Below are 144,179 nucleotides of genomic sequence, written 5' to 3' on the forward strand. Positions count from 1 at the left end.
TCGTGCATTTAGCCTCAAGAATGATTCTGGCTTGAAACGCCAACCAGTTCTGATTCCAAAAAGGCAGCAGCTTCCCTATTCTTTGTTTGTTCAACTTGCTCAATACCAACAACTTGAGTATTCATTTTAAGCTCCTCATTGATTTGATGAATAGTTAAATCTTTTGTTTCTTTCTGACCCTTGAGTAGCAAAATTTCTCTCTGAATAATAACAATTTAATCATCAATGATCGCCTTATTTCTATCAAAAACTTTCAACTTCTCATGAAGAGATTGACTAACAACATCGCAATTAGCAAGGACATCATCTAAACGAGAAAGTTTCTCCTTAAGTAGTGCTAATTCTTTTTGATGATTCAGAATTTCTGGAGTAATGACTATACCTCACGTTGCTTCTAAGTTTTTGGAGTAATAAAACTGTAACAAGGAGTCATGAAACGACTGAACATTGACATGCGCCAAACGAGCCGAATGGGCAAGAACGGCTAAGGCACTGTCCAAAAAGGACCACTGGGCTGGATCTTTAAAAGTGCTGATGATAACAGAGATTGCGTTCTTGAAGAATCCCAGCATAAGAGGGGACACCTTTTCCAATGAGAGTCTATCAAAAACTATGGCTACTGAGTTAGACACTTCAAACTTGCTTAGAGTTGGCACAACCAAAGCTAAAAAAAAAAGGAAGAGATTATGAGTTCAAAAGAAGATATGTGTGTGTGTGATGATATAAAGTAAGAAAAGAAGAAAAAAGAGGATACATACCCGGTCTAGGGGTAACAGTGGAAGTAGCTTGAACAGAACAGGTTGCAGGTACTGCAGATCTGGGTGCTTCTGTAGTCAAACAATGTTGAAAGGAAGCTCCTGAGCCCCTACAGTACTCGAGTCAAGAGTAGGCGGAGTTGGGATGTCAACCAGATCAGAGAAGAATTCTAAACTTTAAGCTACTGGCTGGATAAGAGGAGGACACATGGTAGGAGGCTTATCAGTCTGAATGGGGGCATTAGATGTTGTGGTGACTATTGGCAAGGTTTCTCCTATGTTGTGAGGAAGAAGTACATTTCCCATTGTTGCTTGAATTTCTAATGATTGAGCCTCTGTATCCTTTAATGTTGACGTTTCGCGAGCAACTACATCAGTTATTTCCACGATACAGGGAGAATATGAGGCATCAAAAGAAAGGAAGATATTTGCACTGGGAGAATAACCAGATTCTCCATAATCGAGTTGCTCCTCTTTAGAGAGGTCACTGTGATCAGATGAGAGGCATCCGGACAAGTGATTGGAGCATCAGGAAGTGAAGACCCGGCTCTTACATCGCCTTCTTCTCCAATATCCACCTCAGCATCAGTATCTTCATTTAACAAAGCATCACCCTCATCGGTTAAGCTCGTGAGGGAAGATGTATCATCGCTTGCAGTATTCGTTAAAAATTTTGATGAACTATCTTCCTCCGATATAGTTTATTTTCCCTTATAAGTAGTCTTCACAAGGAGAAGATGTGCACTTTGAGTAGGAGAAGGGACTGTTGTGCTAAAACTTCAGGAGACAATGACTTGGCATGCGAGCGAGTCATATGAGATGTAGTAATAATAATCTAATTCGCGGCAGGAGAACCTATGACTGTAGCACGACTTGTTGTGGTTACTGCATGGCCCATGGTAGGGATAACTGCAGTGGTTATATGTTCAATAGTGGGAGAAATTGTAAAAGTGATGGGCTCTATAATAGGAGGAATGACGAGAGCAGGGTGTGTAGGCTAATCTCCTCCTTCAGGAGTAGGGGAAGGCAGAATACCGCCTGCAGTTTCAAATTCATCGCGAGGAGTGGCTAGTCTTTCTTCTCGTTTTATCAAATCCAAAGGAGAACCAAAAGCAATCCATCCTTCCAGAGTATTCGGTGGCTTTATTTCTCTAATGGGCTCTTCTATGGAAATTTTACGACGAAGTTGTCCCGAAATAGCGGCTTGATCTTTCTCGTTAAAATATCCAATCCCTTGCTCCGGTCTATAGTTCCTCAAGCGTGGAGGAGGAACCCAAATAGGCTGATCCACCAGAAAATAGTTGCCCACTAAGTAGTAAAGATGTGCCCACCATCGCATCTAGGAATATAAAGCCGTCACTCGATGATTATACCCTGGGAGAAGAAATCGAGAGTCGAAATTTCTTGTTAAGAGTTGCTTCCATATTAATGCCCAATTATAGGGGCCAACTCTATACTTCTCATTGTCCATGTGACCTTCTCCCCTGCCTGGGGCATAGCTTAATCATACCCAAATTGTCTGGCAAATCGACTCAAATAGTATGGTTCTCACCAGAACTCTAATCCTTCTTGCATGGGAAGACTGTAAGAACGAATACAAAGAAAGAAGGTTCTCTCAACGGGTTCCAAGTTATTGTTATCGTCAACATCTCTGTCTCTATCTTGGTAATCCAAATAGAAAGGGAAGAAGTCAATGGATTCCACATTGTTAATTTTATCCACTATCCAGTCATACCCCTTCTTTATCATTTTTTGCTTCAAGAAATGCCATAGGGACAGATGACTGGGATGGACATAAGCCTTCTCCGGATGATTATAAGTCCAGGGGAAATAAATATCGAGCCATTTAGAGAAATAGTGCCTTGGAGTGAAAGAGGATGAAACTCCTATTGCTGGGCTTGAGCAGTGCGTCGCAGCATGACCAAAAGCTCTATATAACAAGCATAAAATAAGAGAGGCCAAAGAATATTTTTTTCTATCTTCCGCCATTGCGCTTGCCACCACAAATAAGGTTGGTCGCATAGAGTCTGAGCTTTTCGAGCTAGGAAGCACGACTAAGTTTAACTAATAAGCCAAGAAAGCGGCTAATTTAGTTTCAGTGGTGAATTCGGCCGGGCCCTTTATTTTTTTACGATTTGCTTCCAATTCGGCACAGTGGCTGCCAGGGAACCTAAAAAAAAGGAGGGAAGAAACATAGATTAACAATTTATATCTATAGGCAAATGTCGTCTGAAAGGTAAGAAAAATGTTAAAACACTTACACCAAGTATCGGGAAAAATGTGCAAGCCATTGAAGAGGGGATATCTTATGGATGTCAGCAAAATAAGATGTTTCACAGAAAAGTTTAATTGTTGATGCTGAAATCTTAGGCATTTTGTTGGGAACAACATAGGCCAATTTCTCATTCGTAGGAACGTATTCATCTAGGAAAGATCCAGAGATAGGAAGGCCAGCTATCCTATATAGATCCCATAAGGTGATGCTTACTTCTCTGACCAAAAGATGGAAAGAATTTGTAGTGGAGGACCAGTACTTCAGAAAGCTCTTATAAATCATCGTGTCCTTTTGAAAGAACTCTGAGGTGGCTTCTATAACATGATATATCTTTGCTGCAATAAGAACACCTTCGTACTTCTTCAAGATCGTCTTAGTTCATGCGCTGTAATACGGATGATCAGTCTAAAGACCTCATGTCCTAAATTCTTTTCTACCCCATAGGGAGTTGCAATCACAAAAACACTGTTGAATCGTTTCAAAGAAATGAGTGAGGTATAAGGAGTAAGGATTGTAACATTGCATGAGGAAGCGCATATATCTTATCTACCCAATCTTTTGGACTAAGTCTTTCTCTGTGAGATAATGAAAAGGCCAAGCTATATGTCCTAGAGGGGGGGGGGTGAATAGGACAATGCCAAATAAAACTATAATAGTGGAATTAAATAGAATATGATAGCCAAAGTAAATCACAATGCAAGAAAGTAAAATAACCTCAAAATTCAGATCTTGAGAGGTTGATACAAATGTTGTTCTAAGGACAACCTTACACCAAAAACCAGAGTTTATGGTAGGACAACCTTATTTCTAGAAAGATCTTTATATCAAATCTCAAATCGAAGAGGAATATAGAAATAAATACAAACTGAATTAAAATAAATTGAATTACAAATGTATTATTCTAGGGACAGTCATACACCATAAAAATGGTAGGGCAACCTTGCTGGAACAACTTTTAAAAGAAATAGAATATCAGGCTGATAAAGGAATAGCAGAAAATAAATTCTAAACTATTACAACATTCTCACAATGCTTGAATTAAATGATTACAACATTCACCACCATACATACATCCCACAAAAGAATAATTAAAGATTAGAAGTATAAATCATTCAAAAACAACACTAGGGATTATAGTGGTTCACCTGTGTTCACCAACTGTTAAACAACAGCCACACAGAATGCTACTCCACTCTTAATATCCTCACACAGGGGATATTAGCGTTCACTAACAAAATAGGTTTTCCCAGGTTCACCCAAAACCTTTACAATTGTGTCTTTGTCTGTGGGCTTACACAATTAAAAAAAACCCCACTTCTGAGTTTTCCTGGCTCTCCTCAGATAACCAATACAACAAGATTTTTCTGGCAAATCTTGAAAGAAACCAAAACAGAAAGGAATTTACAATTAAATGTAAAATACCTGATTATCTCCTTCGTTGTAGCAGCCCGGTAGAACCAAATCAGAGTAGATGATTGAATGTCTAAGTTCAATGTCCAGTACTCAATTAGAATGGTTCTAATTCTAATAGATTTTAAATTAAACCAAATAGGGTTTGCCTTAATTGATTTTGATTCCAAAGAAAGGGAATAACAATTCCTCTTATCAAATTAGATTGGAATAGCTGAAACAAAATCAATTAAATAAAGCTAAGGAAAGAGAATATTAAATAAGCACACTTAGCTTAGAAGGAGCATAGAATTATCTCTCAGAAGTGCAACGAAATTGGCTTGAATGGATTAATTAATTCGATGATTTCTTCTGAGATTCGTGCACTATTTATAGGTGAGCAGATCGCGTCTTCGACTGGTCTAGGGAGCTCTTCGACTAGTCGAAGCAATAATAGATATTTGAAAGATCCGGCGGGATAAGCTTTGACCATTCTACGACTGGTCGAAGGTCACCTACGACTGGTCATAGGTTTCCTTCGACCGGTCGAAGAACCTGAAACACATCGCCGTATTTTGAGTCGAAGATTTTCGACTGGTCGAAGATGCAGTCGACATTGTTCTTTTGACTGGTCGAACAGATTCCTGGACTAGTCGAAGCCTAACAAATTTTATCCGAAATTTGTAACAAACTCACGACTGATCGTGGAATTTCTTAGACTGGTCGAAGCAACTCTAGGACTAGTCGAAGAAGGCCTAGGACTAGTCGAAGAACAGACCAAACTTATGTAAAATAAACATTCGACTTATGTATCCAAAATGACCTACTTCTAAGGTCAACCTATGGTCAGTCAAACCTCAATCATGAAGTAAGGACATTGAAACATTAGGAACTAGTGACCTTGAAGTATGAGCCTTGAAGTCTTGATGTAGTTGAAATCTTGATGTAGCTCAATCTTGAAATCTTGATGTAGCTCAATCTTGAAAGTATCTTGAGTTCTTTACAAACTGCCTTGTACTCTTCTTGAAGTCTTGCAGCTTGAGTCTTGTCTTGTGAGCAGTTCTTTCATTCAAGATTGATCCTTGTACTTGTGAGCTTTGCTTGTTGTGAGCTTTAGCTTGTTTATGAATGTTGATCCTTGTGAGAGCTACACTTATGCAAGTTATATATAATAGTGATTTTGGCACCACAAATTTGACAACAGACAGGGATATAAACTATAGCACTTACAATCTCCCCCTTTGTCAAATTAGTGACAAAACACATAACCAAGATAAACATAAAAAACAACTGGTTAAAGAGTTATGAACCAGGTCATATTAACTGGCTTACCTGCAAATCAATATTCAATAATATTCAACATTCAACATTCAACCAGTTTCATTCAACTGCAACCAATTTCATTCAACTGGTGCAAACATACTCCCCCTGAGTAACATAACCAATGCTACTCCTCTCACAATCACATTAAGAACAAACCATTCTCCCCCTTTTTGTCACAATATGACAAAGGAGAACTAAATAAGGAGATATATGAGAGTAAACATGAGGAGTTATGAGAGTATAGCAAAACAGAGATAGAGATACTCAGCATAGCTTCACATAGAATAAATATCTAGCATAAAACATAGATAGTATCCAACTCAAAATCAGTCAACCAAGTGCTAAGTTATAAAGTTATTACAGACCAGAAGTCTCATATAAACTAGTCAGAACCAGAACCAGATGATGGAGCAGGAATAGAGGGATCAAGTTGGTGCATGCCTTTGTTCAATCGCCTAAGATATTTGCGCATGTACTTAAATTGTAAATCATGAGCAACAGACATGTTTTCCATCTTTACATTTATATTCTCAACTTTATCCTCTAATGCTCTCAGATGAGCATCAACATCAGATGGTTCAAAATCTGGATCATTTGTTGAGTCAGAATCAGTTCCTCAAAAATGTCATCCATATTAATGTCATCACCAGCTTCTTCATGACCACCACCACCACCACCACCTTATTCAGGAAGTAGATCCAACTTCATCTTATTGATATTAGTATTGTTGAAAATCAGATGATGGATTGGTGCCTCATCAACTGGCATATCGACTAACATATGTGTAGCCAATACAGTCATTAAATTGGCAAAAGGAATGTCACTATGACCAGGATGGAGTCTAAACTGAAGAATGAAATGATAGATTAAGGATGGTAAACAAATCTGAGTACCATTAAAAATAGAATGGATAACACGAACCATAAACGAAGTCAAGTCAGAATTATTACCCGAATGAGGATACAGATTGGACACAAAGATTTTGTGGAGAATTCTGTATTTGGGTAACAAATACCTTGCGGGAAGCGCATTCCCTTTTTGAGTCCATTGAACATCCATGTTGCACAAGTCTCTAGTGAGCATGCGTTTTTCAGACATTGAGGGTTTATCAGTTAAGTTATGGATAGGAATACCCTCATCATTCACAGGAATGTCCATAAGGGCTAAAATTAAATGACGATCAACGTCAAAAGGCCCTTCTCTAGTAGATATTTTAAAAGTTAAATCATCCTGTGAGAAAGCACTAATACATGTAAACATGGATTGGGCAATGGACCGGTATGCAGGCCCACCCCAATGTAATAAGTTAACCCAACCTACAGCTTCAAGCATAGGAAGGATGTCAAAAGGTGCAATATGATTAACATCAACAGGATGTTCAACAATAACATTACGTAATCTAATGTCCCTAACATATGATGGATCATCATTGGGAACAAGAAGATGACGCTTAGTGATAACGGTCGATCTGGAGGAAGAAGCAGGACCACGGGAAGTAGTTTTTCTACCTCTAGAAGCCATTTGCAACAAGGATATCAAGGAATTAAGAAGTTGCAAAGGTTTGAGAAGTGGGTTTACTCAAAACAGATTTTTCAAAATTCAAACCCCAAATCTCAATGAAATTCAAAATAGAAAGCTTAAAGCTTGAAAAGAAAGCAATCTAGACACAAATCTGCAATAAAAACGAGATTTGGAACACTAACCTTGAAGAACAAGAAAGATGGGTTCGACAAGTCGAAGCACGGCTCCAAGGAGAAGAAGAATGAAATGAGGAAGAAAGTAAAAATCCCCAATTATAAGTGAATCCCGAGTTCTACGACTGGTCATGGGTATCTACGACCGGTCGTAGGTCGACAGGTCGAGTATACTCACGACAGGTCGAAGAATGCCCAAAAAATTCATATTTCTTACAAATTATACAAAAATTGGAATTCAATCTAGCAAATATATTCACTATAATACAAGTAGGCATAAATAATCAATTTAAAATGCACATGCCAAGATCAAATTTCATCTTTTTGAACCTACTTTTATCGAGAGGTTTTGTGAAAATGTCAGCTCGTTGATCTTCAGTAGGAATATATTCTAGAGATATAACTTTTTCTTCTACTAATTCCCTTATATAATGAAATCTAATGTCAATGTGCTTAGTACGAGAATGCTGAATAGGATTTTTTAAAATATTTATTGCACTGGAATTATCACAATGTAATAACATAGAATCCTGTTTAATTCCATAATCACTTAGCATTCGTTTCATCCAAACAAGCTGTATACATGCATTACCAGCTGCGATATACTCAACTTCAGCTGTTGAAAGTGATATAGAATTTTATTTCTTACTAAACCAGGAAACTAGACAATTTCCAATGTAAAAACAACCACCACTGGTTGATTTTCTATCATCTAGATTACTAGCCCAGTCAGCATCCGAGTACCCAGCTAATTAGACACTAGTCTCATGAGGATACCAGAGACTGAGATTTACAGTACTTGCGACATATCTAATAATTCGCTTGACAGCAATCAAGTGAGATTCTTTTGGATCAGATTGATATCTTGCGCAAATACCAACACTTAGAGAAATATCAGGTCTACTAGCAGTTAAATATAACAAACTACTAATCATACTCCGATAAAGTTTTGAGTCAACATTTTTACCATTAGAGTCTTTTGAGAGTTTCAGGGTAGTACTCATAAGAGTATCGAAATTCTTGTCATTCTCAAATCCAAATCTCTTGATTAGATTCAAAGCATATTTAGATTGAGAAATGAATATTCCTTCAGGTTGTTGCTTTACTTGCAATCCAAGGAAATAAGTCAATTCCCCAACCATGCTCATTTCGAATTGTGAGTTCATCAAATCTTGGCCTATAATCTTGCAGTTGCTACCATCCCCAAATGTGACTGAACCATCAGTCATATCTTTCAGATCGGTGAATAAAGCTTTGTCACCTGTCATATGCCTGGAGCATCCATTGTCTAGGTACCACTTTGAATGACTTGTTGCTTTGAAAGCAGTGTAAGCAACCAAGCAGGTAACTTTAGGAACCCATTTCATAACTGTTTTGGGTTTAGGAACATAGTTGGTCTTCTTTTGTGTATATTTGTAGGAATGACCTATAGAGTTAGATTTTAAGAGCTCCTTGAGTAAATCAACTATCTTTTCAGCTAGTAGATTTCGTTTCTGATTAAAGTTGACATGGCTGCTTCTAGGTTTTTGAAAAGTTTTTGAATTTCTAGAAAAATCTTGATAAGTACTTTTCCCTTTTGAGTTTGAGGACTCTCCTTTAACAAACATAGGATGAGTATACTTTTGTTTAGGAGGTAGATTTTTATCATAGCCCAACCCGGATCGATCGCCACTTTTTCTTAATCCGGATAAAAGTTTCTCTAACTTTGGATCACCTTGGGCATATTTCCAAGTGTCCTTTAGACTCCGAAGAGAAGATACTTCAGTTTTAAGTTTCTCAATTTCAGATTTTAAATCAATAATTAGGGAGTTTTTGAATTCCAAATCGCATTTTGATTTTTCAAAACAATCTGAAATTTGTGATTTTTCTAAGATAAGTGATTCAAAACAATTTTTGAGTTTAGAAAACTTTTCTTTTTGAAGTTTAAGTTTGACAGCAATTTTACAACTTTCCTTATATAGGGCATTGTAAGCATCTTGAAGATCATCTTCATTTTCACATTCACTATTCAGATTTTCTTCACTTATTGAGTCATTATCTGAAAATGTGAATTTGGCTAGAGTCATAAGAGCTTTAACCTCATTGCCCGACTCAATTTCAGAATCTTCTGATTCAGAAGAACCTTCAGAATCAGATGATTCATCCCATGTAGCCAACATACCCTTCTTCTTAGGTTTATCCCTTTTAGGACATCTATTTGCTAAGTGCCCATATTCTTGACAGTTGTAACATTGACTATCTTTCAAAGATTTTCGAGATTTGGGTCTAAACTTCTTTTTATCATTTGATTTTTGAAAATCAACCCTTTTCTTACTTTTGAAAATCTTGTAAAATTTTTTAGCTAAGAGAGCCATATCATCTTCTGAATTACATTTAGAAGATTTTAGTCCGATAGATTTACCTTTAGGAGCTTTAAAGTTTAACTCGTAGGTTTGTAGAGAACCAACTAGTTCTTCTACCCTCATATTATCCGTATCACGAAGTTCCTGGATCGCTGTTACTTTAGAATTGAACCGTTCAGGAAGTGAGCGTAATATTTTTGCACACACTTTACTTTCTGGCATTTTATCGCCAAGACCCCACATTGAGTTTACAATGTCATTCAATCTAGTGTAAAAGTCCATAAACATTTCATTTTCCTCCATATGAATTTCTTCAAATCTGGTTGTGAGGAGTTGGACTTTAGATTTTTTGACAATTGTAGTATCCTCGTGTGTCATTTCTAATATATCCCAAGCTTGCTTTGCAGTATCACAGGAAATGATTCTTTTGAACTCATCCGGTGATAGTGCGCAAGTAATTGCATTTAGTGCTTTAGCATTTGCACTACTCTCACTTTTCTGAAGAGTGGTCCATTGGTAATATGGTGTGACTTTCATAGATTTTGAACCATCAACCCCAGTAACTTCCATGATAGGAGGATTCCATTCAGTCACTGTGACTGGCCACACATTTTCATCCATTGATTTGAGGAAGATCCTCATTCTGGCTTTCCAATAGGCATAGTTGGAGCCATCAAAGGGTGGAGGCCTTGTGACTGAAAGGCTATCAAAATTTGACATCTTAAATAGCTTAAATCATTAGCTCAGGAATTAAATCCAACAATTAAAAAAGAGCGATTAGGCTTTGATACCACTTGAACAGGCCAAGCTATATGTCCTAGAGGGGGGGTGAATAGGACAATGCCAAATAAAACTTATAACAGCGGAATTAAATAGAATATGATAGCCAAAGTAAATCACAATGCAAGAAAGTAAAATAACCTCAAAATTCAGATCTTGAGAGGTTGATACAAATGTTGTTCTAAGGACAACCTTACACCAAAAACCAGAGTTTATGGTAGGACAACCTTATTTCTAGAAAGATCTTTGTATCAAATCTCAAATCGAAGAGGAATACAAAAATAAATACAAACTGAATTAAAATAAATTGAATCACAAATGTATTGTTCTAGGGATAGCCATACACCATAAAAATGGCAGGGTAACCTTGCTGGAACAACTTTTAAAAGAAATAGAATATCAAGCTGATAAAGGAATAGCAGAAAATAAATTCTAAACTAATACGAGATTCTCACAATGCTTGAATTAAATGATTACAACATTCACCACCATACATACATCCCACAAAAGAATAATTAAAGATTAGAAGTATAAATCATTCAAAAACAACACTAGGGATTATAGTGGTTCACCTGTGTTCACCAACTGTTAAACAACAGCCACACAGAATGCTACTCCACTCCTAATATCCTCACACAGGGGATATTAGCGTTCACTAACAAAATAGGTTTTCCCAGGTTCACCCAAAACCTTTACAATTGTGTCTTTGTCTGTGGGCTTACACAATTAAAAAAACCCCACTTCTGAGTTTTCTTGGCTCTCCTCAGATAACCAATACAACAAGATATTTCTGGCAAATCTTGAAAGAAACCAAAACAGAAAGGAATTTACAATTAAATGTAAAATACCTGATTATCTCCTTCGTTGTAGCAGCCCGGTAGAACCAAATCAGAGTAGATGATTGAATGTCCAAGTTCAATGTCTAGTACTCAATTACAATGGTTCTAATTCTAATAGATTTTAAATTAAACCAAATAGGGCTTGCCTTAATTGATTTTGATTCCAAAGAAAGGGAATAACAATTCCTCTTATCAAATTAGATTGGAATAGCTGAAACAAAATCAATTAAATAAAGCTAAGGAAAGAGAATATTAAATAAGCACACTTAGCTTAGATGGAGCACAGAATTATCTCTCAGAAGTTCGACGAAGATTGGCTTGAATGGATTAATTAATTCGATGATTTCTTCTGAGATTTGTGCACTATTTATAGGTGAGCAGACCGCGTCTTCGACTGGTCTAGGGAGCTCTTCGACTAGTCGAAGCAATAACAGATATTTGAAAGATTCGGCGGGATAAGCTTTGACCGTTCTACGACTGGTCGAAGGTCTCCTTCGACTGGTTGTAGGTCACCTACGACTGGTCGTAGGTTTCCTTCGAATGGTCGAAGAACCTGAAACACATCGCTGTATTTTGAGTCGAAGATTTTTGACTGGTCGAAGATGCAGTCGACACTATTCCTTCGACTGGTCGAATAGATTCCTGGACTAGTCGAAGCCTAACAGATTTTATCCAAAATTTGTAACAAACTCACGACTGATCGTGGAATTTCTTAGACTGGTCGAAGCAACTCTAGGACTAGTCGAAGAAGGCTTAGGACTAGTCGAAGAACAGGCCAAACTTATGTAAAATAAACATTCGACTTATGTATCCAAAATGACCTACTTCTAAGGTCAACCTATGGTCAGTCAAACCTCAATCCTGAAGTAAGGACATTGAAACATTAGGAACTAGTGACCTTGAAGTATGAGCCTTGAAGTCTTGATGTAGTTGAAATCTTGATGTAGCTCAATCTTGAAATCTTGATGTAGCTCAATCTTGAAAGTGTCTTGAGTTCTTTACAAACTGCCTTGTACTCTTCTTGAAGTCTTGCAGCTTGAGTCTTGTCTTGTGAACAGTTCTTTCATTCAAGATTGATCCTTGTACTTGTGAGCTTTGCTTGTTGTGAGCTTTAGCTTGTTTATGAATGTTGATCCTTGTGAGAGCTACACTTATGCAAGTTATATATAATAGTGATTTTGGCACCACAAATTTGACAACAAACAAGGATATAAACTATAGCACTTACAGATAACCTTCGAGGAGTTGCGGCTCTTTGATCACCCAATTTGACACATACAGGAGCCTATTTTGTGTCATATAGTTGGTCGGTTCGCTTTGAATTATGGATCGGTGGCGCTGAAGATGTAAAGGGATAGTAATAGTCTTGTCCTTGTAGGGGTTGCGGAATTTGATCGCCTCGACACTTAACTTGATCGAATCTCAGGCATTCTGGAAATGCCTCTGGTTGTGTTCCCGAATCTTTTTCTGAAAAGCTTCGTCTTTACTCTTCCCTAGTTTTCTTCGAAATCGCCGGAGTGGGAGGAGCTTCAGCAGCAAAAAGACGAGTGTCGTCTGTGCAAAAATTGGCTGTGGACTTCAACCAGTAGTCCCAATCAGATTCTTGTCCTGTAGTAGGGGGTCCCTCTATCTCCTTCATTAGTACAGCTGTGCGATTGTAGTCAGATAGGCGTTGGATGCGATCAACAAAGTTGATAATGGTGGGAGTCGGTTCTTTGAAAAAGGAAGAGTAGCCTTCAGTAGATCTAGGTCTCTTCTGACTATGGGTTTTAACTCGTTGCGAGTCAGAGGGTCCAGCAGTACTTGGAGAGGCATAAGGTCTTTTAGAGCTAGCTATCATAAATGTACACAAAAATCAGTAAACAAGTTAATATCAGGGAAAAAAGTTTGTTAAGTTCCAGAAAATTGAAGGAGAAGTGTAAAAGCTTGATGAAAAAAGGGCAAGTGGATTTTAAATAAAAGTTTAAGTGTGCATTGTGCGTAGGGTGTTGTGCGTTACCTGTCCTTACGCGCTAAGTCCTCTTGTGCATAGAGAAGTATTGTGCACGGAGAAGTGTTGTACACAGGAAGGTTCGATGGGCAAAAGGGGTGAGACAGGTGGAGAATGAAGTAAAGGCAAAGAGTGGAGATCTTGTATTTATAGACCGGCACTTGCCCGTTGTGCGGACGTCGTTGCGCGCAGTTCATTATGCCCAATTTGATAAGCGCAACTCATTGCGCACCAGAACGTTGTGCGAAAAAAATTATATGAAGCGCACAACAAAGAAAAGGAAAGCAAAAATGGTTAGAATAATTGAAATATTGATCCTACATTGTTTATTTTGTAGATAAAAATAAAAATACGATCAAGGGGGCATCTATTGAGGCATAAAAAATAGGAGAGAGATAAAAAGTAAGAATTCATTGTATGCAGATGACCGTTATGTACAGATGATCATTGTGTGCAGAGAAGCATTATGCGATGAAGGGAGTCAGTCCATACAAAAGAATCCGCACAGTGGAGTCCACACAAGAGAATCCACCCAGTAAGTTCGCACAAAGGAGATCTCAAAAAGGGGATGTCACGCCCCAAACTCGGAAACCGGACTCACAAAATTCTCAATCCCCAAATCCAGCGCTGACAGCCTCCATAGTACCCCATTCTTGGTTCCCAATGCCCATTCGCCAGGTTCCGATCCTAGGAAGCTACGAGGAGGATTTTCAACATCAGTTTAATTTATAATAAGCATAACCAAAGGTATAACTCATAAACAACAACCAAAAACACCATCACATTTTCACTATGATAAAAAACTTTATAAGTACAATGAGCATAAAGGGAAATACAATGATAATGGACAAAAAGCTCTAAGATGATCTATTAAGCGCTCCTGCCCCAGCGCTAATGCGGTCTAACGTCACCTATACACAATGGTTATGCATAAGCTTATGGAAAGCTTAGAGGGTAGTGAAAGTGTATGCGCTAGTAATACAATTATACAGTATCATAGTAATGCGGAATATGCTGATGAATCCATGAATACCATTGGTCGTACCAAGGCTATGCGATGCAAGGCATAAATGATGTCGGTCATACCAAGGCCATGCGATGCGATATGCAACTCAAGTATACAAATCCTCATCTAAGTCCACATATCAATACAGCTCAACTCTGGAATATAACCGGGGTCTAGTACATGCTAACCAGATTGCCGCCCCATCGCGCTCAATAAGGTGAGTGGAAAAGACCTCACTATCCATCCATCAATATCGGACTCGGCTCATTGATAGCGGACTCATTCCTCGAGTTGGTCAAACTCAGCCTAGTTTTACCTCGTCCTCTCGGGCAGTTAAGGCTACACCCCCTTCCAACCGACCACGACACAGTGAAAAACGTAGCCTTCTGATAATCAGCACTTAGCGCTCATGCACCCACTCGGTCTAGACGTTGGAGCAACCTCTTGGTACCATAAGGGTTTAGGGACTTTCACCCAGGGATATTTATAGTACCCCATGTAGAACAAAATTTTTAATATCCGATTCTGCCAACCACAATATGCCTGTGGAGGGATGTCGCTAGGGTGTACAGTAACTATGTCACGCAATGCAAGATGCATGAATCACGCAATCCGGTCATACAGCAAACATGTGCGTACCGCGCGCTCGTGCGGGCAACTTCCCTTACGAGGGAGTTCATAACAATCTGCCTAATGGCATGTGTTATGATCAATCACTCATTTCATCACAAGCATGCAGATGATGTGTATGAACATGTATCATGACGCTATGTTGCCATATACTCATAATCGGAATCGATAATTGGAATCAAAAATCAGAATCGGTCAATCACATACGGTGAATGGGGCCCACTCATTTGGGTTAACCCACGCAGAGAATGAGCCTAACAAGGCCTAAGGGAAGGTCACAATGAGGACATCTAACCATCATTGCCCACCAATGTGGACATCTAACCAACATTGCTCCTAAGGAGTGGCCTACATAAGGAATTCATAGACAACGTAACAGCCACACATACATCATATTGGGCCTCACTCATGGGCCTCACATACATCGCATCGGGTCAATTGAGTGGGTCGATCAAATGGGCCGATTTGAATGGGCTGATTCAAATGGGTCGAATCAAACGTGCTAATTCAAGTGGGCCGATCAAATGGGCCGAATCAAATGGTTGAATTAAATGGGCCGATTTAAATGGGTCGATCCAATGGGCTGAATCAATGGGCCGAATGTATATCAAATCGGGCCCACCCTTATGTATTTTGAGATCTGACCTACTCATAAGTTAGCATAGAGATACATGAAGTGAAAACCAAATATCAGCTTGGGTGGGAACAACTGTGGCTCCTAAGAAGTTTTAAATGGTGGATGTCACTGTACCCCATTATTATTGCAAATGGTGGGGTCCACTTGAACTTTAGATCTCACTCATTTATCCCATGCCATAAAATGATCTCACAAATGGTTGGACGATTTGGATACAACACATGCGTCATGGTGGGTCCCCTAGATAGACGGTATGGATGAAACAGGTGGGACCCACGTAGGGCCCACCATCTCATTTATATTTATAATATATATAATTATATAAATAACACGGCACCATATATAGTATTATATATATATTATTATATATACAATATCACAGTAGGTGGGTCCCCACGTGGGAACCCACCAGATATAGTATTATATATATATATATTATATTATATTATATTATATTAAAAAATAACGTCCAGGCCATCCACGGCCTAGACAGTCATGTGCATCAAGGAGGGCTCCACACGTGGGTGGGTCCCACCATCCAAGGACGGTGGACACCACACGTACATGATGGTGTGGCCCACTCCAAATGGATGGACGACGTGGTTGGGTCCCATGGACCCCACTGTCAAGTAGCACTTCATTGTCAGCCGCCCCCACTAGGCATTCAATGGCAAGACCTCAGCGTTGAAAGGAGGTATCTTTCACTTCGCCTACCACTGGAGCTATGGATCTAGGTGTGCACACGCACTAAGGAGGGCCCCACACGGACATGGGTCCCACCGTCCCTGGATGGTGGACGGTTAGGATAAAACACATTCACTATGGTGTGGCCCACCAAAATGAATGGATGACGTGGGTGGGTCCCATGGACCCAACTGTCAGTACACACTTCACTGTAGTGCACCTACTGTCAGTCCACACTACACTGTGGTGCACACCCCATGTCAGTCCACACTCATTGCTACCACACCCCCACTGTCAGTTACGTCCAGCGTCCCTGGACGGACGGTGTGGATGTACACCTCATCAAGGTGGGTCCCACATGGACCACCTGTTTTGAATCAGCCTGATATTTGTGTTTTCCTTACATCCGGGCCTGTGTGACTGTCTGGTCATGCAGGCCCCAAACAGGGATCAAGGTGGCCCACAAGTTGTATGGCATGGGTAAAATATACACATCATTGGTGGGCCATGATCATAAAAAGAGAGGGAGAGAGGAGAGGAGAAATCGAAGCTAATAGAGGGGCCTCGCCACTATGGGCCCCTCATGGATACAAGCATACATCAAAGTGGGTCCCACCACATGTGGCCCTTTAATCACAAAATAAAAATAAATGCAAATGTGGGTCCAAGATCACCCACCGTCCACTTCTTCTTGCTCCCTTAGCTTCCTTGGCTCCTTAGCTTCGATCCTAACGGAAGAGATGGAGTTTGAATGGTTGAGATGGGAGATGAGAGGATTAGGAGTGGGCCACACATAAAATCTTCTCATGGAGGTTTGGGAAATGCTTGGACGTGGGATTAATTTTCTTGTGGTTTGGGTTGCTTGGAAAGGAAGGGAGAAATAAGAGAGAGAGAAGATGGGATGGAGTTATGGATGGGAGAGAGAGGGATGGGTGGTGTAAGAGACTTTTGACTTTAGGGGGTAGAAGGTGTAAGAAAACTATGGGGTGTGTAAGAGCTTTTTCACTTTAGGGGTTGCTTGGGGATGGGTGTGAGGTCATGGTGTACTTGACATGTACTTTACCTTGATGGGATTGATTGATAGATTGAGGTGACATGTTGTACAGATTCTCTTGGGTTTTGCAACACGTGGCATTTTCCTCGAATTAAACACGGGCCTAAATCTCCTGGCCAGGGTATTACCTCGGTGCGCAAGTCGCAACATCAAAACCGCGGCGACGGCGTGGTCGCTAGGGTACAAGTCTCGGGTTGAGCTGACTCAGGTTGACAACATGCATCTCAGGGTCACGCGCAAACATCGAATAAAGGTCGAAGGTTGCCGAAATTCAACTGGAAAAACTACGAAAGCCTACGAAACGGTACCGTTCAGGATATGGGGCTTACAGGGGAATCGGCGCACAAGGGAGACCACACAATGACTACGTGGCATGCTCACATGTGTAAGAGGGCTATAAATACCCCATGACCCCTCCAAGGGGGGTCATTAATATCCAACTGAGGAAGAGGGAAAGATCTCGAAAGAGGAGAGAGGTAGAGTCCGCACTCCTTGTGCGAAACAGATGTTGTACGGCGCACAACAAGAAGGAGCACACAACATTGCTGAGTGCACAAAACTGTCGAGCGCACAACAGGCCCAGCACACAACACTGCTCAGCGCACAGCAGTGCCCAGTGCACAGTAATGTTCAACGCGCAATAGTTTCCAGTGCGCGATAGCCTCCAGCATATAGTGTCTTAGTGTATGATGCACAATGCTTCCAAATATTTGTTTTATATTACAATTCATAAATATTCTATTTTGGAATCAAAGGAGAAGAAAGGATGTAAAAGAACTTGGAATGAAATAATGATGTGATTATCTTCTTCATCTTCTTTTGTCTATCATTAAGTGAATGAAATCTCCAAATCGAATGCATTTGTTTCTTGTTCAAAATAAAATAATAATTAAAATATTGATCCTACATTGTTTAGTTTATAGATAAAAATCAAAAATGCAGGATCAAGGGGGCATCTGTTGAGGCATAAAAAAAGAGAGAGAGAAAGATAGCAAGAATTCGTTGTGTGCAGATGACCGTTGTGCGCAGATGATCATTGTGCATAGATGAGTGGTGTGCAGAGAAGCATTGTACGACGGAGGGAATCAATCCACACAAAAGAATCTGCACAGTGGAGTCTGCACAAAGGAATCCGCATAGTGGAGTCCACACAAGAGAATCCGCATAGTGAGTCCGCACAAGAGAATCTGCATAGTCAGTTCACACAAAGGAGAACGCACAAAGGGGAATCGGTGCACAAGGGATACTGCATAATGACTACGTGGTATGCTCACACATGTGAGAGGGTTATAAATACCCCATGACCCCTCCAAGGGGGTCATTAGTATCCAATTGAGGAAGAGGGAAAGATCTCGAAAGAGGAGAGAGGTAGAGTCCACACTAGTTGTGCGGAACAGATGTTGTGCGGTGCACAACGCTGTCGGCACACAACAAGGAGCGCACAACATTGCGGAGTGCACAACAAGCCCAGTGCACAACACTGCTCAGTGCATAGGAGTGTTCAGCACGCAATAGTTTCTAGCGTGAGATAGCCTCCAGCATATAGTCTCTTAGTGCATGATGCACAATGCTGCCAAATATTTGTTTTATATTATAATTCATAAATATTCTTTTTTGGAATCAAAGGAGAAGAAAGGATGTAAAAGAACTTGGAATGAAATAATGATGTGATTATCTTCTTCATCTTCTTTTGTCTATCATTAAGTGAATGAAATCTCCAAATCGAATGCTTTTGTTTCTTGTTCAAAACAAAATAATAATTGATATATTGATCCTACATTATTTATTTTATAGATAAAAATAAAAATGCATGATCAAGAGGGCATCTGTTGAGGCATAAAAAAAGAGAAAGAGAAAGACAACAAGAATTCGTTGTGTGTAGATGACCGTTGTGCGCAGATGATCATTGTACGCAAATGAGTGTTGTGCGCATAGAAGCATTGTGTGACGAAGGAAGTTAGTCCGCACAAAAGAATCCACGTAATGGAGTCTACACAAGAGAATCCACACAGTGGAGTCCGCACAAGAGAATCCGCACAGTGAGTCCGCACAAGAGAATCCACACGGTAAGTTCGGACAAAGGAGATCTTACAAAGGGGAATCGGTGCACAAGGGATACCGCACAATGACTACATGGTATGGTCACACGTGTGAGAGGGCTATAAATACCCCATGACCCCTCCAAGGGGGTCATTAGTATCCAATTGAGGAAGAGGGAAAGATCTCAGAAGGGGAGAGAGGTAGAGTCGGCACTCGTTACGCGGAACAGATGTTGTACGGCGCATAATGCTATCGGCGCACAACAAGGAGTGCACAACAATGTTGAGCGCACAACACTACCGAGCGCACAACAAGCCCAACGCACAACACTGCTCAGCGCATAGCAGTGTTTAGCGCGTAATAGTTTCCAGCACGCAATAGCCTCCATCATATAGTGTCTTAGTGCATGATGCACAATGCTGCTAAATATTTGTTTTATATTACAATTCATAAATATTCTTTTTTGAAATCAAAGAAGAAGAAGAAAGGATGTAAAAGAAGTTGGAATGAAATAATGATGTGATTATCTTCTTCATCTTCTTTTGTTTATCTTTAAGTGAATGAAATCTCCAAATCGATTGCATTTGTTTCTTATTCGAAACACCGGCCCATCAGGGGGCAGACCAAAGGCATTGTTTCCCGGGGGCTCCGTTCTGGTTGAGTCCGAGATGGCCCAAATTCGCGAAGACTATCAGATCCCAAACTCGGTGCACATCCGAGCTCCTTCTCCCACTGATCAAGCGAGTCTTCCTACTGAGGGGGAGATTGCTATATTCACTGGCGCCCTTCAGTGCGGGCTCCAACTTCCCATCCATTCGTTCATGCGTGAGCTTACTGCACAATTAAAAGTGGCCCCAGGTCAACTGGCTCTGAATGCTTAGCGAATCCTAGGCTCCACATTCATCATCTGGCACCGGGTGAAGAATCAGAGGCTGACGTCGGATGAGTTCTTGTATTTGTACATGGCTAAGTATGATAGGAATGAGCCGTCCTAGCATTACTTCTCTGCCAGATCCCCATGTACCCCGAGTTTGGTAACCTGACTCCCTACTTTCAACATAGATTGGAAGGGGAAGTGGTTTTGGGCCTGGGAGAGTGGGAGGCCCTGGCCTCTAAGATTGGCAGACTGCGGGCCCGGGTCCCTACCAAGTTTGCCAACCCAAGTCGGGCACTTTTCATTTTGTTACACTCTGTATGTTTGACTTATCTTTTTGTGTTCTAACTGGTGCTTTGCTTCTGCTTGTAGTCCCACCGAAAGGGACTCCTGATCTCAATCCTCTCCAGCAGAACCAAGTAGTCAGGGCCAAAGTGCTCTCCAAAGAATAACGCATTTGGTTCGAACTCATCAACGGGGAGAACCTAATGTCGTTTGGTTTCTGTAGACTCTAGCCTACTACTCCCTTTGCTTTGAGTAAGCGGGGTAAGGGTCCTCAAAGACTGTCTGTTGTTCTTCTATAGATTTCGCTTAGGCTAATTTTGCTTCTTTTCGGGTAGGAATGGAAGTAGGCAGCTCGAAAAGGAGGAGGCCGGTGGTGCCGCGCCCTCCGATGAGCGTGGTCCTCGTTAATGAACCGAGGACCAAGGTGACGACAAAGAAGAGGAAGACTTCCAAAGCCGAGCCTACCTCGGTTGAAGCTGCGCCCGCCCCAACTGAAGCCGTGCTCGTCCCGACCCTAACCCCTACCCTAGAAGCGCAAGCCCCAAAGGCCCCCGTCAGAGCTGAGCCTATCACCATCTCGACTCCGACTCCAGAGGGGCAAGCCTACGAGGTTCCACCCCCAATCTTTGCTTCCCCCCTGGGATAGGGGGAGAGGTTGTCGGGGAGACTCTCGATGCTAACGCCCCCGCCCATTTCATAGCCTAACTCACTGCTGCCAAGGTCGAATTCCTAGCCGGCAGAACTGACGCCATGGTCGAATACACTAACACGCCCGAGGCTACGCCTCAAGCCTCTGAGGCCAGCGGAGTCAGGCGAGCTGCTGAGCCCACTCCTCTGAAGATCTTCTCTCCTGGTTACCACATGGCTTTCCTGAATGATTAGGCGGCCAAGCATGTACCAAAGTTGATCATAGCCAACACCCTCTCCTGTAACTACACCAAGTTCATGAACGACTATGCAGCGGTCTACTACTAGTCACTGCCGATGATGGTGGAGGTTAAGGAAAGAATGAAGGAGATGGACCAACTTGAGGTGGAGAAGACCGAGCTCGAGGCAGAGAAGGCTGAGCTCGAAAGGCTTCTGGAGACTTCAGCTACCGAACGGGAGGAGCTGAAGAGGGCTAAGAATGAGGGCCGAGCGAGGGAGCTGGTACTCGAAAGTGTGGTCAATCAACTCCAAGCTCGCTTGGATGTGGCCGACCCCGAAGTCGTGTGCCTACGGGAGGTAGTTGAGCGCCTGGAGGCCTCCGTTGAACACATGGAGGGGGAGAACGCGTAGCTCGCGGAAGACCTCGTGAGGGTGAAGTGCGAAGCGACTGAGGGGTTGGTTCAGAGGTCTGTTCTTAAGGCCTGGGCTATTACGGAGCCGAAAAAGCAGCGAGGGGAGCTCGAGACTCAAGCGGCCTCACAAGCTACCACGGCAGTGGCAGCTTACAAGGAGTCATCGAAGAGGGCCGGAGAGTTAGACAAACTGTATCTCTTCGGCTACAATACCAGCTTCGACACCTACCTTGCTGAGGTCTGAAAGCTCCACCAAGGGATCAACCTCGATACTCTTGCTGCGGATGAGGCCGAGGATGCCGAACCAACCATAGTTAAGGAGCCCAAGAATGCCCCTTGTCATTGAAGCCACCCCTAATGCTCTGGTCCCTCTGCTTGGAGGGAGTGAGATACTTTATATATTTTTTTCTTATCTTACTTGGGATGTTTATGGATGATAATTTTTTGGATGAATGATGATTTTGTGGATGATGATCTTTTAGTCCCTCTACATGATGATTTGTTGATGTTGAGAGCTGACCCCTTGAGGGGTCAACTCTCCATGAATGGCGTGCGACACGTAGTTGTTTTATAGATTTTTAACATATGATGAGCCAACCCCTCCTTTAAGGGATCGGTTCACCTACGGGTTTCGTCTCTGCATATGAGAGGTGACCCTTTTGTAGTTTTTCATGGATTAATGAGCCGACCCCTTCTTTAAGAGATCGGTCCATTGAGTTCACCTCTGCTTACCAGAGGTGACTCTTTTGTAATAAATAAACCAAATAGGCAAACCATGTAGAAGGAAAGATGCTTTTATTCAGAGACTTAATAGGCTAGTAGCTCTGAGCCGTACATTCATTGAGGGCCTTGAATGGTCAGTAATTTTTCATGGATAGTAGATCTTCAAGTGCTCGGCATTCTGAGGGTGAGGGAGCTGACGCCCTTCGATATCTTCCAGGTGGTAGGAGCCTGACTTTGTTGATCTAACCATGCGATAAGGCCCTTCCTAGTTCTATCCGAGCGTCCCAGCCCCCGATTCTACTGTATTCTGGAAGACACGGCAGAGATCCAGGTCCCCTAGTCAAAATCGCATCGTCTTGACCCTGGAATTGTAGAATCGTGCCAGCTGCTAATGTCGAGCTGCGACTCAGAGTCTAGAGACGTCTCTGGCCTCTTCAGGCAAGTCAAGGCTTGCTGTAATTTGCTCGGCATTCTGGCCCTCCTGGTAGTTTTTTATCCGAGCTGTGGGGAGGCCGATCTCGACTAGGATGATTGCCTCTAAGCCATAAGATAATGAAAATGGGGTCTCCCCGGTAGACGACTGAGGTATAGTCCTGTAGCCCTAAAGGACAAACGGGAGCTCCTTGGCCCATTTACCTTTGGCTTTTTCTAACTTCAGCATGAGGTGGTGGTTGATGACCTTGTTCACGGCTTCTACCTGCCCATTGGACTGCGGGTGATGAGGTAAGGAGTATGCATTTAAAATGTCAAGCCCCCTACACATGTCTCGAAATCTGTCATCATCAAACTGCTTCCTACTGTCAGAGACAATGGTGCGCGAGATTCCGAATCGACAGATGATGTTTTTCCAGATAAAGTTAGTCACCTTCTGCTCTGTAATCTTTGCTACCGGTTCGGCGTCGACCCACTTGGTGAAGTAGTCGACTAGTACATGGCAAACTTGACCTGTCCTTTCCCAGTGGGCAGAGGTCCAATGATGTCGATCCCCCACTGAGCAAATGGCCATGGCCCTCTCATAAGGTTATCTCCTCCGTAGGCTACCTCGTCACGGCAGCGAACCTCTAACATTTGTTACACCTCCGGACATAATTCTTGGAGTCTTCTCGAAGGGTCGACCAGAAGTACCCCTGACAAAGTATCTTCAGAGCTAAGGTACAGTACGGAGTGATTTTCGCAGATTCTCTCATGAATCTCTCAGATCACATAGTCTACTTCGTCGGGTCAGAGACACCTGAGGTAAGGTTGTGAATGCCCCTTTTTGTATAGGATCCCGTCCAAGACTATGTATCATGCAACTCTGACCTTCAAACGTCGGGCCTCTAATATATATTGGGAGACTCCATTAGATGTGAGGTAGTTGTAGATCAGGTCCATCCAACTCAGAGTGGTCTCCACTGGATTGACCATTTCTTAATTAGCCCGGTTAATGCTCAGACTATCTAAAATTTTCACAAGAATGATCCTGGGAATCTTTTCTTCCGCGGCCGACGCTAGCTTTGCCAGGGCGTCGGCCCAAGAGTTCTCCATCCTCAGAATATGATTAATGATGCATCTCTAGAACTTCTCTATCAACTTTCGGGCCTCGACAAGATAGCCACCATTCTAGTCTCCTTGGCCTCATAGTCGGTGGAGATGTGGTTCACAACGAGTTGAGAATCACATCATACCTCGAGAGACTGAACCCCCAAACTAGCTGACAATCTGAGTCCTACCAGCAAGGCCTCATACTCTACTTCGTTGTTAGAGGCTTTGAAGCCGAGCCTAATAGCATATTGGATAGAGGTTGAATTGGGCGCGACCAGGACAATCCCTGCCCCAGCGCGTTTGGAATTGGATGACCCGTCCACAAAAAGAATCCATCTGTGCTCTCCGTCTGATTCCGCGTCCTAGATACACCAGAGAGCTGGCGGGGCCGCGGGAATTGCCTCTGCACCCGCATCTGTCACCTCTACATTCGAAGACGTGAATTTTGCTATGAAATCGGCCACATCTTGGCCCTTGATTGTAGTTCTTGGACGATATTGGATGTCAAACTCCACGATTTCTATCGCCCACTTGGTCAGTCCACCTAACACCTCGGGCTTTTGAAGGACTTGCCTGAGGGGGGAGTCAGTTAGGACAATAATAGTATGCGCCTGGCAGTACAGACGCAACCTCCGAGCTGAGAAGACTAAGCTAAGTGCTAATTTCTCCATACTCGGGTACCTGGTCTCAGCGGGTACCATTGCTTTGCTCACATAGTAGACAGGGTGCTGCCTACCCCCCACGTCCTTGATAAGTGCAGAGCTGACAGCTAAGGCAGAGACCGCCGGGTATAGGAATAGAGGCTCATCCTCTTCCGGCTTAGATAGCAGGAGTGGTGAGCCCAGGTACTGTTTTAGCTGCTAGAATGCCTGTTCGCACTCCGGGGTCCACTTGGCCTTCTTATGACCCTTCAACTATTGTAAGAAGGGGAGGCACTTATCCGTGGATATGAATCGACCGAGTGACGCCACCCGACCGGTGAGGCATTAGATTTCCTTTGTGGTCTGAGGTGAGCTCATATCAAGCAGCGGCTTAATCTTCTGGGGATTTGCCTCGATGCCCCTCTAGCTGACTTAAAACCCGAGGAATTTGTCAGAACGACTCCCAAGGCGCACTTGGCGAGGTTCAACTTCATACGGTACTCCCGAAGAATCGAGAAAGTTTCACCAAGGTCCACAATATGTTCGGACACCTTGGCGCTCTTCACCAGCATGTCATCAACATAAACCTCCATGGTCCGAATGATTTTCTTAGCAAACATCTGGTTCACAAGCCTCTGATATGTTGCACCAACGTTCTTCAGGCCAAAGGGCATGACCCAGTAACTGTAGAGACCTTTATTTGTGACAAAGGTCGTCTTCTACCTATCTGGAGGATGCATTGTGATCTGATTATACCTAGAGTAAGCGTCTAGGAAGGATAGCAGTTCATGTCTGGCTGTGCTATCCACCAGTTGATCAATCCGAGGCAGGGGGAAGTTGTCCTTAGGGCAGGCCTTGTTCAGGTCTAAGTAGTCTACACAGACCCCCCACTTCCCTTTGACTTTCTTCACAAGGACCACGTTTGCGATCCAATCTGGATAATGCACTTCCTCGATGAATCCGATGTTGAGGAGCTTTGACACTTCATCTGCTATGGCCTCCTCTTCTGCTTCACCGGTCTATGATCTGGGTCCACATTCAGCCTGTGGACCATAACCTCGGGAGAGATGCCCGACATGTCTTCGTGCGATTAGGTGAAGACATCCTTGTGTTGCTGTAAGAAAGCCAGCATCTGAGACTGCTACTCGGAATTCAGTGACGATCTAAGCAGAACTGTTCTACTCAGGTCGGCTTCTTCGAGTGGGATGGTCACTAAGTCCTCCGTGGAGGAATCTTCCGTAGGAGCTCTGGAGTTGAGGACATTGACGGTGAGGGCCTGCTTTACCGAACCCTTTCTCACCACCACAGAGTAACATCTCCAGGCTTCGCGCTGATCTCCTCGGAGGTATCTGACTCCTCCCTCGGTGGGAAACTTCATCATGAGGTGATAACTGGACACGACCGCACTCATTGAATTAAGGGAAGGTCGGCCTAATAAAACTTCATCATGACTCAGTTGATCCTATGGAGAATGTATGCACCCGGAACAACACTTCGTTGAGTCATTTCATCAAACACTCAGCGAGCAGCATCAATATCAAAATAACCGAGTCATCGAGCCGATTCAAGGTAAGGTTCAATTCGAGTTGAGTTGAGCTCCGGCAAGCTCAAACTCGGCTCGAAATTTTTTTGAGCTCCAAAACCAATCTGGACTCGATTGGAATCTATTTTTGAAGTAGGCAAGTCGAGCTTCCCCGACCGAGTTAACTCGACTCGTGTACAGCTCGAAGTGATTGTGGAGCGTCACAAGAGTTTCAACATAGAGGTCATTGGTTCCAGTTGTGTGGTGTAAATGCGTGCGTTAAAATAATAATAATAATAATAAATTTCTCTTCTGACACCAGCGCAGCGAGATCCTGTTTCTTCGTTATAACAGCAGAGGCGAGAGGATGAGCCCCGGTGCTACCGGTACCACAGGAAATGGGCCCCACGTGATGCATTCGAGAAATCTGAACTGTTCATCAGATTCTTCGCCTCACTTTTCTTTCAGTATCAGAAATCATCCCGAACTTAAACTCAGGTTGGCCACAGAATGTGGGACAAATTGAAAGGGGACGCACAACTTTGATTTTCCTGAAGGGCATAACGTGTTATGTATACGGAAATCCATGCCGTATAGACCATCCATCTGCCTTCATTGAAGGTTCGTGACAAAACTTAGGCTGTTCTAAAAACCATGTGGGCCCCGGTTAGGATCAAGGGTAGGCGTCTCTTTCCACTTTATTCCCTGTTCCTGTAATGTGGTCCATTTGAGGCTGCGATCTACCTCTCTTTTTGAGAATTTTACGACTGTACGACCCATTTATGGCCCATTTAGAAGACTAAGTCCACCTCATTTTCCCCTCTGAGAATACGCCTCAGCTGTACGGATGACTGGCCAAAGGTCGAAAATGCCCCTGTTTGTTCCGTGAAGCGGATCGGTGGCGCTCGAAGACGGGCGCTGACACTCCTCGAACTCCGAGTTGTACGAACGGTTCAAAAGATATCAAAGTTACATGGGCCCCACAGTTACGTATTTATTATATCCACAACGTTCATCCATATTTCGAGATCATTTGCGAGCATTATCAAAAAAAAAAATCATATCCAAAGATCAAATGGACCACACCACAAAGAGCAACGGGAAAATTGATTTTCACCGTTAAAAATTTTGTAGGGCCTACCATAACAATTATTTTCCATCCGATCTATTCATAAGGTCACAAAAGCCCGGATGAAGAGGGAAAAAAAAATTTCATAATGATCCAAAACTTCTATGACCCCTAAAAGGTTTTCAATGGTGGACGTTCAATCCTCCGCAACCTTTTACAGTGTGTTCCACTTGATAGCTAGATCTATCTGTCTCAAGCCTTAATACGAGTTCATCCAATATATGGACGGTTTGGATATAACACATACCTCATCATAGGACCCACAAAAAGCGGTGGGGATTACAAAAGTAAAAAATAAAATAATAATAAATAAACAGGCCAGGAACTTATGGCTACAGTGTTTTCTATAGCTACGGATTATAACCGTAGCCATAGCCGTAGCCCTTGCCACTTCGATATGTCCTTTTATATGTATCAAAGGTCTTTCGATTAATCGAAAAAGGTCCAGAGCTGTCCAGTGAGTTTGCCTCAAAAATCCTGCAATTTTCGATACATATCGAAGAGTATTCGATATGTATTGAAGATGATATGACCAATAGCTACGGATTATAACCGTAGCCATAACTGTAGTCTGTGCCGGTTTATGAATTTTTTTTATTTTTTTTATTTTTTATTTTTTATTTTTTTACATAGATAAATTTATTCAACCTACAATTTTCTCTAATACATATTTATATAAATATGTATATATAAGCATATAAAAAAAAATTTCTCTCTTTTTTTCATTTATTTCTTTATTCATTTAACAAGAATATCTCCTAAACCAAAATTAGTTACTTGACATGCCCTATATGATTTTGGGGTAGGACAAGCTACTTTAGCCAACCAACTTGGTTATTTTTCAAGATTCCATTAGATCTATGGTCGAAAATCCATTTCATTCACTTCACGGTCAATTTCAATCAGTTCGCGGTCAATTTCATTCATTTCATATACTTCGCGATCAATTCCATGCATTTCACGGTCAATCCCAGCGATTCTGTTTTGATTCACGGTCATTTCCATGCATTTCACAGTCAATTCCCTTCACTTCACGGTCATTTGCATGCATTTTGCGGTCAAATCGCTTCAAACCATGATCATTCCCATGCATTTCACGGTCATTCCAAACTATTCCGGGTTGATTCACGGTCGTTTCGAGGCATTTCGCGGTCAATTCCCTTCCCTTCACTTCACGGTCAGTTGCATGCATTTCGCGGTCAATTCGCTTCAAACCATGATCATTCCCATGCATTTCACCGTCATCCAAAACAATTTCGTGTTGATTCATGGTCGTTTCGAGGCATTTCGCGGTCAATTCCCTTCACTTCACGGTCATTTGCATGCATTTCACGGTCAAATCGCTTCAAACCATGATCATTCCCATGCATTTTGCGGTCATCCTAAACAATTCCGTGTTAATTCACGGTCATTTTGAGGCATTTCGTGGTCAATTCCCTTCACTTCACGGTCATTTGCATGCATTTCACGGTCAAATCGCTTCAAACGATGATCATTCTCATGCATTTCAAGGTCATCCCAAATAATTCCATGTTGATTCACGGTCGTTTCGAGGCATTTCGCGGTCAATTCCCTTCATAGTCATTTGCATGCATTTCGCGGTCAAATCGCTTCAAACCATGATCATTCCCATGCATTTCACGGTCATCCCAAACAATTCCGTGTTGATTCACGATCGTTTTGAGGCATTTCGCGATCAATTCTCCTCACTTCATGGTCATTTACATGCATTTCGCGGTCAAATCGCTTCAAACCATGATCATTCCCATGCATTTCACGGTCATCCCAAACAATTCCGTGTTGATTCATGGTCGTTTTGAGGCATTTCGCGGTCAATTCCCTTCACTTCACGGTCATTTGCATGCATTTCGCGCTCAAATCGCTTCAAACCATGATCATTCCCATGCATTTCACGGTCATCCCAAACAATTCCGTGTTGATTCACGGTCGTTTCGAGGCATTTCGCGGTCAATTCCCTTCACTTCACGGTTATTTGCATGCATTTCGCGGTCAAATCGCTTCAAACCATGATCATTCCCATGCATTTCACGGTCATCCCAAACAATTCCGTATTGATTCACGTCGTTTCAAGGCATTTCGCGGTCAATTCCCCTCACTTCACGGTCATTTGCATGCATTTCGCGGTCAAATTGCTTCAAACCATGATCATTCCCATGCATTTCACGGTCATCCCAAACAATTCCGTGTTGATTCACGGTCGTTTTGAGGCATTTCGAGGTCAATTCCCCTCACTTCACGGTCATTTGCATGCATTTCGCGATCAATTCCCTTTATTTTTGGAGGACTGATCACCTGCAACCGAGATACATATGCACATACAAATTTCTGAAGGCAGAAACTAGGCTGTGGCGTACCACTGGTTGTAGGTGGTGATCGTTCCCCCTATTCTCTTAAGATTATAGAATAATTGTACAGATATCGATATTGGTTTCAATGGCATCACCCTAGCAAACGCTTAGTCTGACTTGAGAGAATATACACTTGGGTTGCTAAATGTGACCCAAGTTCTTCGATCTGCTGATGATGGCCCACCTTGTCAACTTCACTTCCTGTACTAGGCAACGGTTGGGATCCTTTCCCATTTGATGTATTGAATGATGCACTCTCTCACCCATTGACATCTCTTGTACCCCCATCTGTATGTAAAATGGGTTCCTTGCTAGGCAGATGGTAGGGAACCTCCGCCACTTGGAATCCTTCACCAGAAGATGATGGCGGCCCTTTATCTATGAATCCATGGAGTAACACCCTCTAGTGCATTACCATTTCCTTCTGCCCCTTCATGTAAATCAAGACCCTTGATTGTGGATGGTGGCTTCCCTTCGCTTCAAATACTTTTTGAGATGATGATAGTGGTTCGTTCTCTATCGACCCATGGAATAGCACACCCTCTAAATCACTACAATCTCCTTCTCTCCCTTCATGCAAATAGATATTCTCAATTTTAAGATGGTGGCCCACCTCCTTCACTTCAGATCCTCCACCAGATGATGAAACTGGCCCTCTCTCTATTGACTCATCAAATGATATATCCTCGTGTTTGTCATCATCTCATACCCCTTGTTCATGCAAATTAATCCTTTCGATTGGTGGATGGTGGTCCACTTCCACTTCAAATCCTTCACCTGATGATTTCCCTATTGACCGATGCAATATCACATCCTCCAGTCCATTATCATATCCTTCTTTGAGCATTTCGATCAATAGAGATTCTTTACCAGATGATGATGCACAATCATTCTCAATTGACCCATACAACAACATACCCTCGATTCCATCACCATCTCCTCCCCCTTCTTCATTTAAATCAAGCTTCTCGATCAGCGAATCGATATTATCGATAATTCGTTTAAGAAGAGCAGTTCGTTGCTGGACCATTGAGGTACATTTTCAATATATCGATATTTACTCGATATATACTTACTTCGATATATCGAAATATCGAAGATATATCGAAATATCGAAGATATAATCGATAATTGCACTAAAAAAGCAGTTCGACGCTGGACATTTTCTGACAATTTCTGATATATCGAAATCTAGTTGACATATCGATACCCCGATATATCGACATCTACTCGATTATATCGATAATACAATTTAAAAAACATTTTGTCGCTGGACAGTGTGTGACCATTTTCGATCAATCGAATAATATCGATATATCGGTCGGTTGTAAGGATGACTTACTACTATTATATCGACTAGATTTCGATATAATCGACAACTTACTCTACCATTAATCGATTAGGTTTCGATTATATCAAAGAGTTTCGATATATCGTGTTCTATTCGATATATCGAAATGTAATTTTTTCATTTTTTTTTAATGTGTTTTTTTTATATTTTTTACATATTTTTTTTGTTTTGCTTTTTTAGGTTAGCTTGTTAGTACACACCCATGTCGGTACACACTCCATGTTATCCAAGTTGTGTTCATAGTGTACCTCTTCTAGTCTTTTAAGTTGCACGGTCATTTGCATGCATTTCGCGGTCAAATCGCTTCAAACCATGATCATTCCCATGCATTTCACGGTCATCCCAAACAATTTCGTGTTGATTCACGGTCGTTTCAAGGCATTTCGCTGTCAATTCCCTTCACTTCACGGTCAGTTACGTGATCAGGGTCAAATATCGCATATCAGACCCCAGTAATCGCCTAAATTGACGTACATGATGAGGCTTAATGGAGTGTTTTACCCATGTTTTTATTACAGGATGAAATCAGGAGTGTGTATTGAAAATTGATGTTAAAGGCATGGATTTTATGATCCAAAGTCTCCAGAGCATGGGATGGACTCCAGAAAACCAATAGTGAAGATTTTACACGCCTGGGATCTGAGAAAAGCACGATAAAGAGGCCCGAAAAGGGTCCAGAATACAAGATCACATGGTTCCCGCCATCCGATCAGTTCAAAACTTCATACATGGGATGAGGGCCATAAATTAACCGTACATATTAATTTTCATCCATTAAAGATCTCGGGAAGTGAGCCAACTGACAAATCAGCCCGTTAATCTCCAATTTGGGGCCCACCTGATATTTGAAACTGCTTCAAACTTGATGTTGACGGTTGAAATTATATGACAAAGAAGATGGACGGATTGGATTTCTCGAAATCATCACAGTGGACCCATATCTATAGCGTGTGTACACAGTGCACATGTGCACTGCCTGAGCACCGAACGGACTAAAGTCGGTCAGCGCCGCTGACCCGACTTTCCTTTTTAAATACGGCAGTTGCCGTTTCCAGCACGCGTAACGGACGGAAATCCATTTTTACGGACCGCTGTGGGCCCCACCTAGTGTCCAAATGGACAATCCAAACCGTCCATCCGCTTCCTGGGGCAGTTATAGCCATCGCCTAGATGTCCGTTTGGTTCCATGCATGTGTACGGACGTTGACCGCTGAAAAATGCAAAACGGACGGTGAGTTCAAAATTCTGTGGGCCACCGCAACTCTAACTCGAAATTGGGCATTCCTAGCCGTTTTTCATCCTCCATGCAATGGACGGAGTGGATTATTGAAATAATTATCAAAATGGGTCCCACCATTGCCACGGAAGTTGTTTTCGCGTCCGCGTAAAGGACGACCGCTGGCCGTTTTTGCGAAGGATTGTGGGCCCCGTACGTCACCCGTACGGCCGATCCGAGCCGTCCATCGTGTAGATGGGTTCGAGAACTACAAAACCATGCTGATATTCCACTCCCATGCGGACACACGTGTGCGGTACAGAGGCCACAAAAGGGCTACCCGGCGACGTTCAAAACTGATCTTTTTATATTTTCTTCTCTGGGCCGTGTCAATGGACATTCAAAACCACCCATTCTTGACTGAAATTTCGTCCTGAAGCCAATGGACGGGGTGGATTTTCCAGAAAACACCTCTGTGGGGCCCACCGATCACGGCTGCGAAAAATTGCACTTCGAGTCCTTCTACGACTCTGCCACCGACCCCAGCCATCCAGCAGCTATAAAAGGGGAGTTTTGGACGTGGGAAAGGCATTCAGAACCGGGGGATTCCAGATCTAGAGCCAGGAAGAGAAGAAAGAGAAGGAGGAAGAGAGAGAGATCGATTGGTTTGGTGTTTAATTTTTATGAATTTTATTTAATATTTTTTTATGGATTTTATGGGTCACTAATCTCTCAGCTAGGGCTGAGATGAAGCCCCTAATTTGATTAGCTCTTGTATTGGTTGATTTACTTTGAATATTAATTAATTTGTCTCTTTCTCTAAGTGGGCTTTATGGGTTTAAATTCTATACTTCTTCATCTATGAACTTGATTAAAGTATATATATGGATGTTGTTTGGATGCTTATTATAGGTGCTTGTGTCTGATCAAGAACAAGTTTCCTATAGAGGAAGAAACAGGGTGCTTTAATGAATGTACATTCCATGTACCCGACCAAGGACATGGGATATGTCATTCATGGCATTGCTTAAAGGAATTAGACAGTCTGTATGCCCGATTAAGGACACAGATTGTGCTTTCTCTATATAAGTGGTATCAATCTAGATCAAGGTGAATCAACAGACAAAACAAGGGTTAGGATAATTAGGGGTGGATTCGAAAGTCCTAGTGCTCTCTCTCTGATTGAATTTTCTTCCCTGTTCTTAATTACTTGTTTTTTCATAAAATTGTGCTTAGTAATTCATTCCATTATCTGTTGGATTAGTTAAGGAGAATCATAGATTTGAATTGTGATGACCAGTCCTCGTGGGAACGATCTCGTAATACGTACCGTATCTACATCTGATTCGTATACTTGCGAGTTTAAAAATCATTTAAATCATGTTGGTTTAAATAAAACATCAAGTTTTTGGCGCCGTTGCCGGGGACTGTTTCGGTCCAATTGGATTTAAGATTCTCTCTTATCATAATTCATAGTCTTAGGTTTTTTACTACCTTTAGGTTAAATTTTTTTAGAAACTAACCTATTTCCTGTTTTGTAGGGACCTGACATAAACTACTAATTTGGTAATCTCCTTCCAAATTTTCTATTTTTTTTCTAATTTCTATTTTTAGAATTAAGGTTTTATTTTTTTAGAAAGTTTCTATTTCTAGGCTAATTTATTTTATTTTTAGAAATTTCCTATTTTCTAATTCTAGATTCTGATTCTTCTTTCAAGTAACTTTCTATTTTCTAGTTTTAGAAATTTTTTCCCTTTTTAGAAACTAACTTAGTTTTTATTTCTAAGATTACAAACTTTCTTTTTTAGAAATTAACCGTTGCTTAGGATTTTTTTTTTTTTTTCTCTAGCATTATTTTAGTAAATTTAATTTATTTTTGTTTTCTTTTTGAATTAAGGAAGGAAGCTGCTAAATAACATTATCTTCAAAAGGAGGAGCTCTCAAATCTTCAGACATTCATCATCTCCTTTTCTCGGTTTCTTCCCTCCAATTCTTGTTTACATAGCTTTTTCTTGTTTTAGGAATTCATAACTTTTTTCTTTTAAGTCTTATTCATCTTAGGTTGCATCTTAGTTTAGTTTTCTTTCTTATATTGATAACATAGTTTATGCTAGGACGTAGATCTCTAAACATAGAACTAGCACCGTTTGATCCTGAGATTGAAAGAACAATTCGTGAAAGATTGAGAAATAATCCTGTTGAAATGGCGAATGAGACTGAAGTTAAAGCTCTCAAAGATTATTCAGCTCCTGTCCAATTTAATGCGCCTTCATGCATAGTGTTGCCAACCACTACGGCAGCACACTTTGAACTTAAACCTGGAGTCATACAATTGTTGCCATCCTTTTATGGATTGGACAAGGAGGACCCATATCATCATGTGAAAGAATTCTTAAACATTTGCTCTACCTTTAAGTTCCAAAACTTCTCAGACGATTCGATCCGCCTACGCCTGTTTCCTTTTTCTTTGAAGGATAAGGCGAAAGCATGGTTGAATTCTCTAGAAGTTGGATCTATTACTACATGGGACCAACTGTCTAAGAAGTTCTTAAACAAGTTCTTCCCCGTTCACAAAACCAATGCCCTCCGTAGAGAAATTACTAACTTCACACAAAAAGAGGGCGAGCACTTTCATGAATGTTGGGAAAGATGGAAGGACTTGCTTCTTAAATGTCCTCACCATGGTTTTGAGAAGTGGCAACAGGTTCAATACTTCTATAACGGTCTAACACCACAGAACCGTCGCAAGGTTGATGCCACCAGTGGAGGGTCATTCATGACCAAAAGTGATGTCGAAGCGTGGAACTTCTTTGAAACCTTGTGCGAAAATTCCCAGCAATGGGATTATTCAAATAGAGGTGACAGAAGTCCCCAACCACAAAAGAGAGGTGGTATATATGAGATAGGAGTCATGCCAGAGCTGAGCGCCAAGCTTGATAACCTGACAAAGAAAGTTGATGCTCTGGTATTAAATAATGGACCACCACAAACAGCTCAAGTCGAGGCATATGCCACATGTTCTAGTCCTGCCCATCCTATGCAGTCTTGTCCATCTGGTGCAGCATTCCCAGAACTTCTCTCTGAACAAGTTCATGCTATGAACACTTTTCAAAAATCTGGGAATGATCCTTACTCGAACACACACAACCCAGGGTGGGCTAGACATCTAAATTTCTCTTGGGCAAAAGGACCACAACAAGGAGGACCATCTGGAAATCCTCCCATGCAACCGCACCTCCAAGTTGGCAGTCAACAAACGCAACAGTTTCCACAATATCAACAACTGCCTACACAATCAAGGAAACCATCTCTTGAGGATACACTCCATCTTTTCATGCAGAGTTCTCTCCAATTCCAAAAGGACACCCAACAAACCTTACTAGCCAACCAGCAAAGCTTACATGCAAATGCACAATCCATTGCCAAGCTGGAAGTACAAATGGGTCAACTAGCTGCCACATTGAGTGAGAGAGAGAAGGGCAAGTTCCCTAGCCAACCTGAGGCTAATCCAAAGGGACAGGATGAGATTGGCTCAAAATCCAACAAATGGCAATAACATGAAAAGGCAAAATAGATCACTACCCTTAGGTCAGGCAAGCAGATTGATAACAGAATAGAGATGTCTGGGGATGAATCAAATTCTAAAACAGAAGATCAAGATGAAGCAGAGAGCCATACCAATGCATCCAAAGTCCAAAAGCTCTCTGACTCTCCAAGAGCCACTAATGTGCCACCTTATGTGCCCAAAGCACCCTTTCCTCAACGTCTGGCACCAATAAAGAAAAGAAATAACTTTGATGAAATCTTGGATGTGTTTCAAAAAGTGCAAGTCAACATCCCGTTGCTTGACGCTATCAAGCAAGTCCCTGCTTACGCTAAGTTTCTTAAAGATTTATGCACTCAAAAGCGTAAGCAGAATGTTCATAAGAAAGTCTTCCTTGCAGAGCAGCTCAGCTCCATGATTCAACATAACACCCCTCCTAAATTTAGGAATCCAGGAGCTCCCACCATTTCTTGCGGCATAGGAGATCATAAGATCGGGAAGGCATTACTTGATTTAGGGGCGAGTGTCAATTTGTTACCATATTCGGTTTATGAGCACAGCTAGGACTTGGTGAGTTGAAACCGACTAAGGTAACATTACAATTAGCCGATAGATCTATCAAGGTGCCCCGGGGTGTTATTGAAGATGTGTTAATCCAGGTTGATAAATTTTATTTTCCAGTGGATTTCATAGTTATAGATACTCAGCCTGTCCAGAATCTTCATTGTCAGATCCCAGTCATTTTGGGTCGTCCATTTTTGGCCATATCTAATGCTATTATCAATTGCAGGAATGGAGTTATGAAATTGTCCTTTGGTAACATGAATATTAAACTCAATGTTTTTAATGCAAGACAACAACCCTCAGATTTGGATGACATATTTGAAGTGGACATGATCGAGAGCCTTGTGCAGGACTCCTTCCGTACATCTTTTGAAGATCCTCTTGAGACCTGCTTAGCACAATCGGGCATGGATTTTGACATTGATAGTCCCATCCATGAAGTCAATGCATTGCTCGACTCTACTCCTATATTAGAGACTGAAAAATGGAGAGCGAAAGTGAAACCTCTTCATCCCTCTGAGACTCTTCCTGACAGCACAGTTTGTAACTCTGAGAAGACAAAGGCGAGCAGGCTGCTTAATGTTCTTAGAGCATATAAGGCAGCAATTGAACGGAAGATAGAAAAAATCCAGGGAGTATGCCCCCCTGCATGGATGGATCATGCTGTGGTAATATCGCATAACATGCAAAGGAAGCGTGATCCTAACATAGAAGAAGTCGTTCGAGCAGAAGTCCTTAAATTATTTGACGACAGTGTCAGTTGCCTTATTTCAGATAGCACAGTTCATGGGAACTCACATCACTTGTCCGAGATCGGTTAATGAAAGTGTTGAGGTAATTTCTTTGGCGGACCCTGGTTATAAAGATTATTTCTTTCATGGTCCGTTCTTGTCTGGCTGAAGACGTTAAACTTAGCGCTCATGGGAGGCAACCCAACCTTTTGCTTTATTGTATTGCTTTTTATTTCATTCATTTTCATTTTTCTTAGTTAGTTACTTCAATGTTTGTGGGTAACATTACTGCAAACCCTCACGAGACTACAACTCGTCCACTAGGGGTAACCTAGGGGTTTAAAGGCTTGTTGCATGTGCTAAATGCAATCGAGAGCACCTGCGAGAGTGGTATAGGTAGGATCTTCTTTTGATTTTCTTTTTGTTATTTTTGCTTATGTTGATTTCTCTCTTGTGCTAACTTGCTCTTACATTGAAATTTTTTTTTTTTTTTTTGTGAAAGCCTCTTGATTCTCCGTCCAGGTACTATCTTTTCCTCACTCCTCTTTTATTCTCGTTGTCTTATGTGCATTTCTTGCTTATTTCTTTTACATTGAGGACAATGTAGATTTTAGGTTGGGGGTGGGAGATTAGGTTACCTAATCAGTATTTTCTTGGTCTTGAGCAAAATTTGTGAAAATTTTAAAATTTTTTTTATGGAATTTCTATTGAATTCAAAGTGATTTTGAAGGATAGTTGTGATTTTAACATTATAAGATACGTGATGTTGGTAACTTATAACTCTTGGATTAGGCCGTCTGTTTGATTTCACAGTCAATTTGGAATTGTTAATCCATGATTAGAAGTTGTAAACATTGATTGAGTCATGATTTCACATATCACATCTCGCTTGCACATTAAGTTTTGGTTCGATAACTAAATGATTAACTTGGTAAAAAGAAGAATTAAAAGGCTAAGTCACATAATCTTCACCATAGGTTTGCTCCCTATAGGTGTAGAGTTGATTCTCCATAGTTGACTTATAAAAAAATGAGGCGACGAGTTTTCACCATAGGTTTGCTCCCTGTAGGTGAGGATTTGATTCCCTTCCTTGGCGTACTGTTCATAAAAAAAAAAAAAAAAAAATGAAGGCTGAAAGGTTAATCTAAAATGCTAGTGTTGGTTGTCGGGAATTCTATTGTTAATTACCAATTTTAGCATGAAATTGATTATTGGAACTCTTAATGATTGTAAGCTGAGATTATACTATACACCTGTGGAACTCAATGTTTAGGAATGTTCTAATTAATGGATTAATATGTTGAACTTGATTATGAAGTTTACTGTGAGCTTGATTTCAGGAGAAAATTCTACTTACCATTCATGAATCTTAGAATTTTCACATCTCAGCTATCTGTTCACAAGTCACTTGAGTTTACAGGAATCGTCTTTTATTTCTAAAATTATTTTTCGCATGTTTTGCTCGGGACTAGCAAAATGCTGGTTAGGGGTTGTGATCAGGGTCAAATATTGCATATCAGACCCCAGTAATCGCCTAAATTGACGTACATGATGAGGCTTAATGGAGTGTTTTACCCGTGTTTTTATTACAGGATGAAATCAGGAGTGTGTATTGAAAATTGATGTTAAAGGCATGGATTTTATGATCCAAAGTCTCCAGAGCATGGGATGGACTCCAGAAAACCAATAGTGAAGATTTTACACGCCTGGGATCTGAGGAAAGCACGATAAAGAGGCCCGAAAAGGGTCCAGAATGCAAGATCACATGGTTCCCGCCATCCGATCAGTTCAAAACTTCATACATGGGATGAGGGCTATAAATTAACCGTACATATTAATTTTCATCCATTAAAGATCTAGGGAAGTGAGCCAACTAACAAATCAGCCCGTTAATCTCCAATTTGGGGCCCACCTGATATTTGGAACTGCTTCAAACTTGGTGTTGACGGTTGAAATTATATGACAAAGAAGATGGACGGATTGGATTTCTCGAAATCATAACAGTGGACCCATATCTATAGCGTGTGTACACAGTGCACATGTGCACTGCCTGAGCACCGAACGGACTAAAGTCGGTCAGCGCCGCTGACCCGACTTTCTTTTTAAATACGGCGATTGCCGTTTCACGCCCGTAACGGACGGAAATCCATTTTTACGGACCGCTGTGGGCCCCACCTAGTGTCCAAATGGACAATCCAAACCATCCATCCGCTTCCTGGGGCAGTTATAACCATCGCCTAGATGTCCGTTTGGTTCCATGCATGTGTACGGACGTTGACCGCTGAAAAATGCAAAACGGACGGTGAGTTCAAAACTCTGTGGGCCACCGCAACTCTAACTCGAAATTGGGCATTCCTAGCCGTTTTTTCATCCTCCATGTAATGGACGGAGTGGATTATTGAAATAATTATCAAAATGGGTCCCACCATTGCCACGGAAGTTGTTTTCGCGTCCGCGTAAAGGACGACCGCTGGCCGTTTTTGCGAAGGATTGTGGGCCCCGTACGTCACCCGTACGGCCGATCCGAGCCGTCCATCGTGTAGATGGGTTCGAGAACTACAAAACCATGCTGATATTCCACTCCCATGCGGACACACGTGTGCGGTACAGAGGCCACAAAAGGGCTACCTGGCGACGTTCAAAACTGATCTTTTTGTAATTTCTTCTCTGGGCTGTGTCAATGGACATTCAAAACCACCCATTCTTGACTGAAATTTCATCCTGAAGCCAATGGACGGGGTGGATTTTCCAGAAAACACCTCTGTGGGGCCCACCGATCACGGCTGCGAAAAATTGCACTTCGAGTCCTTCTACGACTCTGCCACCGACCCCAGCCATCTAGCAGCTATAAAAGGGGAGTTTTGGACGTGGGAAAGGCATTCAGAAGCAGGGGATTCCAGATCTAGAGCCAGGAAGAGAAGAAAGAGAAGGAGGAAGAGAGAGAGATCGATTGGTTTGGTGTTTAATTTTTATGAATTTTATTTAATATTTTTTTATGGATTTTATGGGTCACTAATCTCTCAGCTAGGGCTGAGATGAAGCCCCTAATTTGATTAGCTCTTGTATTGGTTGATTTACTTTGAATATTAATTAATTTGTCTCTTTCTCTAAGTGGGTTTTATGGGTTTAAATTCTATACTTCTTCATCTATGAACTTGATTAAAGTATATATATGGATGTTGTTTGGATGCTTATTATAGGTGCTTGTGTCTGATCAAGAACAAGTTTCCTATAGAGGAAGAAACAGGGTGCTTTAATGAATGTACATTCCATGTACCCGACCAAGGACATGGGATATGTCATTCATGGCATTGCTTAAAGGAATTAGACAGTCTGTATGCCCGATTAAGGACACAGATTGTGCTTTCTCTATATAAGTGGTATCAATCTAGATCAAGGTGAATCAACAGACAAAACAAGGGTTAGGATAATTAGGGGTGGATTCGAAAGTCCTAGTGCTCTCTCTCTGATTGAATTTTCTTCCCTGTTCTTAATTACTTATTTTTTCATAAAATTGTGCTTAGTAATTCATTCCATTATCTATTGGATTAGTTAAGGAGAATCATAGATTTGAATTGTGACGACCAGTCCTCGTGGGAACGATCTCGTAATACGTACCGTATCTACATCTGATTCGTATACTTGCGAGTTTAAAAATCATTTAAATCATGTTGGTTTAAATAAAACATCATTACGTGCATTTCACAGTCAAATCGCTTCAAACCATGATCATTCCCATGCATTTCACGGTCGTCCCAAACAATTCCGTGTTGATTCACGGTCGTTTCGAGGCATTTCGCGATCAATTCCCTTCACTTCACGGTCATTTGCATGCATTTCGCGGTCAAATCGCTTCAAACCATGATCATTCCCATGCATTTCGCGATCATCCTAAACAATTCCGTGTTGATTCACCGTCGTTTCGAGGCATTTCACGGTCAATTCACTTCACTTCACGGTCATTTGCATGCATTTCGTGGTCAAATCATTTCAAACCATGATCATTCTCATGCATTTCACGGTCATCCCAAACAATTCCATGTTGATTCACGGTCGTTTCGAGGCATTTCGCAGTCAATTCCCTTCACTTCACGGTCATTTGCATGCATTTCGCGGTCAAATCGCTTCAAATCATGATCATTCCCATGCATTTCACTGTCATCCCTAACAATTCCGTGTTGATTCACTGTCGTTTCGAGGCATTTCGCGGTCAATACCCTTCACTTCACGGTTAGTTGCATGCATTTCGCGGTCAATTCGCTTCAAACCATGATCATTCCCATACATTTCACGGTCGTCCCAAACAATTCCGTGTTGATTCACGGTCGTTTCGAGGCATTTTGCGGTCAATTTCCTTCCCTTCACGGTCAGTTGCATGCATTTCGCGGTCAATTCGCTTCAAACCATGATCATTCTCATGCATTTCATGGTCGTCCTAAACAATTCCGTGTTGATTCATGGTCGTTTTGAGGCATTTTTGGTCAATTCCCTTCACTCCACGGTCATTTGCATGCATTTCGCGAACAAATCGCTTCAAACCATGATCATTCCCATGCATTTCGCGGTCATCCCAAACAATTCCGTGTTGATTCACGGTCGTTTCGAGGCATTTTGCGATCAATTCCCTTCTCTTCACGGTCATTTACATGCATTTCGCGGTCAAATCGCTTCAAACCATGATCATTTTCATGCATTTCGCGGTCATCCCAAACAATTCCGTGTTGATTCACGGTCGTTTCGAGGCATTCGCGGTCAATTCCCTTCACTTCACGGTCATTTGCATGAATTTCACGGTCAAATCGCTTTAAACCATGATCATTCCCATGCATTTCATGGTCGTCCTAAACAATTCTGTGTTGATTCATGGTCGTTTTGAGGCATTTTTGGTCAATTCCCTTCACTCCACGATCATTTGCATGCATTTCGCGAACAAATCGCTTCAAACCATGATCATTCCCATGCATTTCGCGGTCATCCCAAACAATTCCGTGTTGATTCACGGTCGTTTCGAGGCATTTCGCGGTCAATTCACTTCACTTCACGGTCATTTGCATGCATTTCGCGGTTAAATCGCTTCAAACCATGATCATTTTCATGCATTTCACGGTCAACCCAAACAATTCCATGTTGATTCACGGTCGTTTCGAGGCATTTCGCAGTCAATTCCCTTCACTTCACGGTCATTTGCATGCATTTCGCGGTCAAATCGCTTCAAACCATGATCATTCCCATGCATTTCACGGTCATCCCAAACAATTCCGTGTTGATTCACGGTCGTTTCGAGGCATTTCGCGGTCAATTCCCTTCACTTCACGGTCAGTTGCATGCATTTCGCGGTCAATTCGCTTCAAACCATGATCATTCCCATGCATTTCACGGTCGTCCCAAACAATTCCGTGTTGATTCACGGTTGTTTCGAGGCATTTCGCGGTCAATTCCCTTCCCTTCACGGTCAGTTGCATGCATGTCGGTGTCAATTCGCTTCAAACCATGATCATTCTCATGCATTTCATGGTCGTCCCAAACAATTCCTGTTGATTCATGGTCGTTTTGAGGCATTTTTGGTCAATTCCCTTCACTCCACGATCATTTGCATGCATTTCGCGAACAAATCGCTTCAAACCATGATCATTCCCATGCATTTCGCGGTCATCCCAAACAATTCCGTGTTGATTCACGGTCGTTTCGAGGCATTTCGCGATCAATTCCCTTCTCTTCACGGTCATTTACATGCATTTCGCAGTCAAATCGCTTCAAACCATGATCATTTTCATGCATTTCGCGGTCATCCCAAACAATTCCGTGTTGATTCACGGTCGTTTCGAGGCATTCGCGGTCAATTCCCTTCACTTCACGGTCATTTGCATGAATTTCGCAGTCAAATCGCTTCAAACCATGATCATTCCCATGCATTTCATGGTCGTCCTAAACAATTCTGTGTTGATTCATGGTCGTTTTGAGGCATTTTTGGTCAATTCCCTTCACTCCACGATCATTTGCATGCATTTCGCGAACAAATCGCTTCAAACCATGATCATTCCCATGCATTTCAGGGTCATCCCAAACAATTCTGTGTTGATTCACAGTCGTTTCGAGGCATTTCGCGGTCAATTCCCTTCACTTCACGGTCAGTTGCATGCATTCCGCGGTCAATTCGCTTCAAACCATGATCATTCCTATGCACTTCACGGTCGTCCCAAACAATTCCGTGTTGATTCACGGTTGTTTCGAGGCATTTCGCGATCAATTCGCTTCACTTCACGGTCATTTACATGCATTTCGTGGTAAATTCGCTTCAAACCATGATCATTCCCATGCATTTCACGGTCGTCCCAAACAATTCCATGTTGATTCATGGTCGTTTCGAGGCAGTTCGCAATCAATTCCCTTCACTTCACGGTCATTTGTATGCATTTTGCGGTCAAATCACTTCAAACCATGATCATTCCCATGCATTTTGTGGTCATCCTAAACAATTTCGTGTTGATTCACCGTCGTTTCGAGGCATTTCGCGTTCAATTCACTTCACTTCACGGTCATTTGCATACATTTCGCGGTCAAATCGCTTCAAACCATGATCATTCTCATGCATTTCACGGTCATCCCAAACAATTCCATGTTGATTCACGGTCGTTTCGAGGCATTTCGCGGTCAATTCCCTTCACTTCACGGTCATTTGCATGCATTTTGCGGTCAAATCGCTTCAAACCATGATCATTCCCATGCATTTCACGGTCATCCCTAACAATTCCATGTTGATTCACGGTCGTTTCGAGGCATTTCGCGGTCAATTTCCTTCACTTCACGGTTAGTTGCATGCATTTTGCGGTCAATTCGCTTTAAACCATGATCATTCTCATGCATTTCACGGTCGTCCCAAACAATTTCGTGTTGATTCACGGTTGTTTCGAGACATTTTGCAGTCAATTCCCTTCCCTTCACGGTCAATTGCATGCATTTCGCGGTCAATTCGCTTCAAACCATGATCATTCCTATGCATTTCACAGTCATCCCAAACAATTCCGTGTTGATTCACGGTCATTTTGAAGCATTTCGCGGTCAATTCTCTTCACTCCACGGTCATTTGCATGCATTTCGCGATCAAATCGCTTCAAACCATGATCATTCCCATGCATTTCGCGGTCATCCCAAACAATTCCGTGTTGATTCACGGTCGATTCGAGGCATTTCGCGGTCAATTCCCTTTTCTTCACGGTCATCTACATGCATTTCACGGTCAAATCGCTTCAAACCATGATCATTCTCATGCATTTCGCGGTCATCCCAAACAATTTCGTGTTGATTAACGGTCGTTTCGAGGCATTTCGCGGTCAATTCCCTTCACTTCACGGTCATTTGCAAGCATTTCGCGGTCAAATCGCTTCAAACCATGATCATTACCATGCATTTCACGGTCATCCCAAACAATTTCGCATTGATTCACAGTTGTTTCAAGGCATTTCGCGGTCAATTCCCTTCACTTCACGGTCACTTGTATGCATTTCGCGGTCAATTCGCTTCAAACCATGATCATTCCCAAGCACTTCACGGTCGTCCCAAACAATTCCGTGTTGATTCACGGTTGTTTCGAGGCATTTCGTGGTCAATTCGCTTCACTTTACGGTCATTTGCATGCATTTCGTGGTCAATTCGCTTCAAACCATGATCATTCCCATGCATTTCACGGTCATCCCAAACAATTCCATGTTGATTCACGGTCGTTTCGAGGCATTTCGCAGTCATTCCCTTCACTTCACGATCATTTGCATGCATTTCGCGCTCAAATCGCTTCAAACCATGATCATTCCCATGCATTTCACGGTCGTCCCAAACAATTCCGTGTTGATTCACGGTCGTTTCGAGGCATTTCGTGGTCAATTCCCTTCACTTCACGGTCAGTTGCATGCATTTCGCGGTCAATTCGCTTCAAACCATGATCATTCCCACGCACTTCACGGTCGTCCCAAACAATTCCGTGTTGATTCACGGTCGTTTCGAGGCATTTCGCGGTCAATTCCCTTCACTTTATGGTCAATTGCATGCATTTCACGGTCAGTTCACTTCAAACCATGATCATTCCCATGCACTTCACGGTCATCCCAAACTATTCCGTGTTGATTCACAGTCGTTTCGAGGCATTTCGCGGTCAATTCCCTTCACTTCACGGTCAGTTGCATGGAATGATCATGAATTGATGCGAATTGACCGTGAAATGCATACAAATGACTGTGAAGTGAAGGGAATTGACCGTGAAATGCCTCGAAATGACCGTGAATCAACACGAAATAGTTTGGGATGACCGTGAAATGCATGGAATTGTCCGTGAAGTGGAGGGAATTGACGGTGAAATGCATGGAAATGACCACGAACTGATTGAAATTGACCGCAAAGTGAATGAAATGGATTTTCGACCATCGACCTGATAGAATCTTGGAAAATAACTAAGTTAGTTGGCTAAAGTATCTTCTCCTAATTTTGGTTTAGAAGATATTCTTGTTAAATGAATAGAGAAGGGGAGGCACTTATCCGTGGTTCTGGATATGACCCTTCAACTATTGCAAGAAGGGGAGGCACTTATCCGTGGTTCTGGATATGAATCGACCGAGTGCCGCCACCCGACCGGTGAGGCATTGGATTTCCTTTGTGGTCCGAGGTGAGCTCATATCAAGCAGCGGCTTGATCTTCTCGGGATTTGCCTCGATGCCCCTCTAGCTAACTTAAAACCCGAGGAATTTGTCAGAACCGACTCCCAAGGCACACTTGGCAAGGTTCAACTTCATACGGTACTCCCGAAGAATCGAGAAAGTTTCACCGAGGTCCACAATGTGTTCGGACGCCTTGGCGCTCTTCACCAGCATGTCATCAACATAAACCTCCATGGTCCGAACGATTTTCTTAGCAAACATCTGGTTCACAAGCCTCTGATATGTTGCACCAGCGTTCTTCAGGCCAAAGGGCATGACCCAGTAACTGTAGAGACCTTTATTTGTGACAAAGGTCATCTTCTGCCTATCTGGAGGATGCATTGCGATCTGATTATATCCAGAGTAAGCGTCCAGGAAGGATAGCAGTTCATGTCTGGCTGTGCTGTCCACCAGCTGATCAATCCGAGGCAGGGGGAAGCTGTCCTTAGGGCAGGCCTTGTTCAGGTCTAAGTAGTCTACACAGACCCCCCACTTCCCTTTGGCTTTCTTCATAAGGACCACGTTTGCGATCCAATCTGGATAATGCACTTCCTCGATGAATCCGATGTTGAGGAGCTTTGACACTTCATCTGCTATGGCTGAAGACCTTTCGAGGTCGAACGTCCTCCTCTTCTACTTCACCGGTCTATGATCTGGGTCCACATTCAGCCTGTGGACCATAACCTCGGGAGAGATGCCCGACATGTCTTCGTGCGATCAGGCGAAGACATCCTTGTGTTGCTGTAAGAAAGCCAGCATTTGAGACCGTTGCTAGAAATTCAATGACGATCCGAGCAGAACTGTTCTACTCAAGTCGGCTTCTTCGAGTGGGATAGTCACTAAGTCCTCCGTGGAGGAATCTTCTGTAGGAGCTCTGGAGTTGAGGACGTTGACGGTGAGGGCCTGCTTTACCGAACCCTTTCTCACCACCACAAAGTAACATCTCCAGGCTTCGCGTTGATCTCCTCGGAGGTATCTGACTCCTCCCTCAGTGGGAAACTTCATCATGAGGTGATAAGTGGACACGACCGCACTCATTGAATTAAGGGAAGGTCAGCCTAATATAACATTGTGCAATGACAGCACGTTCATAACAAGGTAGTCAACCAGAAGTGTGACTTGATGCTGCCCTTCCCCTACTATCGCGAAGAGGGAGATGACTCCATCGAAGATCACCTTATCTCCGACAAAGCCATGTAGGGGGGTCTTCACAGGTCGGAGGCATGACCCGTCGATCCCCATTCTCTCAAACGTCTCGGAGTAAATGATGTCGGCCGAGCTTCCGGTATCGACCAGGATGCGGTAAACCATGTGGTTAGCTATAGTCATAGCCACTACTAGGGCATTGTCATGTGGATGCTGAATTCCGCGCGCATCATTTTCTGTGAAGGTCAAACTACAAGGGCTCACTCGGAGTTCTTTCCTCAGCCTTTCGGTCAGGTGGACATAATGCTCGAGGTCCAAGCTCTGAGAGTAGGCTTTGCGAGCCCTATTCGAGTCACCTCCACCAAATAAACCGCCATAAATTGTGCGGATCTCGGCAGGCTCTTCCGCAGTCTTGCTTGGCTACTCTTCTCTCCGTGCCGATTTCTCTTCCTTGGTGTATCGTCGCAGATGACCCTTACGGATGAGGGTCTTGATCTCATCCTTGAGATCCATGCAGTCGCTCGTATTGTGACCATGGTCACGATGGAAACGGCAGTACTTGCACTTGTCTCACTGTCCTGCGTCGGTCTTCATGCAAATTGGCCACTGCAGGAGTTTCTGATCCCTGATGTCTAATAGGATCTGTTCTGGAGATGTGCTGAGGGGGTGTAGGTGTGGAACTTGCTCTTAGGCCTCCTGCTCAGTCAACGATCGCGAGAGGCTCGATCGTCTGGCTTTTTGCTGGATGACTGAGGCTCTTCGTTCCTCGGTCTCTTCTCCTTGGACGACTGCTCGACAACTTAGATATTTTTGTGGGAGTTGGAGAACTCCTCGGCTTGGGTGTATTTCTAAGCTCAGCTGTTGAGTTCGGCCAAAGTAGTTGGCGGATTCTTCCCAATTGAGAAGACGAACTTCCGCTCTCTGAGTCCGCTGAATATGACAGAAAGTGTCATCTTGTTATCGTAGTTGTCCACTAATAGCGCCTCTTCATTGAAGCGGGCAATGAAGTCCTTCAATGACTCCTTGTTCTCCTGCCTAAGGGTGAACAGATGAGTAGTCGGCTTCTGACTCTTCTTACCAGAGATGAACTGGGTAAGGAATAATCTGTTGAGCTCCGCAAAGGAGCCGATCGACTTTGGCTTAAGCTACCGATACCAACTCCGAGCAAACCCGGAGAGGGTTATCGAGAAAGCCCTGCACATCATTGCGTTCGAGGCTGATTGGATCTGCATCCATGAACGGTAGAACTCCACATGTTCTAACGGGTCTTTAGATCCAGAGTATTGGATGATTGGAGGCATCTTAAACCTCTGCGACATCACCTCATCCATGATTTCTGAGGTGAAGGGAGGCTCGGTCTCTTCCATCATCGCCTGGACTACAATTGGGATGGACGCAGGCTGCTGATTCTTCTGCAATGTTTTGATCTGATAGTGAAGCTCCTTAAGTTGAGCTTCCCAATGATTTTGGTTCTCGGCCACTGTTTCTTAGAGAGCCTCCGCCGCCTTCGGCGCTCTACCCTACCTTCTCCTCTCCAGCCGATGGCGGAGGTCAGTTGAGCCTAGAGCTGAAGTCGCGGACACATAGGATGGTTTCACGTCCCGAACAGGTTCGTGGACTCAGGCAGACCGATTCTGGGACGCAACGTTCTGCATAGGATTGGGAGCTCGAGCAGACTATGCCTAGGACCCCTTGACCCGAGAACTGACTTGCTGCAATCGTTCCTCGGGTGTCAGGGTGGCTTCCACTATGTTAAGAGGTGGCTGCTGGTTTTGTTGCGCTTTCATTCAGCTGATTTCGTCCCTCAGCATCTGGACTTCGTTTTGTAACGCCTTGTACTTTCCTCCTCTGTTGTCCGCTAGGTTCGGGCTCCACTACCGTAACCTTATTCTTTTCTCTCACCATTTCTGATAAAACCTTCTAGCTTTTTGTTTGAATTTCCACAGACGGCGCTAAAAAATGTTGAGGTCAAATTTGGACCACCCTCCACTCAATGCTACGAACCTCAAACAGACCCTAATCCTACACAAAAAGGGTGAGCAAAGGAGACCCTGGCTTAAACAGGGGACCCTCCGATGCCTAATTCAGGCTAGGAAATCTGGGTCTAAGTTGCGTAATGTAGAGAGAGGGTACGAGATATTGCGTACCTGTTGCAATGGGGTCCCCTAGTATTTATACTTGTGGGTCAGGCGGATCGTGTCCGTCAATCTCAGCATGATCTACTCAATCAAGTGGATTTTACAATTGTGGAGATACTCCACAATCTTTGGATCACGTAACGCATCGTGTCTTAATGGAGCGTATCTCCAAGAGTGATCTTTGGTCACGTTCACATTTAGACTGGTTTCCCATTTCAGTACTCGGAGTATCTTCATCCAGGCTCGGACTTCGTCCTATCCGAGTCCGCAGCTGAGCACTAGTAGTTGGGATTCATGGCCGAGTCATTGGGGTTGGAGTCTATTGAATGAAGACGAGGACGAGGACAAGAGCTTGACTCGGCCAACCTTCTTCGAATGAGGATGAGGACAAGGACGAGAGCTCAACTCAACCAACCTTCTTCGGATGAGGATAAGGACGAGAACGAGAGCTCGACTCGGCCAACCTTCTTCGGATGAGGATGAGGACGAGGACGAGAGCTCATCTTGGCCAACCTAGAGTCGTAATTCAGAGGTCTGCTCATGCCCGAGGTGATGTTCTCCTTCCGAGGCCCTATTAATTGGTTCGGATGGCTTGGGCCGATCCTGACCCTGTTCAGATTTCCCCATAACACGAACCATTATATATCGTTGTGTTTATAATGCTTGATCTTACTTGTGTTTGCAATGATTCATGCAATGTTTAAGTTATGCACACAAGATGTTTGATAAAATGCAGCCTTCATATATTTAACTATCCTTGTTTTGATTGCTCTTGATTTCAACTAATCTTACTTACATTCGTTTAAAAGTTGGTATTTGTATTAAGTAGGATTAATATTTTTGAAAAGTTATATTCATCCCCCTCTACGATACTTGGACATAATTCCATACTTCACTAGTGTCGATTTACCCGCAATTTCAGTGATTTGTTTCATATTCATTCCTTCCTCGCCACCAGTTGATCCTACGGAGAATGTATGCACCCGGAACAACACTTCGTTGAGTCATTTCATCAAACACTCAGCGAGCAACATCAATATCAAAATAACCGAGTCATCGAGCCGATTCAAGGTAAGGATCAATTCGAGTTGAGTTGAGCTCCGGCAAGCTCAAACTCGGCTCGAAATTTTTTCGAGCTCCAAAACCAATCTGGACTTGATTGGAATCTATTTTTGAAGTAGGCAAGTCGAGCTTCACCGACCGAGTTAACTCGACTCGTGTACAGCTCGAAGTGATTGTGGAGCGTCACAAGAGTTTCAACAGAGAGGTCATTGGTTCCAGTTGTGTGGTGTAAATGCGTGCGTTAAAATAATAATAATAATAATAATAATAATAATAATAATAATAAATTTCTCTTCTGACACGAGCGCAGCGAGTTCCTGTTTCTTCGTTATAACAGCAGAGGCGAGAGGATGAGCCCCGGTGCTACCGGTACCACAGGAAATGGGCCCCACGTGATGCATTCGAGAAATCTGAACTGTTCATCAGATTCTTCGCCTCACTTTTCTTTCAGTATCAGAAATCATCCCGAACTTAAACTCAGGTTGGCCACAGAACGTGGGACAAATTGAAAGGGGACGCACAACCTTGATTTTCCTGAAGGGCATAACGTGTTATGTATACGGAAATCCATGCCGTATAGACCATCCATCTGCCATCATTGAACGTTCGTGACAAAACTTAGGCTGTTCTAAAAACCATGTGGGCCCTGGTTAGGATCAAGGGTAGGCGTCTCTTTCCACTTTATTCCCGGTTCCTGTAATGTGGTCCATTTGAGGCTGCGATCTACCTCATTTTTCAACGCGGATTGCGTCCTACCCCGCCCGTCTCTAACCATGAACGGGCAGTTCTGTTGGTGGGCCCAATGTAATGTATCTTCTAATCTACGCCGTCCATCCCTTCTCTCACATCATTTTAAGGGATTAAAAAAAAATGAGGCAGATCCGACGCTCATTTTGACCACACAAATATGACTCTTGCATTGCGTTTTGAGTATTCAATGCAACGGATCCTTACTCTTGCTCCGGTGGTAGACTGAGGAGTTTCAAACACCCGGTCAAGGGTTCAAGTATATACGGGTGATGAAATCCCACTACCGCGTGAGTAAGTGGGGTTGTGTGCGCGTGTGTAAAAAAAAAAAAAGAGAAGGCAACCCGAGCTTATTATTCGGTGTGGTACACTTGAGCGCTGGATCTGCCTCAGTTGTGTTCACATGCCTTAAAATGATGTGAGAGTTGAGATGGACTGCGTAGATTAGCAGATACATCACGGTGGGTCCGCTAACAGAACTGCCCGTTCGTGGCTAGATACAGGCGGGGGTAGGAGGCGTCCTCATTTTTTGTCTCATATCATAAAATGATCTGGAAAAATAGATGGACGGCATGGATGCACATACATCATGGTGGGCCCACAGAGCACCGACCACCAGCCATTGGCTGGTGGAAGGGGAGTAGCTAATCCGTTTCCATAGAGCCGATGTTTGGGTTGTACAGTAAATTGAGGGGCCACATCTGATGGACGGGTTGGACGTGATAAATACACCATGTGGGCCCGACATCTTCCCCTTACCACCAGTACCACTGGACAGCAGCTCAGGGGCAAAATGGTATATATAAAAAAAAAATCAATATCGCCTTCAGGCTATTATTAATTCACTAGCACTCTCGCTGCTGCCCCGCACAGAAGAAATCCTCTTGAAGAGAAACCAAATCTGTCAATGGCGACGAGCGATCTCCAAATCTGCGCGCCCCTGTTTGGAGGGACCCAAGAAGAGGTTTTCCAATCCATGCATATCGCAAAAGAGGAAGGCGCCACTCTCGCAGAGCTCAAAATCGATTCCTCGCAAATCGCAAACGAGGTTGAAAGCATCATAAAACAGAGGATTTTGCCGTTAATCATCACTTTCAGGTACTTCAAATCTTCACTTCTTCTTGAATAAAGATAATTGCGCTTCTACCATTTTGATGTTTTTGAGTCCCATAGTGGATGAGTTTCGGATGATTGCAGCCGTCCTTATGGCAGGATCCGACTTTTTGTGGATCATGGTCCAGGAGAAAAACGCCAATTGGACTTATTTTTTAGGATGAATGTGGACTGTTTGATACTTGATTGCTACTGATCAGACGTGGCGTTTTATTCATGGGCCATCTAGAGTATGACCAGTTATTTGGATGGTTGGGATCATCCAGCAAGTGGGTGATCATGTGCCACTGTCGATTCACATGTAGATGATTTTTTATGGCAGTAGCGTGTTGAAATCGATATCTCACATCGGGTGTTAGGTATGACGTTGACTACACCTTGTATTTCTTGGACGCGAATTACCTATGGCTAACAAGACGTTACTGTTGGCGGAAGCTATGTGGCCCAGAATGATGTCCGTGAGAAATCCACTCCATCCATTAGTTTCAGATTCTCATCATAACACTGCACCTAAAAATTAGCCAGATCCAAAATGCAAGTGGCACAAAACAGAGAGAGAAAAAAATAATAATAATAAATAGAATGAAAACACCACCTGTTAAAACCTTCCCGAGCCCGCCATGATGTTTATACTCCATCCAAACCCTTCATAGCGTTATCCCCACTGGGATGAACTGAAAACACAAATATCAGCCTGATCCTAAACTTTTGCAGCCCACGAAAGTTTCAATCGTAACAGTGTAATCCCCAAAGTTTCCGATTTGTGTGACCCGGTTCGACCCGGTTTTGAAATATACCTGACCTGAACTCGACCCGACTCGGTACTGAGTCGAGCATGCCCGACCCGATCTGAGTCTGGCCTGGACTAACCTGGACCGAGTCCGACCTGGTCACAGGTACCGAGTTGGGTCGAGTCAGTACTGAGTCGGATCAGGAGCGGTGGGTATCTGCCGGCTGAGATCACAGCTCCGAACCTACGGAATTGCAGCATCTCCATCAGCCACACGGTAAATCAGATCTGAAATGTCGAATTCGGGTGTATGCCATTAGCCTCTTCTTTTTTGAGTTGTAAAACCTATTTACCACCATTCTTTCAACATATATCGACTTGGTTTGAGTTCGGACCAGGATGAATTTCCTGTTGGCTTCCTGTTTGCATTAATGTCTTTTTTAATCTCAACTATCTTTACCTTCGGTATACCAAATACTATATGTATTTTCGTTTAATTTTTATATTTTTAAGTTGGGTCGACTATAATGCGTTCCCCAGCATTTATTAATCCATCCGCCAAGTACATAAATGTTTGCCACGTACAAGTTTAACTTAGGCTGGTTGGGTGGTTGAGGGTCAACCTAAGCCCAAGCAGACATCAAGTTGGATTAACCGGTGGCCCCAGTCTAACCTTATACCCAACCCAAGCGCTCTAACCCAAACCTAATACAATGTACCATGTCTTCCACCCTAACCCATCTTTGGCTTAACCAAAAATTTAATATCTTCTATTATGTTAGAGTATCTTATATGGTGAAGGTCTTAAGTCTAACCGGTTGGACTACAAGTCACCGTCCACCTAGTTGATTCCAACCAACCTTTCATATGTATACACAGTCAATCCATCAATAGGTTAGCCGCATGAGGAATATAATCTTGTGTGAGACCATACTTGTTTTTCACTATTTATCAAGGGCTAACCTGATGGGTAGATGGGCTGATCTTTGCACCAGGTGACCTTCGTGGTCGGGCAACCTATTGAAAGGGATGGATGTCAAATGCATTTAATAGGTTAGATTTTATTTTTTTTTTCAATACACACGCACACACTCACGCCGTAGTGGGATTTCACCACCTATGGATACTCGAAACCTTGTCTAGGTGTTGAAACTCCTTAGAGTCCACCACCGGAGCAAGAGTAAGGATCCAAGCGGGCTTAGGTTGATGCCTAGGCAACCTGTCAAATGCATTTAATAGGTTGGAAGTTATCTACTAGGTAGACTGCAATTTGTTATTCAACCGGTTGCACTTGAGGGGGGCAGATTAGGTACTTCCCTGCCTGTTCAAAGCTAGGGACAGGTGGAGGCTCTGAGGGCCACTGAGGGTCCACCGTGATGTTTTCATTTTATCCAAACCGTCCATCCATTTTTCCATATCATTTTATATATTGAAACAAAAATGGAGAAGATCAAAGGCTTAAATGGACCACAAGGTGGGGAATAGATTCCTACCATTGAAAAATTCTCAGGGACCACAAAAGTTTTGGATCAAGATGATATTTTTATTTTTTATTTTTCAATTCACCCAAGTGTATATGATCGTATCAACTGGTTGGATGGCAAATAAAAAACATGGTGGACCCTAAGAAGTTTTCAACGGTGGGCATACTTAGCACCGCTGCTTCCTCTGGTGTGGTCCAATTGAGCATTGGATCTGTCTTATTTTTTATTCAATACTCTAAAATGATATGGAAAAATGGATGGATGGTTTGGATAAAACGAAAACATCACAGTGGACCCTCAGTGGCCCTCAAAGCCTCCGCCTGTCCTGAGCTCCGAACAAGCAGGGGAAGTACCTAATCCGCGCCCGCACTTGAGATCCTTTTGCATGCATATATTAAATACAATAATTTATAATACACCATTGGGTTTGAAATGGACAAGTCGCATAGGCATCAACCTAAGCCCAACCCTACTGGTTCGAGTTGAAGAATTTGATCTCAAGCCCAGCCAAACCTCAACTCAACCTAACATAACCTAGCTAAAATTTTGAGGCGGGCAAGTTAGGTTTAGTTTGCAATAGTGAGGATTCATCCGTCTGATAAGTTCTTTTTATCTTTGGAGAAAGGATTTTCAATTAAGCATGCGATAACTTACACCATTCAATAATAAGTCAATATGTATTAAAAGAAAAAATTGAGAGTGAAGTCGATAATATAAATACTGTAATATGCGTAAAAGGATAAATAATAGAGAAAAATAAAATGATAATTAATGGTGGTTCGTTTATCGTCCAGTAAGATACCAAGATTCGTAGGCGGGATGGTCATTGGGCACAAACGCTGGTTTGCTTTCTCAGCTAGATTCATAAGCAAAATGGTAATTGGGAACGGCAATCTGTTCATTGCACGACTAGGCTTCATTAAACGAAATGGCCGTGATTCACAGGAATGATTGTTTGTTCATCTCTCAGTTGTTTTCGTGGTAAGGTGGTCATTAAAGATAATCGTCTATTTGCTACTCAGGATCGCGTTTCATAGCAAGATGGTCGATAGCGGATGGATCGACAATTTGTTCATCGCATGACTGAACTTCGTGGCAAGATGGTCATTAGAAACGACAATCTACGTTATCTACACAGCTGAGCTTTGTCGCAAGACAGTCGTGATTAAACAATTAAATGTTTGTTACTTAGTCATGCAAAAGTCGGTGAGATAACATTCCATACACCATTTGGAACCAAACTTTATAAGTAAGATAGCCATATAACAACTATTTATTTGTTGCTTGAGACCTCACTGCATATGCAAAATTGTCGTGATTCAACAACATGTTCGTTATTCGAATCAAACTTCATAATAAGACAACCGTGATTAATGACTGCCTATTCGTGGCTTATGTCAAATCTTGTGGCAAGATGGTCAACAAAATCCCTAAGCACGTGTGCAAGAAGGCCCCACTAGTCTGCTGTTTGAAATGTAGAGATCTTCTTAAAAGTTTGGTGGTGTGACCGCGAACATAAGTAGATAGGTAACTAATTCTAATATAATCGATTAAGACTGCTTTGTCGTATTACACTAGTTAACAATAGAGGAGTTAGGTTGAATAAAAACTTATATAAGTATCCTGATGAACAAAGAATAGACAACGTTGTGTTGAAAGAGTAGTATTCTATTGGAGTTGCGTGGGTCTGGAGCTCTTTATTCTTTGGTTTATTTATATGTACGTGAGGTGATGGCTGGGAAGTGATCTTTAACATCGTGAGAGATTAGGCATTCAATGTATGAGTGATTTTCCATAATCTTTGGATAATTAGTTGGTCATTAAGCAAGCTTGGCCAATTAAAATGTGGTATGTATAATGAGAGATTATCTTCTAAGTAATTATGCAATCTTGTGAAAATCTTTTAAGCCTTCACGCAAGTATGACCTTTCACATTCTGTCACGTGTGTGCGTGTATATATATATATATTTATATATATACACTATCTCTAGCAAGTTACGTGGTTATGCTAATTTTTTTAAGTTGTTTATATAACGATAGTCATTCATTCTTATTATGTGTAAATGACAATCACTTTGCATATGTTGCTCTATTAGATAAATATTTATAATTATTACTAATCTTTATTTATATCCTTCACTTTTTAAATTTGAATTCCAATTCTTCATGTGTATGTAGTGGTTTCCTTTTCTCATCCATCTGCCTGTGCGACATGTGTCTCATGATGATGACCAACCTGGCCTCTAAAGATCATCCTTTCTTTGGTCGTGATGACTATTGTCCATTGTCGATCTTTATGGTCATTTTGTCATTTTAACGGTTGGTTTTGTTATCTTAATGATCGTAAAGATGTTCTTCTTCATCTTAATTGAGATAGTATTGCCATGTGGTGTCTTCTAAGCTATATGATTTGACTTTATCAGATTAGGTGTAAATAGATCAATTGATCCAGAGTGTTGATCATGTTACCTCCATTCATATTAATGAGGATAAAAAAATATTCAAGATTAGAAGATCCTACGCATCAAATCTTAAGCTTCTTGGTAGGCATACATTTCTTTGGACTGTCTATTTGTGGATTACTGATCAAACGGCTAAAAACCAATTAATCTAGGAATATTGAACATGTCATTCATTAACAGTATGGACCATAAGATTGACCGTCTGGATGACTAAATCATGTCCCTCATTTGTACATAATTGTACATAATTGATGCCTTAAGGCTTTATAGTGCCTTCATTGAATGGCCTAGTTAACAGATCTTTCCCATAGAATCTAGGAAATAAAAAATTCTTTATTTTGATTGTCCATTTAAAGATCACAAATAGACAACATAGATAGCAGGGATTGCTTGAGTCTTGAGAATTAAAAGTTTTTATTTTCACTATCCATTTAAAGGCTACAAATAGACACTATAAGGACTTTGTGCCTAGTGTATTTTGTCTTTTATTGTAGGTGGGGTGGGCAATTAATAGTAAGTCCTACTTATTTATACTTGATATGATACTGTCAAAACATATAATTTAAAATCACCACATAGTAATACTATCTCAATTAAGATGATAAAGAAAATCTTTATGGTCATTAAAATGACAAAATTGACCGTTAAAACAATAAAATTAGTCTTTCAAACGATAAAATTGGCCATAAAGACCAATGACAGACAGTGGTCATCATAATCGAGGGGAGAATCGTTAAAGGCCAAGTTGGCTATCGCCATAAGACATGTGTCGTACAAAGCGGATGGATGAGAAAAGGGAACCATCACATATAAAATGAAGTTGGAATTGAAATTTAAAAAAACTAAATGTGTGAGTGGAGATTGTGAAATAATGATTATAAATATCACTCTAGTAGAGTAATAAATGCAAAATGATTTCCATCTACACGCTATAAGACATGAATGTTCATAGTTATATGAATAGCTTGAAATAGTGAGTATAATCATGTAACTTGCTGAAGATAATATTTTTTTTACATATACATGGCAGAATGTGAAAGACCATACTTACATGGAGTCCTAAGAGACTTTCACAAGATTACATGACTAAATAAAAGATAATTTCTTGTTACACATGATATATTGTAATAAGCCAAGTTTGATTGATGGCCAGGTAATTGCGTACGAATTATGAAAGATCACTCACGATATTGAATACTCAATCTCTCATTATACTAAATATCACTTTTCAGCCATTGTTTCACATATTTATAAATAAAATGTCACTCCAACAGAACACTACTCTTTCAACACAATGTTGCTTATCATTTGTTTGCCTTGAACACTTATATCAGTATTTATTTAAACTCCTTCATTGTTCGTTAGTGTAATACTGAAAACCAAGCCAAATCGATTAAATTATAATTAGTTAACTCTCCACCCTATGTCTGTAGTCACACCATCATATATATGGAAAGATCTCTAAATTTTGAATAAAATGTTAGTGGGACCTTCTTACCTATGTGGTTATAGATTTTGTCAACTATCTTGTTATGAGATTCGACTTGAGTAATGAATGAATTATCATTAATCTCGCTACGGAGTTCGATTTGAGTAATTAACAGGTAATCCAATTGTGATAGTCTTACCTACGAATAAATAATCATTCTACAACTTTCTTACCCACAAAGTTTGGTTCCAAGCTACGAATAGAGTGTCACCTTACCAACCTCCGCATACAAAGTACGTGACTAAGTAACGAACAATCGATTGATTAACCACGATTGTCTCACCCACAAAGTTTAGCCATGCGGGGTAATGGATATATTATTGTTTCTAACGATCATTTTGTTCTAAATCCATTTGTGTGATGAACAAATTATCGAAGATCCACTTATCATCGACCATTTTGCCATGGAACCTAACCTTGAGTAATGACAGGTAATCGCCCCAACAACTGCGTTGCCACAAAGCTAGCCAAGTGACAAATAGATGACCATTCCTGTAAACTATAATTGTCTCGCTTAATGAAGCTTAATCATGCAAGAAACGGATTGTCATTTTTAACAATCATCTTACCTATGAAGTTAGTTAAGCACGTGAACTAGCCTCCATACCCATTGATCGTCTTGCCTACAAAGCCTGATATCTTATTAGGTGACGAAAGGACTGTCATTAGTTTTCTTTTTTCTCCCTCTTTTATTTACCTTTCAGCCAATTGTAGTTAAGCATATAATAGTATTTATATTATTGGATTTGACTTCGTTTTTACTTTAAATACATATTGATTTATTGTTGAACAACATAAGTTATCACCGTTTAATTGAAAATCTTTTATCCATAGAAGGAAAAAAAAATAAAAAAACATTAAGAATAAACTTTCTTCTTTGTATATTGCCTAATTCTTCGTAATCGGTGATTAGATAGATGGTCAATCTAAACATATTCAGTAGTAACTAGGGTTGTACATGAGTCAAGCTAGCTCGACTCGGCTCGACTCAGCTCGGATTGACTCGGCTTGAAAGGCCGACTCAAGGCGCGTCAAGCTTATTTACTAAAGCTCGAGTTGAGTTCAAGTCAAGTTCGACCATGGTGTATTTCAACTCGACTCGGGTCGAGTAATATATTAATATTAAATATTATATATATATATATATATATAAAAGTTTTAAAAAAAGAAGTTAAAACTTAAAAGTTTTTACTAAAAAACCCTACCTGACCCTACCCGTCCCCATTCTCTCTTTTTCTTTCCCTCACTCTACTGAGATAGACTCGGCTCGACTCGAGATAAACGCGACTCGACTTGAACTCGACTCGAAAGCTTTAGCAAACAAGCCAAGCTTCAATGTTGAGCTCGAGGGCGAGCTCGAACTTGAGTATGGCATGGACGAGTCAAGCCGAGCTTGGCCCACCTCGACTTAACTCGGCTCGGCTCGATGTACAGCCCTAGTATTAACTGATCTATTTCAATGCTAAGGTTACAGGGCACTTGATTCGATTCAAGTTCCACAACACATTTCGTAGGCAACCATTCAAAAATCATGCAAATCGACAATTCTAACCACTGTAATAATTGCCTATGAAATGGATGGTCAAGATCATTTATGGAAAAGTAGACTTGATTAATCATTCAAAATCACTTCCAGCACAAAATTCTTACCATCCCATCCATGAATTGGAAAACAGATGGATAAAATAAAATAATTAAAAATCCAATTTATGGATAGATCATATATATATATATATATATATATATATCGAACATCTACCATGTTAGAGATGCACCATTCCACGATGGGCCTCCAGCTTAAAAATCAAGTCAATCCATAACTTGTTTGGGCCACCCCACATACGAAAGTTGAGAGGGGTTACCATCCCATTAAAGCATTTATAATCATTTGTTAGGCCCACTGAGTTGTGGTTCACAAATCCAACCCATCCATTATGTGTGGACCACTTGGATGAGGGCTCAAATCATGTTTCAGACGCATCCAAATTTTAGGTGAGCCCCGCCAAGTGCTTTTATATGTTTTAGGCATCTCTTCACATGATTTTAGATGGTATGGCCTGCCTGAGTCCTGTATACGGCTGCTTTTTGGTATATCCCATAATTTAAAGGGGACCTATCCAATGCGACAGGCCCACATAGCTTGACCTCACGGGAAGTTCCCATGAGATTGACTCCTAGTTCCATTTCTCCATATATATATATATATATATATATATATATATATATATATATATATATATATATATATATATCACATACACACATACACACAGAGCTCGACCTGAGGTATATAAACAACATTGTGGGTCCCAGGGATATGGTACGTGTCTCCATCCCCTCTATCTGAGCCTAGTATAAAATGATGTGCATCCATCTTGTCATGTCATTCCAGAGTACAAGCCTAAAAATGAGGCAAATCCAAGGTTCAGGGGGGCCACACCAGAGAAAGCAGTGGTGGTCATGGTCTCCACTGATGAAACTTTCCTAAGGCCCACCTTCATGTTCATACAACCTGTTCATAAGGTCAGAGACCAGGAGAGGATCGACACTCCGCGAGTTTGCCGCATTGGCACGTGTGCCGCGAATAGCTCTAGCATTTCTCGAAGTACAAAGGACTCGGTAAGTGAGTTGGTGGCTTTTTTTTCCCATCATACGAGGCAACTGTTGGCGTTCCTGTCTTATCTGCCACGTTTCATGCGTGTAATGGGGCCGCATGCAATAGGTCAGCAGAAATTTCAGGAACGCGGATTGGTAGCGCGGTCTGTAAACTGTGGGGCCCACCGTTATCTATGTGTTTTATCCACGTCGTTCATCCGTTTTTCCAGCTCATTCTAGGGCATGAGCCCGGAATTGAAGCATCTCCAAACTCAAAGTGTATCACACCAATTGAACGGCTACTGTTGAAAACTTCCGGGAGCGACATTAGTTTTGGATCAAGCTGATATCTGTGTTCTCTCTTCATCCATGTACGCGTGGCCTTTTGAACAGGTTGGATGACAACTAAGCATCACTGTGGGTCCCAGGAAGGTTTCAACGGTGAAAATTACTATCCCTGCTGTTTCCTGTGGTGTGGCCCACTTGACCTTTGGATATTCTTTAATTTTGGGTTCATCCCCTAAAATGTGCTTGGAAAAACGAATAGACGGCGTGGATAATGACACGTGATGCATCACGGTGGGCCCTATAGAGTTTACTCACTGTGTCACTCCGCAATCCGCGCCCAAATTTTGAACCACGAAAGAGATAAGATGGTACCGGAATCCTCAGCAACGCTGTCTTTCGCGGTGGGCCCACCACGTGTCTGAACCACATCTTTTACTCTTTACGTCAGGTTTGCTTTTCGATTTTGGCCGCACTATAAAAAAAAAAAAGAAGACATGGACAGCTCAGGTTGTCCACACCACAGGGAAAGGAGGGGTGAGCGGATTAGGCGTTGCCTGGCAGCCTGGGTTACACTTTAGCGAGTGTTACTCTTACCGTGGGGCCCACCTTAATGATGTGTTGTATATCCGTGCTATCCATATGTTTCTCCTACACAGTTTAGGAAGTGTTGTCAAAAGTTAAGCAGATCCAAATCTCAGTTGAACCACACCACAAGAATCAGTGGTAATTGAACGCCTGCCATTAAAAACTTTCTGGGGCTATGATAATGCCCACCGTAATGTTTTCTTTTCATCCAATCCATTGATAAGGTCAACCAAGCCTGGATGAAGGGAAAACATAAATATCAGATTTTGTGGCCCGCCAAAAGCTTTTAATTGTGATACACTGTTTCCACTTCTGTGGCCGCTTGAGATTCGGATCCGTTGAAGTTTTTCTATCACATCCTAAAATGTTACGGAAAAATGGATGGACAGCATGGATATACCAAAAATAAAAAATAAAAATCATCAAGGTGGGCCACACACGGTAAGGCCATTGGTAACACTTAATCTGCTCCCACAATGGACATGGCGCGCCAACCATAGGTTTGTGTGCGGAGCCCACCATGGTATGTATCTATCATCAAACCTGTTCATCAGGTGTAACTCACCGGGGTGAAGGGAACATACAAAAGTGAGCCTGATGAAAAAGTCAGGCAGGTCAGACACGTGAAGTTAGACGTTTCAGGCGCATTTTTACCTTGTTCACATTTTTAAAAAAAATCTAATATTAGTTCTCTTTCAGGCTGATAATTACTTTATAGAGTTAAAATAAGAGTTATCACCTAATCAACGGAGTGGATGTTATATATACCCACGATGGGCCTCACAGAGCTTTTTTTAAAAAAATAGCACTGTAGAGGAGTCCGTACAACGCCTCTTTATTTTATTTTTTTCGTGAAACGGCGTTATAGACGGCCGCGGATTTCCTGCGAAACCCCTGCGCAAGGATGCTGGGTGGGCCCACTTCAATGTATATGAGAAATCCATTCCGTCCATCCATTTTTAGAGATCAATTTAGGGAGGTGCGACAAAAAATAAAGAGGATACAAAACTCAATTAGGTCACACGAGAGGTAAAATTGGGGAAAGAAATTTCTACCGTTGATACTTTCCTAAGCTCCACCTTGATGTTTATATGCTATCCAAATCGTTCATAAGGTCATTCCCAGTGGGATGATATGAAAACACCAATAAGATAATAATATACAAAACTTTTATAGCCATAAGAATGCTTCAACGGTGCTCACTGAATTCCCATTATTTCCTCTCACGTGGTTCACTTGATGTTCGATGCACTTAAATTTTGGTTGAACGTCCCAAAATGATCTAGAAAAACGGATGGATAGGATGGATTTCTCACAAACATCTCAGTTGGCCCCAATCAGCATCCTTGCGCAGGAACTTTGCGGGAAATCCGCGTCCGTTCTGGACGATCCGGTCCGACACGATTCATTTCTTAATTGATACGCAGATTTCCTGCGAAAGCCAAGTGGAGCCCACCATAATCTTTGTTAGAAATCCACCGTGTCCATCCGTTTTTTGAGCTCATTTTAGAACATGGGCTAAAAATGAGCCGAATCAAATACTCAAGCGGGCTGAAAAATGTGATGATTAGACGTACAGTATTTCTGGGGGCACGGTAATCTTGAATCAGGCTAATATTTGTTTTCTCAGTTCATCCCAGTGGGAATGACGTTATGAGCGGTCTGGATGGTATGTAAACATCACTTTCAACTTCAGGGAAGTTTCAACAGTAGGAATTTCCTTATATTTTCCTTTAGTGCGGCCCACTTGAGTCTTAGATCCTGTTCACTTTTGGTCTGAAATCATAAAATGAGCTTTTAAAACGGATGGGTGGGTAGATTTCTCACAAACATCACGGTGGACCCCACCTAGGTTTCTAGCAAGGGAACCTTTTGCAGGAAATTCGCGGCGTGGATTGGATCCTGACAAGGTCAGTAGCCAAATCGCTACCGAAGTCACCAAGCTCCGTGGATCCCACCATGATGCATGTGTTGTATCCATACTGTTCAACCATTTTTATAGATCGTTTCATGGCATTACAAAGAGAATGAGATAGATCTAAAGTTTAAGTGGACCCCACCATAGAAAATAGTGGGGACAGTGACATCCACCGTTCAAAACTTCTTAGGGGCCACAATAATTTCCGATGAAGTTGATATTTTTGTTTTCAGTTCATCTATCTTTATGTTAACTTATGAATAGGATGGATCTCAAAAATACATCACTGTGGGCCCTATAAATGTTTCAATGGTGGGTGTGACGGCTCCCACAGTTTTCTGTGGTGGGTCCACTTGAAATTTAGATCTATATTATTCTCTTTGTAATGCGATAAAATGATCTCCAAAAATGGTTGGACGGTATGGATACAACACATGCTTCATGATGTGGTCCACATAGCTTGGTGACGTCACTTTAGTAGCCATTTGGCTACTGACCTTGTCAGTATCCAATCCGTGCCCGAAATCCGTTAGTTCAGCGCTGTTTTAAAAATGGTGGTGAGTCTTCAACCATAAACTTGACATGGTTTTATACAAATCCAGACCAATCAAATCGATGAATGATGATCCAACTGTCAGTGGAGTATACCGAAAAGTTACGCTGAGATCATATGAACAAATTATTATTTTACCTTTAACCACCGATTTGATAGCCACTACTCAAATGGCTGGAATTGCTTGATTAGTGTGATTTTTTAGATATGCACCATACACGACGGGATTCACAATTTGGATTGTTGGATAGCTATACATCAGTGCCACGTATGAGAAAAGAAGAAAAAGAAAAAAGAGTTACCACCATTTTCAAATTGGCGGCTAATTAACAAAGGAGTCAAAACTTTCGTGCAGAGCCATCCCAGCCATACGCAAGCACACACGCCATTATTGGACACGTGTGCAAGATCTGAGCTTTTCATAAGGTGTGCCGTACTTTTAGATCTTTTGAACTGAGAGTCAGCACTTCGCACTCCACAGTTTTAGATTGGACGACTAAAACAAATGTTTCTAGCCATCCATCTGTTTTCAGACTGCAGTCTACCTGAATAGGAGTAAACAGCGTTAATTTAGACCAAAAGATCTAAACAGGGTGTCTACCTGATGGAAAGCTCGGATCTCATACACGTGTGCCATATTGGTATTTGTGGTTTCGTGGATGGGCAGGGCGTACACGCCCAGAGCAAACTTCCACGTAGCTAATTTTGACAATGATTAATAAATTCTCCTCATCTAAAAAAAAATGGCACAAACTTAAAGCGATTAGCCACACACGTGCGCAGGTTACAGGCCATTCATCAGGTGGGAACGGCTAAGATAATTCGCTAACAGCTCATTAGGCAGGCCAGACATCTAGATTAAGGAGGAGAGCAGATATGTTCCATATCCTGAAAGTCACACTCATTGGTCGATACAACCGCTGGATAGGATTGATTTTATTTTACTTTTTAGAAAATGAATGGATATTGATTGACTTTTTTTAGGGTTTTTTTTTTTTTTTTTAAAGAAAGGAAACAAGTATGATGAGAGTCACTTATGGTCCCTCTTTTTAAGAACTTAATTCTGTAGACGTGGAATAACTTTTTAATTTTCTGGGACGAAAGTTCCCCAAACCTTTTTTTTTTTGGTTTAATGTGGAACTTCTTTTCGGCTCTTCCTTCTCCACCACACTCCAGTGATCTTTCTTACTTTTCGGCCATTCTCCGACAATATTTCCTATTTCCTCGACTATTCTCTCCCGCAGAAACTCCCACCTCAAAAAAATGAATTATTTTTCTTTTTTTATTGTTATGCTGAAATGATGTAGAGTGGGTCGCGGACACTTTCATGGCAAAGACGGACTAGACAAAGCTCGATTGGAGGCAGAAATGATCCGGACCGTCCAAACCTTAAAACAGTCGTATCTCGCAAATCGGAGCGAGTTTTTCAACCTATCATTATATGATTTTGGGGTAGGAGAAGCTACTTTAGCCAACCAACCCCGCTATGCTGGGTTGCCCATGCCGGATTTGCGAGATTTTATCATATCGATGGTCAAAAATCTATTTTAGTTTCGTTTTTATTATAAATAATAAGTTTTAGCTCGATCATAACTTTTGATCCTTTTTGTTGTGGGAGTCATGCCCAACATGAAATGGGCTTAGAAAAATTAGGAGAATAATGTGGTTAGGCCAAATTGGACACTTACTATTTTTGGCCAAAAACCATGAAGTCTAGTAGGAATGATGACCGTCTATAAATAGTAGTTTACTATTTATAATAAGTCATGTTTTTAGGGTTTTTGAGTTGAAGTTTGAGTCTAAAACTCTATCCTAGGTCTGAACTCATTATTTAAAGGATTGTAATTTCGTTCTTATCATCAATCAATTTATTTTTGAATTGATTAGAAATTATTTCTATTTTATCCCTTGTGGATTTGAGGGAACTCTGTGAGGAGTCCAGAGAGCTTCGTAGATTCGGAGTAGTTATCCGTAAGGAAGACGATGATCAACCTCATCACGTCCTTCCTTATGTCAATTTGTATTAGAGCGACGACTCCCCTCGGCCTGGTGGCAACTAACGATGGAATGGAGCGAAATCATATGAACGATGATCCAAGGATTCATTATCTATTGGGAAGAATGAAAACTTTCCACCAAGAGAGTTAGTTGACCATACAAGGCTGCAGGCAACCCTCGACCGTACTGTGGATGCGCTAATTCCACCCCGAGCCCAAGGCGATGCTCAGTCACCCATGATCGTTGTATGGCACAACCCTTATTTCTGTAGAGCACTTACGGAGGTGAATCGTAAGGCAACCCCATATGAGTCGAGCTACAGTGACAAGAACATCGGTAGTGTTGTTGCCCGACGACCGGTCTATGGGGATGATCGACTAAATTGTGTTGAAAGAGACTATCAAGGAAAGGTTGAACTCCCCAGTTTTAATGGCTTATTACATATAGAAGACTTCTTCGATTGGTTAGCCAAAGTAGCACAGTATTTTGATTACATGGACGTGCCAAAACATAAGAAAGTGAAATTTATTCCGTTCAAATTAAAATCTGATGCTTCTTCATGGTGGGAGCAATTGTAACTCTCATGTGCCCGACAGAACAAGGTGCCCATCCGATCATGGCCATGAATAAGATACCTTTTTCAATCATGATTCCTCCCTAATGATTACGAACAGGTATTGTTCCAACAATACCAAAATTACCAACACGTCTAATTGTCACAAATTACATCAAAGAATTTCAGCAGTTGGCAACGCGGAATGACTTATTGAAGACCGAATTGCAAAAGGTAGCACTGTTCATAGGCATATTACGATCGGCAATTCAGGACCCAGTTCAGATGCAACTGGTCGGGACCGTAGATGAAGCAGTTCAGTTGCCAAGTAGGGCAGAAACACAACTTGTAAGAGTCCCTACTTGGCCTGATGTTTCGACTCGGCCCCCCATGACGAGTTCTACACAGGATCCAATGTTGGTCAAAGGAAAGGAACTAGTAAGAGGGCATCCTCAATCTCCTATAACCACAAATCGTGATACGGGGAGCAGTCCATCTAGGCCTCAACATGCGGCACCCACAATAACGAGTCTGAGTAGGATTTCAAATCCTTATGGTAGGCCAACGTTGAACAATTGTTACCATTATGGCCAATCGAGCCACTTATCAAACACCTGCCCTCAACTCCTCGCAGCGTACTTGGCCATTAACGAAGGGAGCATTGAAGGTGATGTAGCATAAGAAGGCCCAAGATCTAATGAAGATAAACAAGCCGCTGAGGAAAGAGCTGGTGATGACGAATGGTTGGTTGATGATCATGGCGAATCCTTGGTCATGAGGCGATTATTGTACACTCAAAGGAAGGAGGTGCACCCGCGGCGGCACAATATATTCCGGACGTGGTGTACCGTCAATGACGAGGTCTCTGATGTAATCATAGACAGTGGCAGTAGCGAGAACATCGTCTCAAAGGTGATGGTGGACAAGTTGCGGCTGTCTATGACAAAGCATTATTCCCCTTACTCGATTGGTTGGATAAAAAAGGTGAACAAGACCAAGGTAACCGAACAATGCACTATCTTGTTTTCAATTAGTATGAATTATAAGGATCAAGTACTTTGTGACGTGGTCGACATGGAAGCGTGACATATGTTACTCGGTCGACCATGGCAATCAGACCGTGATGCGACCCACCGAGGACGAGACAATGTTTCTGTCTTCGTCAAGGATGGTTGAAAGATGATCCTTGCCCCTATAATACTAGAGAACCACTTAAAGTTTCTAAAGTGGAGAGGAGCTCCCTCTTGACTATTCGGAATTTTATGGAGGAATCTAAAGAAACCGGCGAGGTGTACGTCATGGTGGCAAAGGGCGAGGAATTGGAGCCCTTAGACATTCCTCCAAGTTTAAGGCCGTTGCTGAACAAATTTAAAGAAATCCAGCCCGACGAGTTACCCGATGGATTGCCCCATGTGGGACATTCAACATCATATAAACCTCGTACCTGGGGCTAGCTTGCCCAACCACACTCACTGTCAAATGAGTCCGAAAGAGCGTGAGATACTTCATGGGCAGGTGGAAGAATTGATCCATAAGGGTCTTCTGAGAGAGAGCATGAGCCCATATGTTATGTCAGCGTTATTAACACCTAAAGAAAGATGGGAGCTGGCGCATGTGTGTCGACAACGGGGTAATTAAAAAAATTACCATTAAATATCGGTTCTCGATACCGTGGTTGGACGACATGCTTGATATGCTAGATGTTTTCAAAGTATTCTCTAAACTCGATCTGAGGAGTATGTACCATTAGATTCGTATCCGGCCCGGTGATGATTGGAAAACGACATTCAATACCAATGAAGGGTTGTATGAGTAGCTGGTCATGCCCTTCAGTCTATCGAACGCACTGAATACTTCATGTATCTAATGAATTAGGTGTTGAAGCCATTCATTAGCCGATTTATGGTACTATATATTGATGACATCCTGATATATATTCAGGATGAGACGGAGCACATGCAACATCTCAGGCAGGTGCTACAGGTCCTAGCAGTTAACAAGTTGTACCTCAACTTAAAAAAGTGCAATTTTTTAACGGACAACCTGTTGTTCTTAGGATTTGTTGTGACATCCATGGGCATTTGTGTGGACGATGAAAAGGCGTGAGCCATCAGGGAATGGTCGATCCCGACGAACATTCACGAAGTGAGTAGTTTCCACGGGTTAACGACCTTGTATCGTTGATTTGTGCAGAATTTTAGCATTATAGTTGCTCCCATTACAGATTGTATGAAAAAAGGCCCATTTCAGTGGATCGATGAGCCTGGCAAGAGCTTTGTTAAAATCAAGCATCGATTGTCCACAACACCGGTCTTGTTTCTTCCCAGTTTCGACAAGTTGTTTGAGGTTGAGTGTGATGCCTCATATATCGGAATTGGAAGAGTCTTATCACAAGAAGGTAGGCTAGTAGCCTTCTACAGTGAGAAGCTTAGCGAAGCCCAAAAGAAGTGGTCGACATAAGAGCTTGAGCTATACGTAGTTGTTCAAGCACTGCGACATTGGTGACATTATTTGATTTAGAGGAAGTTTGTTCTCTACACTGACCATCAATCCTTAAAGTTTATTAACAATCAGACTAACGTGAATTGTGTGCATGCTAGATGGGTTGCATTTTTGCAGGAATGCACGTTCGTTCTAAAGCATAAGTCAGGGCAGCAGAACAAGGTAGCTAATGCAGTTAACCGCCGTGCATCACTACTTGTTACGATGAGCAATGAGTGGTTGGCTTCGACTGTCTCAGGGAAATGTATGCCAAGGAAAAGGACTTCAAGGATGCATGGATGAGGTCCCAAGAGGGTCATCGCAGTGACCTACATATGCAAGACAGTTTCCTCTTCAAAGGGAATCAACTGTACATCCCCCAAAGTTCTCTAAGGGAGCAGATTATTCAAGAGCTATATGGAGGTGGCCTTGCTGGACACCTTGGGCGAGACAAGACGTTGGCTTTTGTTGATGAGCGGTATTACTGACCACACTCGGTATGCGACGTGGGTAAAGCAGTGCAGCGTTGTCATATTTGTTAAGCCTCCAAGGGCAGTCTCAGAATACGGGCTTATACACCCCGTTACCAGTACTAGATGGGCCTTGGGAGGACTTATCTATGGACTTCATGCTTGGTCTCCCACGAACACATCGTGGCATGAATTCGGTGTTCCTGGTGGTATATCGTTTCTCAAAGATGACACACTTTATCCCATATAAGAAGACCATCGATGCAACACATATGGCGAATCTATTCTTCAGAGAGGTCGTGCAGCTACATGGGGTTCCCAAGACCATTACTTCTGACTGTGACACGAAGTTCATTAGCCACTTCTGGTGGACTTTATGGAATCGATTCGGTACACAACTTTAGTTCAGTAATGCCTATCACCCACAGAGTGATGGGCATACTGAAGTTGTGAATCATACGTTGGGAAACCTCTTTCAGTTTATTTCAGGTGACGAACCGAAATAGTGAGATTTGACCTTGTCTCAAGCGAAGTTTTTATTCAACAACATGGTGAACCACTCGACAGGGAAATCTACACTTGACTTGGTCTCTTTGCCCAAGCTCCCGAGCATGTGTTGCAACAAAACATATGGAAAACCGAATTGTGGGCATTCATGCGGATGTGCAAGCCAAATTGCATGCCTCGAACAACAAGTAGAAGAAGCAAGCCAACAAGCATTAGCGGCAAAAGGTGTTCGAGGTGGGAGACTATGTTATGGTCCATCTACACAAGGAGAGATTTCCGACAAGGACCTACAACAAGTTGAAAAATAAGAAAATTGGACCGATATGAATCCTCCGAAAGATCAATGATAACGCTTACATTGTTGGTCTTCTAGATGACATGGAGATCTTGCGTACTTTCGACATTGTAGACCTGAGTATCATGAGCCGAAGCTGGATGAGAACTTGAGGTCGAGTTCTTTTGAAGTGGAGGGACTGATGTAGAGTGGGTCGCAAACACTTTCATGGCAAAGATGGACCAGAGAAGGCCTGATCGGAGGTAGAAATGATCCGAATCATTAGAACCTTAAAACAGTCGTATCTCGCAAACAAGAATGAGTTTTTCGAACTATCATATATAATTTTCCTGTAGGAGAAGCTATTTTAGCCAATCAACCCTACTATGTTGGGTTGCCCGCACCGGATTTGTGAGATAACATCAGATCGATGGTCAAAAGTCCATTTTATTTCCGTTTTTACTATAAATAGTATGTCTTAGTTTGATCATAACTTTTGATCATTTGAGTTGTAGGAGTCGTGCCCAACATGAAAAGGGCTTAGAAAAATTAGGAGAATAACATGGTTAAGCCAAATTGGACACATGCTATTTTTGGTATTAAAAAAAAAACCATGAAGTCTAGTATGAATGATGACCATTTATATTACTATTTATAGTAAGTCACGTAACTCCATCTTAAGTTTGAACTCATTATTTAAAGGATTGTAATTTCATTTTTATCATCAATTAATTTATTTTCGAATTTATTAGAAATTATTTCTATTTTATCCCTCATGGATTCGAGGAAACTCTGTGAGGAGTCCAGGGAGCTCCATGTATTCGGAGTAGTTATCCCTGAGGAAGACGGTGATCGACCTCATCATGTCCTTCCCTGCGTCATGAAATGGGCTTGTTTGTAAAGAAAAGAGGAAATGAGATGAAAAAATACTACAAAATTTCCACTTTGAGAAGTCTTCTTTATTCAAGAGATTCTACTTAAATGGATCTTTTGCTTAGAAATACATGGAGGAAAAGAAAATTGATAGCAAAAACTCTACTTTTAGAAGATGAGTTCTTCTTAGTTCTGCAAAAAATTTGCCTAGACAGGTTTGCTTAGGAAAAATTGATATAATAAGACGATTGATATCGAATGATTAGGTTTAGATGAGTCTTCTACCAAGTGCTAGACTTTGGGTACACTTTTGAAAGGTCAAATGGTGTCCAAATGGAATAATTTAGTCATACTTAAAAGGTCTTTAAACTAGTTTTTCCAACAAGCCTAAGATCGCTACAATTAGAACTATAATGAGGGAGTTATGATTGCTTTCATAAGATAGCGCGATATTGGAAAAATTGCGATCACGATCGTGGTCTGTACACATAAGAGAAAGTTGTCTGTATACATAAATGATCATAGTCTATACACATAAGCAATCACGGTTTGTACACGACAACAATTGTGGTCCGTACACAACAAAAATTGTGGTCTATACACAAGCAATTGTGATCGCTTGACATGGACATGGTTAAAGGGAAATAATTATTAGCCTGATCTAAAACTTTTGTGGCCCCTAAGAAGTTTTCAACGGTAGGCGTTCAATTTACATTGTTTTATGTGGTGTGGTCCACTTGAGCTTTGGATTTGCTTCGATTTTGGGCTAATGCCTTAAAATGAGCTAGAAAAACGGATGACATCATGGATAAGACACATACATCCATGGTGGACCCCGCAGAGTTTACTCATTACGTTATAGCATATTGAGTTACTCAATAAGCAATCCCCTCATACAGACTGCGATCACTTACATGTACAAATTGCGATCGCTAACGTGTATAAACCACGATTGCGATCACTTATATGTACAAACTACGATTGTTGTTGTGTACAAGCCGCGATCGCTTATGTGTACAGACCGTGATTGTGTTTGTGGTTTTTCCATCATTATGTGATTTTATGATAACCGTCCTAACTCCCTCGTTATAGTTCGGATGAAGGTGATCTTGAGCTTGTAGGAAAGATAATTTGAAGACCTTTCAAATAGGACTGAACTTATCTCATTAGGACACTATTTATGTTAGACAGGAAACATGCCTTGTATAGCTAATTTCCATGTATAGATATATGATTCTGTTTTTATCATTTACCTTGTATAGTATATTCAACCCTTTAGGGTTGTCTCAAATACATGAAACCAAAGGAGGATTGTCTTCTCTTTGTTTTCATGGTATCAGAGCCATACCGATCTCGAACAATCCAACCCTGCTCCACTATCTTCAGCTGCACATCCTGATCCGACACCTCCTTCGTCACCGGCGCCACCTCCTGACAGATCCAGCCTCTCCTGCGTCAGCAAACCCCTGTGGCACCACCTCCTGACAGATCTGGCCCCTCCTGCGTCAGCAAACCCTGTTCTGGCACCAACCCCTGCGCCCCTTCTACGCCCCTGCTACGTCAACCAACCCTTCCGCCCAACCCCAGCTTCGTGCACGCACCCCAAGTCCCGTTCGACCAACCTTGTTGCTGCGACCAGATCTTCTCCCAGCCCTTGTTGCTGCTGTTGGAAGGTACATCCTTCTGCTGGGACCAGCTCTTTTGCTGCAAGGTACATCCTTCCTTGGTGTGGTTTACATCACTTCAGATCTATGGACAAAGACTCCTCTCATATAGAGGCCCCACGATGTGGTTTCGATGGTACCAACTACAATCTATGGGCCATTCACTTTCAGAGTTTCCTCAAGGGTCGTGGTTTATGAGGACTAATTGATGGATCTGTTATTGTCCCTACTTCCACAGATGCCGACAAAATAGCTGAGTGGGAAATAAAAAATGGACGGATTATTACCTGTATTCTCGATTTGGTCGATCGGTCAATTGTTGTTGGCCTCACGCCACACCGCACTGCTAAGGCAATATGGGAGCATCTCTAGACAATTTATCAACAGAGTAATGCGGCTCAGTTATACTGCTTGGAACAAGATTTGGTTCACCTTAGGGTGACAAAAGTATTCAAACATTCTACTCTACAATTGTTGCAATTTGGATAGAGATGGTTATGATGGATCCTGAATTTCCTCATAACTTTAAGATATTCCAAACAATGCGCGTTAGTGCGCAAGTTCGACAATTTCTTATGAAGCTGTATCTAGAATTTAAGCATTGTAGGGCTGCTCTCCTGAACCGTAGCCCAACTCCTTTATTGAATTCAGTTATTAATGATTTATTAGCTGAGGAACAACGACTGAAAGTTCTCTCTCCCACTTCCCTAACTTTGGGACCATCTGATCTGGTACTCGCTGTATCCACCTCTGCACCAAACTGTGGTTCCACTCATTTAACTTGTCGTGGTTGCAACAAAGTGGGACATGTCGTCGCTCAGTGCAAAGATTGGTGCGCTTATTATCGACGGACTGGTCATGGTATTCAGGACTGCCGTTCACGTGCCTATGCATCCTCTTTAGGCGGTGGATGTGGTGGTCGAGGTTGTGGCCGTGGTCGTGCTCTTTCTGCCACTATTTTTACCGAGCCTTCTGTTAGTGATACTGCATCTACTATTTCTGCTGAAGGACTTTCCTCACCTTTGACTCCTATGATGCTCCAGCAGATCGTGCAGGCACTTTCTGCTGCTGGTATGTCAAGTAGATCCTCATCTTCTATATGGTTCTTCGATTCGGGTGCTTCCAATCATATGACTGGTGACGTATCACATCTTCACGACATTCGTCCATACATTGGCAATCAGGCTATTTCTACTGCGGATGACACTAGAATACCCAATCAGTCCGTTGGTTCATTGACTTTCTCTCATTCTGCCCATCACCAGTTCACCCTTCGTGATGTGTTTCATGTCCCTAAACTCTCCTCAAATTTAATTTCTGTTGGTCAACTTATATCCAATAATTACTTAGTCATATTTCTTCTAAACTGTTGTTTTGTGCAGGATCTGGCAACGGAAAAGGTACTTGGGAGGGGTAGGCGGCAAGGACGTCTGTACGTGCTAGACTTTGACCCATCCGTTACTCCAGCACGTTGTTTCTTTTCTCCATCTTCCTCAGATATTTGTTCGGCAAATAAAATGTGGAAACTCTGGCATTTTCGCCTGGGTCATCCACATTCCGATCGGTTGATTCAGTTATTTTCTTCTAGCATGTTAGGGAATATTTCTCTTAATAAAAGTAATTTGGATCATTCTTGTTCTTCCTGTTGTCTTTCCAAAAGTAAGTGTATTCTTTTTTCTGTAAATAGTACAAAATCATCATCTATGTTTGAGCTAGTGCATATGGATGTCTGGGGTCCTTCACCAATTATGTTACTCTCTGGACTACGATACTATGTTATATTCATTGATGATTTCACACGTTACACCTGGATTTACTTTCTGCACTCTAAGTCATAGGTTTTTGAAAAATTCAAGATATTTCACTCTATGGTGGACACTCAATTTCGGGTAAAAATTTAAACTCTCCTCTCTGACTCAGGGGGAGAGTATCACTCTACAAATTTTCGTACATATCTTCAGGGTCATGGGATTATTCATCAGACCACCTGTTCTGATACTCCACAACAAAACGGAGTGGCTGAACGAAAAAATCGCCATATTATTGAAACTGCCAATACCCTAATGACAGCTATGAGTGTTCCTCGTTCCTTCTAGGCGGAAGCTATGATGCATTCAGTCTACTTGATTAACCAGATGCCAACTAAAGTTCTAAACAGTCAATCTCCCTACTTTGTTCTCACCGGTTTACTTCTTACATATTCCACATTTCATGTTTTTGGTTGTGTATGTTATGTTTACTTAGCATCATGTGAACATAACAAACTCTTCTCAAAATCAGTCAAATGTATGTACTTGGGATTTGGAGAAACTCAGAAGGGTTTTCGATGCTATGATCCGGTCTCTCGTCGTATTCGGGTGTCACGACATGCTGTTTTTCTTGAGCATATTGCATTTCATTCATCATTCCTCCTCCGCCTGCACCAAACTCTCCTGGTCTTACCGCTTTTCCTGACATTTCTTTTGCCTCGGGTACACTCCCTTGTCTGTTGCAGGTTTACTCACGACGACCACGTACAGATCCACCACCTATTACTCTCCCTACTATACTTGTTACCGATCCAGAATCCACCTTGATACATCGTTCCGCTCATGTACATCGACAACCTGATCTCTTGATATACTCTGTCTGCCATGAATGCTACTCTGGATACTATATCTATTCCTACTTCATACCCTCAGGCACTCATGATTGTTAGAAGAAGGCTATGGCAGAAGAACTTGAAGCATTGAATGATAACCATACGTGGGACATTATCACTTGACCCACTAACCAACAATTAATTGGTAGTAAATGGATTTATTCTGTAAAGCTTAAGTTTGACGGATCATTGGATCGATATGAGGCTCGGCTTGTCGCTCAGGGATACAAACAGGAACACAGAATTGATTATGATGAGACATTCACTCCTGTGGCTAAGATGAAAACTGTTCGCACTCTTCTAGCAATATCATCCGTTCGTTCTTGGCTACTCGCTCAGATAGATGTGAAAAATGCTTTTCTTCATGGAGACCTCCAAGAAACAACATATTTGAAGCCTCCTCTTGGCTCTTTAATCTCTGCCAATAAGGTATGTCGCCTAAAGAAAGCTCTGTACGGCTTCAAACAAGCACCTCAGGTATGGTTCCAACGCTTTCACGGTGTTGTTACGAGTGCTGACTTTACTCAAAATGGTCATAACCCATTCTTATTTTTACGCACCACTAATCGCGGAATTGTCATTGTTTTCGTATATGTTGACGACTTACTTCTGATTGGTAGCGATGCTACTGGTATCTCAGCATTAAAGGAAGTTCTGAGATCATCCTTCAAGATAAAGGACCTCGGTCATCTGACATACTTTCTTGGACTTGAATTTTCACGTTCTAAACGTGGGATCCTGGTCAGCCAGCGTAAATATACCAAGGATCTTCTCGCCTTGGCCTCATTGACGGATTAGAAGACAGTTAAGACTCCCTTAGAACTTAACATTCAATATGGTCGTGATGATGGTGATCTCCTTTTGCTGCCCACATTATACCGCCGTTTGGTTGGGAGTCTGGTTTACTTAACAATGACTCGCCCTGATATTGCCTACACTGTCCAAGTAGTCAGCCAGTTTGTATCTGCTCCTCGGACTCTTCATATGACTGCAGTGTTGCGCATCCTACGATACCTACATGGAAATCTGGATCGATTACTGTTCTTCTCCTCCACGGCAACTTTGGACCTTTGTGCTTATTCGGATGCTGACTGGGCCGGTTGCGCTCTCACACGAAGATCTACCACTAGCTACTGTGTTTTTCTCGGCACTTCTCTCATCTCTCGGAAGTGTAAGAAGCAGGCCACTGTTTCCAAATCAAGCACGGAAGCAAAGTATCGAGCAATGTCAGCTGTTTGTAGTTAGCTTGTCTGGTTACATGGACTTCTTTCCGACTTCGGCGCTCATCTACAGAATCCTACTTCACTCCATGTAGATAATCTCAATGCCATTCAAATTGCCTCTAACCCTGTTTTTCATGAACGGACAAAGCATATTGAGGTTGATTGCCACTTCATCTGAGAGAAGTTTTAGTCTAGGCTCATTTCTCTTCCACATGTCGGATCCCATGATCAGATTGCAGACATTCTCACGAAGTCCCTCACTTTTGCACGTCACTCATTTCTAGTTGGCAAACTATTACTTGTCGATGACCAGCATCAGTTTGTGGGGGGATGTTAGACAGGAAACATGCCTTGTATAGCTAATTTCTATGTTAGACAGGCCACATGCCTTGTATCACTAATTTCCATGTATACATAGATGATTCTGCTTTTATCATTTACCTTGTATAGATGATTGTAGATCTCTATATATTCAACCCTTTAGGGTTGTCTCAAATACATGAAACCAAAGGAGGATTGTCTTTTCTTTGTTTTCAGTTTAACCTTTCAAAAGTGGGCCCAAAGTCCAACTCTTGGCAAAAAACTCATCTAAGCCTAATTTTTTGATATCTCTCTTCTTCTTCTATTGATTTCTTCCCAAGTAGACCCATTTAATCAAATTTTTTACAGAAATAAGAAGAACTCATTTTATAAAAGTGGAGTTTTTACTAATTTCTGTTTTTTTATCCTTGTATGTATTTCTTGACAAAATATCTATCTAAGCAGAACTTTTTAAAGAAAGAAGAATCCATCTTTTAAAAGTGAAAATTTTGTAATATTTTTTTCATCCCATATCCTATCATTTTCTGCCTAATACAAGCCCATTTAAGCATAAGGTAAAAAGAAGAAGAACCCATTTTTCCAAGGTAGGAGTTTTTGCCAGAGAGAGTAGTCGAAAAGAAATAAGATCGTCAAATTGTAATGTTAAAGGAAGAGTTAGCTAGAAAGTAGTGATAAAATAAGTTCTAGCATAAAAAAGACTTGGGGGCATTCTCATCCCAAAATATAGAAAAAGGTGTTCCAAGTCTAACAATTAAGTTTTTGAAAAGGGGGTTTGTCAAGGGACTCCCTCATGCCTTGGGTCTATTTACGGAAAAGACCTTTTTTTATGACCAGCATTTTTCTTTCCCAGAAGTCCTACAATAGAATGGTTAGGATTGTTAAATGAAACTGGCCCATTAAAGATATTGCCTTATGAAGGATTGGTTTAGATCATACACATTTGGCACATGTGAGAAAACAAAATCAGTTAAACCATAGAAAATGACCATATTCTAGCCCTCGATTGTGTACTTATATCAAACAATATCAAACAGCTCCCAGGGAGTCCAAACATGGTGGTAGCTAGGATCATTTGATCATGTGATTTTTGGGTTATGGCCTAGCAAGTGAGCACTATGGATTCCCTACAAGTGGGCCAGATGCTTACAAAATTTACCGATGCTCCTCTTCACCATTTGTGTGTGTTCCAAGTGATGAGTTGACCAGTTTGATCTTCATGTGACAACACATACAAGTTTGGTGTAACGGTAACGGTGGCTGTAACGGCCACCACCGTTACCTTTACGATATGGGTCATAATGGCTGTTACGGCCCCCGTAACGAACATTATGATCTCTTTTTTTTTTTTTTTTTTTTTTTAATTGAAAAAATCCTGAAAAACCTGTATTTGCCCTGTAATGTTGCTTAAAAAGTACGAAAAACCTATATCTGCCCCATAACAAACAATTATGGGGCTGTTATGGACTTTATAGGGGACGTAACGTGCTATTAACGGCAGTTACATGTCATTTTTTTCCATAACAGCAGTTACAGCCATTACGACCCCGTAATGCGTAATGGTTGCCACCGTTACCTTTACAATGGTGTGTGTTCATATGGGTAGGTGGGGGGAGTAGGATTTGGTGGGCAAGATGACAAAATTCTCAGTTATCAAAGAGCCTTATTGACCATACAAAGTTGAGTGAGGAACTGGTTTTGTGAACCCTTGTTTCTAACTTGAACTTGTATTGACAAATCTTCAACGAGCAATGTTTTAAATAGCTACGCCATATAGCATGTTGCTTACGCTACGTAGCATAGCTTCGCCTTAACACTACATAACTCATGAAAATAGTTTAAGTTGCAAGCAACCTCTGCCACATGATTAGTTGCATACACTATATGCTACATAGACTACACTACACGCTACCTAGCTTACATTACAAGTTCTTTTTCACTATGGCATTTAAAATCAATTGCTGTTTTCAATGATTTGTTACATTTTTCTATTAAAAAAATAGTTAATTATTTAGTGCTTTTAGTAAAACAATATAAGTAATAGTATTAAATCAATTTTGTCGCTCTTTCTTTATTTTATACTCAATCATTGCCCTTTCCTATTACTTTAGATTTCGTTTGGTTACACCAAATATCATGAAATTTTGTTAAATTTCATTATTAATAAATCTAATTTGGTGTAGAATATCATGAAATTGGTACAACCAAGTACAACCTTTGATTAAATATCTAGAAGTGGCCTATAGCTTATGCCCCGCGCTTTAGAGGGGTGAATGCTACTCTCTCCGCTATGTTCTTGCTGATGAGAAAGACTATTTCACCATAGCCCATGTAAGGTGGGGTGTAATAGATGAATAGTCTGGATCATCACAATATGGACCTGAAGGGTAAGCGGCTTGGGCACACCTCTACGGTGAGCCATCCTGAGCATTTTAGTGTTTCATGGCACTAACAATTCACGGCCATATTAGATAAGAAAATTTTAATAAAAAGGTTATGTATTGGGAAGCATGGAATATGTAATTGCCAATCTTTTCAACTGATATTTTTTCCTGGTGAGCTGCCATTTGATTTTTTATGATAACATAGGATGGATGGTTGATTGCACATCTCTAGCATCCCTCTGCATACATGTCAAACATTTATATTACTCAGAGCCTTTGAACTGGTGGATCACCATATGAATGACCCATAACCAGAATGTTGTAATTGGACAATCCTGATGGTCCATCATGGAGAGTTTCGCCCGTCAAATGTTGACCATTACTCATGTTTACTGTGTCCATATTCATGCTATTGATGTGGCAGCTAAAATATTTTGATAGACAACCTGTGAATGTGGTGGCCCACTAGATCAAAGTTCTCATCACCTTGGTCGATCTCCACATGTGCGGTGGAGAATCTGCAGATACAACCAGCAAATGCAAACTCCTAGTAGAAACTCATTCTCTCTTTTGAGAACTATGTGTTTAGCATTATCCATTTTCACAGTTTCTGATTTACTGAGTTGGGTTTGCTTTCATTTCCGCATTTTGTTGCCTCGGTTTGCTATGTTCACAGGCTTGATTCATTCAATTCATGAACCAAATTTTGTTGAGCGCATGTTTGGATGCCTATTGAATTAAATTGCAATTTTAGTCTAATAAAATGGAAATAAACAAATTATAATTCAATAAAGTGAAATTGAAATGTGAGAGTGCAGGCTCCTGATGGTAATTATGCTGATTTCATGTTGTACTAGAAACATATGTAACTGCAATTTCACAGCCAAATCCTACTATTTCTATAGTGGAGAAAAGGCTATGGTGATGACGATGATGATGAATTCCTCTTGAACAAACTGAACGTTCACAATTCAATTCACTTGTTCATCCAAATGCAACCTTAGCCCATGAAACAGTTTTAAATCTCATAATATGGCTTTCGTTTAAGTCTTCTCAAGCTCACCCTCCGACCCATGTTATGGATTCGAATTTAGTGACTATTATTGATCAGAAGTTCCAGATCAACAAGAAAGAATTTGGTGAATTTGGAAATGAATTCATTGATTCCAAGCAAATGGAGAATTAATTGTAGGTGAAGTGAGAATCAATTTGACTTTTTCTGTTTGGAGCACATACCGTTTTATTCAATGAACTTGCAGCCATGGATTTAACACAATTGGTCGGAATTTAGGTAGAAACTAGATACGAGTTTCTTGAATTGCAGAATTTAAACATGTTTGTAGTAAATTTTATAAAATGATATATATTGTTATTGAAAGTATTCACATTTACCATAATTTTCAGATTTTTCAACTATTTCTTTCATTGTCATGTCAGGCTGAATCCATCAGGTGGACCATCTGAAAAGAAGAAATGCTTCGAAGTTTTAGAACTGGCACTGGACTTAGGTGCTGAATATGTTGATCTGGATCTTGAGGTACCAAATGTCATCATTTTAATCAAGCATACTGTGTTTAACTGTTCCTCTGATACTATTGTGGTTTTTAGATAAGCAGTTGAATAGACAGCACTGTGAGGAGCTGTTTGGATGTTTCCCCAGAAAGTAGATGGCAGCGAATGTAAATCTGCCCATCTGTGATTTAGGGGATCTGGTCCATTTGATGCATCTTGTTAAGAACCCACATGGAGGGATGTGCTGAATGGTCCCATCCACAAAATGTGCCCTGAAATGGGGACTGAATGATAATGGGTAGGAACCATTGTTATCCGAGTTTCATATTGGGCAAAGGAGATGGTTTTCCATCTGCATTTTCATGGATGCCCAAACCATCCCCACGGCTTCCTTTTTGTTATGTTGATTCTTTCTTTTGTCATTACCGAGACTTGAACATTGACCCAAGTTAATGGCAATAGTAGTTTGGCGGTAAAGGTCTTTGATGCATCATGGATGATCATGGAATGTAAATGGAGATTAGTAAATAAATAAATAAAAGGTTGCATTTGTATTCTATGACACATCAGGTGATTTTTGATGCACTATCAAATTGCATTGCAGCTATTAGTCTAATAGAGTGGAAAAAACCAAATTGTAATTTGTTTCCTTGCATTCATATTTTGACAATGAGCCTTTGGGCTTCAAATTGCTATCAAACTATTTTGAATTTGGACTTGGAAAGAATTGTAATTGCAATTTGAGGGCTACTTCCTTATTGTGAGTACTGGGAAATATCAATAACTTCCATCATTTCTACCTTAATGGATCTGTAATATCTATGCCAATTCGACAAGTTTATTTGAATTCAATCAACCAAAGGAAATATCAAAATGGCATTATATTAGGATTCTCTATGATCTTTGCACTCTATTCTATTGGAATTAGAGATAAAATTATTTTTGTTCCTCAATGGTATGCAAATTCAAGATTCCTATTACTCAGCTTGGATTAAAATGGTCAGAGATTCCAGTCAAATTATTCCAACTGTTCAAGCTTTTGGTTCGTTTTAAGAATTGTAACATTTGGTTTTTTACTTTTTGTCATATTTTTGCAGCCACAATATTTCATTTACCGCTAAGCATAGTCTAAAACTCAGTGACTCGATTCAAAACTTGGCTGAGTCAAATCAACTCAATGAGATTTATAGTCGAGTCACTGAGAAACTTGCTAATGAGTGAGACTCGGTTTTGACTTGACAAGACTCATGGAGTTGGCTCGCTAACTCAATCAACTCGAGGCAACTTGGCATGATTCAAACCAAGCCACTCACTGAGTGAATGCCTTGGGGATGAGATTCGAATGCCTGACCTCATGAGCAAGATGCAAGTGTCATTACAACCTTCCCATGCACTATTTTTGTGACAAATTAAACTGTTTTTTATATTCATAATATTCAAACATCTATTATTAATCCAGACACGTTAATTTAATTGAGTTGAATCTTTAAGTCGACCCGACCCGGCAGAACATCCAGTGGAGTGGATTTTTTTCTTTTTCTTTTTCTTTTTTCTAATAACCATGCTGCTAAACAATCCTCCACATGCACGTCTACATGTGGACATGTCCACATGGCCTGATTGTGTGGCATCAGAGCCATGCATCATGTGGGACCAACCATGCCAAACAATTAGTCCAGACTCCAGTCAGCTATCAGGCAGGCCACAATTGTACAGAAATAATGGATGGTGTAAAAGAAGTCCTTGGCCGAACCCTCCTTGTGGAGTGTGCCCCTGCATCCCAAGAGCCACCCCACTCGAGCCCGGTGTGAAAATACGCATGCATTAATCACCCTTGGTGAAGAGTCTCGAACACGAGACCTCCTGCTCTGATACCACTTCGATGCAAGACAACTAACCACTTGCTGTAAAAGCCCGAACCGATAGAGCATGGTGAATCAATCCATTTATCTCATAGCCCAGGCCCCACATCCCATGAGTTAGGTCCTTGGCTGAACCCCTCGTTGTGGGCCCCACATCACATAGGTTCTGCCTCACATGAGCCGCCCGCCTCACACGAGCCACCAGCCTCACATAGGCCGCCCATCTCGAGTGTGCCCCTGCATCCCACAAGCCACCCCACTCGAGCCCGTTGTGAAAATGCCCCTGCATTAGTTTTCATTCAAGTCATCTAATACACAGCCAAGTCTGCGGTGTGCTCATTTGTGGATGTGCATTAGTATGCATGCATGTTGGGCTCACTAACATCGAGTCCTAAACCTGCTTTGAACCATGTTGCATGGTAATTTGCAGGTAGCTGCTGAGTTTATACAGAGTGCACCTTCAAGAAAACGTTGCAGTAGCAAAGTAATTGTGTCATGCCATGTGAGTGGTGGAACGCCTTCAAAAGAGGAGCTTGGAAATCTTGTTGCACGATTGCAATCTACTGGAGCAGATGTTGTGAAAGTTGTAACAGATGCCACCAATATCACAGATATAGCAAGGATTTTCCATTTGCACTCGCATTCCCAGGTTTGAATTATATAGTTGAGTCAATTTAATAGGAGTCGTACTGATGGTTGGATGACTGTAAATTTTCATTCATCTTCACCTCATTTGCATCTGTAACTGTGCATACATATCATACAATTGCACCAAGAATTTATAACATAGTGCACAATAAGCTCCAGAAAGGCTGATCGCAAGACCACACATGCCAATGTGACGTGCGTGTGAAAGATCCAGGCAGTTCATCAGTTGGGTCCCATTGTCTGTCGTGACAAGCTGCTCCTGTACGTTACATCAAATGTGAAGCAGTGGTCAATCATTGTTCCTCATACATGTGTGGTCTACCCAATGACAGAAGTGACCTGATTTTCAGGACAAAAGACATAAGCTGGAAGCTCCCACCTGATAAATGGCCTGGATCACTCTCCGAAATTGGTAAATGTAGGGACTTGCAAGTTCTCTTGCACGATTGAATTTCACACTTGTTACATCCACCAGCAGGTGCCGTTAATTGCATGTGCTACAGGGGATAGGGGCCTTATAAGCCAGCTCTTGTGTCCGAAATTTGGCGGTTTTCTGGTATATGGATCAACAGTAGGCAATCTCATACCTGGCGTGCCTCCTTTGGCTAGCCTTAGTCAAGTTTATAAGCTTGAGAATGTAAATGCGGATACGAAAGTTTTTGGGCTCATTGCGAATCCTGTAGGCCACAGCAAAGGTCCCATTCTGCACAATCCTTCTCTTAGACACGCGGGCTATAATGGAATCTACGTCCCATTGCTTGTTGATGATATCAATGAGTTCTTTAGAGTCTATTCATCCCCTGATTTTGCAGGTTTCAGGTATGCAACATTGAAGAATTATATGATCCTTGGGGTTTTCAGTTGGTCTCATTGTCGATGAACCATACCCCAAAAATGTTCCAGATTAGAAGATCCTAACATCTGTTCTTTGACCTTCTGTCAATTGAGTTGGATCATTGTTGTATTTCTTTTCATGTCCATCTAGGCTGTGAGTGGAAGTGTCAGAAGTGTTCAGTCAAAGATATTTTTGGGCCATGGTCCCATCAACTGTGGGGGCCCATCAGATAACTGGCATCACTGAACCATGGGTTTGGCCCCACCCGTACAAACTAATGATCAGAGGATACCTGACGATCATATAATTCCTCAGCAGCCATTCCCTTATATAACTTTGTTTTCGTAGAATCTGTTCGTTGTGTATATGATTTTCTTCTCAGCAATCTAACCGGGTTTGTTTCTGTTAGTGTTGGAATTCCACACAAGGAAGCTGCTGTAGGATGCTGCGATGAAGTCCATCCACTTGCTAAGGTGGCGAAACTTTTCTTTTCATGTCAAGTGGGTTTCGACAAGCATATGCTTCACTGAGAACCATGGTTTTGCAATTGTGGTTCCCATGGTTCGTTGATCTGATGGCATCACCATGGATGCATGCTGCTCCAAAAGTCTCCCACAAAACTAGGTGATCCTCACTCTTCAATCAGTGGCCTAGAAAGATGGTTAAGAGATGGTGTACCAATGGTCCACATTCATTGGAATATTGGCCAATGACTGAATAGTTAGGACCATCCAGTCGGGGAGATTCTTGGGGGCATTACCATCCATGGTGAGGCCACTAGATCAATAGTCAAGATCACCAAATCATGGGCCGCTCTTGTCCCGTAAATTTTCATAGTCTAACATCCCACACTACTTATGCCTCTAAGCCTATAGTAGATTAAATCACATTGGCATTGAAAATTTTGAATGGAGCAGCATTAGTGTCATGCCATGGTATTTCATGGTTGCAGTTGCATGCATGCATGGAATATAAGATATTAACTTCTAATATGTGGCATGCTTTACCAGTCCATAGGAGCTGTAAATACTATTGTAAGGAGACCTAGTGATGGGAGGCTGGTTGGTTATAATACAGATTGTGAGGCTGCTATCACTGCAATGGAGGACGCATTGAGAGGTACTATCATCTCAAGATTTCTATGACTGAGATTACATCGTTCTCAGCCCTTCTGAAAATGACCAAAACCAGTATTTTTGTGAATTTCTTGTTGTCCAACAACACTGATTGTTGGGCATCTGCAAATAAAAAATAAAAAAGGGAAGAAGAAGAAGAATTTAAAGGGTAGCTTACAGTGATAGTTCACTCCCCATGTGGCATACATGTATGTCAATGTAGACCATCCAAACTGTTGTCCACATTGTGGACGGAACATAGCCTGGCATTTTCATTGGTGAAGCCAACTTAATCTGATTTCACCCGTTGAATTTTTGGATTGTGGACAAATTTTAATTTATTCCATCCATTTGATAGCCATGTATTCAGCAGTGGAGCCCATGTTGCATGGATTGGATGGCATAAGTTAAAATATTGGTGAACTATCACCGTAGTCTTGTCTTCCGTTAGAAATAGAGCCGCTTCAATCCTTTTCACCATTTTACCTCTAACTGCTGCATATAACTTTAGATACTAGTAAACATAGTGGCTTTATCAGGATTGATTGAAGGGTTTGGAAGTTAAGGGTGTTTCCATCAGCTTCAAATTATGAGGTCTCTTTAAGTCTATGTTTTAATGCACTATTGAATCAAATTGCAATGTTTGAATCAGTAGAGAAGAAATGACAAAATAGTAATTACCTTCCCTAGGGGTAGTTTGGACACACTTCCGCAGAGGAGGTTTTGGCAAAGGGTTTTTCATGCTTCTTTTCCGATCAATTGGTTTTCAGCGTGTAGGCTTTTTAGTGCCTATTTTGATGAGTGGGGGATCAGAAGGGGGTTTGTGGAAGTGCATCCAAATGCACGACATGAAATGCCATTAGGTTCAAAATGGTTTTTAGGCCTCAAAAGCCCCTTTTGAGAGTGTGTCCAAATGGGCCCTCAGTATCCATAATGGGGAAGTAGCCCTTAAATTGCAGTTAAATTTCTTTCAAATCCAAGTTGAAAGCAACATGATTGCGATATAGAGCTGATTCACTCAATATGAATCCTAAGGAAGGGAATTGCAGTTTAGTAATTTCCACTGCATCAAACAAAGCATCCAAACGTGGTCTAAAAATAGTTTCTGTTGACTAAGTTGTCTCATTTAAAATTGGAAGAAATGCAATTTTACAGCAAGGAAAGGCACTAGTGGAGAAGCATCCAACATTTCTCCACTTGCTGGGAAACTATTTGTGCTGGTTGGAGCTGGAGGAGCGGGAAGAGCTCTGGCCTTTGGTGCCAAAAGTAGAGGAGCTCGGATCGTCATTTTCAATCGCAACAATGGTAATTATAAAAATATACCAGGATGCTCGTTTTATAGAATAATCATGAAGTGGTATTTGTTGGTGAAGCGAATCTTCCTTCATTTCATTTTCTAACTTTCATGATTTCTATCTGAGAAGAGAGGGCAAAGGCTCTTGCACACGCAGTCGCAGGGGAAGCTAGACCATATGAAGAAAAAGACAGTTTCTGTCCAGAGAAAGGAATGATCCTCGCAAATGCCACTGCTGTAGGAATGCAACCCAATTCTGGTCAAACACCTGTTGCCAAGGTTCGATTGCATCTTACCATGCATGCTTGGTTTATTTAAAAGGGATTTGTGCCAATGTTACAATTTATGTAACATAATGGCCGTCTCATGGGTTAAAATGATTTAGAGAACATTTTAACACTGTTTGAATTGTGATTTCACATAACACAGTTGCTGTTGGTCAAAATAATACAAATATTTGTAATGCTGCATCTTTTTCTTTCACCTGCTAATTTTTTTCCTGTAAAATATTTAAGAATCCATAGATTTTTTTTTTTTTTTTTAAATACTGATTATTATGAAAAAAAAAAAAACCTGAGTTAGAAATTATTCTAGATTAATAAGATTTTTTTTTTTTTTAAAAGAGACCATAGGAAGAAATACTATCATAATAGGGAAGTTTGTAAGTTTCTGAAAAGGAAAACACAATAACAAAAGCAATGACAGGAAAAAAAGAAAAAACAAAAACAAAAAGCAGGAATCATTCATGAATAAATTAATATTCGTGGTACAGTTCGGAAGCAAACAATTTGTGATTCATACTAGATAGTGGGGCTATTTGAGAAAGTCCAGGGCGTGGGTCCCACTCATCATTGTTATTTGAGAAATTTCTAGTGGAAGTGAAGTTTAGTTCACAAGTACTCTACTAATGACAAGTATTGAGTACGACCTGCAAAAACATAAGAAGCTTTGATTTGAACTTGAAAAACATTTCTAATCTCTTAGGGCCCATTTGGCCGGGTGGATTGGAAGGGATTGAATGGTATTAGGGTGGATGGCATGGATTTCAAGGTAATGATGGTGTTGTCAGTGGATTGTCTTAAGATCCATGGGATTGCTATATCCCGGGATTGCTATATCGGGTCTGTTTGACATGCTCGGCCAATCCCGGGATTAAACCTTCCCATCCCTTCCAATCCCTCGAACCAAACACGTCCTAAGCAAATTTGAACGGATTAGGGTGGATTGGATGGGATTTAAAGGTAACGATGGTGTTGTCAGTGGATTGTCTTAAGATCCATGGGATTGCTATATCCCGGGATCAGATCACCCAGTCTGTTTGGCACGCCCGGCCAATCCCGGGATTTTACTTCCAATCCCTTCCAATACCATCCAATCCCTTCCAATCCTCTAAAGCCAAACGGGCCCTTAGAACTCTAGAAATCCACTTTGATTTGATGATGCAGGACATGAAAATTAAATATGATATGCGAGATTTCAGGCTTAAGATCACGTTAGTTGAAAAACAATTACACAAATTCCATATCCCACATGAAAGTCCAAACATTCAATTAAGGAGAATCTATGCGGGTCCAGGCCTACACATGATAGGGCTGGATAAATAAAAATTATGAACCAAACGATACTCAAAGATAAGAAATAATCATCCACACATGCATAGTAATCAGTCCGTAATCCAAGGGATTTAGAAATTCTAATTCGAGGAACCCTAGGGTAAGAAAAGGGGCATAAAATTGGAGATTTGAGTAATTTAGGATTAGGTTTAGGGATTTTGGGTGAAAGCGGAGTGAAAGAGAGGAGAGAGACGAACCAGAGAAGTACTGCACGCGTGAACAACAACAATGGCCCAAATGCACGTGCGTGTGATCCTGGCCGCACGTGTGTGGTGCCCATTAGTCAGAAAAAGATCACCTTGGCCCTGGTCAGCTAGGGATGGACTCCAAAACCCTCAAATCTCAGCTCGATCCGATGTACGGTTTGTGCATGGTGCTCCGCCGAAGTTTCAACCATTCTGTAGGGCCAGATTCTGAAATTCTGCTGTGGGGAAGAGAATTGCTGGAATAGATGATTGATTCGAAGTGTAGATGATGGGTGAGATAAGAAGAAGGGATGGTAGAAGATGGGTAGTAGAGATGGCGATGGATGGGGGCGAATCGGGATAGATGTGGCTTCGCACTACGATAGTTAACCCTTCGATGAAGGGAGGGCTTCGCACCCAATTAGGCTTCATAACTCAGAGATTAGGAAAACACATAATTTTTATTAATCTTCAATGAATCAAAAGAACTACAAGGGGTGCCTATTTATAGGAAAAACCCTATACCCCAAAACTCGCATTGTGTGCGCAACCTATTACTTGGCGATGAAGTAAATTAAAATAAAAACCAATCAAAAAAATCTAAAGCGTTCACGATGTTCTAAATAACATAAATAAGCAAAACCTAAAATATGAAATCAATCCGACTAGTGGGCCACGATCATGAGATCCCATGATGGGCTTTTCTTGGCTATCGGGCCCACTCTCTTGAACCAAAATTCCGTCTTTTAACTAGGAGGCCCTCCCTGGACATCGTCATTTATCCAGATCGACAGTGGGGCCCTCCTGGCTTACGTGCATAGGGGGGCGGCGTGAGTGCGCGTGCGCGCATGATGTCCCCATCAGTTCTCCCCGACTGCAAAGATTTTGCCACTGGCGAAATAAAACTCTTGAACCGTTCTAGGATGTTAGGATCAAGTCTCTGAAGCTCCTCCTCAGTGAGCCACATGCTGTCTGAAGCTGGGCGTGACTTCCATTTAACCACGTACTTCTAAAACCCGTCGTCCGACGTTGAAACTATCCGATGGTTCAAGATATCCTCTATTTCCTTTTTGGGTGTGTGAAGATTAGGTATGGGAGGTAGAGGCTAGGAAAATGAGTTGGGAAGGATAGGTATGGGAGTTAGAGGCTAGGAAGATGGGTCGGGACGGGTAGGTATGGGAGGTAGAGGCTGAAAAAATGGGTCGGGATAGGTAGGTATGGGACGTAGAGGCTAGGAAAATGGGTTGGTAATGGTAGTTATGGGAGGTAAAGGCTGAGAAAATGGGTTGGGATGGGTAGGTATGGGATGTAGAGGCTGGAAAAATGGGTCGGGAATAGTAGGTATGGGAGGTAGAGGCTGGGAAGAAAGGTCAGGAAGAGTAGGTATGGGAGGTAGAGGCTAGGAAAATGGGTCGGAAAGGAGCCATGGTTCAAGGGATAAATATGAGGAATCAGGTTGGGTGGGCGAAGGGCTGGACAAAGTATCAGTGGTCTCCTGAAAAGTAATTAAATCCTCCACATCGGAAGTGAAACTAATTTCCATGTAAGTTGGAAGATCTACCTCATACACATTGAGACCGTTTCGTTTCATAATTTTGAAGGGTTTCCAACGCTACGCGTGTGTAACTTACGAATGGCCCTCGGAGGTATCGCTCGGTGCTGATGCGGACCATCACGGAGTCCCCAATATTGAATCCTTTAAAACATTTATGCTAGTCTGCAAAAAATGTGCAATGTTCATTACTAGTCATGATCTTCTGCCTGATTTCTTGATGTCATAAATGAATGTGATGCACAAGAGACTTTGCAGACTCTAACAGCCTATGGGACAGTAACATAGAGACAAGATCAATAGGTTTCCTAGGTTTATAACCAATAACGACTTCATGAGGACTTAGACCTGTGGACCTATCGACAGAACTATTCAACGTAAACTCGGTTGTAGGTATTACAGTGTCCCATGTTCTGGTGTGCTCTATATCCCTCCTAGGGGGAGACTCACCCGGTAGATCATCAGGAAAGACATCACGTAACTCATCCATTACCGGAATGACCTTAGTAGGTAACTCTACACTAGCCTCTGGTGCACTCTCTCCAGCCACAAGGCTGCACATGTTGTACCTTTTAAAATAGTGGTCTTGATGTCTCTCATGGGGTGGGTGCACGGGTGCACACCCATAATTGATTCCTTGACCAACTCCATTCATTGGTCTATCCTCCAAGCCACCTGCTTGAGATTGGACATCTACCTTAATGGTGGGGTTTGTCCTGACGATGGTCTTTAGTCGGGTAATGCGTACATCAAGCTGTTCAAAGCATTGGTCCATTTCCAAGTGCTTAATCAGAAACTCCAACTTCTGGGACTGCTTGTTTAGTGACTCTTGTAATTGTTTCATGTTTAGTGTAGGGTGCCAACCAAAATTCAGCAATATAATTGTCAAAATATAAGATTTTATTTATTTATTTATTTATTTATTTAAGAAACGACCTAGTTTCTAAAACAAGTTAGGAAAGTTTCTAAAAAAAAAAAACAAATTAGGAAAGTTTCTAAAGAAAAGCAACCTAGTTTCTAAAAACGAAAAAGGAAAGTTTCTAAAAACGTTCTAAAGAAACAAATTAGGAAAGCTTCTAAAAAAACAAATTAAAAAAGTTTCTAAAAAAAACAACCTAGTTTCTAAAGAAAAAGAAAAAGGAAAGTTTCTAAAAATAGAAAGTAAGTTTCTAAAAAAGAAAAAGGAAAGTAAACTAGTTTCTAAAAAAGAAAAAGGAAAGGAAATTAGTTTCTAAAAACAGATTAAGAAAGTTTCAAAAAAACAGAAAAGGAAAGTTTTTAAACCTAGAAATAGAAAACTAAGTTCTAAAATAATTCAAATAAGGGGATAACAGAAAATTTTAGCAGCTTATGTCAGGGTTTATGGACCTCTAAACAGCCATATATGATGAGAATTGATGCGTAATGGACATAAACAACCAAACCCTAAACATGTAATGAATTCCTCTACAAGAACCCTAGGCTTTGATACCAAATTTGATGCAGGACATGAAAATTAAATATGATATGCAAGATTTCAGGCTTAAGATCACGTTAGTTCAGAAACAATTACACAAATTTCATATCTCACATGAAAGTCCAAACATTCAATTAAGGGGAATCTATGCAGGTCCAGGCCTACACATGATAGGGCTGGATCAATAAAAATTATGAACCAAACGATACTCAAAGATAAGAAATAGTCATCCACACATGCATAGTAATCAGTCCCTAATCCAAGGGATTCAGAAATTTCAATTCGGGGAACCCTAGGGTAAGAAAAGGGGTATAAAATTGGAGATTTGAGTAATTTAGGGTTAGGTTTAGGGATTTTGGGTGAAAGCAGAGTGAAAGAGAGGAGAGAGATGAACCAGAGAAGTACCGCACACATGGACAACAACAATGGCCCAGACGCACGTGCGTGTGTTCCCAGCCGCACGTGTGTGGGACCCACTATTCAGAAAAAGGCCACATTGGCCCTGGTCGGCCAGGGATGGACTCCAAAACCTCCAAATCTCAGCTCGATCCGATGTACGGTTTGTGCGTGGTGCTCCGCAGAAGTTTCAGCCCTCCTACAGGGGCAAATTCTAAAAATTTGTTGTGGAGAGAAAAATGGCTGCAATAGAAGATGAATTTGAAGCATAGATGATTGTAGGAGAATAGAAATATGGATGGAAAAAGGTGGGAAGTATGGATGATAGAAGATAGAGGCGGATCGGGATATATGTGGCTTCGCACCACGGTAGTTAACCCTTCGAAGAAGGGAGGGCTTTGCACTCAATTAGGCTTCACAACTCAGAGAGTAGGAAAACGCAGAGTTTTTATTAATCTTCAATGAATCAAAAGAACTACAAGGGGTGCCTATTTATAGGGAAAACCCTATACCCCAAAACTCGCGTCATGTGCGCAACCTATTACTTAGCGATGAAGTAAACTAAAATAAAAACCAATCAAAGAAATCTAAAGCTTTCACGATGTTCTAAATAACATAAATAAGAAAAACCTAAAATGTGAAATCAATCCGACTAGTGGGCCACGATCATGAGATCCCATGATGGGCTTTTCTTGGCTATTGGGCCCACTCTCTTGAACCAAAACTCTGCCTTCTAACTAGGAGGCCCTCCCTGGACGTCGTCATCGATCCAGATCGACGGTGGGGCCCTCCTTCTAGAGTACGTGCGTAGGGGGCGGCGTGAGTGCGCGTGATGTCCCCATCATTTGAACTTACAAAACATTTCTAATTTCTTAAAACTCTAGAAATTCTTGTTTTTGAAGAGCTGCATCAAAACAGGTAGTCTAAGCTTGGCAAAAGAATTCTAGTATAGAACTTTAGCAATTTCATACAAATTTAATATTGTGGCATCCTGAAAAATCTGTTAAAATTATTTGTTTAGGATATTTAGAAAATGCAACATTTGTGACATGTGGGATCCCTCATTTGTGGAGTCCAAGGTGTAATACATGTTCCACATACCACAAGCAATGTTGCTGAATGTGCAGCTCTGAATGGTCTAGCTTGAACCATGGCAATGCTATTTACCCAATCCATCATGGCGGGCAGTTGCATGGCAGGCCATGTTGCATGCCATGGTGCAAATTTTAGAACAAGGCTCTCAAAATTGGATTTCCTTTTTTCTTTTAAAGAATGACTTAGCTTATCATTTTTTGGTAAAATAATGCTTGTTTAGGAGGCATTGGGAGCATATGACCTCGTCTTTGATTCGGTTTACACGCCTAGAAATACTCGTCTCCTGAAAGAAGCGGAGGAAGCCGGAGCTATTGCAGTGAGTGGTGTCGAGATGTTCATCAGGCAAGCCATTGGCCAGTTCAATCTCTTCACTGGTGGAGAAGGTACTCTCTCTCTCTCTCTCTCTCTCTCTCTCTCTCTCTCATGTACAAATACACACATAAGCAAACCCAATATACTACTTGCAGCTCTTTTAAGTCTACCCTGTTGGAGACCAGGTAATATAGTACACAATGGAGGTGAGAAGAATATGATGACGAGACTATCAGATCTAGCAGGTTCAAGGCTCAACTTGAATAATCAATATCTCAAGACAGATTTGCTACCCCTTTTTGGAGACACCAGCAAGTGCAAAAGAAGGAAAATGACAAATCGTCTTCAGGATACAATGAACTCACAGATCTGAATTTCAACACAAAAAATTACTCCTTTAAGTTTTGAATAGATCTCTAATTTTGACACTGATATGCCTCTAAAACTTCTGAAGAATACACAACAACAGGGCAGATTTAAGAGCACTGGACAATCAATTGCTTAATATAGGAAAATGGAATGTATATTCTGGACTAAGATGTTCAGGATATATAGCAATTGAAGGGACATAGTGTCCTTCCAGGAGAGGCACTCAAGTGCCACTTCAAACTATTCACACCCATTCACAGCAACAAACTATCTGCCATGAAAGGACATGACCTTTTGTCTTGTGATGGTTATTTTTATCCCGTTTTGGACAGAGATAGTTATTCAACAACATAAAACTGTTGCCACATATCCATATCCTAGTCGGCATAATTGCTGCCATATGTACGAGACGTAGCACCATTGCCACGTGTACAGTAATGTCTCGGTGACTCTTTTAATCAGCATTATGGTAAAACCTTTGCTGTCAATAGGTGAGTCCTACTTGACATTGGTTCACTCCTAATTGTACCATGGCTGGCTCAGATGTATTCGAGCCAAGTGTTAAAAAGATTAGGCTCCATGCAACGATGTGTATGTGCAAAGTGTAGGGTGCCCTAATAAAGTGACCAAGCAGCCCTACAGCCGACGCTGCGCATGCAGACATTGCTTTGCGCCATCCTTGTGGAGATTTGAACCTTGGTTCCATTAGCAAAAACTCCTCTTTTCATCTGGCTATACAACCTTTTATGGAAAGTTTTTATGATAAATATATTTATTTACTTACTAAAAATAAACTTTTTATTTTTGAAATTTACTTTTGTTATAAAAAACACAGCATAGCCCACATGAACTTGAGCAAATGCCACGGACACAGAAAATCCTCTCTCTCTCTCTCTCTCTCTCTCTCTCTCTCTCTCTCTCAGACAACCAAACCGGATTACATCACTTTTAAGTCTAGGCCACATGAACTTATGTGAATGCCACAAACACAAGGAAGAAAATCTTATTACAGCAAGCTTAAAGATTGAAAACATGCATTGTTTTGTATTTGTTTGCAGCGCCTGAAGAGTTCATGCGCAAGATCGTTCTGACCAAGTTCTGATACATCATCTATATACATTGTGAAAGCACGTTTGGTCATGAATGAATTTCATGGTTTCGTATACTGGCATGCTTCGATGAGGGCAGAGGCCTCTGTATTTGTTTTTTTCTTGTGTTTGATTCGATTGAAAGTTTTTGTATTCGGCCTAACGGATGACTCCCATCAATAACATGGTTTTGTTTGGAATAAAATCAATGAAAGAGACTCTTAAGGTTTTTTCTACATGGTTTCACTCAGTTTTTCAACCTTTGACTTGGTCAAGGCCTTTATCTTGTGGAAGTCAGCCTTTTGACTCTGACTTAGCTTCTTTGGAATTGTGTGATTCTCGTGTGTAGAAGTGGGGCCCATGGTTTGGCCATCTATAGGGGGATTGGATACTGGTGGGCCCATATCAGACCCGACTAAGTGAATCAGTTTCGGATTCTATTGGGTCCGGATGCTGGTGCCATATATAAGGTACCGGATCCAATTCCGGGCATCGCTCCTGATTTTGAGCATGAATTAGGTTTTGGAACGGGGTTAGATGCTTGGATTCAGAATCGGGTCTAGAACCAGGCCTAGACTCAAGTCAGATCCGAATTGAGATTTGGATACTTGGATGCCGAATTGGGCTCTTTTTTTCTTTTTTCTTTTTTCTTTTTTCAACTACAAGAAATGCTGAACACATTTCATGAGCTATCATGCAAAATTTGCACAGACGAGATGATTGAATCCATCCTTTATTTGGCATTTTTCAATAGCCATCCTTTGTTTTTTTCAATCCATGGATGAGAAGGTTAAAATTCCCCAAATAACGGACTCGGATTCGGTAGTGACCCCTCCACTACCTAGTTTGGTACTGTGGGTACTGCTTTGGGCCCCACCATGATGTATGTGTTTTATCCATGCTGTCCATTCATTTTGCAAGCTCATTTTAGGGCACGAGCCTAAAACTGAGGCAGATCCAAAGCTTAAGTGGACCACACCACGGGAAGCAACGGGGATAATGACATCCACTGTGGAGACCTTCCTATAGCTCACTGTGATGTTTAATTGCCATCCAACCTTTTCATAAAGTCACATAAACCTGGATGAAAGGATAAAATAAAAATCAGGTTGATCCAAACCTTTTGTGATCCACAGTAAATTTTCAACGGTAGGCATTCCATCCCCTACTATTTCTTGTGGTGTGGTCCACTTGAGATCTAGCTTTGGATTTGTATATTTTTGGGATCGTACCCTAAATTGAGATGTTAAAATAGATGGACAACATAGATAAAAACACAAAGCTTGTCATTAGAGGGTTCGCTACTGCATCCCATTCTTTAAAATCATAAGCAATTTATGAGGCATATCAAATCATCATTGTTGATGCAGACCCTCCTTGGTTAACTCTCTTTGACCTGACCTGCACACAAGAAAGTAAGAGACAAAGGAGACCCTGGCTAGTACAGGGGACCCTCCAATGCCTAAGTTAGGAAATTGGGTCTTTGTAAGAGGTGATCTCTCAGGAAAAAAGTCACCGGTCATATATTTAGATAGAGTGTTATGAACCTGTGTACCTTTCAACATCTAAGGGTCCCTTTATATAGTCGATAGGGAGGATAACATTGTTGGAAGCCTTCCCCATTTAGGACTCCTGTTGTACTGGATATCTTCCTGGGATTACGGTCGTCCGGGATCCTTGGGATTTGATTTTATCTTCCAAGGATCTTAGGAGAGATCTTCAGGACGTTGAAGAGATTCTTGGGCTATTCATCTGAGATAAGGCCGAGTGGGGGATGCGCCGGAAAAAGTGGAAGTAGATAATGTTGAGCCTCTTCGGCAGATCAGCATTCACCTTGCCAGAGGTTACGCTGACTAAAGGCCGATCTACATCTGACCTATAACCGACTTATGACCGATATGCCGTTATGCCGACCTAAGGTCGAGCTATATCTGACCTATGGTCGAGTCTATCTATAACCGACCTATTACCTACATGTAGTTATGCCGACTTTATTCAATAGGTTAGCCATTTGAGTGGACTTACAGTTGTATTGACCTACTTTAAGGTCGACCTTTCTTTGGCAGTAGATGCCTCTTAAGTGGTTTAGCCCTATTAGGTTCGTGTTGGTTTGTAGAGTTGGTCCATTCCATAAGTCGTTCTATTTTTCCGCCAACAGTAAGCCCCCCTTACTTTCGAGTTGATTTTTAGAGGCTCAGGAAGTAAGCTAAATGTAGCTTAGGTCAGGTTAAGTGGTCATAAATGCCAGGTATGGCGGCCAGCACAGGAGCCGAGGTGTGTCAATAATCATGTACAGTGTAGTTGAGGTGGCATTACATGGCCCGAGGGCATGTGGTCTGTCAAGTCGTCGTTTTAACATCAGGCCAACAAGAGAATGACGCGTGGCCAATCCTCGATATTAGGGTTGACTGACGCATAGGGTCGCGCCACGTGTTAAGATGGGTAGTCAAGGGGACATCGTACGGAGCCCGCATTGATGGGTACACTCAAACGTTGCCATGTGGCTCTCTTATATAAGGAAAAGCCCTAATGCGTTTCGAGTGGTCCGTTTACATCTTCCCTCTCTACTCATCTTCCTTACCTCACAACAGTGATTTCCGGTGATTGTTTCTTACTAGCGACCGGGCGTCATTTCTTCCCTGATGAGCTCCATTCTTCACTCGCCCCCTCCTCTCTTTTTCCTTCCTTTATGAGCGACTCTCAACATCTATAAAAGCCACCATGTTTGACTCTTTGAATTCATGGGAGAGGGCTTCCGACGGCAACAGTGGGGCTAGTAGCCTTCATCCCATGTCAAACCCATCGTCGCTGTTGGTGGTGATGGCCAACGCTGATTTCCAGGTGCGGCAGTCGTCACGGACAGTAGAGAGGTTGGTGGAGCGTAATCCCTTCGATGGAGAGGATGTAGAGGAGTCCTCTGGCGAGGGCGAAATAAAGGGTCCTATAGCCTTGACCCTTTCTGAGTCCGATTTGGCTCGAATTAGGCTAGGATACCATGTCCCAGAATCAGTGATTCTCCGGGTTCCTCTGCCGAACAAACTTCCTGACCATCCTCTAGAGGGAGCTGTCGCGATCTTCCAGGTCAACCTTCAATGCGGCCTCAGGCTCCCTCTGCAAAGGATAGTTCGGTAGGTGCTTACTCGCCTGGACTTGGCCCCAGGACAGATGATCCCTAACGGATGAAGGACGTTGATCAACTGTGTCATCCTATGGTCCGAGCTGGAGCAGCCCGAACTCACTGTCGAGGAGTCCCTCCACATATACCAGTTAAAGCCGAACAAATCTCACCCAGGCTGGTATTATCTCTTTGCCTGGCGGGGAGCTAGAGGAAGCTTTATCACTGACCCCCCATCGTCTAACAAAAATTGGAGGGACAAGTGGTTTTAGGCCTCTAAATGTTGGGAAGTGGCCGACCTAACCTTCCATCAACATTTAGTCCCTATGGCATTTACTGAACCAGGTCGGCATTTCTTGTATATGACTCTTCCTTAGCTTTTCCTTAGTTGGTCAGTTCTTGAATATTCTTAACTTGTTCTCACATGTCTTCTCTCTTCTTGTAGCTATTCCTAAGTATCTGACCCTGCTGAACGCTGGGTCTCTTGCTCGGATCAAGGCAGCAAGATCATTAGAGAAGGAGGAGAGATCTTAGAGAGCGCTTCTTCAGCCCAAGCTTCTTCTTAAGGCATGTTTAGATTTCGCTCTTACCAGTAAGAGCTTTGGTAAGAACCTTTAGCCGACCTTTAGGACTTAGAAAATTTCATAGAATTTTCATAATTGAGTTTCCCCTTGTTGTGATGCAGAAATGCCTGAAGCTCATCCTTTGCTGATGCCCATCTCTAAATGCAAGGCATCGCCCGTTGATGAAGTCTTGACGCCAAAGAAGAAGAAGAAGAAGAAGACGACCTCCAAGAGTAAGGGGAGGGTCAGCCCTTCATCTCTTACAATTATTGTAGATACTAGAGACGAGGGAGAGGCAGTAGAGCCTATTTTTGCTATTGTTAAGGTGACGATCGAGACGACCGTTTACTAAGAGGCTTCCCCTACGAAGGCCCAAGGAGCTACTGAGCCTTCTATGGAGGCTCGGCCTACGGAGGTTGAAGAGACTGACCAACCTTCTGCCGGTCCTTCAGAGGTTTGGGAGAAGGAGGAGGAGCGTCGGAACCTCCGTGAAGCCATAAAGGAGCTTTTGCCTTGGGCTGACAAGAACGTCTCTAAGGAGTTCCTCCATTTGTTGGACTCTTCCACAAATGCAATCCTCGCATTTGCAGCGAAGAGCCTTCTCGGGGTAAGTACGCTTCCTTGGAATTTTTTCTTTGTTTTATTCGACTTTGCTCATTCCCTCCTTTTCTTTTGGCAGCTTGCCCCTACATGTTGACGGTGCATTAAGACATCACTCAGCTGTAGGAGCAAATGTGCGAGAAGCTAGTGCAAAAGGAGTCAGAGGCCACATAGTTCCAAGCTACAGTTGTTGCTGCTAAAGCTCGGGCTTCTTCTTTAGAGGCCGAGTTAGATGCTGCGAAGAAGCTTCTTGCAGAGGCTTTCGACAAGTCGGCTCAGCGGGAGGCTGAGCTAAAGGCGAGGCTTGAGGATGTCGGGGTGAAGTTCAAGGAGATCAACGGGAAGCTCCAGAAGATCAAGGCTGAGACCTGAGCAGCTATCGCCCAGGCTCGGGAGGATGCCGTCAAGGAATATAAGTCTTCCCAGACATATAAGGAAGATAAAAATTCTTTGTACCAGCTAGGCTTCTCGAAGCATGTCAAGGAGATCAAGGAGGCCTTTTCAGAGCTAGACCTCTCTGGTTTCGAAGACATTGATTCGGGCTCCGACACTGCTGCTGATGATGTGCCTTCCGAACAACCTCCTTAAGCCTAATGTTTGGCTCCCTTTTTGCAACTCTTTTTCTATCTTTTTTGTTTTGTAATCCGATGTAATCACGCTCTTGGGAGCTCTATTAATGAATCCAATTTTTTGAAATGATGTGTTCATTCATAGATTTTTCTAAGTTAAGTAGATTGCATTCAATGGATGAGTCGGATCTGGTAGATACATCGGATTTGGGTCGAATAGATCGTCTGTAGGTCGAATCCTATAGATAGGTCAACTGTAGGTTGGATCTTATAGATAGGTCGGATGTAGGTCAAATCCTATAGATAGGTCGGGAGTAATAGAACTCAGACTGCAAAAAATCTTTATTAGTTCCACCTTGGATCTAACCAAAATACAGTGAGTGCACTTCGCATTGGTCTGTTAAGGATGATAAATCTTGAGATTTTTAGCATTCCGGGGATGAGGCAAGAGTTGACCATCTAGATCTTCTAGTCGGTATGACCCAAGTCGGCTTGTACTTGTCACCACATTGGGTCCTTCTCAGTTCGGGCCTAAAGTTTCTGATCATAGTTCCTTAGTGTTTTGGAAGGTTCTTTAAAGGACTAAATCACCAGCTCGGAATCTCCTAATTTTTACCCTCGCATTGTAGAAGCGTGTCATTTGCTGTTGGTGAATAGCAGTTCGGATCTAAACTTGATCCCTTCTTTCTTTGAGAATTTCGAGACTTAGTGCCATTAGCTCGCAATTCAGTTGATCGTCGAATGCTTCTACCCGAGTCATTGGTAATCCAATTTCCACTGGAGTGATTGCCTCTGCCGCATAAGCTAAGGAGAAGGAAGTTTCCTTAGTGGTCGTTCGAGAGGTAGTTCGGTATGCCCAAAGGACTTTAGGGAGTTCCTCGGCCCATGCACCTTTGGCTTTTTCGAGCTTGGTTCAAAGCTGATGCTTGATGATCTTGTTGACTGCTTCGACTTGTCCGTTGGCCTGCGAGTGCCACGGTGAAGAATAGACATTGTGGATTCCAAAGTTCTCGCACATTCCCTGGAATTGCTTATTGTCGAACTATTTTCTGTTGTCGGAGACGATCGTATGAGGAATCTCGAACATGCATATGATATTCTTTTAGACGAAATCTGTGATCTTTTGCTCGATAATCTTCGCTAAAGGTTCGACTTTAGCCCATTTTGTAAAGTAATCAACCGCCACCAAAGCAAACTTGGTCTGACCTTTGCTGGTTAGGAGGGGACCAATGATATTAATCCCCCACTAGGCAAAGGGCCATGATCCAGTCATAGGGGTGAGTTCTTCATGAGGCTGCTGAGGTATATTCGCAAAGCGCCATCACTTGTTATACTTCTGAGCGCATTACCGAGCATTGGCCTGGATGGTTGGCCAATAATACCCCTGTCGAATAACCTTATGAGCTAAAGCTCGGCCTCCAGAGTGGTTTCCTCAGATGCCCTCGTGGATTTTTGTTAGGACATACTCTGCCTCATCTGGCCAGAGACACTTGGGATAGGGAGATAAAAACCTTTTTATAGAGGATATTATTAACCATTGTGTAGCGAACTGCCTTAGTTCGCAGTTTACGTGCTTCCATGGTCTTCGGGTAACTTGTCTACTTTGAGGTATTCGACGATTGGATCCATCCAAGTAGGATCCGAATTTATCGGGAGAACTATGGCAAGGTCAGCCTCATCAATGCTCGGTTTGGTAAGGAACTCGATTAGGACGGATCTTGGAATATCGTCTTCATTTGCAGTGGCTAGCTTTGCCAACATGTCAGCTTTGAAATTTTTCGTCCGAGGAATTAGAGCAATATTGCAATTTTGAAATTTCCCAATCAATTCTTTTACCTTCTGTAGATAAGCTTTCATGCGTTCCTTCTTGGCTTGGTATGCTTCAGCTATTTGATTGACGGCCAACTGGGAATTGCTGAAGACTTTGAGGTGCTGAGCTCCCATATTGGCTGCCAGCCTAAGTCCGACGAGCAAAGCTTCGTATTCTGTTGTATTATTGGAGGTTTGAAATCTGAATCTTAAGGCATATTACATACATATATGGTCTGGGGTCTCTAGGACTATCTCGGACTCGCTTGCCTTAGAGTTGGATGATCTATCAACATAAAGCGTCCACTTAGGTGGGTCGGGATCAGCATGGGAGTCGGAAGCTTGGTCGGGCAGAACATCTAGGATGGGTTCTAACCTGGGTAGGTCGGAAACTTGCCCATATGTATGGGTTAGTTCGGCAATAAAGTCAGCCATTGCCTAACCTTTAATAGCTGCTCGGGGTCGATACTTGATATCAAATTCACTCAACTCAATCACCCACTTGGTTAGCCTTCCTGAAGCTTCGGGCTTTTGGAGCACTTGACGGAGTGGTTGATCAGTTAAGACAATGATGGTGTGAGCTTGGAAATATGGTTGCAAATATCGAGAAGAAATGACCAACACCAATGCTAATTTCTCTAAGTTTGGGTATCTGGTCTTGGCTGAAACTAAGGCTTTGCTGGCGTAGTATACCGGGAATTGCTTTCCTGCGTGTTCCTTAATTAACGTTGAGCTAACTGCTGCATTGGAAACAGCCAAGTATAACAGTAGAGATTCTCCTTATTTGGGTTTGGAGAGTAATGGTGACGACCTTAGATATTGCTTGAGCTTTTGGAAGGCCGTCTCACATTCTTCTGTCCAGTCTACCACTTTTTCCCTTTTAGTTGTTTGAAGAAGGGGAGACATTTGTCTGTAGCTCGGGACACTAAGCGATTGAGTGCGGCGATCCTTCCTGTAAGCCGTTGAATGTTTTTAATCATCTTTGGTGAATTCATATCGAATAGAGCTTTGATCTTCTTGGGGTTTGCTTCTATTCCTTGTTGGTTGACTAAGAAAACGAGGAACTTACTCGAATTAACCCGGAAGGCCCATTTACTCGGATTCAACTTCATCTGGTATTTACGGAGGACGAGGAACATTTCCTCGAGATCAGAAATATGATCCGTAGCCTTAATGCTTTTGACAAGCATATCATCTACATAGACTTCCATTGTTCGCCCTATTTGGCGGCGAACATCTTGTTGACTAGCCGCTGATAAGTGGCTCCTACATTTTTCAATCCAAAGGGCATAACTTGGTAACAATAAAGAACTTTGTCGATGACAAAGTTTATTTTTGTCTTATCATACAGGTGCATTACAATTTGATTATAATCGGAATAAGCATCCATAAAACTAAGTAGTTCATGCCCTGCGGTGCTATTGACTAGTTGATCAATTCGAGGAAGGAAAAACTATCTTTGGGACAGGCTTTGTTCAGGTCGGTGTAATCAACATAGACCCGCTATTTCCCATTGGACTTTTTGACCAAGTCTACATTGGCTATCCAGTCCGGGTAGTAGACTTCCTCAATGAAATCTAGCCTTAAGAAGTTTATCGACTTCTTCTCCGATCACTGCATATCGTTCGGGGCCGAGCGCGTGTCACTTCTTTCGAATTGGTCGGTGATCGAGGTCGACATTTAGGCGATGTTGATAACTTTTGGGTCTATGCAAAGCATGTCCTCATGAGACCATGCGAAGATGTCTACGTAACATCAAAGGAGAGCTATCATTCCCTCCCACAAAGGGATTGCCAGGGACGACCCAATTTGGACCCTTTTTGTTGGGTTGGAATCGTCGATTGGGATGAGAACAAGGTCCTCCATGGGAGACCCTCTTTCTTCAGAATCCTCGCGAGGGTCCAGAGATGCGACAATCATTGTCTAGTGTGAAGTCCTTAGCGCCATCGTGAAGCACTGTCAAGCTTCATGTTGGTCTCCCTTAATTGATCTGATACCTTATTTGGTAGAAAATTTCATAGCCAGGTGGTAGGTCGAGACCATAGCTCGCAAGGCGTTAAGGGATGGACGTCCGAGTATTACATTGTAGACAGATGGGTAGTCCACTACTAGGAAGTCGATTATCATAGTTACCTGGTTTTGTCCATCTCCGACCGTAAGTGGAAGTTGTATTGATCCTTCTAGTACAACCTTGCCACCAGAGAAACCGAGCAATGGAGTCTTGATAGGTTGAAGCCTGGAGCGACCAACTCCCATCTTGTCATATGCTTGTCCGAAGAGGATGTCCGCTGAAGATCCAGTATCCACAAGAATTCAGAACACTTTATGATTAGCTATGGTCAGGGTGACAACGAGCGCGTCATCGTGCAGATGGTGGATCCCTTGGACATGCTCTTTGGTAAAGGTCGGGCTGCAAGTCTCCACTTTTTGTTCTTTCGAAGGTTTGCTGGTTGTGAGGATTTCATGTTATGGGTCGGAACGAATGATGCTTTGTGCGTAGGCTTTCCGAGCTTAATTTGAATCCCCTCCACCCTCAGGGCCTTCGAAGATGGTGTAGATTTCTCCTGCTAGTTCGTTGTTGACAGGGGGTGCATCTTTTATTGCAACCTGTTCTTCTTGATGATAGACATATTCTACGAGGTGACCGCTACGAATAAGTGCCTCGATTTCTTGTTTGAGGTTGAAGCAGTCACGCGTCAAATAACCTTGATCCCGATGGAAGTAACAATATTTATTCTTGCTTCTTCTATTGGGGTTAGATTTTAACTTGCTCGGCCAAGTAAGGATGCGCTTGTCTTGAATTTCCATCAGAACATGCTTGGGCATTTTGGTGAGAGGAGTGTACGTCTTAAACTTACTGTCGGGCCATTTGTTCGGTCAATGATTATCGCGTGAATGGTTGTTCTTCCTCTTCTTGTTCGTAGCGGTCGAACTTGGTTTTGTTGTCGCTTGTTGTTCTTTGGTCGGAGGAGCTTTATTCTGGACGGCCTCTCGCATGACATAGGCTTCTTCAGCATTAGCATATTTCTGCGACCTATTCAGAAACTCGACCATATCGTTGGAGGGTTTTTGTCCAGTGAGAAGAGGAAATGATGATCTCTCAGCCCTCCCATGATTACAGTTAGGGCAAGCTCTTCAGTATGCTTTCAAACTTGTAATGCTTCCAGGTTGAAGCATTTGATGTAATTTTTCAGTAGCTTACTGTCCTTTTGAATGACATGAAGGAGGTGGGCGGCCGGTTTGAGTCTCTTCTTTCCCCTGTTAAAGTCTGTGACGAAGACTTGGCTAAGCCGGGAGAATGAACTGATGGGGTTTGGATTTAACTGCTTTAACCATAGTCAAGCGGCTCCAATTAGGGTTGGGGAGAAAGCTCGACACATTACTGCGTCAGATGCATTGTGGAGTTCCATATAGACCCTGAAGGACTCTATATCTCCAATGGGTCGGTATTTCCTAAGAACGGGGTGATCTGGGGTAGACGGAACCTGTCCGACAGTTGTGCCCGTATGATGTCGGTAGTAAATGGAGGTTCAAATTCCTCTATTATTGCTTCCATTGGGGTTGGTGCATTCGTACGGTAGGCCTCCCGCATGTCCCCGATCTATCGGCGTATATCCTTAAGCTCGGCCTCCTAAGACTTGTCGCTTTCGACAGTAGCTTTGATCGGGGCTTTGTCGCGTTTCTTCCGGTCTAGCTCGTGACGTAGGTCAGAAGTGGGTAAAGCTGTAGTCCTAGATACGTGAGACGGGGCTGGTTTGGTCGAGTCTTGTCGTCGGCTCCTCTGCAAGGCAGTAGGTGCGATGGAAGGCCGGGGAGGATTGTGGCATGCTTGTCCATCATCCCTGTTGGTCTATACATGCTGAGGTTGTAATTATTCTAGCAATTGCTTCATATAGTTCATGTTGTCGTTCAACATTCTCACCTGCTATTCGAGGGAGTTTAGTCGACCTCCTTTGGCACAAGATCACTGACCTTGCCTCCCCGGGCCAGAATCATCTTGATGTTGGGAAGGGGAATCTCAATGACTATCCAGTTGTTCCTAGGGGAGTTCAGTTAGGTGCTGCAGGGGAGATATGGGTCTTCTTCTTCCCTCTAACCATTGTAGTATCTCTGGTAAAGCGGGGAACGACTTTGATTTCGTTCACTCAGACAGCACCAAAATGTTAATGCAGTTTTCCTGTAGACCCTCGATTAACCCTCCGTAACCTGCACACAAGAAAGTAAGAGACAAAGGAGACCCTGGTAAGTACAGGGAACCTGTCGATGCCTAAGTTAGGAAATTGGGTCTTTGTAGGAGGTGATCTTTCAGGAAAAGAGTCACCAATCGTATATTTAGATAGAGTGTTATGAATGTGTGTACCTTTCACCATCTGAGGGTCCCCTTATATAGTCGAGAGGGAGGATAACGTCGTTGGAAGCCTTCCTCGTTTAGGACTCCTGTTGTACTGGAGATCTTCGCGGGATTACGGTCGTCCGAGATCCCTGGGATCTGATTTTATCTTCCAAAGATCTTGGAGAGATTCTCAAGTTATTCGTCCAGGACAAGGCTGAGTGGGGGATGCACTGGAAAAAGTGGAAGTAGATAATGATGAGCCTCTTTAGCAGATTAGCATTCACCTTGCCAGAGGTTACACCGACCAAAGGCCAAGCTACATTTGACCTATAGCTGACCTATGACCGATATGCCGTTATGCCATTATGCTGACCTAAGGCCGGGCTATATCCGACCTATGGTCGGGTCGATCTATAACCAACCTATTACCGACATGTAGTTATGCCGACTTTATTTAATAGGTCAGCCATTTGAGTGGACTTATAGTTGTATCCACCTACTTTAAGGTTGGCCTTTCTTTGCCAGTAATGCCTCTTAAGTGGTTTAGCCCTATTAGGTCCATGTTGGTTTGTAGACTTGGTCCATTCCATACGTCGTTCTATTTTGTCCCCAAAAATCGTCATCATCGTCATCTAAACCTTATTCCTAGTAACTGGTCCGCTACATGAATCTGGTGATTCAAGTTAAAATTTATGGCATAAGTCTAATGCAGGCTCGTTATTCTTTAGAATCATAAGTAAATTATAGGGCCATATCATATCATCGTCATCATCATCTAAACCTTACTCCTAAGTAACTGGGTACACTACATGAATCCTACTACTCATGTTGAAAGTTATGGCGTAAGTTTGATGCAAGCTATCAATTAGGTGCAACTCTCCTTTATTCTGGTGAGACAACAATGAGAGTACAAAACTCCTATAAGCGCAATGTAATAGAAAAATGGGTTTTTGTCGACTGTGGATCTCACCTTTTACCCACTGTCTTTTTTGAATGCTCCCAAACTTTACTTTCCAAGACTAAACCATTTTATACGGACACACTATTTGCATATGAAAATACCCTTACATTCACGGTGGCACCGTGATATCCACGGTGCCACCGTGAAACTCTGTCTTGTCCACAGTGGCACCGTGGATATCATGGTGGCACCGTCTAATACCACAAAAAGGGATGCGGATTGCGTCCTACCCCCACCCGTCTCTAGCCTCGAATGGGTAGTTATGTGGGCGCGCCCACTATGATGTATCGGTTTATCCACGTCATCCATCCCTCCTCTCTTATCATTTTAAGGAATAAGCATAAAAATGAGGTAGATCCAACACTCAAGTGGACCACAACAAATAATAAGCTTGGGTTGCATGAAATGACAAAGCATTAAATGCTAGTTACATTAATGCAAGAGTCATCTGTGGTGTGGTCCACTTGAGCATTGGATCCATCTCATTTATGTGTTTATACCTTAAAATGATATGAGAGGAGGAATGATCGGCATTGATAAAATGATACATCACAGTGGGCCTGCCCATAGAAATGCCTGTTCGTGGCTAGAGACGGGCGGGGCTAGGATGCAATCCGCATCCCAGAAAAAGGGCTAAAGGGCATAGGTAAAGACCCATGGCTACGAATTATAATTGTAGCCATTGGTAGCCTAGCATTACTTCATTAGATTCGTAGCCATTAGTTCTATGGTTACGGATCTAATCTGTAGCCATTGCTTTTGTAGCGAAAAGTACATGCTACTATGGATAATTAAGTGAGCCTAACGTGAAATTGAACGAGCCTAACATGAAATTGAGTGAGCTTCAAATGAAATTGAATGAGCCTAACATGAAATTGAGTGAGCCTAACATGAAATTCAACGAGCCTTAAAGAAAATTGAGCAAGGCTGACATGAAATTCAACGAGCCTCAAGGGAAATTGAGTGAGGCAACCATGAAATTCAACGAGGCTAACATGAAATTGAGCGAGGCAAACATGAAATTCAGCGAGCCTTAAACGAAATTGAGCAAGGAAAACATGAAATTAATGAGCCTCAAAGGAAATTGAGCGAAGCTAACATGAAATTCAGCGAGCCTCAAGGGAAATTGTGCGAGGTAAACATGAAATTTAGTGAAGCTAACATGAAATTGAGTGAGGCAAACATAAAATTGAATGAGCCTAACTTGAAATTGAACGGGCCTAACTTGAAATTTAGCGAGCTTCAAATGACATTATGTCACACCCCAAACTCGGAAAATGGGCTCACAAAATTCTCAATCACCGAATCCGGCGCCGACAGCCTTCGTAGTACCCCATTCTCGGATCCCAGCACTTGCATGCCAGATTCTGATCCTGGGATCCTACAAGGAGGATTTTCAGTAAAAAAAATTTTTTTTTTTTATAATGGAGCATAACCACAGGCATAACCAAGTCACAACACAACATCACCACATATCCACTATATCAAAACTATAAGTACAATGCGGGAAGGAAAATACAGGTTGATCAAAACTCCAAAATAATCGGATGTGCGCTCCTGCCTTAGTGTTGCTGCGATCCAATGCCACCTGCATGCAACGGTCGTGCATAAGCTTACAAAAGCTTAAAGGGTGGTGTAAGTGTGTGCGCAAGGCAAGCGCCAAGTATACAATATCAGAGTAATGCGGAAATATGCGGTAAGTCCATGAATGCTATCAGCTGTACCAAAGCTATATGATGCAAGGCATGAATGCTATTGGCCATACCAAGGCCATGTGATGTGAGGCCTATGTAACCAAATGTCATATGTAAGATGCGAAGCAAGCATGCCAGTACTTATTCAGTACACATATCAGTACAGTTCCTCTCTGGGATATCACCAGGGTCTAATACACTTCACACTGACTGCCTCCTCCCTATCTGCACAGCCAAGCAAGTGGAATAGACCTCACTATCTGCCTGACCAGTAGTCTGCTAATACCTACCCAGCTCGTCGATAGTGGACTCATTTGTGAGCCCGTTAAACTCAGCCTAGCTTATAGCCCCCTCACTCAGGCGGATAAGGCCACAACCCCTTCTAACCGACCACGACATAGTGAGAGATGCGGCCTACTGGTATTTGACACTCGGGCGCTCGTGTATCCACTCAGTCTAGACGTTGGAGCAACTCCTGGTACCAAAAAGGTTCTGGAACTTTCACCCAAGAAAATCCTAAGTGCTTACAGTGCTAGAACCAAGTATTTTCGGTATCCGATACGGCCATCCACGATGTGCCTGTGGATCCATGGCCCTGATGTCGCTAGGGCGTACAATGATCATGATATACAAATAAGAGATGCATGAATCACACCGTCAAATCATGTAGCAATCCAGCACGTACCGCGTGATCGTGTGGGGCACTCCGTCTCATAAGGAGTCCCGTAAATGTCTCAACTGAACTGGCTTATGCTATGATCAAACATTCCTCATATCAAGCATACAAATGATGCGTATGGGCATGAGTCGTGGAGTTACACTAACCATTTTATAAGGTGATAAGCTATCCTCACAACGAAGGTGGGCCTAGATGGCCTACGCACAACAAGTATGGGCCTATCAATGGGCCCTAGGGAGATTTATAATGCAGACATTAAACCAACATTATTCTTACAATGTGGATGTCAAACCAACATTGCTCTTAAGGCATGGCCCGCCATAAAACATCATTACACAAACCATGGAGGAATCACACGTTGCAATGGACCCTAAGGACATCCCGTTGGGCCTTGACCCATGGGCCTCAGATACATCAAATGGGCCGCCTCATATGGGCCTTATATAAATCAAGTGGGCTGCATTAATGGGCCTTATGTACATTGCAATGGGCCATATCCCATGGGCCTTTGAATACATCACAATGGGCCTCGTAACATGGGCCTTAAATATATTAAAGTGGGCCTCAACAACGGGCCACAAATACATCAAGACGGGCTTAATCACATGGGCCTTATGTATATCAGATGGGCCTCACCAACGGACCATATATGTACATCAAATGGGCCACAACTGGTGATAATGATTTCCACCATTTAAAGTTCTTAAGGCCCATCATAACATATGTTTCCCGTCCAACCTGGTCATAGGTTATCATAGTGATAGCTGAAGTGGAAACAAATATCAGCTTAATAGGGAACTACTATGGCCCTTAGAAATTTTGAATGGTGGATGTCATTGTCTACTACATTAAATGTTGGGGTCCACTTGAACTTTAGATCTGACTTATTTTTAGTCTCAAGCCTGTTAAGACAAGCTCGTCAAGTGGTTAGATGGTTTGGATGCAACACATGCATCAAGGGTGGGGTCCACTGAACTATGGATCTGACTCATTCTTTAGCTCATGCCAAAATATGAGCTTTCAAGTGGCTAGACAGTTTGGATGCAGCACATGCATCATGGTGGGTCCCACCGTCTAGGTGTACGGTGTGGATAAAATACATAAATCAGGGTGGTTTCCACCGTCCACTGTTGTGGACGGTGTGACTAAAACACAAACATCATAGTGGGTTCTACCGTCCACTGCCGTGGATGGTGTGGATAGAATACATGCATCTTAGGGTCCCACGTGGGGCCCACCATAATGTTATATGCCATCCAACTTGCTGACAAGGTCACGCTGACCTGGATGGAAGGAAAAACAAATTTCATATTGGCCCAAAACTGCTGTGAAGACCCAAATGGGTTTCAATGGCAGACGGTTCAACCCTACTGTTTCTTATGATGTGGGCCACCTGAGCTTTAAATGGGGCTGATATTTGGGTGGGGCCTACTTCAGGAAGGGGCCCACCTAATGAATGAGTTGGATGACGAACAAACATCATGGTGAGGCCCACAGCTGGGACTGTGAGTCCCTGCCCATTTCACGGTGATGCCAGCAGCGTCCTGCTACACAGCAGCAGCAAGCGCTGCACCTATTTTTTTAGTTTTTATTTTTTTAAAATCTCTTTTTTTGAGGTTTTTCGTGTGTGGGGCCCGCATCAGAAGAATCCACCCCATCCATTGCTTCCCATAACCCAAAACAAGCTAAACAAGCCCAATATTTAATATATTTTGGGGTGTAGAAACATCATGTGGATTTTTAACGGTGATAGACATTATTTTCTATGTTATGGGCCAACAGAAAGTCGGATTGGCCCCATTTTTCGGCTCAACACCTAAAATGGTCTGGGGAAAGGGATGGACGGTGTGGATTAGGTGCATACATCAAGGTGGGGCCTACACAAGTGGTCCACTCAAAAGCTTGTTGAATCAAGCTTATATTTGGTTTCATTTCACGTCTAGCGTCTCTGGACGCTGGACAACTTGGCCATAACACATGCATTTAAGGTGGGCCTTGCTCAGGTGGGCCACTAAATGTACGGATGGTGTGGATGCAACACATATATGAAGTGGGCCCCACCTTCAAATGGCTTGGCTAAAATACATGCTTCATGGTGGGGTCCATCCGGCTGGGCCACACGGCCACATCATCACATGAAAAGAAATGAAAAAGAGGGAGAGAGAGAGAGAGAGAAAGAGAGAGAGAGAGAGTGGGACACGTGTGATAGAGGGCTCCACCACTATGAGTCCTACCTTACAAACAATCATAGATCAAGTGGGTCCCATTGCATGTGGGCCCACCAAATCAAAGATCAACAGTGGAGATCCCTTCTTTACCAAGATTTAAGGTCTAGATGACCTTTTTTTAAGACTAGAAAGTAAACATCAAGATGGAGTCCATGGAGAATGGCCCCATCATGGAATGATAATAAAATCAAGGTGGGCCATCGGCCACATCTAGGGTCCCAAGTGAGATCCATACCATCAATTGGTAGGCCTCACTTGGCCCATCATCAAAACATGGAAAGATCTAGCCTAATAAGCCCCCACCGTTCGATCTTCTTTGTCTGATGGAAAGTCGATCTCCTTGTGTCTCACTTTGATGGTGGAAGATGAGAAATGAATGGCTAGGATGAAGGTTTTTGGGATGGGAAGTGGGCCACACAACTCACACTTTTTCTCTCATGGAAGAACTTGGATGTGTGATGCTTGTTGCTTGAGAATGAGAGAGATGAGAAATGTAAGAGAGATGAGAAAGATGAGAGATGTGTGATGGATGTGAGTAATGGGTGAGGTGATGGTGTACTTGGCATATATGGGTGTGTAAGAGAGGGTGAGAGAGAGTTGACTTGGTGGTTGCTTGACTTGTGGAGAAAGAAAGCATGGGTGCTTTGTACTTGACATGAGATGATTGACTGATTGATTGATTGATGGGACATGTTGTAGAGATTCTCTTGGGATTACAAACGCGTGGCGTTTTCTTTGAAATAAACGCCGGCCCACATCTCCCTGCTAGGGTATCAAATCGGTATGCAAGACACAACTTGGAACCGCGACGACGGTGCGGTCGCAATAGTACAAGTCTCAGATTGAGTCGACGTACATCTACAGGTTATGACTTAGGATCACTCGCAAATGTCGATTATCGGTCGCAGGTTGCCGGAATTCAATGGGAAGGATCGCGGGATTGTATGGACTAGGATACGGGTCTTACACATTAAATGAACCTAGAATGAAATTGAGCGAGGTTAACTTGAAATTGAGTGAGGCAAACATGAAATTGAGTGAGCTTCAAATGAAATTCAGCGAGGCTAACTTGAAATTGATGGAGTCAACAAACATGAAATTAAGCGAGCTTCAAACGAAATTAAATGAGCGTAACATGAAATTGAGCGAGGCTAACTTGAAATTCAACAAGCCTAACCTAAAATTGAGCAGCTTCAAATGACATTGAACGAGCCTATAATGAAATTGAGCGAGGGTAACTTGAAATTGAGCGAGGCAAACATGAAATTGAGCAAGCTTCAATAAAATTAAATGAGCCTAATATGAAATTGAGTGAGGCAAACATGAAATTAAAGGAGCCTAACATGAAATTTAGCGAGGCTAACTTGAAATTGAGCGACCCAAACATGAAATTGAACAAGCGTCAAATGAAATTTAACGAGCCTAACATGAAATTGAGCGAGGCTAACTTGAAATTGAACGAGCCTAACTTGAAATTAAGAGGCGCTAACATGAAGTTGAGTGAGCTTCAAATGACATTGAATGGGCCTAGAATGAAATTGAGCAAGGGTAACTTGAAATAGAGCAAGGCAAACATGAAATTGAGTGAGCTTCAAATGAAATTAAATGAGCTTAACATGAAATTGAGTGGCTTCAAATGAAATTAAACGAGCCTAACATGAACTTGAGCGAGGCTAACTTGAAATTGAGCGAGCCAAACATGAAATTGAGCGAGCTTCAAATGAATTGAACGAGCCTAACATGAAATTGAGTAAGGCTAACATGAATTTCATGTTAGCCTTGCTCAATTTCATGTTACGCTCGTTCAATTTCATTTAAAGCTCACTCAATTTCAAGTTAGCCTCGCTCAATTTCATGTTAGGCTCATTTAATTTCATTTGAAGCTCACTCAATTTCATGTTAGGCTCATTTAATTTCATTTGAAGCTAGCTCAATTTCATGTTAACCTCGCTCAATTTCAAGTTATGCTCATTCAATTTCATTTGAAGCTTGCTCAATTTGATGTTAGCCTTGCTCAATTTCATGTTAGCCTCATTAAATTTTATTTGACGCTCGCTCAATTTCATGTTTGCCTTGCTCAATTTTATTTAAAACTCGCTTATTTTTATGTTAGCCTTGCTTAATTTTATGTTAGACTTGCTTAATTTCAAGTTAGGGTTATTCAATTTCATTTGAAGCTCACTCAATTTCATGTTTGGCTTGCTCAATTTAAAGTTAGCTTCGCTCAATTTCATATTAGGCTCGTTCAATTTCATTTCAAGCTCACTCAATTTCATTTTTGTCTTGCTCAATTTCATGTTAGGCTCGTTCAATTTTATTTAAAGATCGCTCAATTTCATGTTTGCCTTGCTCAATTTCAAGTTTGCCTCGCTCAATTTCATTATTGGCTCGTTCAATGTCATTTGAAGCTCACTCAATTTCATGTTAGCCTCGCTCAATTTCCTTTGAGGCTCGTTGAATTTTATGTTAGCCTCGCTCAATTTCCTTTGAGGCTTGTTGAATTTCATATTTGCCTCGCTCAATTTCTTTTGAGGCTTATTGAATTTCATGTTTGCCTTGCTCAATTTCATGTTAGCCTCGTTGAATTTCATGTTTGCCTTGATCAATTTCCCTTGAGGTTCATTGAATTTCATGTTAGCCTTGCTCAATTTCCTTAGAGGCTCGTTGAATTTCATGTTTGCCTCGCTCAATTTCCTTTGAGGCTTGTTGAATTTCATGTTTGTGTCGCTCAATTTCATGTTAGGCTCATTCAATTATCCATAGTTGTTTGTACTTTTCACTATAGAACCAATGGTTACGGATTAGATCCATAACCATAGAGCTAATGGCTATGAATCTAATGAAGGAATGGCTACGCTACCAATGGCTATGGTGATAATCCGTAGCCAGAGGTCTTTAGCTGTGGCCTTTGGCCCTTTTTTTGGTATTGGACGATACCACTGTGGACAAGACGGAGATCCACGGTGGCACCGTAGATATCACAGTGGGGTATTTTCATTCGCAAATAGTGTGTCTGTACAGAATGGTTTAGTTTTAAAAAGTAAAGTTTGGGAGTGTTAAGAAAAGATGGTGGGTAAAAGGTGGGATTTATAGTCGGAAAAAACCTTAGAAAAACTCTCATAGACACAATGTAATAGAATATTATATAAGTTGGTTAAAATCAGCTAATAGTCTATAATATGGGCCCTAACAAATGGATGGATTTTAATTAGACTTATATTTTTTGTGTAAATAGTCTTTGATCATGCATGTTAAATGCCATTGATCAAATTGTTAATATTTGTTAGATAATGTAATATTTTCATGCTCGCCCCACCTTGGACGGTCTAAATGTCCCAATGCTGAGCATTTCTCATCAAATAATGAATCAATTTGAAAAGATCAAATCTTTGCTTCCACCCAGACCTTTTATGTAATCATATGAGTTAGTGGACCTAGGTCCCATTAATATGGGTCAGATACGTTGAGGTATGGATGGATCTAAACGAGTCTAGTATCTAATGATTTAGGAGCTGGTGGATCCGGGTCAGACCCGGTTAATAACTGGCCCGAAATTTGGATCCAGATCCGATTAGAGTTGAGTTAGATATGGGCATCAGCATGGAGGCTGGATAGAGTGTGTCCTAACTCTGTCAAGTGGTGGAACTCTAACCGTTTGATTAGCTGCTTGCAATTCAAAGAAGGAAAAAAGAAAAAAATAATAAAAAGAAGAAAAGGGTTGAGTATTGGACCATTTAGATATTCTAATATGGGAGATTATTTTATAAGTGGGATCCAGAGTGGAGCCCATCAAATAAACAACCCAGATCCCCAACCATGCTTCCAACTGGTGTGTGTTAGGAGCGGATTAGCTGTTACCTGGTAACACCTTAGTGGGTGTTACATTAACCATGTGGGACCCACCTTGATATACGTTTTTGTATATCCACGCCGTCCATCTATTTTTCCATCTCACTTTAGGACACAATCCTAGATCATAAGAAGAACCAAATCTAAGATAGACCATACCAATAGAAACAATGATGAATAACCATTAAAAACTTTTTTTGAGCCGCAAAAGTTTTGGATTAATCTGATCTTTCTATTTTCCCTTCATCGAGATCTTCTTGACATTATCAACATGTTAGATTGCACAAAAACATTATGAAAACCGATGGTCCCTTTAGAGTTTTTAATGGTGAGGCACTCATTCACCAATATTTCCCATGGTGTGGTCCACTTAAGATTTGTATCTACGTAATTTTGGTACCCCATCCTAAAATGGTCAGGAGCAACAGATCGATGGCGTGGATATACAACACATTATCAACGCAGGCCTCATGATTGGGGTAACACCCATTAAGCTGTAACCCAGGTAACACCTAATCTTCCATGGTGTGTGTGTGTAGAATCGAATATGAGTTGAGTTCGAGTCAAGCTAGGATAAGCCTGGCTAAGCTTGACCCTACCATGACCTAAGCTCGAGCTTAGCTCGACTCGGTCTTCATGTTCACCCCTCTAGCTCACCTCAGCTTGTTGGTTCAAGCCGAGTTAAGCTAGGATCGATTTGGGTCGAGTGAGCTGTTGGATTCGAGTTGGATTATATGAATTTTTTTAATACTGTTTTAAAAATAAAATCATTAAAATGATAAAATTGAGATTGTTATAACTGAGGTATGTGCAATGGAAGTGTATAACAAGTTATTACAAGCTAACAAGTAATAGCATGAAAATGTTTGTTACTAGAAAACCTTAAAACCACTCAACATTCATCAAGAACTTGTTCATATGGTCCATATGAGGAGCGTCTTCTCGGGTGGCAGATAAGAGAATTATCACCTTCATTTGAACCCAATCCATCAGTTCTGCTTTCGTCATCTCATCCAATTGATACGTTTCTAGTTTCATCGACGATAGGAGATTATCTTCTCCGAGATAATTGTTTGCTTTTTCTGAATCAGAATGTGGTAAAACTTTACCATTATGTTCCTGTAAAGATTTAGCTAACTTTTTCAAGCATTCTTTATAAGCCAATATATAAGGAGTTCCCAACATCTTACAGAATGAGGAGAGTTTGAAGAGAAACTTTGATGTTTTATGGTTCTTCTTACTTTCCATACTTGGCCCTACCTCGAACTCATGTTGTTTTGGCTAACATCAATATTTAGATGCCTTCGCCTCTTCCCTACTTATCTTTAAGGTAAGTTTCAATTGTTATTCTTTCAGAGCTTTTAATATACCAATCTCCTCTTTTTCTTTCCTATTAATTCATTGCATTCTCTCTATTTCTAAATATACATCTATGATAATAAGCTTGTTATTATATTTTTTGTGGCTAGTTGAATTTGTTGTGGCGGTGGACTTTTTCTTATTTCAGTCCAAGAAAGCTTCGAATAGAATTCGTACTTCATTTGAGGCATCGGGACATGATTTTGCATCTCATCTCCGACTAAATAAGTGTATTCTTAACCGGTTTATTTTGTTCATGAATTTATCTATACACAAATGGTATTTAATCTTCATTCTTCCAGATGTTTGGGAGTAGACTTGGGTATCGTAATGCCAAATGTCGGCTGATGGGTCATTAAATGACATTTCAACATATGGGCTTTTATTAATAGAAAATTACATTTTTAGGTGAAGTCATGAAGCTAAAATAATATATAAGAAATAAATTATAATATGTTTAAAATTTAAATGTCAATGTCAATTAACTCTAAAAACAACAGAAATTAAAGTCTTACAGAACAAAATATGAATTGTAACAATTAACAACTAATAAGATCAAGATGTGTTAAAAATTAAAAACTACGTTTAAACTTTAAATATATTAAGATGTAGTCTCATCTGGACTCTCGCTCTCGTGCTTTTCATCATTTCTTTCATTAAATGAACTACCGCCACAAATTGGACGCAACCAATCTTATTTACAAACAACCACTTCAATTGTTTTATGTGTAAGAGAGCTTCTATACTTATTCACCAACCTACTATCGATGCTAAATGCAGACGTTGATGATATTGTTGTAATCGGAACTATCTATGACTTCAAAGTCTTGGTTAAAGACTTTCACAACTATCTCCTTGAGATATACATCTAACTTTGACTCATTTATTTGCTCACTTGCTTCATCTTGTTTTAAGCCTGTGAAGTACTCATTGAAAAAATTATCACCACGCACAAATGAAGTACAACCATGTTTATGCATAAGTCGCATATCCTATCTTGTGGTAGAATTAACCACATAAGAAGAGTACAATTTTCCAACCGTCACATGAACACTGAATGTTTCAACTACTACCTTGTTAAACAAATAAATCTTCTTATAAACATAACTAACCAACTCTATTTATAACGAGAATTAAGGACAACAATTTAAGTCATTAAGAAGTGATGTTCGTTCTAGTACTTTTTAATTTTACTTGCATACTTAGTGACATATTCTAAATATGATCTGGACCTATTGTAGCACTTCTCTGAAGAGCATCCTCAATCTTTTAAAGCTTTGGAAGAAACAGATTTGTCGTTAGATATTTATTTTTAAAAAATAACTTTGTGCAATCATAGTAAACTTGAATAAAACTACAAGCATTTTAAACTCTTCTCCAATAATCTTCATTAGGTAATTAAACATATGCTTTGTCACGGATTGCAAATTTTGAGAATGTAATTTTCAACTCGACTACCGTATTCAACATTTCATATGTTAAATTTTAATGGGTGCACAAATCTAACTTCAATGTTTTTTGTGATTTAACATTCAAACGTTAGAGTATATTATTCCAGATACTAAGTCTTGATGGTGACCCCCTTATATACTTCACGCTCTCTCTTATATTCTCAATCCTTTCGTCAATTATTTTTAGCCCCTCTTGCACAATCAAATTCAAAATGTGAGCACAAAAGCTGACTTGAAAAACCTTTTCGCTAAAATTCCCGATCGCCGAATCCGGCGCCGACAACCTCCGTAGAACCCCATTCTCGGATCCCGACACCCATTTACCAGGTTCCGATCCTGGGATACTACAAGGAGGGTTTTAAATCATTAGTCGATTCATAATGAGCATAACAAAAGCATAACCCACAATCAATAAGCACAAGAACACCACTACAAAATCCACTATGATCAAAAACTTTTTAAGTACAATACGACTGAAAGAAAATAAAATACAATGTAACAAAAGAAACAGAACTCCAGAAGCTCGGCTGCACGCTCCAACTACAACGAGACTATGGCTGCGACTGCGTCCTGACGTCACCTGCACGCATCAATCGTGCATAAGCTTATGGAAAGCTTAGAGGGTGGTGTAAGTGTGTGCGCAATATAAACGTGCTCAAAATGCAAGGTCAGAGTGATGCGGAATCATGGTGATGAGCACATGAATGCAATCAGCCGTACAAGGCTATGCGGTGCAAGATATGAATGCTATCGGCCATAACACGGCCATGCGATGCAAGATGCAACTCAAGCATGCCAATCCTCAACATGTATCAGTACAGTTCTCATTCTGGATAATCACCGGGGTCCAATACACTCCAAATGGCACTGTCGCTCTCCTAGCCGCACAGTCCAAGTAAGCGTAAGAAACCTCACTATCCGCCTGATCAATAGTCTGCCAATACCTATCCGGCACGTCGATAGCGGACCCATTCACGAGCTGGTCAAACTCCTAGTATTGCCCCCTACCCTCGGGCGAGTAGGGCCACACTCCTTTCCAACCGACCACGACACGGTGGGAGACGCGGCCTCCGGTATTCGGCCCTCATGCGTTCGTATATCCACTCGGTCTCGACGTTGGAGTCATCCTCGGTACCATCGGGTTTAGGGATTTTCACCGGGACATCTATGGTGCCCGTATGCTGGAATCAAATATTTCGGTATCCAATCCCGCCATCCACGATGTGTCTTGAGGCTATGGCCCCGATGTCGCTAGGGCACATAGTAACTATAATCACACAAATGCAAGTGCATGAGTCACATTATCAGTCATGCAACAGTCTGTATGTACCATGCACTTATATGGGGCAACTCCGCCTATCAGGGAGCCCATAAACAGTCTGCCCAAAGGCATATGCTATGATCGGTCACTCCTCACGTCAGGCATACATATGATGCGAATGATCATGAACCATGGATCTATACTAAACATGCATATAGGGATGGGCTCTGCGTATCACGGAAATGGGCCAGACGGCCTGCAGAGTATAAATATGAACCTATCAGTGGCCTTAAGGAGTATGACAATGCGGACATTTAACCAACATTGTCCTTACAATGTGGATGTCAAACCAACATTGTTCCCAAGGCTTAGCCCGCCATAAAGCACCATTACACAAACCATAGGAAATCACACATTGCAATGGACTAATATACATCTCATTGGGCCTCGACCCATAGTTCTCCAGATACATTAAATGGGCCATCTCCTATGGGCCTTATATAAATCAAGTGGGCCGCATTAGTGGGCCTTATGTACATTGCAATGGGTCATACTCCATGAGCCTTTGAAAACATCACAATGGGTCTCGTAACATGGCCCTTATATATATCGAGTGGGCCTCGACATCGGGCCACCAATACGTCGAATGGGCCTAAGCTCATGGGCCGTATATATATATCAAGGTGGGCCTCCCCAATGGCCAGAATTACATCAATATGGCTCCACCACATGGGCCTAGGGCCCACCATAATATTTATTTGAAATCCAACCTATTCATAAGGTCACTTGGACCTTGGGTAAGGCCCACTGAAATGTTCATTTGAAATCCAACTTATTCATAAGGTCACACGGGCCAGGGAGGAGGGGAACAACAATTTTCAGCTTGATCTGAAAATTCTGTGGACCCAGAAAGGGTTTCAATGGTAGAGTTCAATTCACACCTTTTCTTGTGATGTGGGCCGCCCGAGCGCTGGATTGACCTGATTTTTGAGGGGGGTCCATGTCAAATGGTGGCCCACCAAATGGACGGTGTGGATACAAAATATACATCATGGTGGGGCCCACAGCTGGAGCCGTGGGTCCCTGCCTCGTGGCCGCCCGTCAATGCAGCAGCAGCAGCGCTGCTGCTGCTTTTAATTAATTAATTTATTTATTTATTTTTTTGTTTTGGGGCCCACCGAGATGTGATTCACAATCCAGCCCATCCATTATGTGGGTCCCATCCAAATGACCGTACAGACCAAGTTTCAACGACATCCAAAACTCAGGTAGGCCCCACCAAGTGTTTTTATATGTTTAGGAATGTCTTCACATGATTTTTAATGGTATGGCCCGATTGAGTTTCGTTTATGGCTGATTTTTGGGGTGAACGGGTGGTACATGGGGACCCTTCAAATGCACGGTGTGGATCAACGAAACACATCAAAGTGGGGCCCACAGCTGGGGCCGTGAGCCCAGCTCGTCCGTCCGTCAGCAGCCGTACGGCACGGCAGCAGCAGCGTCAGCGCTGCTGCCTCCCTTCTATTCCTTTTTTTTTTTTTTTGAAATCCGGTTTTTTTGCAGATTTTCTATGGTAGGGTCCACTTCAGTCCGATCCGTCCCAGCCACCGGATTCTACGACTCAAGATCGACGAAACGAGACCAATATGCAATGAGTTGTTGGCGGATGGACGGGTCAAAGTGGATTTCAATGGTGATACGTCTGTTTCTTACGGCATGGCCCGCTTGAGAACCGGATTGGTTCCAAAATTTAGCTCAACGTCTAAATTAATCCAAGGAAGAGGATAGACGGATTAGATCAAATACTTGAATCAAGGTGGGGCCTATGTGAATGGTCCACCCCCAAAGGTTACCTTTATCCCTTTTTTTTTTTTTTTACACACCCATGCCACTTGCCAACGTCCAGCGTCCAGGGACGCTGGACGGCATACATAAGTGTATTATTGGGGTGGGTCCCACGTAGATGTGGCCCACCAACCTATATACATAATATATATATATATATTATATTATATATAATACATAATATATTATATAAAATATAACATATATATATTTATATATAAAGCATTTAACCCACCTAGATAGTGGATGGTGTGGATCATCACCTGTAATAGAGTGGACCACACCGTCTGGTGTAGATGGACGGGGGAGATGTAACACATATTGGTGGGATCCACACCATTACAAAGAAAGAAAGAAGGAGAGATAGAGAGAGATACACGGTGAGATAGAGGAACCCCGCCACTATGGGCCCTCTTGATTAAATCACATACATCCAAATGGGTCCCACCAACAAGTGGGCCCTAAAATTTAAATTAATGGAAAAACACCCACCTTATCTTCCTTCTCCTAGCTCCCTTGGACTCCTTAGCTCCTTTCCTTCACTTTTAATGGAGATTGATGAAGGATGAATGGTTGAGATTGGAGATGAGAGGGTGGGCCACACTTGAAGTTGAGAGGGAGTGTTGGATGAGTGAAATTTCTCATGGGATTTGGAAAATTTGCTAGAGAATGAGAGGGAGAGATAGAAATAATGGGTGGAGGGATGGGTGGAGTGATGGTTGTAAGAAAGAAGTGATGAGGGGTATGGTTTAGTTTGAAATTGGTGGAGAAGAGGGATGGTTGAGGTTGAAAATGAGAAAAGAGAAATGGTGAGGTGGAAAGATGGTGGACTTTTGGAAAAAGAGGGAATGGGTGAGGTACTTTGAGGTATGGTTGCATTTATGTTTAATTAGTGGGACTAATTGTGTAGAGATTACCTCGAAATCTGCAACGCGCGTTGTTTCTTAGGAATTAACGCTTATAGGCATCTTCTTAAATGAGTATCGGTTCTGTGAGCAAGTCGCGGCGTTGGAACCGCAGCGACGACGTGGTCGCTATGATATAAGCTTCGGGTCGAGCCGACGTCGGTGTGCGGGACTTGGTTTAAGATCGCTCGCAAACGTCGAATATGATGCGAAGGTTGCCAAAATTTGACCGGAATGACCGCGGAAGCCAACAGAACGGTACGGACTAGGACACGCGTCTTACAGCTCTCCCCTCCAAATAAAAAATTTCGTCCTCAAAATTTACACAATCATCACAAGAAAACATAAATCATAATAGAAGAGGAAGCAAGGCATCGCCATATAAATATTAGAGACAGCATATAACATACAATCAATCATCAAAGAGATGAGGATAGCGCTCTCGAATCTCAGCCTCGCGCTCCCAAGATGCCTCATCAATAGAATAATGACCCCACTGAACCTTCACTAAGGGAATGACCTTGGTTCGAAGGACCTGCTCCTTCCGATCAAGGATACGTACTGGCTGCTCAATGTAAGAAGCGTCCTCACGAACCTCCAATGGCTGCCACTCGATAACAAGAAGTATGTCTGACCCACACTTCCTCAGCATAGAGACATGAAAAACGTTGTGAACGCCAGACAACTAAGATGGTAAGGCAAGTCGATAGGCCACAGCGCCAATGCGCTTAGTGATCTCAAAAGGTCCTATGAATCTCGGGGCAAGCTTGCCCTTTGCTCCAAATCGAACTATGCCCTTCATGGGCGAGACCTTGAGATACACATGGTCCCCTACATCAAACTCCAAGGGACGACGCCGGCAATCAGCAACACTCTTCTGCCGGCTCTGAGCTGTGCGCATCCTCTGCCTGATGATATCAATAATCTCTGATGTCTCCTGCACAAGCTCGGGACCTAGGAGACGCCGCTCTCCAACCTCGGTCCAACAACTCGGAGATCTGCACGGTCTACCATATAATGCCTCAAAAGGAGTCATGCCAATGGTCACCTGACAGCTGTTGTTGTATGCGAACTCAGCCAATCGTAGATGCTCATCCCGGCTACCACCGAAGTCAATCACGCAGTTCCGAAGCATATCCTCAAGGATCTGGTTGACCCTTTCGGTCCGGCCATCGGTCTGCGGATGATACGCGATGCTGAGCTGCAAATCTCCCCATTGCCTGTTGAAAACTCCTCCAAAACCGAGACGTAAACCTCGGGTCTCGATCAGATACGATCGAGATGGAACATCGTGCAGGCTCACAATCTCCTCAATGAACAACCTTGCAAGCCGGTCCAAGGGCCAAGTCGCACGAATCGCAAGAAAATGTGCCGACTTCGTCAGACGATCGACGACAACCCAGATGGCGTCATGACCGCGCGAGTCCTCGGCAAACCCATAATAAAATCGTAGATACGTGCTCCCACTTCCACATCGGGACGCTCAACGGCGCAATGACCAGGGGGTCTCTGATGATTGGCCTTGACACGCTGGCACGTGTCACACTCGGCCACAAAACTGGTGATCTGGCGCTTCATCCCCGCCCAGAAATATTGTCTCCTCATATCACGATACATCTTCGTAGAGCCAGGGTGGATAGAAAATCGTGATCGATGTGCCTCAGTCATAAGATCTCTGCGCAACTCAGGAATATCCGGGACACACAATCGGCCTCTGAAGGGAAGTCCACTATCAGAACCAATCTGCCAATCTATCTGACTCTCAGATGCTACCTTTGCTCGCTAATCCTGTAACGACTCATCTGTCTGCTGAGCCTCGATCACCCTTATGACAAGAGAGGGTTGAATCGACAGGCTTGATAACTGAACGATAGAAGACTACAGACCAAAATCAAAGTCATACTGTGCTATATCCTCGAGCATCGTCCACTCCTAAATTATCATATGTGCCACCAAGCCTCGTGGTTGACGGCTAAGGGCATCTGCCACCACATTTATCTTGCCTGGGTGGTACTGGAGGTCAAAATCATAGTCCTTCAGAAGCTCCATCCAGCGTCTCTGTCTCATGTTCAGCTCGGACTGAGAAAATAGATACTTCAAGCTCTTGTGGTCGGAGAAGAGCTCAAACCTAACTCCATAGAGATAGTGTCTCCACACCTTAAGTGCGAAGACCTGCTGCCAACTCCAAATCGTGCGTGGGGTAGTTCGGCTCATGAACCTTGAGTGGCGAGATGCAAATGCTACAGTCTACCGTGCCGCATCAGACAAGACCCAATCCAATACGCGAAGCATCGGTAAATACCACGAATCCATCACTCCCGGAGGGAAGAGTGAGGACAGGAGCGGACGTCGGACGTCCTTTCACTCCATAAATGCTCGCTCACAGCGTCACTCCAAATAAACTCGGCGCCCTTCCGAGTCAACTGGTCAATAGGGCTGCAATACGGAGAAGCCCTCAATGAAACGCCGATAATATCCCGCTAAACCAAGGAAATCTGCGGATCTCGGACGCAGCGTGGGCTGACCCCACCGACGCATCGCCTCAACCTTCGAGGGGTCCACTGCGACACCCTCCCTCGTCACCACGTGACCGAGGAATCTCACCTCCTCCTGCCAGAACTCACACTTCTCCAGCTTCGCATATAGCTGGTGAGCACGGAGGGTCTGCAAGGCGATCTCTAGATGCTGCATATGGTCTTCACGGGTCCTCGAATATATCAGAATGTCATCGATGAAGACCACAACAAACTGATCGAGATATGGACGAAAGACCTCGTTCATCAATTGCAAGACATCGGGTGCATTGGTCAGTCCAAAGGACATGACCCGAAACTCAAAATGACCATAACGCATCCTGAAAGCTGTCTTCGGGATGTCCTCCTCTCGGACACGAATCTGATGATAACCAAAACGCAGGTCAATCTTCGAAAAGAACTGTGCACCCTGCAGCTGATCAAATAAATCGTCTATCCTCGGGAGCGGGTACTTGTTCTTAATCGTGACCCGGTTGAGCTCGCGGTAATCTACGCAGAGCCTCAACGAGCCATCCTTCTTCCTGACGAAGAGTACCGGCGCTCCCCAAGGCGAACTGCTCGGACGAATAAATCCCAACTCACGTAACTCGTCCAACTGACGCTGCAGCTCTCGCAACTCCATCGGTGCCATATGGTACGGGGCTTTCGAGATAGGTGCGGTACCGGGCACAAGATCAATCTGAAACTCAATATGACGGCGCGGAGGCAATCCTGGAATCTCCTGGAACACGTCGGGGAAGTCGCAGACCACCGGCAACCGATCAATACAAATGGCAACAGGCTCCTCCACGGCGCAGGACATCAAGCAAGATAACGGCTCTCCTCGGGGCTCGGCGATGAACTGGAACTGCGGCAAGCCTGGTATGCAGAATGTGACTGTCCTCGCAGAACAGTCCAAGATAGCGTGGTACTCGGCAAGCCAATCCATGCCCAAGATAACGTCGAAATCTGTCATCGGCAAAATAAATAAGTCCGCAGGCAAAAAGATATCACCGACAAGAACCGGCAAGATGGACAGAAACGGCCCAATGCGGTCTTTCCCAAGGGCGTCGATACGGTCAATCCCTCACTAGTAGACTCTCTCTGCAATCCATGGCAGAAACCCTCGGACATGAATGAGTGAGAAGCGCCAAAATCAAATAATACTCGAGCGATGCATGAAGAGACGGAAAGTTACCCTCGACAACTCCTCCGGATGATTGTGGGTCCCGCTGAGCCGCGTAGAACCTAGCTTGAGCCGGCGGGGAGGTGCACGTCCTCTCTGAGGTCCCTGGTGCTGCTGCCGCCTCTGCGGCGGCCTATACTGCGCTCTGCCGCCGAGGTCTCGGCGGCCGAGGTGGCTGTGGTCGCGCCGATGGGGTCGCTGCGCCGAGGCCGCCGAGGTCGCGCCGAGGTCGCCAGTCTGCAAGGCGCCTGTGGTGCTCTCGGCGGATGTGGGTGAGGCTGCTGTGATCCTCTCGACTGCCGCAGATGAGGGCGAGGGCACTCGACAGGCAGTGCCCTGACCCACCACATCCAAAACAAGTCCCCGCAAATTGCCGGGGTGGCGCCGGAGGTGCTGCTGGTACTCTGGCGCTCTAGCAAGTGGGTGGCTCCTATACCTCGTGATCGCGCCGCTCGGGAGCGCGGAAGGGGTCTCGCCTCTTCGACCCCTCCTCCGATCTCTATCGGCTGCGCGCCGGCCCACTCGCTCTCGTAGATCCGAGCCCTCCGCACTACACCGAAAGGTCAAGCTCGTGCCCAATCACACGGCCTCGAAGACCGTAACGTAAGCCGCTCTCGAAACGGCGGGCCTTCCGCCTCATCATCAACCATATATGGCGCGAACCTCGATAGCGCCACGAAACGAGCCGCGAACTGTGCCACGGTCAATGTCCCCCTGCACCAAAGTCTCGAACTCTAGTGCCCTCTGGCGTCGAATGTGTCGGGAAAGTACTGCTCCTCGAATCGGTCTACAAAATCATCCCATGTCCGGACATAGTCGGGTCCTGCGACGCGGGTAACGGAGGTCCACCGTGCTCGGCCTCACCCTGAAAAAGAAACACCGCCAACCGAACTCGCTGCTCGGTCGACATGTCATAGTATCAAAATCTTCTCCACATCGGAGCGCCACCTCTCATTTACTGTCGGATTTGGCTCACCCTGGAAACGCGGGGATCAAGGCGTCGGAACTCTCGAAGTAGGGCACTCGCGCTCTCCTGCTCTGGGCCGGTGAAACAACCGGATGTCTACTCTGCCCCTGAAGTGCGGCCATCATAACTGCAGCACTGTAGCTGAGAAGCACTCACGGATACGATCGGATCCGCACTGTCTCGGTGGAGGTCAGCATCATCGGGATGGGCGGTATGAAGCTCTGGTAAAGGAGCGACATCCTCAGGCTGGGCAGTAGGAATCTCTGGTGGTGGAGCAGGGGTCGTAGGTGGTAGTGCGGGAGCCGCAGGTGGTGGAGCTGAAGTCTCAGGTGGTGCGGGAGTCGATCGGGTCACTCTCCTGCGCGCCATGTCCTACAGGAAAGAGCGAAGGTGCCTATCAACTTAAAGGCTCGCGAAGGCACACACGTTAAGGGTCTGCAATAAAAGATCGCTAGGCTATCCAAACTTAGGACGTAATCATTCATGGCAGACATGTAATGTTGTTCTTGGTTATTCCCGAGTTATGCTCTGATACCAACTTCTGTCACGCCCCGAACTCGGAAACCGGGCTCACAAAATTCCCGATCACCGAATCCGGTGCCGACAGCCTCCGTAGAACCCCATTCTCGGATCCCGACACCCATTTACCAGGTTCCGATCCTGGGATACTACAAGGAGGGTTTTAAATCATTAGTCTGATTCATAATGAGCATAACAAAAGCATAACCCACAATCAATAAGCACAAGAACACCACTACAAAATCCACTATGATAAAAAACTTTTTAAGTACAATACGACTGAAAGAAAATAAAATACAATGTAACAAAAGAAACAGAACTCCAGAAGCTCGGCTGCACGCTCCAACTACAACGAGACTATGGCTGCGATTGCGTCTAGCGTCACCTGCACGCATCAATCGTGCATAAGCTTATGGAAAGCTTAGAGGGTGGTGTAAGTGTGTGCGCAATATAAACGTGCTCAAAATGCAAGGTCAGAGTGATGCGGAATCATGGTGATGAGCACATGAATGCAATCAACCGTACAAGGCTATGCGGTGCAAGATATGAATGCTATCGGCCATAACACGGCCATGCGATGCAAGATGCAACTCAAGCATGCCAATCCTCAACATGTATCAGTACAGTTCTCATTCTGGATAATCACCGGGGTCCAATACACTCCAAATGGCACTGTCGCTCTCCTAGCCGCACTGTCCAAGTAAGCGTAAGAAACCTCACTATCCGCCTGATCAATAGTCTGCCAATACCTATCCAGCACGTCGATAGCGGACCCATTCACGAGCTGGTCAAACTCAGCCTAGTATTGCCCCCTACCCTCGGGCGAGTAAGGCCACACTCCTTTCCAACCGACCACGACACAGTGGGAGACGCGGCCTCCTGGTATTCGGCCCTCATGCGTTCGTATATCCACTCGGTCTCGACGTTGGAGTCATCCTCTGGTACCATCGGGTTTAGGGATTTTCACCCAGGGACATCTATGGTGCCCGTATGTTAGAATCAAATATTTCCGGTCTCCAATCCTGCCATCCACGATGTATCTGTGGAGGCTATGGCCCTGATGTCGCTAGGGCACATAGTAACTATAATCACACAAATGCAAGTGCATGAGTCACATTATCAGTCATGCAACAGTCTGTATGTACCATGCACTTATATGGGGCAACTCCGCCTATCAGGGAGCCCATAAACAGTCTGCCCAAAGGCATATGCTATGATCGGTCACTCCTCACGTCAGGCATACATATGATGCGAATGATCATGAACCATGGATCTATACTAAACATGCATATAGGGATGGGCTCTGCGTATCACGGAAATGGGCCGACGGCCTGCAGAGTATAAATATGAACCTATCAGTGGCCTTAAGGAGTATGACAATGCGGACATTTAACCAACATTGTCCTTACAATGTGGATGTCAAACCAACATTGTTCCCAAGGCTTAGCCCGCCATAAAGCACCATTACACAAACCATAGGAAATCACACATTGCAATGGACTAATATACATCTCATTGGGCCTCGACCCATAGTTCTCAGAGATACATTAAATGGGCCATCTCCTATGGGCCTTATATAAATCAAGTGGGCCGCATTAGTGGGCCTTATGTACATTGCAATGGGTCATACTCCATGAGCCTTTGAAAACATCACAATGGGTCTCGTAACATGGCCCTTATATATATCAGATTGGGCCACGACATCGGGACACAAATACGACGAATGGGCCAAAACTCAAGGGCATTATATATATATCAAGTAGGGCCTCCACAATGGCCAGAATTACATCAATATGTCTACACAAAATGGGCCTAGGGCCCACCATAATATTTATTTGAAATCCAACCTATTCATAAGGTCACTTGGACCTTGGGTAAGGCCCACCGAAATGTTCATTTGAAATCCAACTTATTCATAAGGTCACACGGGCCGGGAGGAGGGGAACAACAATTTTCAATGGTAGAGTTCGAATTACACTTCTTGTGAGTGGACCGAGAAGGGTCCATGTCAATGGTGGCCCACAATGAGGTGTGGATACAAAATATACATCATGGTGGGGCTCTCATGAGGTGGAAAAAGAACGTCAATTAACTCTACTAATGCCATGTTATTTATTTATTTATTTATTTTTTTGTTTTGGGGCCCACCGATATGTGTTCACAAATCCACCCATCCATTATGTGGGTCCCATCTAAATAACCGTACAGACCAAGTTTCAACGACATCCAAAACTCAGGTAGGCCCCACCAAGTGTTTTTATATGTTTAGGAATGTCTTCACATGATTTTTAATGGTATGGCCCGATTGAGTTTCGTTTATGGCTGATTTTTGGGGTGAGTGGTACATGGGGACCCTTAAATGCACGGTGTGGATCACGAAACCACATCATAAGTGGGCCCAGTGGGCCGTGAGCCACTACCGTGCCAGTTGCAACGACATGCCAAACTGCGGTAGGCCCCACTTAAGTGTTTTTATATGTTTAGAAATGTTTACATGATTTTTAATGGTATGGCCCGATCCACAGGATTTTACGACTCAAGATCGACGAAACGAGACCAATATGCAATGAGTTGTTGGCGGATGACGGCAAAGTGGATTTCAATGGGACTCTCTTCAATGGCGTAGCCCGGTGATTGGTTCATTAGCTCAACGCTAAATTAATCGAGGAATGAGGATACTGGGCATGAGATCAAATACTTGAATCAAGGTGGGGCCTATGTGAATGGTCCCACCCCCAAAGGTTACCTTTATCCCTTTTTTTTTTTTTTTAAATGTTTTGATTTTACACACATGCGTAGGGCCGCTGGACGGCATACATAAATACATTAATGTGGTGGATCCCACGTAGATGTGGCCCACCAACTATATATATAATATATAATAGAATATATTATATGATATGATAGATACATAAGTGGATATTATATAAAGAGTGATAACATATACTATATTTATATATAAAGCATTTAACCCACTAGATAGTGGATGGTGTGGATCATCACCGTAATAGAGTGGACCACACCGTCTAGTGTAGATGGACAGGGAGATGTAACACATATTGGTGGGATCCACACCATTACAATGGAAAGAGAGAAGGAGAGATAGAGAGAGATACACGGTGAGATAGAGAAACCCCACCGCCCCTATGGGCCCTCTTGATTAAATCACATACATCCAAATGGGTCCCACCAACAAGTGGACCCTACTAAAAATTAAATTAATGGAAAAACACCCACCTTATCTTCTCCTAGCTCCCTTGGACTCCTTAAGCTCCTTTCCTTCACTTTTAATGGAGATTGATGAAGGATGATATGGTTGAGATTGGAGATGAGAAGGGTGGGCCACACTTGAAGTTGATGGAGAGTGTGTTGGTTGGATGATGATATTTCTCATGGGATTTGGAAAGATTTACACCTCGAGAATGAGAGGGAGAGATAGACATAATGGATGGAGGGATGATGGGTGGAGTGATGGTTGTAAGAACGGAGTGATGAGAGGGTGAAATTTCTCATGGGCAATTGGTGGAGAAGAGGGATGGTTGAGGTTGAAAATGAGAAAAGAGAAATGGTGAGAATATGGCCCCAAAAAATGTTTTTAATGGTTAAATAGCAGGGACATCCAATAATCTTCATTAGGTAATTAAACATATGCTTTGTCACAAACTACAAATTTTGAGAATGTAATTTTCAACTCGACTACCATATTCAACATTTCATATGTTAAATTTTAATGGGTGCACAAATCTAACTTCAATGTTTTTTGTGATTTAACATTCAAACGTTAGAGTATATTATTCCAGATACTAAGTCTTGATGGTGACCCCCTTATATACTTCACGCTCTCTCTTATATTCTCAATCCTTTCGTCAATTATTTTTAGCCCCTCTTGCACAATCAAATTCAAAATGTGAGCACAAAAGCTGACTTGAAAAACCTTTTCGCTAAAATAAAGATTCTCTATTGTCTTGAATTGGCTCCGCAAAAAAGAAATCACAACATCATTTGCAGCTGCATTATCTAGTGTGATTGAAGATATCCCATTTTTTATGCCCTACTCTTGAAGACAACTGTATATGTGGTCTGGAATAACCAAATTGGTACAAGGGGGAGGAAGGTAACGAAAGTTTAAAATTTTCTTACATAAATTCCAATATGCATTCACATAGTGTGTTGTTAGTGACATCTACCCCTTCTTTTGGTTGGACACTACACACAAGTTTAAAGTAATACTTATAGTTGCAACTAAGACATAGGAGAAAAAAGGCTTTCATTTTTGTCTTCTCATTCATATACATATTTATGCATTCTCTTTTCACCATGATCCGCAAGCACTTCTCAATTTTGGGATTCAAGTATCGGCTGTATTCATTAAAAACTCTACTCTCTATGAACCTAAATGGTTTCTTCTCAATAATATTAATTCTTACAAATCACTCTTTCAGTTCGTCTTTTTAAAAATTTTAACTGATGAGAGTAGCTTGCAAGTCATTTCCTTCAAATGAGGCAAATGGGAGCAATTGTTGGCTTGAACGTAAAAGTTTTGGGCTTTTAGCACAATTAATATTATGTCTGTGATAATGTGAAGTTGACCCTCAAAATGCTTTGCGAAGGTGTAAGTGCTATAGTTTATAACCCTTTTTGTTGTCACAAAGACATTGTTATGCAGCTTGCATTTGTGAAAAACAATGCTCTACTCAAGATCAGCTTTGTTTGACAAGCACTGTTCACAAGTCAAGAATCTCAAGAAGCTTTCAAGTTCAACCTCAAGATCTTAAGAAGCTTTCAAGTTTGAGCTCCATCAAGACTTCAAGCCTTGCTACTTTCAAAGGTCTCTTGTCTCTAAGTTTCAATGTCCTTACTTCACTATTGAAGTATGACTGACCTTAGGTTGACCTTTAGAGTAGGTCATTTTGGATACATAATTCATATGTTTTATATATATGAGTTTAGGCTGTTCTAAGACTAGTCCTGGACTTTGTTCGACTAGTCCTAGCACTGCTTCGACCTGTCTAAGAATTTTCTAGATCAGTCGTAAGGTTGTTGCAAAATTCAGATATTTTCTGTTTGGCTTCGACTAGTCTTAGGGTTTGTTCGACTAGTCGTATGAACAGTGTCGACTGTTTCTTCGACCTGTCGTAGAGTTATGACTCAATGTACAATGTTGAAGATTGGCTAGCTTCGACTAGTCATGTGAAACCTACGACCAGTTGAAGGAGACCTACGACCAGTCGTAGACCACCTAGGACGAGTCGTGAAACCGCCAGATCTTATCACGCTTGAATTTTTAAATATCTGTTGGTTCTATGACCAGTCGTAGAGTTCTTTAGACCAGTCGAAGATGTGATTTATTCACCTATAAATAGACACGAATCTCATAATAAAATAGGAAATTGAAGCTAATTTAATTCGGCCTTCTGAGAGATAAGTCTGTGCTCCATTTTAAGTTAAGTGTGCATATTTAATATTCTCTTTCTTTAACTTTCCTTATTTGATTTTGTTCCTATATTCTAATCTTATTTGAAAAGTGGAATTGCTTTATTCCGTCTTCTTGGAATCAAAATCAAATAGAGCTACCCCCAATTGATTTAATTTAAAACCTGTTAGAACTTAGAACCATTACAAAGAGAGTATTGGACATTGAACTTTGACATTCAAATCTCTACTTTGACTTGGTTCTTTCGGGTTGCTACAACAATGGAGAAAGTCAGGTATTTTACATTTATGTAATTTACTTTCATTTGATTTTTCTTTTGGGATTTGCCAAAAAAATCTCATTGTATTGGTTATCTAAGGAGAGCCAGGAAAACTCAGAAGAGGGGTTTTTTTTTAATTGTATAAAGCCACAGAGAAAAACACAATTGTGAAGGTTTTGGGTAAACCTGGAAAACCTATCTTTGATAGTGAACGCTGAAATCCCCTGTGTGAGGATATTAAGAGTGGAGTAGCACTGTGTGGCTGTTGTTGAACAGTTGGTGTACACACAGGCGAACCACTATAACTCTGCCTTATGGTTTGAATGGTTGCTTAAGTTTTATATCTCTTTTCATTCAGATTTGTGGAATGTATGTGTGGATGTGAATGTTGTAAAATTTACATTTCAAGCACAGTGAGAATGTTGTAATAATTTAGTTTTAAATTCCTGAAATTTATTTCAATTCCTTGCTATTTATTTATTCCTCTCCGGTTTGAGTTTTTGATACAAAAGACATTCTAGAAATAAGGTTGTCCTGCCATAAACCTTTGGTTTTTATGGTGTAAGGTTGTCCTTAGAACTGAATTCGTATCAACCTCTCAATACTTGTTTAGTGAGGTTGCTTTTATTTGAGCATTGTGATTTGATTTAGTTTATTTAGCTATCTATCTCACTTTATTCTGCTGTTAAAGTTTTATTTTGGCATCGTCCTATTCACACCCCCTCTAGGATGTATAGCTAGGCCATTTCAAGTGGTATCAAAGCTTAATAGCTCGCTGTTATTGCTTTTTATTTGGATTTAATTCCTGAGCTAATGATCTAAGCTATATATAAGATGTTAAATTTTGATAGCCTATCAGTTACTAAGCCTCCACCCTTTGATGGATCCAACTATGCCTATTGGAAAGCCAGGATGAGGATCTTCCTCAAATCAAGATGAGAGTGTGTGGCAAGCCACAGTGACTGAATAGAACCCACCTACCACTGAAGTGACTGGTATTGATGGTTCAAAATCAATGAGAGTAACACCATATTTCTCATGGACCACCCTTCAGAAAAATGAGAGTAGTGCCAATGCAAAAGCATTAAATGCAATCACTTGCGCACTATCACCAGATGAGTTTAAAAGAATCATATCCTATGATACTGTAAAGCAAGCTTGGGATATATTAGAAATGACACATGAGGGTACTACAATTGTCAAAAAATCTAAAGTCCAACTCCTCACAACCAAATTTGAAGAAATTCATATGGAGGAATATGAAATATTTATGGACTTTTACACTAGATTAAATGACATTGTAAACTCAATCCGGGGTCTTGGCGATAAAATCCTAGAAAGTAAAGTGTGTGCCAAGATACTACGCTCACTTCCTGAACAATTCAATTCTAAGGTAACCGCGATCTAGGAACTTCATGATACGGACAATATGAGGGTAGAAGAACTAGTTGGTTCTTTACAAACCTATGAGTTAAACTTTAAAGCTCCTTAAAGTAAATCTATCGCTCTTAAATCTTCTAAAGAAAACTCTGATTCTGAAGATGTATGGCTCTTTTAGCGAAAAAGTTTTACAAGATTTTCAAGAGTAAAAAGAGGGTTGATTTTCAAAAATCAAATGATAAGAAAAGATCAAAACCCAAATCTAAAACTTGGAAGTCTTTGAAAGATAGTCAATGCTACAACTGCCAAGAATATGGGCATTTAGCAAACAAGTGTCCTAAAAAGGACAAACCCAAAAAGAAGGGTATGTTGGCTACTTGGGATGAATCATCTGATTCTGAAGCTTCTTCTGAATCAGAAGATTCTGAAACCGAGACTCTAGCCAAATTCACTTTTTCAGATCATGATGATTCAACTAGCGAAGAAAATCTGAGTAGTGATTATGAAAATGAAGATGATCTTCAAGATGCTTACAATGCTCTATACAAGGAAAGTTATAAAATTGCTGTCAAACTTAAACTTCAAAAAGAAAAGTTTTTTAAACTCAAAGAATGTTTTGAATCTCTTGTTTTAGAAAAATCCCAAATTTCAGATTATTTTGAAAAATCAAAATATGATTTAGAATTCAAAACCTCCCAGATTGAAAATCTGAAATCTGAAAATGAGAGACTTAAAAATGAACTATCTTCTCTTCTGAGTTTAAAGGATACATGGAGGTATGCCCAAGGAGATCCAAAGTTAGAAAAACTTTTATCTGGATCTAAAAAATGTGGCGACAGATCCGGGTTGGGCTATGGTAAAAATGTTTCTCGTAAACAAAAGTACACTTCTCCTAAATTTGTGAAAGGAGAGTCCTCTAACTCTAAAGGGAAAATACTAGTCAAGGTTTTTCTAAAAATACAAAAGCTTTTCAAAAACCTAGAGGCAGCTATGTTAACTTCAAAAATCAGAACAGAAACCCACTAGCTGAAAAGATAGTGGATTTACTCAAGGAGCTCTTAAAATTTAACTCAGTAGGTCATTCTTATAACAACAGTTAGAAGAAGACCAACTATACTCCTAAAACCAAAACAGTTCTAAAATGGGTTCCTAAAGTTGCCTGCTTGGTTGCCCACACCACTTTCAAAGCAACAAGCCATTCAAAGTGGTACCTAGATAGTGGATGCTCCAGGCATATGACAGGTGACAAGGCCTTATTCACCGATCTTAAAGATATGACTGATGGGTCAGTTACTTTTGGTGATGGAAACAATTGCAAGATTATGGGCCAAGGTACAGTTCAACTCTATAACCTTCCTTTATTTAAAAATGTTTTGTATGTTGAAGGACTGAAATATAATCTTCTAAGCATATCACAAATTTGTGATAATAACCATATTGTTCGGTTTTCTAATCAAAGCTGTGAGATTCTAAACAACAAGGGTTCAGTAATACTAACTGGACGTAGAACGTCTGAAAACTGCTATATTATTAGTGAATCTAGCTCATCTAATCAATCGTGTTACATGGTCCATACAGACGAGACTGATTTGTGGCACAAGCGTCTTGGACATGTACACTACCGAAATCTATATAGATTGAGTAAACGAGAACTTATAAGAGGTTTACCCAAACTACAAAAGTTAGATAAAATATGTGGTGAATGCCAGATTAACAAACAAACGAGGAACTCACACAAAAAGGTGAATTTTAATACCACATCAAGACCACTCGAGCTTCTCCATATGGATCTTGTAGGACCTACCAAGATGGAAAGTCGAGGTGGCAAAAGATATATCTTGGTAATAGTAGATGACTTTACCAGATATACATGGGTTGTCTTCTTAAGGGACAAATCAGAAACCTTTGAAAAAGTGAAAAAGGTTCTTAAAAGGATTCAAACTGAAAAAGGTTCTCAAGTCAGTAAGATTCATAGTGATCATGGATCTAAATTTGAGAATAGCGGTTTTGAGAAGTTCTGTAGCGACCAAGGAATATTACATGAATTCTCAGCGCACAAAACTCCACAACAAAATGGAATAGTTGAAAGGAAAAATAGAGTGCTTCAAGAAATGGCTAATGTCATGTTGAACAGTATGAAGCTCTCTAAGAATCTTTGGGCTGAAGCAGTCAATACAGCTTGCTATATCATTAACCGGGTTTACACTAGTAAAGGTAATAATAAAACGGCTTACGAATTGTGGTTCGATAAAAAGCCTACTGTCAAATACTTTCGAGTTTTTGGCGGCAATTGCTATATTTTATGAGATCGTGAATATCTGGGAAAGTTTGATACGAAGAGTGATGAAGGGATCTTTTTAGGATACTCTTTAAACAGTTGAGCTTATAGGGTTCTGAACAAAAGGACCGGTGTGATTCAAGAGTCTATCAATGTAGTCATTGATGATCACTTAACACACCAGTCTCAAGTTCAGATAATGATGAAGTACTAGTAATTGATAAATTTGATATTTCATATAATCAGACTGATTCTGAACTAAGGATTGTTAAAGATCATCCAACCACACAGATTCTTGAAAACCCTCTCACTGGTGTTCGTACCCTAGACAACTTGAGGATATATGTAATTACGTATGTTTTACATCCCAGATAGAACTATCTAACGTAAAAGAAGCTCTTGTTGATGAAAACTGGATTGTTGCGATGCAAGAAGAACTTAACCAATTTGTGAGAAATGATGTTTGGTATCTCGTACCTAGACCTAAAGATAAACACATCATTGGAACCAAATGGATTTTCAAGAATAAGTCTGATGAGCTTGGCAATATAATTAGAAATAAGGCTAGACTAGTGGTACAAGGTTACACTCAAATTGAAGACATTGATTTTGATGAAACCTTCGCACTAGTAGCACGTCTTGAATCAATTAGACTTTTTATATCCACTGCATGTTTTAGAAAGTTTAAGATTTACTAAATAGATGTGAAAAGTACTTTTTTAAATGGCGATATGCATGAGAAAGTCTATGTTGAACAACCGATGGGTTTTGAAGACTCCAAAAATGCTGATCATGTGTATCGCCTTAAAAAGACACTTTACGGTTTAAAACAAACTCCTAGGGCATGGTACGAGAAACTAACAAAGTTTCTATTAAGCCATAATTTTCAAATGGGATGTGTTGATAAGATTGTTTATCAAAAAACATGTTGATCACATTTTAATAGTACAAATTTATGTTGATGATATCATTTATGGATCTACCTGTACTGACATGACTATTGAGTTTGTAGATTTGATGAAATCTCAGTTTGAAATGAGCATGGTTGGGGAATTAAATTATTTTCTTGGGTTGCAAGTAAAGCAAAAACCTGACGGAATGTTTATTTCTTAATCTAAATATGCTATGAATTTAATTAAGAGATTTGGATTTGAGAATGGTAAGAAATTTGATACTCTTACGAGTACAACTTTGAAACTCTCAAAAGATTCTAAAGGTAAAAATGTGGATCCGAAATTATATCGTAGTATGATTGGTAGTTTACTGTATTTAACTGCTAGTAGACCTGATATCGCTCTAAGTGTTGGTATTTGCGCTAGATATCAGTCTGATCCTAAAGAGTCGCACTTAATTGCTGTTAAGGGGATTATGCGATATGTCGCAAGTACTGTTAATCTCGGTCTCTGGTATACACATGAGACTAGTGTCACTACGCCAAAACTGTGAAAAAAGGATGGTCCAAAACTGTCTCAAATGATCAAAAAGGACGGTCATGGACCGTCGCAAGGGCTGTCAAATTTTGATGTGTCGTATTACTTAAAGGACGGTAGAAAATCGTCATTCTTATTAACGAAAAAAGGACGGTTATGGACCGTCTCTTATGAGCCTTTAAAGGACAGCCAGCGACAGTCCTTTTTAAGGACGGTCATGACTGTCATGGACTGTCTCTTATCGTCATTCAAAGGACGGCTATGGACTGTCCTTTAAAAGGATGGTCATGAACCGTCCTTAAAAAGGACTGTCATGGACCGTCTCTTATCAGCCTTCAAAGGACGGCCACAAACCATCCTTAAAAAGGACTGTCATGGACCGTCCCTTTTGAGAATTTGAGAAGATCACCTGTTACAATATATTTCATCATATTCTTCCTAATATACACTGTTATATAATATATTTCATCATATTCACATTCATATCCATCTAAACCCAAACTACGTAAATCCAACATAAACTACATTCTTCTAAACATAAACTACATCCATCAAAACACAAATAATCTTATCCACATTACATTCATCCACGCATAAATACATATAAGTTTAACTTCATAAATAAAAAAAGAAAAAAAATCAGCAACAATTTTCTTTTTGTGTCTTTCATCTGAAAAAAAATATTAAACCAACAAAACATTATAATTCAGAATCATGAAGAATTGCATAAACTTCTTCCAAAAAAGTGGGCACTTTTTTAAAATAAAATTGATCATTAAAATAAAACTAATGCAAGCAAATAATGCAAAAAAGTGTTTCAATTCAAGTTAATAGAAACAACAACAAAAATTAAAACTTTGTAAAAAGGGGCATGTGTTAAAAGGGATACATTCTTGTTTCTTGCCATGATGTGATTGGGCTATATTATTACAGCAATTGGGTTTGGGTTCGGGATCGGGTTTAGGTTTGGGTTTTCAAGTTTAGGTTTAGGTTAGGGAGTTGAGATTAGGATTAGGTGTAGGTCTAGGTTTAAGGATTTGATAATACATTTAGGTTAAAGGTTTAGGTTTTGGTTTTGGGTTTTAAGTTTTAGGTTTAGGTTTAGGATTAGGTTTTAGGTTATAAGTTTAGGTTATAGGTTATAGGTTATAGGTTAAGGTTTAGGATATAGGTTTTGGTTTAGGTTAAGGTTTAGGTTTAGGTTATAGGTTTAGGTTAAGGTTTAGGTTTTAGCTATAGGTTATAGTATATAGGTTATAGCTTTAGGGAATTGAGAATAGGTTAAGGTTAAGGTTTCGGTTTAGGAAATTGGGTCCGGGTTCAGAATCAAGTTTAGGTATGGGCTTTCAAGTTTAGGTTATGGAGTTGAGATTAGGATTAGGTGTAGGTTTAGGTTTAAGGATTTGAGAATACATTTCGATTTTAGGTTTAGGTTTAAGTTTTAGGCTTAGGTTTAGGTTATAGGTTTAGATTATAAGTGCAGGTAATAGTTTTAGGTTTAGGTTATGTTATAGGTTAAGGTTTAGGGAATTGAGAATAAGTTAAGGTTTAAGTTTAGGTTAGGGAGTTGAGGCTAGGATTAGGTGTAGGTTTAGGTTTAGGGATTCGAGAATACATTTAGGTTTTAGGTTTAGGTTTATGTTATAGGTTATTGGTTTAGGTTAAGGTTTAGGTTTAGGTTATAAGCTATAGGTTTAGGGAATTGAGAATAGGTTAAGGTTTAGGTTTAGGAAATCAGGTTCGGGTTCGGGATCGGGTTTAGGTTTGGGTTTTCAAGTTTAGGTTTAGGTTTAGGTTAGGGAGTTGAGATTAGGATTAGGTGTAGGTTTAGGTTTAGGGATTTGAGAATACATTAGGTTTTAGGTTTAGGTTTAGGTTATATGTTATATAGGTTTAGGTTTAGGTTATAAGCTATAGGTTTAGGGAATTGAGAATAGGTTAAGGTTTAGGTTTAGGAAATCGGGTTCGGGTCCGAGATTGGGTTTAGGTTTGGGTTTTCAAGTTTAAATTTAGGTTTAGGTTAGGGAGTTGAGATTAGGATTAGGTGTAGGTTTAGGTTTAGGGAATTGAGAATACATTAAGGTTTAGGTTTAGGAAATCGGGTTCGGGTTCGGGATCGGGTTTAGGTTTGAGTTTTCAAGTTTAGGTTTAGGTTAAGGAGTTGAGATTAGGATTAGGTGTAGGTTTAGGTTTAGGGATTTGAGAATACATTTAGGTTTTAGGTTTATGTTTAGGTTATAGGTTATAGGTTTAGGTTAAGGTATAGGTTTATGTTTTGGTTTAAGTTATAAGCAATAGGTTTAGGGAATTGAGAATAGGTTAAGGTTTAGGTTTAGGAAATCGGGTTCGGGTTCGGGATCGGGTTTAGGTTTTGGTTTTCAAGTTTAGGTTTAGGTTTAGGTTAGGGAGTTGAGATTAGGATTAGGTGTAGGTTTAGGTTTAGGAATTTTAGGTTTTAGGTTTAGGTTTATGTTACAGGTTACAGGTTTAGGTTTAGGTTAAGGTTTAGGTTTAGGCTTAGCTTTAGGTTATAAGCTATAGGTTTAGGGAATTGAGAATAGGTTAAGGTTTAGGTTTAGGAAATCGGGTTCAGGTTCGGGATCGGGTTTAAGTTTTAGTTTTCAAGTTTAGGTTTAGGTTTAGGTTAGGGAGTTGAGATTATGATTAGGTGTAGGTTTAGGTTTAGGGATTTGAGAATACATTTAGGTTTTAGGTTTAGGTTTAGGTTATAGGTTATAGGTTTAGGTTTAGGTTTAGGTTAAGGTATAGGTTTAGGTTTCGGTTTAGGTTATATGTTATATAGGTTTAGGTTTAGGTTTAGGTTAGATGTTATATAGGTTTAGGTTTAGGTTTAGGTTATATGTTATATAGGTTTAGGTTTAGGTTTAGGTTTAGGTTATAAGCTATAGGTTTAGGGAATTGAGAATAGGTTAAGGTTTAGGTTTAGGAAATCGGGTTCGGGTTCGAGATCGGGTTTAGGTTTGAGTTTTCAAGTTTAAGTTTAGGTTTAGGTTAGGGAGTTGAGATTAGGATTAGGTGTAGGTTTAGGTTTAGGGAATTGAGAATACATTAAGGTTTAGGTTTAGGAAATCGGGTTCGGGTTCGGGATCGGGTTTAGGTTTGAGTTTTCAAGTTTAGGTTTAGGTTTAGGTTAGGGAGTTGAGATTAGGATTAGGTGTAGGTTTAGGTTTAGGGATTTGAGAATACATTTAGGTTTTAGGTTTATGTTTAGGTTATAGGTTATAACTTTAGGTTAAGGTATAGGTTTATGTTTCGGTTTAGGTTATAAGCAATAGGTTTAGGGAATTGAGAATAGGTTAAGGTTTAGGTTTAGGAAATCGGGTTCGGGTTCTGGATCGGGTTTATGTTTTGGTTTTCAAGTTTAGGTTTAGGTTTAGGTTAATGAGTTGAGATTAGGAATAGGTGTAGGTTTAGGTTTAGGGATTTGAGAATACATTTAGGTTTTAGGTTTAGGTTTATGTTACAGGTTACAGGTTTAGGTTTAGGAAATCGGGTTCGGGTTCGGGATCGGGTTTAAATTTTGGTTTTCAAGTTTAGGTTTAGGTTTAGGTTAGGGAGTTGAGATTAGGATTAGGTGTAGGTTTAGGTTTAGGGATTTGAGAATAAATTTAGGTTTTAGGTGTATGTTTAAGTTATAGGTTATAGGTTTAGGTTTAGGTTTAGGTTAAGGTATAGGTTTAAGTTTCGGTTTAGGTTATAAGCAATAGGTTTAGGGAATTGAGAATAGGTTAAGGTTTAGGTTTAAGAAATCGGGTTCAGGTTCGAGATCGGGTTTAGGTTTTGGTTTTCAAGTTTAGGTTTAGGTTTAGGTTAGGGAGTTGAGATTAGGATTAGGTGTAGGTTTAGGTTTAGGAATTTAAGAATACATTTAGGTTTTAGGTTTAGGTTTAGGTTTAGGTTTTGGTTAAGGTTTAGGTTTAGGTTATAAGCTATAGGTTTAGGGAATTGAGAATAGGTTAAGGTTTAGGTTTAGGAAATCGGGTTCGGGTTCGGGATCAGGTTTAGGTTTGGGTTTTCAAGTTTAGGTTTAGGTTTAGGTTAGGGAGTTGAGATTAGAATTAGGTGTATGTTTAGGTTTAGGGATTTGAGAATACATTAGGTTTTAGGTTTAGGTTTAGGTTATATGTTATATAGGTTTAGGTTTAGGTTATAAGCTATAGGTTTAGGGAATTGAGAATAGGTTAAGGTTTAGGTTTAGGAAATCGGGTTCGGGTTCGAGATCGGGTTTAGGTTTGGGTTTTCAAGTTTAAGTTTAGGCTTTGGTTAGGGAGTTGAGATTAAGATTAGGTATAGGTTTAGGTTTAGGAAATCGGGTTCGGGTTCGGGATCGGGTTTAGGTTTGAGTTTTCAAGTTTAGGTTTAGGTTTAGGTTAGGGAGTTGAGATTAGGATTAGGTGTAGGTTTAGGTTTAGGGATTTGAGAATACATTTAGGTTTTAGGTTTATGTTTAGGTTATAGGTTATAGCTTTAGGTTATAGTATAGGTTTATGTTTCGGTTTAGGTTATAAGTAATAGGTTTAAGGAATTGAGAATAGGTTAAGGTTTAGGTTTAGGAAATCGGGTTCGGGTTCGGGATCGGGTTTAGGTTTTGGTTTTCAAGTTTAGGTTTAGGTTTAGGTTAGGGAGTTGAGATTAGGAATAGGTGTAGGTTTAGGTTTAGGGATTTGTGAATACATTTAGATTTTAGGTTTAGGTTTATGTTACAGGTTACTAGTTAGGTTTAGGTTTAGTTTTAGGTTAAGGTTTAGGTTTAGGCTTAGCTTTAGGTTATAAGCTATAGGTTTAGGGAATTGAGAATAGGTTAAGGTTTAGGTTTAGGTTAAGGTTTAGGTTTAGGCTTAGCTTTAGGTTATAAGCTATAGGTTTAGGGAATTGAGAATAGGTTAAGGTTTAGGTTTAGGAAATCGGATTCGGGTTCGGGATCGGGTTGAGGTTTTTGTTTTCAAGTTTAGGTTTAGGTTTAGGTTAGGGAGTTGAGATTAGGATTAGGTGTAGCTTTAGGTTTAGGGATTTGAGAATACATTTAGGTTTTAGGTTTATGTTTAGGTTATAGGTTATAAGTTTAGGTTTAGGTTTAGGTTAAGGTATAAGTTTAAGTTTCGGTTTAGGTTATAAGCAATAGGTTTAGGGAATTGAGAATAGGTTAAGGTTTAGGTTTAGAAAATCGGGTTCAGGTTCGGGATTGGGTTTAGGTTTAGGTTAGGGAGTTGAGATTAGGATTAGGTGTGGGTTTAGGTTTAGGGATTTAGGAGTACATTTAGATTTTAGGTTTAGGTTTGGGTTATAGGTTACAGGTTTAGGTTTAGGTTATAAGCTATAGGTTTAGGGAATTGAGAATAGGTTAGGGTTTAGGTTTAGGAAATCGGGTTCGGGTTTAGGTTTGGGTTTTCAAGTTTAGGTTTAGGTTTAGGTTAGGGAGTTGAGATTAGGATTAGGTGTGGGTTTAGGTTTAGGGATTTGAGAATACATTAGGTTTTAGGTTTAGGTTTAGGTTATATGTTATATAGGTTTAGGTTTAGGTTATAAGCTATAGGTTTAGGGAATTGAGAATAGGTTAAGGTTTAGGTTTAGGAAATCGGGTTCGGGTTCGAGATCGGGTTTAGGTTTGGGTTTTTAAGTTTAAGTTTAGGTTTAGGTTAGGGAGTTGAGATTAGGATTAGGTGTAGGTTTAGGTTTAGGGTATTGAGAATACATTAAGGTTTAGGTTTAGAAAATCGGGTTCGGGTTCGTGATCGGGTTTAGGTTTGAGTTTTCAAGTTTAGGTTTTGGTTTAGGTTAGGGAGTTGAGATTAGGATTAGGTGTAGGTTTAGGTTTAGGGATTTGAGAATACATTTAGGTTTTAGGTTTATGTTTAGGTTATAGGTTATAGGTTTAGGTTAAGGTATAGGTTTATGTTTCGGTTTAGGTTATAAGCTATAGGTTTAGGGAATTGAGAATAGGTTAGGGTTTAGGTTTAGGAAATTGGGTTCGGGTTCGGGATCGGGTTTAGGTTTTGGTTTTCAAGTTTAGGTTTAGGTTTAGATTAGGGAGTTGAGATTAGGATTAGGTGTAGGTTTAGGTTTATGG

The 144,179-nt window shown here is 41.7% G+C and overlaps 1 protein-coding gene, 1 long non-coding RNA gene and 1 other non-coding gene across 4 annotated transcripts; 1 reads left to right on the forward strand and 2 right to left on the reverse strand.

Annotated features, from left to right (window-relative positions):
* Positions 1-34,933: 34,933 nt before the first annotated feature.
* Positions 34,934-35,040, reverse strand: LOC131226332 (small nucleolar RNA R71). Its single transcript, XR_009161725.1, has one exon. It is a non-coding gene; the product is annotated as a small nucleolar RNA R71 (small nucleolar RNA).
* Positions 35,041-51,781: 16,741 nt separating this feature from the next.
* On the forward strand, positions 51,782-95,142 carry LOC131224783 (bifunctional 3-dehydroquinate dehydratase/shikimate dehydrogenase, chloroplastic-like). Of its 2 annotated transcripts, none has more exons than XM_058220148.1 (10): positions 51,782-52,066; positions 81,010-81,109; positions 83,377-83,595; positions 84,070-84,413; positions 84,839-84,902; positions 85,440-85,548; positions 86,700-86,849; positions 86,969-87,117; positions 93,356-93,518; positions 94,875-95,142. In XM_058220148.1, the coding sequence occupies exons 1-10, from the start codon at positions 51,876-51,878 to the stop codon at positions 94,916-94,918; spliced, it is 1,533 nt and encodes a 510-aa protein (XP_058076131.1). In that variant the 5' UTR covers positions 51,782-51,875; the 3' UTR covers positions 94,919-95,142. The 2 variants fall into 2 exon arrangements, with proteins under 2 accessions (XP_058076131.1, XP_058076132.1); XM_058220149.1 differs by having other exon boundaries at positions 84,073-84,413.
* Positions 93,393-93,685, reverse strand: LOC131224784 (uncharacterized). The gene is made up of 2 exons (XR_009161177.1): positions 93,597-93,685; positions 93,393-93,549 (listed from the first exon to the last, which is right to left on the reverse strand). It is a non-coding gene; the product is annotated as an uncharacterized LOC131224784 (long non-coding RNA).
* Positions 95,143-144,179: the final 49,037 nt, after the last annotated feature.

The sequence above is a fragment of the Magnolia sinica genome, chromosome 14 (genome assembly GCF_029962835.1).
Source record: "Magnolia sinica isolate HGM2019 chromosome 14, MsV1, whole genome shotgun sequence".
Classification (NCBI taxonomy): domain Eukaryota; kingdom Viridiplantae; phylum Streptophyta; class Magnoliopsida; order Magnoliales; family Magnoliaceae; genus Magnolia; species Magnolia sinica.

Excerpts from the sequence above, each read along its gene's own strand:
- LOC131224783 (XM_058220148.1), top strand. The coding sequence starts at position 51,876 with ATGGCGACGAGCGATCTCCAAATCTGCGCGCCCCTGTTTGGAGGGACC. Across the intron at positions 84,414-84,838 it reads CCTGATTTTGCAGGTTTCAG|TGTTGGAATTCCACACAAGG; the intron begins GTATGCAACATT and ends TGTTTCTGTTAG. Across the intron at positions 87,118-93,355 it reads GTCAAACACCTGTTGCCAAG|GAGGCATTGGGAGCATATGA; the intron begins GTTCGATTGCAT and ends ATGCTTGTTTAG.